Here is a 144,179-nt window from a genome sequence, read left to right on the forward strand (position 1 = left end):
TCATTTTGTTCTCTTTTTTTTTTTTAATTTGGAAATAAAAATTTCAGAGTGATAAAAAATGTGAATAGGCCTATACGATATTCTCCTTGAAAATCTATTTCATTGAATTTTGTATTAGTTTAGTAATCAGTAAGTCTAAATCCAATGAAAACAACAACAACAGACATTTAAGGCTTGAAATAGATAATGAAAAACTGGACCACACAACCCATATACAAAATTTATTGATGTTGGGCGCTACTTATTAGGGTTGTATAATAATACCGATATTAGGGCCTTTTCAATATGTATCCTTACTTTAAACATGGGTTTACTTGTCCTCGATGTGTTATACAAACCTGTAGGTTTAATCCGTCTTTTCTGTTTTTACTCATTGGTTATCAAAAGTGTCTAGAAGGGACAAAAAGAAACAACAACAAAAAACAAATATTGTGCAATTGATGATGTGGAAGCATTCTCAGCTCAGCTGGATTATTTGACTGATGCTGTTACCAAATCTTGCAACAATCTATCATTATTCGTGTTTGGATTCACTTTTAACTAGGAATTAATGTGCACCGTGACAGTCTGCCGTTCACTTGAAATAAGTAATTTGACGGTTAAACTAACTTTCTATTACTATGAGTACTGCATTGCTTACTGTCCAGGTATATTAATCCCAAAATAAATACATACAGTCACTAAATTTTGCATTCAAATGATGGCTTTAATATTACTTCACAGTGAAGAGTTACTATATACCTGTGACTCTCGATGGCTCGAACTTCGATCTCTCGAAGTTCTTGGTCTCTCGAAGTGAAATCATGGTCCCGATTTTTTTCTCTATATAACAAAGTAAATTTACTATCGATCTCTCGAAGTGAAGTTGGGTCCCGTAAAACACATTTCATTGTTTTTCACTCTCGATGTCTCGAAGTGGTGGTAGCGTATACCCACCGTTACCCAAGCGTGTAATAATTTCCGCTCCGGTGCTCCTTTGTGGAGGTGACACACTTGAGTATGTAATTGGCTAATTGGTCAGTTTACACCTTGCTCTGGGGTTTTGAGTCATGATTATTAAAATTATATATAATTCGAATATGAATAAAATCTATAATTTGTTTTGATGTGACGATGAGAGAGTAAGCTTTATACATGCTTTAGAGATCTACAAACTGTTAAATTTCTCGAGTTTGTTGTTTTTGTGTAAAGTTACTCTAAAACATTGTTTTACTCATTCGTTAGAATTTTCGTTTTGGGTAAAGTGACATAACATTGTGCTCTGTTTGGTTTGCGATAGTAAAGGGTCATCGGAACTTGGTTTTGTATGCCTTTCTAAGCATGATTAAAGAACAAATAAATACATTAACTTTGAAATGTTTTTTTATTAATGCAAAATAAGGTTTTTTATTTTGATATCAAAGTACCTGACGAATATGAAGGAAAACATGTCAAAACGATATCATATGATCTTGTTGGTATACATTTCCGGTTACTGTAAAATCTGAACCATACCGGCGGACCTTCAATTTACGAATTTCGATCTCGAGAACTCTCGATTTCTCGAAGTTTTATCAAGGTCCCTTGAACTTCGAGTTATCAAGAGTCACCTGTATTCTTTTTTGGCTCACCTGAGCCGAAGGCTCAAGTGAGCTTTTCTGATCAAAATTTGTCTGTTGTCTGTCGTCGTAAGCTTTTCACATTTTCATCTTCTCAAGAACCATTGGGCCAATTATAACCAAATTTGGCCAAAAGCATCCTTGGGTAAAGGGCTTTCAAATTTGTTCAGATAAAGGGCCATGCCCCCTTCAAAGGGGAGATAATAACAAAAATGCAAAAATAGGGTGGGGTCATTTAAAAATCTTCTCAAGAACTGCTGTGGTGGCCGAGAGGTTAGAGCGTTCACCCCGCATGCGGAAGGCCGGGGTTTGAATCCCGACCGCGACAGACCTAAGTCATTATAACAGGTAGTGACAGTTCCATCGCCAAACGCTCGGCATAAGATGTGAATGTCACGGGTCCTCGTAGATGACCTTAAAAACGGATGAACCGTGTCACAGTAGGTGTGGCACGCTAAAGAACCCTCACTGCTCAATGGCCGTGGGCGCCGAGCATAGGTCTAAATTTGAAGCCCTTCACCGATCTTGGTGACGTCTCCATATGAGTGAAATATTCTCGAGCGAGACATTAAGCAAGATACAATCAATCAATCTCAAGAACCACTTGGCCAGAGGAGCTAAAGTTTTCATGAAAGCTTCCTGACATAGTGCAGATTCAAGTTTGTTCAAATCATGGCCCCCCGGGGGTAGGTTGGGGCCACAATTGGGGATCAAAGTTTTACATGAGAATGATTAGAGAAAATCTTTAAAAATCATCTTCTCAAGAACCAGTGAGCCAGAAGAGCTGAGATTTACATGAAAGCTTCCTGACATAGTGCAGATTCAAGTTTGTAAAAATCATAGCCTCCAGGGATAGGTTGGGGCCACAATACAGACTAAGGTTTCACATTCAAATATATATGGAAAGTCTTTAGATATGGGCCAAGGTGACTCAGGTGAGCGATGTGGCCCATGGGCCTCTTGTTTTTAGTGATATGCAGTAGCTTGATAAACTTGATATTCTTTCAAGTAATCAATCATAGTGATCTTTTAGAAATATACACTCTTCAACTGATTTGCAGTATACATGTATACAATTGAATAATGTATATCTTGTAGATTATCTGATGGATGTTTGATGTTATAATTCCATGCAAACATTTTTATCAATCACATGGTAACATCATCGTCAGATACTCATGGTTGATTTTGCTTTCTTCCTCTCTCCATCACCCGTGGGTCCATTCATACCAATGTGCTTGTTAATATCATGAATAATGATTTAAATTTACTGTCCAATCAGATTAATCATGATAGGGAATTAGGAATGGAATTCTTCTGTTTTTAAAGGTAGTATTACCGGGTACTTTAACCTCATCACCACAGCAATATTGTCTTACTAAAGTGCATTTAGAGGGACTTACTGATTGGAGAAATTAATTTAAGTCTACCATGATCAACCAATAAAATTGCATCATTGATTATTGATGAGAACAAGCAAATGATATGAATGGATCCACAGGTGGTGGAGAGAGAAATGAAGCATAGTCAAACATGGGTATCCAAATTAAGATGGGTAACATACAAGTATATAGTGAACATTCATTCAGGTTCTTTGTGATAAAGTGTTTAGTTGAACTTGTTCATAACTAGGAACCGCCATACACTGCATATACAAAAAACACTGGGGTGTTCATTATGGTTTATATTTATTATAACACTCACATAGATTGAAAACGAATTGGTTATTTCAGGCATCATATGGTAAGAAGACAACTTTAGCGGGAGGTGGAGCTCGCAAGAAGGGCGGACCCAAACCAGAACTGACAGATGAACAGAGACAGGAAATCCGAGAAGCTTTCGATTTGTTTGACACAGATGGCTCTGGTACAATAGATGCTAAGGAATTAAAGGTGGGTGTTGTATTAGTCTTATGGTCTTTATTAGTTTCAGAAATTAAGTTACTAGCAAACAGATGTAGGGAGTTTGAAATGGCTTAGGATAGTATCATAAACTGTAAACAAGCATAACCTAAGAATAATTTTGTAAACCAAGTAACTTTCATGTTACAACTGAAATTAACCCTTACTATGCTATTCGCAGCTTAAGCCGCACTGACTTTTTTGTCCATTGCTGCTGATCGCGGCATATGTCGTTTTTGTATAGACGTAAATAAAGCATTGCACTGCAATCGCTAGATGTTCGGAACAACTCGGCAATTATCCTTAACCTATAGATATATGAATCAGGTTGGTCTTGCGCTTGAAATAATGAAAACTTTTATATAAATGTTAAACAGAAAAATAACTTAGACGAAGTGACAAAAAAACAATGACACACAATCATGGCGGAAAGTGAAAAAGAATAGGACATCGATGATGACTTAATGCAATTATTACAAGATTCCGGTGATGAGAGCGACTTTGAAGGGTTCGGGTCTGAAGATATATCAAATATTATTGAAGTCGTAAGAGAAATAGACTTTGATCAATCAGTGAAGGATATAAATGTTCGCGAAGATGAAGAGTTTGGTTGGACTCGTTATGATTCAATGCCGTCTTGTGCTCCATTTACAGGGACGCCAGGGCTAAACACACCGATTACAGAGAATCCTGAACCTATTGATTTTTTTAACATGCTATATATTTATTTATTTATTTAGCAAGATATGTAGTATACATAAACATGATAAAAGCATACGAATCAGAAAAACAGCAGGAAAAAACAAGCACGTTTTCTTGTAAAATTCATTTATTTTCTTCACCTGGTTTACCTATATTTACCTGTTACAAAGGTGTAAAATGACATTATTTTTTTTTACCATTTTATATTCTGCAATTCACACTAACTATAAAAGGCATCACTAAGGCAATATTTCTTCAATAAAACAATTTCAAACATATTTTGTCATATTTTTAAACTTTACCTGTGTTTTACCTGTAAACACAGGTGTAAGATTTTAAATCATAAAGTTTAAAAGTAGATATTTGGAAAGATGGTAATCTGTAGAACAATTTTCATAGGTAAAGTTTTTCTGTATCTTGAAAAATGAAAAAGTTATTACAGTTTAAAAATGATTCATCAATTTTGTCTTCTGAAACAACAAGAATGCAGCAGCAGCAGCAGCCAGTATAGTAATTATATAAGTAGCGTAGTAAGGGTTAAAGTATTTACTATTTTTATGGCCATATTTTCTGCTTTGCAAAAAAATGAAAAGATGTGCAGAATTTCATAAGAAAATGTAGACTTTCTAATTATACTGTTACATGCCACTATACAAAGAAATAATTTATGTAATGAATGAATAGGAAGTAGGTTTAGTTTTAACAGACAAATTAAACTACACTCTATAATCATGTCTCCCTTCTTCCAGGGGGAGACATATTGTTTTTGTACTTTCTGTCCATCCGTCCGTCTGTCACAAAATCTTGTGAACGCTTTTCATCCTATTCGGCTTATCTAATAGATTTGAAACTTTGTACAATGCTTCATTGCCATTTGTAGAAATGCATATTCTTGGGACAGGAGGATCCAATTCTTTTCCTAAAGGTTTTAGTGGATCTAAGAGGGGTGGAGGATGTTAAAATAGCTTGTGAACACTTCTTCTCTTATATGGCTTATCTGATAAACTTGAAATTTTGTACAATACATCAATGCCATTTGCAAATGTGCGTATTGTAGGTATAGGAGGATCCAATTTTTATCCTTATAGTTAAAGTGGTTTGAGGGGTGGAGGGTGTAAAATAGTTTGTGAACACTTCTATATGGCTTATCAGAGTTCATAATGCCTGTGTTTTAGCTCATGCTTTTTTCTCCATACCATGCAGTACATTAAGGGGAGGAGGTTTCATTTGGAGCACTTCTGATTTGGGAAACCGGGGGAGACATTTGTTTTTCATAAAAACAAATTTCAGTTCTTCGTATGTTTTCCTACAGGTAGCAATGAGGGCTCTTGGGTTTGAACCAAAGAAAGAAGAAATCAAGAAGATGATAGCTGATATTGACAAAGAAGGATCTGGTATTGATTATTCATATTTCATTATAATATTTCCTGTTTTTGCAATGTATGATAGACAGGCAATTGCAATGTTCACAATTTGTGAATTACAGGATCACTCAAATGGTGATAAATTCAATTGTAGATAAAGTTAAAAGTACACAGTATTATAAATTGTGGAGAGTGAAGGACATTTGCATGACTTTACTTGTATTTGGTACATGTATCAGATATTTTTGCTGCTTTGCCAGTGATTTACGTAAACGTAATAAAATTTGCAAATGAAATGGACATGTTCAAGTGGGAAATGAAAAATATTTGCCCCATGGAATTAAATTAGTTAATTAAATTAAAAACTTTAACAACTAAACATATTGGCCATAGTAATTATCCCCTTGCAAATCATTGTGAGAGGGGATAGTAATGGGTCCATGTGTAGGTTAGTGTGTTTGAAACACTGAGCTCGTAGACACTCTAGAGGCTGCATTTTTTGCTCTTTTAATTTGATACTTACAGCTTTGTTATCAAGATAGGAAGAACTCTATTGATTTTGGGATCAAAGGTCAAGGTCACTAGGAGACTTATTATAAAAAGCTTGTAGACATTTAGAGGCCGCATTTTTTGCTCAATTGATTTGATAAATCTCATATAGCTTTGTGATTTTGAAGGGAAAAACTCTATTGATTCTGGTCAAAGATCAAAGGCACTGAATAGAAAAAGCCTACATTGCAGAACTCTTGTTTTTAAAGGAAAGATATATGATTTTAAAAATGTTTAATCCAATGTTTTCTATGTACTATTAGGCTCCGCTAAAATGTCCAATTTTCCTTCAACCAATTATTGTTTGGCACAAATGTCCCCCAGTTTCATGCAATTGTCTTGTGCTGATCACAGAATGTGAATTTATTAGTTTTATTGTTTGTTTTTGAAGAACCTCAAATACTGTAATTGTTATGAATGCATGCATAATAATGTAGCATTATCTGGGACTTGAATGAAAATTCTTTTTTCAGGTACTATTGACTACAATGACTTCCAAAATATCATGACACAAAAAATGAGTGAAAAAGATTTAAAAGAAGAAATTCAGAAAGCTTTTCGGCTGTTTGATGATGATGACACAGGCAAGATCTCTTTCAAGAACTTGAAGAGGGTGTCCAAAGAATTAGGAGAAAATCTAACAGATGAAGAACTTCAAGTATGTTATTGTCTTTTCTATCAACCGAGGCAAATGTTGTAAAACTAGATGTAACGTCAAGGAACATAAAGACTTCATATGTTTCTACACCTGTCATTTTCAACATTATTACGTCCTGGATTATAGTGGAAATAATAGAATCCTTCATTAGTACGAGTGTGGGAATAGGGAAATTCCACCGATGGGACAAGATTCACAGTCTAGGACGAGGCTTTGCTAAGTCCTTGACAGCGAATCTTGTTCCAGAGGTGGAATTTCCCTATCCCACACGAGTAAATAATGAAGGATTATTTTTCTCACATTTTACCTACAGTTTAGTGCATAAATTTAGGAGCTTTGAGAAAATTCTAAATTATCAAAATCCTCATTTGAACTTCAATGCAAAAAGTAATTAGATAGGCAGAAAGAGCATACCCAAAAATGGGTTACACTGTAAGTGTACCAAGGTTCCGGAAAGCTATACTACTTCAAAATTTAAAGAAAACAATGCCAAATATTTTTGCTTCATTTTGTTATGTAAATCTGGATAGTCTTTCAGGAGAAAGTGTATTAGTTCTCATAGCTTCAAATGATAACTAATGTGTTCTGAGAACAGCAGGTGAATACAGTAACTATAATGTTGTGAGACTTTATTACGAATTTGCTGTCACATGACCATTTGCTTGGCATATACATGTGCCAGTGTATTGGTGTAAATCAAATGGTTAATATTGACTTGAATTTTCCTTAGAAACTGAAAATATTGAGTGAAGAGGGATAAACTGTTATAGATATTTAGATACAGCTCAATCAGATCATCAGAATTTATGTCGCAAATGTAGAGCATTACTGGCTAAAGATTATTCCAAACACATTATGATGTGGAAAAGCCCACAATCCAAATTCTGAAGGTTAAAGAAGATGCTGCCCCAAAGTAACATGCTGTTAATTTAATGAAGGGCTGAACCACTGCAGTTTGTAGAAATATAAACACTACCACATTTTTATTCATTTCTAGAATGTCGCCATTTAAATTTTTGTGATAAGAAATTGATAGTGTAGATTTCTCTTTTGGATTTCTGCTATTAAAGAAATAGCAACAAAATTTATGAACTGATTGAAGTGATGAACTATTCTAATTTTTGTTTCACTCATAAGTTGGAACCCTATGAAAAGCATGCAGTCATATGACTGGTAGCCAGGGAACAAGAAATCAGTCCCACTGTCATAATGTAATAACCCGGGATTCTTAACCTTAAAGCAAACACAGAAACATTCTACTCCTCAGCGCATAAAAATATTTGACAATATTACGATCTATTTACAGGAAATGATTGATGAAGCAGATCGGGATGGAGATGGTGAAATCAATGAACAAGAATTCCTGAAGATCATGAAGAAAACAAGTCTTTACTAACCACCACTAGACTGTTCAATCTCAAACATTCAAAGCCACATTCTCATTGGTTGTGTGGGACCACAGAAAGGCACCAAGTTGAATGAGTGAGAATTCTTTCTTGTTTTGAGTGAATGGATGAATGAAAAAGAGGAGTGGGTGATAAACTGTAGATTATTTATGCATTACAGGTGAAAATTCAGATATTTATTGTGAATAGAGTGACAATAATGAACAGCCCTTTCAATGTTTTACATTTAATGTTTCAGACAATCCAAAGTACCTCAATAGTTCCAACATTGTGCTCCTTTGTTCTCATTTCAGTTTTTGTTATGATAGGTATTTTGTCTTCTGTTTTATGCTAGAAAAAAACATCAATTGAAGAGAGTGTTCAATAGAATTTCTTGAATAACTTATATGCTGAACACTGATAATTAAAATCTGACATTATATGTATATATGTGTGTGTACAATATTTAGATCTGATTCAGAGAAGCATTTATCTCCGTCTGTTTTAGTTGTTTGTTTTGTGAACTCGTAGTAATTTTTGAAATATCAGATATTGCCATGAAATAAACTATTTAATGCCTCCATTTTGTTTTGACTTTGAATCCAAATGATCGAGACACAAAATTACCCTAAAACTTGACTGGATTGGAGGTTGTGCAATATAAGATGTGAAATATTCACATATTTTGGCACCAAAGCATTTGAGATTTTAACTCTTCTGAGCCAAAGGTTCAAAGAGCTAATCATATGGCCATATGTCTGGCGTGCGGTGTGCGTCAACGTTTTGGGAAAAGGGCTATATCTCAAGAACCCCTAGGCCAAATTTGTCACAGGGTATCCTTGGCCCAAGGGCTTTCATTTGTACTAAAACTAGGGTTTAACAAGGGAGATAATTAGGAAAATGCAAACAAAAGTACATGTAGTGGTTGCTAAAAAATCTTCTCAAGAACCACTGGGCAAATTATCACCAAACTTATGCATAAGGATGAGGATAGGTTGAAGATAAAAAATTGTTCCAAGGCATAATCCTTGGGCCAAGGGTGTGGTCTCAAGGCAAGGTCGCTTCAAACCACATGTTGTCCCCTCAATATCTTGAGAACCATTCACTTGACGATAATGATATTTCATACGTGGGTTGGTTATGAGTAGAAGAGGATCCCTATTGTTTTTCAGGTCAAAGGTCAAGGTCAATCTACTCTGGACATAGTAATATAATGTCCGTTCAATATCTTGAGAACCCTTTGCTTGACAGTCATTAAACTTGGTACACTTGTACATCCTAAGGAGTAGATGACCCCCTATTGATTTTGAGGTCATATGGTCAAGGGTTAAACTGGACATAGGAATATACTGCCCATTCAATGTCTAGAGAACCTCTTGCTTGACAGACATCAAACTTGGTACACCGGCACATCTTCAGAAGATGACCCTTATTGATTTTGAGGTCACATGGTCAAGGGTCAAACCGGACATAGGAATATACTGTGCGTTCAATATCTTGAGAACCCTTTGTTTGACGGACATCAAACTTGGTACACTGGTACGTCTTCAGAAGAAGATGACCCCTATTGATTTTGAGGTCATATGGTCAAGGGTCAAACTGGACATTGGAATACACTGTCAGCTCAATATCTTGAGAACCCTTTGCTTGACAGACATCAAACTTGGTATACTGGTACAACTTCAGGAGACGATGACCCCTATTGATTTTGAGGTCACATGGTCAAGGGTCAACTGGACATAGTAATATACTGTCCACTCAATATCTTGATAACCCTTTGCTTGACAGACATCAAATTTAGTACACTGGCACATCTTCAGGAGACGATGACCCCTAATGATTTTGAGGTCAATGGTTGAACTGGACATAGTAATATATTGTCTCTTATATTTCAAGAATTATTTGCTTGATTGACACCAAACTTGGTACACTGGTATCTAACATAAGGAGTAGATGACCCCTATTGATTTTTAGGTCACATGGTCAATCCACTCTTGACATAGGAAGATATTGTCTGCTCAATATTTTGAATTGATGATACTATTATCAATTAAATGATGTGTGTGTGTATAACCCTTTTCAATTTTGCACCATATTTTTTTTTACAAACATCTCTTGTTAAAAGTTTATTTCACCAATGCATTGGAACTTGGCCATATGATCTTAGTATTCAGGTTATGCCATACTGTTTGAATATGAAACAAACCTTCCTGATTAGTGCAATTTGTGTTCCCTGAGCATATATTTTGAACCTGGCAAATATGCTTGGTTAGATACATATTGTCTGCTCATCAGCAACCTTTGGGCCTAGTATGAATTTGCAATTTATCTTTCCCCAATAAGGTTATATTTTAAACAAATAACTCTGAACAAATTACCTTGGTTTAGGGGCCATGACACATTGTCTGTTCATAACAATTGTGTTAGGTTAATGAGCTTCTAACCCCCATTTATACATTCAGTTATTGCAATCTTTTTTTTCTCAAGTGACCTTCATCTTGGCCAAATGACCTTAGTTCAGAGTCATTAACACATTTTCATAACAACTGTTGTGCCAAATATCAGCCTCTAATCTCCCTTCATTACTAAGTAGAACAAATGAAATGAAGATGGGCAAACAGCACTGACACATACTCCACCTCTAGAAGTTCAGCTGTGACAATTTTTAAAATATCATGCATATGCATTTTTCTATTAAAAGCAGAGTTGTATTGGATGGGTGTCCAGCCTGGGCGGGCGGCATCCACAATTAGCTTGTCCGGTTTCTAACTTTCATATTTTTTGGTGCATCTTTGTAAGACTTACATAACATGATCACATCCAAAAGAGGAAGGTTCCTATTTATTTTGAGGTCAAAAACTCAAAGGTCACTTTGTCACTAAATGCCATAGATTTGAGTTTGTCCGGTCTCCAACTTTCATACTACTAGGGACATCTTTGTGAAACTTACATAACATGATCACATCCAAAAGAGGAAGGTTCCTATTTATTTTGAGGTCAAGGTCACTAAATGTCATAGATTTGAGCTTGTCCGGGTTTTAACTTTCATACTACTTAATTGGTGCGTCTTTGTCAGACTTGCATATTTTGATCACATCCAAAAGAGAAAGGTTCCTATTTATTTTGAGGTCAAAGGTCAAGGTCTCTTTTTCACTATATACTGTAGATTTGAGCTTGCCTCCAACTTTTATACATGTACTTGCCTGTGCATGTTTATCAGACTTCAAATCCTGATGACATTCAAGATTCATGTTGCTTTTGAAATCCAAAGGTCAAGGTCATTATCACACTAAATATCTATTGCGGCCATTCAAAGCTTCATACTTATAAACTATATTAAATATGTGCATGTTTTTACTTCGTGAATGCAAGTGTGCATAATTTTCCAAACTGCAACTCGGCCATACACATCTTTGATGCGTTTTAGCGATTTTTTTTCATTACATTTTACTTTCATCAGATTTTTAATTTGTTAATTTACTATCCCCTCGGAATTCATTGTGAGAGGGGATATAGCAACAGGGCTGTGTGTGTGGGGGGGGGGGGGGGGGTGAGTTTGTAAACACTCTACAGGACACATGTTTTGCTTGATTAGATCAATCACATGTAGCTTTGTTATCAAGAGAGAATGAACCCTTTTAATTTTGGGGCCAAAAGGTCAAAGTCACTATGGGACTTCAAAGAAAAAGTTTATAGACACTCATGCACTGCAAGGCAACAAATTTTTGCATAAAAAGCCCAGGAGCATACAGAATAATTTTCAAGATTTAATGTTTTTCAATCTAGTTGATGTGTGTTCAGGAATGGAAAAGAATTTCAAGAAACAATGTATTTTCATAACATGTAGCAAAAGTCCCCCACCCTAGCACTAAAATTTCTGACCCACTGGCCAATGAATTTCATCATTTGGGTAGAAGCATCTGTCCAGGTGTCAAGAATATGATTTTAACAGAAATAATACATTTTTATTCTACAATCATAAACCTTCACTCTAGACCAGAACCTTTAACCAACACAGTTTGGTAGAGGCCTCTTTGCTGGTCATGACTTCAATGTTCAGGTATCAAAAAATAATCAAAATTTCAAATTCATTTTTTTATTTTTCACAATTAATTCAATAATCAACAAAATAGCTAATATATTTAAACATTAATATCACAGGTGGCTTAATCATTAAGTAACTCAATTTAAGTCGTAACGTGCAACTTCATTGGTTAATCAGCATTCATCAAAGTAGCTGAAACAAAACAAATTGGTTTGTATCGAGCCACACCATACGATTACCTCCTAATATGCATATTTTCCAAATGTTGCTATAACAATATTGCTGTGCATGATAAAATATTTGAGTTGACAAAACTTTTAAGTGTTTGAGATAGTTTACGCTTTATAATCTGTGAAATTCATAGAGTGTAAACTGACCTAAACTTGGCTATATAATAGTAATCATACAAATTCTCATTCTGACATTTGATTTACATGTAATTAATATAATAATTTCTTAATTATCCTTGTTTCCACTGAACACATACCATGTTACAAATGCCCTAGGTACTACGCACGAGTATTAAATAACAAAATTATACCAAAAAAATCACTTCAATATACACATGTTAGTAGTACTAGGTACTGTATACAAACAAATATATATTTACTTAGATGTACAAGGGTTGATCCAAATTTCATAAACTTTACTTATTGATGGTCCAGGGGGTAACATAGAAAGAGAATATATACATGTTAATGGTGTAAGTTAGTTTAAAGTGACACTATATTCTTTCAAAGGAACCACCACTAAAAATATGGAAACAGACACAGTATCATGCAATGTCATTTACATGAATCAAACATACCACAAACAGACAGCCTGTCTTCTCTACCACAATCACCAACACTCGTTAACCACAAATTAAACATACTACATACTAAGAACTGTTGAACTCCATTTCCATTTTCTGCATAGGATCTTCTGAGATTACAGGTAATACGTTTTATGATAAAATACGATTTAATAGCATCCATAGGGCCCTTTAACTTCCTCAACTAAGCAATATCGAACAAATACAATTCAACCAGAACAAACATCATCCTACACTGGTTTCCTCCCCATAAAATCAAATTTGCTGCTGCATTTGTGTTGTTAGTCCAATGCCTCTCATCTGCATGACATTGATTTCTATGGAAACATTCATGTCAGACTGCTGATCATTGTGTTGCATATCTGCTTATATCCAACACTTTTGCAAAGACAGAGATATAATTGTGTGTAATTGTGAAGAATTTTTGCTCCAATTATAAAATGTGTGGACCAACCCTTGTACACGTACAAAATGTAGATGCATATTATTAGTTTTGGATTTTTACTGATTATGAATTAAAGAATCATTGTAAAACATAATAAATAACCCCAGTATATGTGTAAAAACTAAGAGACATGTCCAACTTCAACAAATGCACAGGAGTCCCTACTAGTCATGGAAGACAAAACGTGACAATCATGGCAGAGGTATTTCTTCATACGTTAATTTAACATGTGGAGATTTCATTGGAAGAAACCAATACTCTTCATTATAAAAGAAATAAAACTTGTCCTCAATAAATATTTCCTGCAGAGCAGAAATCAAATGTTCTATAAGAAGTGGGCTAGCGACATGGGCTTGAAATTTGGAGTAGAATTTCATTATGTCTGTTTTCAGACTTTTGTTGGCAAGCACTACAGATGCATTTCCAAGGTATTTAGGCATATCCGAGTACAGGTTTATGCGGGTGTAGTTTAATTTTACACTGTGGTTAAACTTCACTCCAAGGTTCCCGAATTCTTGAAAGGCTCGTAGAACCCAACTAGCGCAGTCGAAGGAATCGAACCATAGGCTTCCATCTGAAACAGGACAAGAAATCTTTATGTCAATACATGTATTTCAATAAAGTCAACATACTGCATGGATAACAGTTTTGAGTGGTTTGGTACAGGTGGAGTGAATATACATAATATTTCATTAACTGTAGAATTTTCTCCATCAAAGAGCAATCTATGCTGTTTTGAAATACTTGACTAGATGTGTCAATATGAGTGAAAATAGGTCAATCAAAATATTATGAAACTCAAATGTGAACCGTAAGTCATCTGTAGCAGTCAGCTGGGTTCGATCGACGGTGGCCAGATAGCTCAGTTGGTAGAGCACCTGACTAGAGAATTAATTTTACAGGAAGGGAGAAAATGCAACGGACCAGGCTGGGATTCGAACACGGGCCCCTGAATTCTCTAGTCAGGTGCTCTACCAACTGAGTTATCTGGCTACTGGAGATTGAACCCAGTTAACCGCTATACATCAATATAAAGAAATATACCAAAAATTGATCATTACCTACAAGCACAGTAAAAAAAAGTCTGGAAAACTAACTATGATGGAATGACAGATTGAAGGATGGAAAGAAGTAATACAAAATGCTCTGACCATTTCATGGTAGGGGCATAAAAATACACATTGTGACTTACCATACAAAAACATATTGAAGAATTTTACAGCTAGAAGTACTTTTGTTTTCTCATTTTATTTTATCAAAGACATACCAGGCTTGTCTCTCACTGTCCAGGTTTCATAATAAAGTCCAGTGGTGTTGTCCCATAAAACCCACTCTGCAAACTGGTTAAACACATAACCTGACAACAGTCATAAATATAGTAGAAAACTGGTTAAACACTTAACCTGACAACAATCATAAATATAACAGAAAACTGGTTAAACACTTAACCTGACAACAATCATAAATATAACAGCCATTTTCTATTTAGCAAATACAGCAGGATAACGTCATGCTTGGGTGTTACTTGTGCAATGTCGATTTGTAACAAACCAACTGATTGGGGGATATTTGCACATATCTAAAATACAGATAAATTTGTAAAATTTCCGCTCCACACCAATTTCTGTCTACAATTTTTATAAATTGATTCAGTAGAGCTTTGTGACCCTGGATTTCTATGATGTGCATCATGCTAATTGTGTTTATTCATATAGAATGTGCTAGCTAATTTGAAAGAAAAAAAAAATCACCTAAAAGTAGGGATGTCAATTTCACTCGGATAGCCTAGTCGAATATGTTGAGGCCTTAGTCAAGCAATAGTTGAGTACTCAGGGGAAAAAAATCTGAACTGACAGAGTACAAGTATACCTAAGTCATCAGTATATTTCACCATTTATATTCCATCATGAGAATTTCTAAAGTATGTAAAACAGTGGATTTCAGAGGCATGTTAACAGACCGTCATCAAAACTCAAATTATTTTTTTAACATGAATGAATTAAAACCGGTTTGACTTTACCCTAGTTTACATGATTTTTACTCACAAAAACACTGAAGCATTTAGAATTTATGAACATTTACTAAAAAAGCTATTTTCAACGAGTACTGAACTACGAAAAATTTAGTTGATCGGTATGACTGAACGATAGTCAAGTACTTGAGTAATCATTGACATCCTTATACCTAAAAGAAATGATGAAATATACATGTGTGGTAGTATCGGTCTATATTATCTCCATTTCATTATTTTCTACTTACTTGTCTACGTAAATTCCTATCTTCGTATTCGAGTTGTTTATTTCAAGAAACAGGAAGAGAGTTATCTTTTATTTTCAAACGTATTTTATTACAAAACTTCTCATTGGTTACTTCTAGATTTATTATCAAATCACATTACAGGTAACTTTTACTTTCATTCTTTTGTTAAGAATAGTATTTAAACCCGAGCACAACCGTGCTCGGGGCTTCTTCTGAGCCAAACCTTGCAACAAGGTAAATATCAGGAGTTGCCTCACCCCGTATGTTTGATTAGTGTTTCTTTATTTTTCCTATTTAGTTATAGTTTTCTCTCAAGCCACATTCATTCCCCGGGATTATTATTTTGGTATTTATCATATAATTGTTGAACTTTATTAAAGGTCTAAAACTTTATTTATTATTTTATTGCTAGCCTCACTCTAGGCGGACTCAAACTTACCTGGAAAAATCTAAAGGGTTGAATACTTTATATAACACCTATCATCATTTAAAAAAACACAACGCGAAGTAAAAAGAACATATCAATAGTAGTGGCAGAATGCCCAACTACTACACATGTATAGCTACAGAAATGTGGGACTGAAGAAAAATGTCTCAGTCTCATTTTCTCCTGTCGGGGGGGGGGGGGGGGGGGGGGGGGGGGGGGGGGAGGGGATTAGCAGTGCTGTCACCATACTGAATTAAAACTGAATGGGCAAAAACAAAGTTATAATTCAGTTATAACTTATTCATTACTTTGAAGCAGTTGAAATCAGATTTTGGAGAATTCAGACCTAAGGGATATCATTTTCTGATGTGTAAGGGTGAAAATGACACACGATAAAAATTCCCCTGCATGTTGACGGTAATTAAATACAAAAAGTCATTGCCACATTACCATTAGTTGTTGCAACAAGATCCAGAGTCCCATTCTGCTGCCAGAGTTTGTTTTCGATGCCATCATAGATACAAGTTGCTCCCTGATTACACCACAGAACTGTCTCATTCACAACATGGGGGAATGTGCAGTTAAAGAGCTGAAATAACTCATACCATTCCATGGTGTAATTAAGGCCTGTGTTGAGATTACTGATTCCGATAGCATCATGCATGATATGCTGCAAAGAAAGTTCAAGTCTTCAATGGTAAAATCACTCATTTTAGTGGTGTTCTAATTTGTGTACTGCTTTCAAGCATTAGACATACACTGTACACGTACTGCAGACAGAAGGAGTAAAACATCAAAAGATATCATAACTCATCAACCAAAGAATTGAAACACACACACCCCCCCCCCAAAAAAAAACCCCACTGTTTTTACTCATGAAGATATATCAATGATATATATGAACCAGTGCACAACATTTACAGAAATTTTACATGGACAACAGAACTGTAATACTGATACTATCAAAAGTAGGACTATAATATATAGATATCTAATTATCTATACTCACAAATTTCCCAAGAAGGTCTCCAAACTTGAACTGCCACACTGGTTTTTTAAGTGCATAGATGTTGACTTTGTCATCGGGTTTAAATTTTGGCATTGAACTTGCTATCTCCCCTTTTGGGCAAAATGGAATCACTCCTGCCCTGCAGTAGTTGTTTGAAATTGGTCTGTACTTAAAACGCCTACAAAGGTTGAAAATTCAAATTCATGACAGCCTTTTCTACCTTAATATTGTATCATCAATACCAGTAAGTAACAGTATTGTCAATTATACACCAAAAGATGATTGGTACACTATAAAAACCTGTATAAATGTGTGTTACATGCATGGAGACTGTAAACAAATAAAGAAAAATGATGTTAACACATATACTGTATTTAGCATATACTCAAACATCACATTCCTCCTCCACTTGCAGAAAGTGAAAAAAAAAGATAATCTTCATCCATGAAATGCTGATTCATCTCTGGCCGTGGAATCTAACTACAGGATGAGTTATTCTACAGTATGCTGTACAATGCTGTCTCTAACTCTGGAATCTAACTACAGGATGAGTAATTCTACAGTATGTTGTACAATGCTGTCTCTAACTCTGGAATCTAACTACAGGATGAGTTATTCTACAGCATGCTGTACAATGCTGTCTCTAACTCTGGAATCTAACTACAGGATGAGTTATTCTACAGTATGTTGTACAATGCTGTCTATAACTCTGGAATCTAACTACAGGATGAGTTATTCTACAGTATGCTGTACAATGCTGTCTCTAACTCTGGAATCTAACTACAGGATGAGTTATTCTACAGTATGTTGTACAATGCTGTCTCTAACTCTGGAATCTAACTATACAGGATGAGTTATTCTACAGTATGCTGTACAATGCTGTCTCTCACTCTGGAATCTAACTACAGTATGAGTAATTCTACAGTATGTTGTACAATGCTGTCTCTAACTCTGGAATCTAACTACAGGATGAGTTATTCTACAGTATGTTGTACAATGCTGTTTATTCTCTGCCCCTGGAATATAACTACATGAAACAATACAAGGATGTGAAGAGGCCCACATCAAAGTCCTAGATGCAATATATTCATGTGCACAGTGTATGATGGCCTTAGGAAGTTGATTAAAGTTCAACTCTCATGTAAGGAACCCAGTCATAGAAATAATCATCCTCCACTGTCAATTTCACATTCTATTGTATGTAGCAAAGCCACTTTCTTGCTAAATATTTAAGAACATATTCTAATGTTACAAACAATGCAATATCTGTTGCAGTGAAAACAAGTACAAGAATGTGCCCAATTCATTTTGAATCTTATCATCTTATCAACATGAAGAATTTCCTTATAACTAATGTTAACGTCAACAGGAATTCTCTAATCAGGCCTAGAGGTTATAAAACTTTTTTGCATATATGGTAAGAAATCAGAACAGTTTTCATGGGTGACAATTTTGTAACCAGGTTACACTAGAATACGAGGTTACTGTAGTGCAGATACGCCTACTTCTTCTCTTCAGAATCAGGGTTACAAGGGTAATTTTACAACTCTTCATTTCAAAACTTCTCTTCAAAGTCATGGTAACAAGGGTTACAGTTGTTGTGAGAAAGGTCTGTAACCCTGACTTTTAAGATAAGTGGATGTTGTGAGAAAGGTCTGTAACCCTGACTTTGAAAAAAAGTGGGTGTTGAGAGAAAGGTCTGTAACCCTTGTGTTCGAAATTAACTATAGACTGAGTCTATATATGTCCAATGGCACTGGTACATGCCAATTGTAAATGAGACACACCAAATTGTCTATGCCAATTTTCTAGATTTAAAGCAATAAAGTTATTCCAAAGGACCCTGTATGGTCAGTTGACGTCTGATAAACGTTATGAGGAATATTATGGAAATGGAAAGAAAATATGCTTTCTAAGTATATCAGAAGTAAACGAAAATGTTTTCAACTTGTGTTATTTTTTTCCAATGTTGCGGTCTGTCATCTTGTTTCATATGCTAAATAGGACAGAAATATTGTCCCTACTGTAACCTGGTTACAAAATTGCCATCTGGAGAAACTGCTATGATTTCTTGACATATCTACTGTTTTGAGAACGTTTTCAAATTCATACCGACAAACTCCATGCTCTAAATTGTACACATACACTGAGTTTGAGTATGGGTACGGTTAAACTTTATAACCTCCAGAACAGGCCTGGAGGTTATAAAACTTTTATTGTACTCATTTCTAAAACTCGGTCATATTTGTATTTAATACACCTCTGAGCAAGATCCAAAGTAAACTCGAAAAATCTTGAGCATGTAATCCATTTGAATAGGAGAATAATTTTATAACCTTCACTTCTGAGTATGAGTACGATTTGGAGCACATAGTTCGAGTTTGAACTAATTATGAAAACATGCTCAAAAAAGTTTTATAACCTCCAGACCAGGTCTGACTTTTTTACTCCCTCAAACATGGTCACACCGTAAGACATATTACATATTTTGACAAATCCCTGACGTTTGCTTTCGTTTGAAAGATCTTTCGGTAAACTAAATCTCCCCAGAGAACGAGAAGCACATTCAAAAGTTTAAATGTCTGCAACATGTAGTTCTCCTCTCCCTATTACTATTGTATGTCGATTCAAAAGACTTCAGGAGAACTCGTATCCAGGAGAACTCGTACCCAGAAATTTGGGTATATACAAGCTCAACAAAAATTTTATCTATCTAACAAATAAGAACAAATTTACTTGGTTGATGATTAATGAAGACAAACCAGTAATTGTCAAATTGAGTGAATATTTAGTGCAAACTTTCAGAAAAAGAAGTGATGCTTTAAAACTGCAAAAATCATTATAGTTTATTATTCATATATTGGTATAATACTGATACTGTCCATCTACTTGTATATATACATGATTAGCAATTCATATATGTATGTACTTGTTTCCCCAACATGCTGCATCCACACGCAGTTTACAGTCTATGTAACCTGTAGTTAATGTTGTAAACTTTCTTTCTTTTTTGAATTTCCTTCTTTATAAAATGTCTTACTGTTATGCCCTCTGGGCCCAAAATTGGAATAAACTTATCTATATCTATATATACTTTTTTTTATTCAATTGAAAGGCTTGTTCATAGTAAATTATGTATAATGTATGAAATCCTCGATTTTTTCAAGGAGAAGTTGTACCCTGATTCCAATACCTGAAATGGTAATGAGATAAACTTGTATCAAAATTTTTATTACTATATAATTACAAACTTTTTCTCCAGGAGAACTCTTACCAGAATTTATATGACAATAAAGACATATTTTTTTCTCCATGAGAATCCATTTAATAAAATGATAAAGTTTTTTTTCTCCGGGAGAACTCATACCTAGATTTTCATAACAATTTTTTTTTCTCCAGGAGAACTCGTTCCCAGATTTATCAGATAAAATGACGGGAGAACTCGTACCCAGATTTTTATGACAGAAATGACTATGTTTTTCTCCAGGAGAACTCGATCGTACCCAGATAAATATCCGATAAAGTGATTATGGTTTTTTTTCCCGGGAGAACTCGTACCCAGGTTTTTATGACAGAAATGACAAAGTTTTTCTCCAGGAGAACTCGACCCAGATATTGATCAGGTTGGGAACACTTCCCTAATAGCGATATAATCTCGCTAAAACGTGATTATCCCTTTTTAGCGAGAAATAAACATTACCATAAACAGATGTTTTTGGCGTCTTTATTGAAAATAATGGCAATTTTAAATCCCATGCAACGCTGAATAAGTGCGACACGCACTCAACATGATGCGAATTGTTTCTATGAAATTGACAACATAGTCATGAAATCACATACCAAAGTTGTTGAGTAAGAGGGAAGCAGTCTGAAATCCAATACACATCGTGAGTGTTTTTGTTTTGATTAATATATTTGCAGAAATATCAGACATTTTAGCACTTTTTCTTCTTTTCACGTGAATCACGAAGGGATGTACTCCACGGATGTTTTTCTCGGTTGTACAGGATATGTTTATTCTCGCTAGAGAGGGATAATCGCGTTTTAGCGAGAATATCTCGCTATAGGGGAAGTGTTCCCAACCTGTTGATGGGTACGACTTCTCTTGGAGAACTCGTACCCAAATTTCTGGGTACGAGTTCTACTGGGTACGGGTTCTCCTGGGTACGAGTTCTCCTGATACCATTCAAAATACCTATAAGGAATTGGCCATTGTCCAAATACAGAGATACAAAACCCCGCAAATAAAACTACGGACAGGAATTGTCTGTACATGGACGCCGCCATTGCTGTGTCATGTGATCAATTTCATGTGCAGTACCATGTGACTTGCCGCTTTATGGTTATTTCGTACAAATATTTACCAAAATTGTGGCCTTTTTTATGCCATTCTATTTTAATGCTGTTCTATTTGTAATATATTTTAAAATTAAATCACATGAATAATAATCATAACTAATGACTTTTATTTGAAACATGAAATTTACATATGAATCATATTACGTACGATTTAGTCAAAATTAGCGCAGTGCGGAAGGTAGGAAATTCGAAATATTGTAAGGAAAGTGATTTATGATCACTATCTGTAGATCTTTTCGATCTGAATATCAGTAAAAATGTCCGCTCAAAGGACTCCATGAAAAGTAACTTGTGCAGCAGTATTCCACATAAATTGCACGGGAATATATATATTCTATTTATTTTAGAAAAATTTATCACAGGTGCTTGGGTCATAACATGTGAATACAGTTATACACATCTAAACTTATACATATGTAAATAATCGTTGTTTATTTACACATGTATAAGGTTAGATGTGTATGCATATGTTGAGACTCAAACACCTGTTAGACTGTGAAGTGGACAGCATACTGTCAAGGCCAGGGCTAGATTATCTAGGTATATTGAAGGCACTGTATGAATTAACGCTTGTTATTCCTACGTAGGACTAGCCTAACACATCGTTCAATATCATAGCGCTACCGATCCCTATGTAGCCCAGGTTCATTTCTTGAACGCAGCCCTGTCCACTTCCTTAAAGAGAATAGGGGGTAAGTTGCATTGCAGCAGGGCGGGTCCACGTTATTGTATATATATGATACTGTAGTATAAGAGAGAGAAGAAAGTCTTTGGCTGGACCGGGAATCGAACCTTGGACCACTGCATTACTAGTCAGGTGTTCTAACCACTGAGCTATCCAGGCCGATATCCATGGTCCATATAGCCCTCATTACTACACTTCTCCCTCCTGAAGATCAATTATAAAAAAAAAAAAATTTTTTTTTTTTTTTTTTTTTATAATTGTCTTCCAATATCAACCCAGGTTCATTTCACCCCTGGCAGGCCAACCTGCACCACCAGGGGTGGTCAACAGCACCAAATGTAGTATAAGAGAGAGAAGAAAATCTTTGGCTGGACCGGGAATCGAACCCGGGACCCCTGCATTACTAGTCAGGTGCTCTAACCACTGAGCTATCCAGGCTGATACCCATGGTCTGTATAGCCCTAATTACTACATTCCTCCCTCCTTAAGATCAATTATAATTTTATAATTGTCTTTCAATATCAACCCAGATTAATTTCGTCCCTGGCAGGCCAGCCTGCACCACCAGGGGTGGTCAACAGCACCAAATGTAGTATATTAAAAAAAATTAAATTGGAAATGTAAATATTAATCAGGTTTGGAACACTTCCTCTATTGTAAGATATTCTTGCTAAAAGGCGATTATCCCTCTTGAGCAAGAAAGTAAACATTACCGTAAACAGGTGTTTTGGCGTCTCTATTGAAAATAATGGCAAATCCCATGCAATGCTGAATAAGTGTGACACACACTCGACATGACGCAAATTGTTTCTATAAAATTGACAACACAGTCAAGAAATTGCATATCAAAGTTGCTGTGTAAGAGGAAAGCAGTCTAAAATCCAATACACATCGTGAGTGTTTTTGTTTTGATTAATATATTCGCAAAAATATCAGACATTTTAGCACTTTTTCTTCTTTTCACGTGAAACACGAAGAGATGTACTCCACGGGTGTTTTTCTCGGTTGTACAGGATATATTTACTCTCGCTAGAGAGGGATAATTGTGTTTTCGCAAGAATATCTCGCTGTAAGGGAAGTGTTCCTAACCTGTTAAAGTGTGTATTTGCATCATATATTAACTATAGATAGTGTGCTGACGTAGTGTATTTGAAATAGTTGTGTGATTGTGACCACAGCGCTTGCCGCTTGGATAATGCAACATACAAATGAATGACAATTGACATGTGAAATAATCTTTCTGTAAAGATTTGTCAGTATCTTGGTAGCACGACACTTTAAATTTAATTATAATACAAGAATTAAAGGAAGTTGCAACACAAGATTGTTGCAGAAATTCCAGGTCTTCAGCCTGGTGTCTTCTCCAACTTTCCCCAGCACATTCAAAGTCCAAAAAGTAAGATTGAACAATCACAGTAATGTCGGATTAGAATCTACCATAGAAGTCCCTGCTTGCAGCAAAAGATTCAATACATTTTTGTAAAGTTTTAGAAGAGGGACTTTTTCCCAATATTTATCATGCTACAACACCACAATGGAAGATACTCTAAACAACTTGATATACTTCTGCTGGGATATATCCCAGTGAACTTGAAATAAAAGACACCACAAATTCGTCCAATTCTGCTTCATACGTACCTACACATGTCGATGAATCTCTGATTAGTATTATTTATTCAGGCTGTTTGTGTAATACTTTTACATCAGTCATCGTATTTAAATGTAATCCACAATGATATAAAATTGTCTACCAGTCTAGGTAAAAAACTTTTCAAGTCCGGTCGGGCTAGTTGAATATAAAATTTACTAGCCCGAAAAAAAATTCACTAGTACAAAATCAAAACAATTTATTAAAGCATTGAATTAAACTTACAAATGCATAAAGAATTGTTTCCTGTAGTAAGAATGAAAACAAACGCAATGAAAACAAATGAAAAACGTCAGTCATATTCCACTTCATATAATCTGTCAATTTCAGATTCAAGCAACTCATTTTCACTCTCCTCATCATCATCTTACATTTTTTACAATATATACACAACATTGTATTTTTTTCAAGGTCCATGATTGAACGAATCCACGCTTTCTCTTTGACTTGTATCTTTGTTTGTCTGCTTTTATTTTTTCCGCACTGTGTTTTTCCCCACTCGCCATGATAGCAAAAGAGCGACGTGTAGGTGCCATATGATTCATACCCGGACCTTTCTCTTTCGTACCTGAGACATTTCGTACCCCCTTTTCAGCATATTAGAGTTTGACGTTAAAGACGAAATTACCCGGTACGAAATACACTGTAGTTTGGACTCGATAAACTGGCAAACAAACTCAGCCAATCAAATAATGTCCTGTGTATATATATTTTTTAAAGAAAAATTTACACCAGTCTGATCGGGCTAGTGCGGGAAAAAATCTACTAGTCCGACAGAAATTTTACTACCAATTGGGCATCTTCTAGCGTTTTTTGCTCAGATTGGTCTACAGTCTTTGTTGAGTAGCCTGAGGTCATCAGTCCGTGGATCAACTGTGGGAATCATGAAGGGCATCGTCGGATATCCACAGCTGATCTCATCTTCTATTCTATTCATGGGTATCCAACGATGATGGGAGAGTGACTCAAAATGAATTGGAGAAATAACTTCAAATAAGTCTCATGGGGCTTTAATGAATCACATTATCTGCTATCTAGATCATTCATTCTGTCAGATGCTGCTATATAGGTCCCTCAGCAGACGTGGTCAAGTTTTGAACATGATCAGTAAGATTGAACTTCTAAATCAGTAATATCGAGTTTCAAATTTCAATGATCTTTTTATCTTTTCCTTTTGACACTTGTCAGTATGCGTGTGAAACTTTGTCCATCTTTTGTTGCAGAGTATTGGGTTGCAAACATGGCAGAAAAAAAATTGCATAACCAACTCATGCAGGTTATGCATTTTTTCTGAAATGTTTGCGACCTTCATGTTTAACAAATCAAAGAAAGCATTTTAGTATTTAAGGATTTGATTATTATGGAGTAGATTTACATAGGTGTATAGGGATAAGCTGCACAGCCTGCATGATACAGGCTCTGGAAGCAAATCGGAGGATATTTGAATGCTCTCCCTTGTGGTGATTTAGTATATCAATGTGATAAATATACGCAATAAGTCCCCATTGTTTTAATTCCTTCCTTGTATTAAATTATTTCAGAAAGAAGAATGCTCAGGTATGGATTTGGCAGACAGGGCATTAACAGCTGGAGAGGTAGGATATGAAAGTACATGTATTCTGTTGATTGTCTGGTTTAAACCTAAAACATAAACCTAAACCATTATTATAACTTTCTGTTAGGCCCTTGTTAAATGATGGATGGATGTATATATTGTTTAACGTCCCTCTCGATAATCTTTCACTCATATGGAGACATCACCATTGCCGGTGAAGGGCTGCAAAATTCAGGCCTGTGCTTGGCACTTACGACCTTTGAGCAGGCAGGGATCTTTATCGTGACACAGGGCCTCAGTTTTTGCGGTCTCATCTGAAGAACCGCCCCATTTAGTCACCTCTTACAACAAGCAATGGGTACTGAGGCCAATTCTAACCTGGATCCCCACAGGATCCGTGTCAAATGATAGATATACATGTACTGATCTTTGGAAGATGGTGGATATGTGTGTATATTATGTAATTTAGCAATTACAATAATGAATATTATTTAAAGTGCTGTACCGTAATTAAGGTGATAGCATTATAATCCTCAATAAGTGCAGTACTGTATATCACTCTTAACACATAATACTCAAAGTTTATTTCTCAGATCTTGCCATGTGAGCAAGGCATAATGTTTTGGAATATTCATTTTATTTATCACTTTGAATAACCTACAAAATTATTCAGGAAAACATGGTTTTTGCATTCAGACATCCTTACTCATTTACATAAAAATAGATAATAAATAGGTCAATTACAGTACTAGATCCAAGGGCAACCCTATAAATGAACAGGTTTGAACCATTTCAAGGAACCAATATGAGATTTTTTTTATGATTAATAATTTGTATGTACATGTACTTACATATATGTAATTTTAAGGTTGATAAAACTGAAAACCAGCTTAGGAGTAAAATTATGATAGTGATGAAAGTTATGATTGTCTTTATTTACAGCTTGTTGACATGAAATGGAAGTTAGGAGTAGCAGTTAGTAGTGATGAGTGCAAATCGTTAAACTCGCCATTTGTTACCATGACACTGAGAGTTGCTGATTCTTCGGGGAAAATATCGACACACACTATAGAGATGACAGTGACACAGTTTCAGGTTATCATTGTATTGTAATTTTGAAACCGTAAACATATATATACAGTGAAACTTCTCCAAACCGGCCCCTAAGAAAACCGGTTCTCCCTGAATATCTGCAGATTTTCAAAGTCCTGGCAGAAATCTTAACATTTCCTTACAATGAAAGTCTTACAAAACCGGCCTCCCTGGAAAATCAGACATCTGCCACTTTTTTAAGTACATTTGGTAACAAACATGTGTATTTACCATTATAATATTGGCCACTTTTTGAAGACAAAAAAAACTTTGACTGGAGGGTGATTAAAATTGGTCAGGTGTGGAAATTGACTGACCAACCAGCCAGGTGGGAAATTATCAACTGGAGGTGTGAAAAACACAAGTGGCCTCTATAATTTCTATTGTTTACCCATGAGGGTATTAAGTGACACTTGGTTAATCCAAGTGACCCTTCCAAGTTCAAGTTCATTTTATTCACTCAAACCACATTATACATGGTACATGAGGTGCATTAAATAAACATACATTTGAGTAAGAATAAGGTCAGAGTATGTACAAATATACAATATACATGTATTGAAAAAGTATTTACAAAATATATTAATGAGGACAGACTAACTCATAGATTTTTTTGATAAACATACAGAGTTTTTTAAGTGTTTTAACCTTACTGGTTGACATAATTTCATGAAATTTAATAACATTATGTCTTGTGTAATACCTACTGTGTAGGTATTCTTTTCTAATATTTGACAAATCACTGCATTCTAATATATAATGGAATTCGTCTGCAATTTTCGATTCATTACACAAAACAAAATCTTTCATTATATGGAATACCAATCCATCTGCCAGTCTCTACTGGAAGGCAGTGATTTGTGGTGCGAAATTTAAGAAAAATAGTTCTGAATTTTTTTGACAATATTTCTAAATATTTTTCTGGTCCGAAGTCTATCTTAAAAGTTCTGTATATTTTACCTTTAGATGAATTGAACATATTGCTTGACCATGTTTGAATAAATTGATCCTTAAGTCTTTGTTTGACTGTATTCGTTATCCATTTTCCATTACCTGTAGGTACAAATGGACTAATTTGATCTCCACTGATAATTGATCATAGATCAACAGAACAAAGTGAACAGTACCTACTTTGTGAATATTGAGATAAAATGTCTCTAAATACTAAATTCTTGGTAAACCGGCCACCCCTGTAAACTGGCTGTTTTGGGGTTGTTTTTTTTTGGGGGGGGGGGGGGGGGGGGGGTCCGAGAGCTGGCCAGTTTGGAGAAGTTTCACTGTATAGGTAATTTATTTATTTAGGAAATAAACTTCATTTTCGAATGTACACGTGGGTATGAACTGTGACGCATCACTTGCAGTTCATACCCTCATGTGTTTCAAAAGTGAAGTTTATTTCTTATATTTGCATTCTACTTTCATGATTCATCGCAGTATATTATTATCAAATCATTTCGGGGGATCGGTATATGAATTGTTGAAGCATCCAAACTGACTTCCCACTGGATTCCAAATTCTATGGAGGTAGTGCTGCTGGTAAATATATCATGTGTCAGCTTTAAACGAGACTACCTGCTCCACCTCCCCCAATAGATATTAAAACAGTACCTCACAGCAAATCCTCATTTTAATAAGGCTGTTAATTCAACTAAAGTAAGTTGTAATATGTATTTTAACATCACCATGTTATATTGAACTCTATTAAGAAGGTTCACACCCGAGATCTAGGTAATGTCAATTTTTTGGCAAGTTTATTTTTGATTTTTACATTGAAGGAGAATTAGGAAATTAAAAAGAAAAAAGTGGGGTAGCAATGCTTGTTATTGAGCTACAGTGTTCGAAACATGACCTTTTTGCACTTTGTTGGTGTTAACACTTCATAAGAAACACAAATCAATCATTACATAAAATATATACATAATCATGTCTTCTAACCCTACAGATTAAAAAAAGCTTAGTACTAGTAATGAAAATAGATAATGACCTTTTTGCATTTGATATACGAAAAAATATATGATATCAAATTTCAGAGTTTAAAAGAACATATTAGAAGTATTGTCAATTTTTAAAATTTCACATAGTTTTTAAGGTCTTGACTTAGAATTTAAGAATACAAGAAAAAAGTGGGGGTTAGAGACCAAATTTAAAAATTGGCAAAAATACTGAACTTTGAAACAAAATATGGAGTAAATTAATTTAAACTTTTTTAGGAAAAATTGGTGTTTTGTTTGGAAAAACTTATCAACCAAATTAATGAATTATATGTACAACATTTGAGCTAGTCTCAAATACTTTTATCATAAAACTGAAATACACGTGTATGAGTATAAAAATAGAATATATATTGGATGAAACAGAAACTGTAATATCACACAGATTTAGAACTTTTTGATTAATCACAATTCTTCCACCACAAAATATAGCCCTTGCAAAACCCTTTCAAAATTTGAATTGACACATTTGTTTTTCCAATTGGATAGGGTTCAGTAAGAGATGTGTAATATGTTTGAACCACTAAATACTTAAATCCTGCTTTAAAATGTTGAACCACACATTTCTATTTTCTGAATCCAGAGGAAATTTGGTGATGTGAGCAAGAATCATAATGATCTTACACAGAGTTGTCTCTCTTTTATAGCATTTTTCACAGCAGATGAAGGAAATGGCCTCTAGAATGGAGATGGTTTGAGAGAATCAGATGCAGTACTCACAGGAAAATAGGATGACCATACCTAGATTTGTGACAAGAGAAGTGATGATAAACACATAGTAAATAGGATCTTGATAAACACATGTATTACCTCAAAATCCAAAAATATCAAGATCATTGTTAGAAGATTGATTGGATGAACTTTGTGAAAGAATGAAATCTTTTAACCTCAATGAAATTAGATCTGATTAGTGGATTTTTGTAGATCTGAATGAAAGGCATAGTGTATCATTTATAAATTATTATTTACTTGTAGCTTATATTTATTTATCTAATCATTCATCATGAAATGTCATTAATATTTGAAAGAAGTTACAATTTCGAAATTATAATAAAATAAGTCATTAATTGGATTATATTGATAAATTTTGAACTGAACCTTTTGTTTTATTTGTTTATGGATGGGGAAAATTTATTTTACTTAGACTCTTTGTGTCAAGAAAAAGTGTGGAGACAGAACATATTTTTATGAGGAGAAGTAACTACTTTTGTTATTATGGTTTCAGATTGCATGTCATTTCATGCAGTAAGTGTTTATCGTGAGTTTCATTTACTTCACAATGATATCTAGTTATAGTCAGTTGCCATTTGTTGATATTAACGTCAAACTACCGGTAAGCTAAATGCTTTCTTGGTTGTAAAGTGAAACATGATGTCACATGCTTGGCTCTCACTTGTTGTGACACGGGCCTCGGTATTTGTGGTCTCTTCTGAAGGACCTTCCAATTTAGTCGCCTCTTACGCCAAGCAAGGGGTAATGAGGACCTATTCTAATCCAGATCCCCACGGCTTTGAACATGGGTTATCGCGGCCACAATGCCAAAGTACAACTACTAAGTACGATCACGGCTGACCACTACATTCCTCCCACCTTATATGTCTTCTTACCTTAAAGACATCAACCCAGGATCTTTATCACCTGGCAGGCATTTTCACCAGTCAGTTCAATGGGCTGATCTACGGCACCAAATGCAACAGGAAGGGAGAAAATGCAACGGACCAGACCAGGCCTAGAGGTTATAAAACTTTTTGAGCACGTTTTCATACTCAAACTATGTGCTCTAAATCACACTCATACCCAAAAGTGACAGTTATAAATTATTCTCCTACTCAAGTGGAGTACATGCTCAGGATTTTTCGAGTATGCCTCGGGGTTTACTCAGAGTTGTACTCAAAACAGACATGGTTGAGTACGAGTACGGTAAAAGTTTTATAACCTCCAAACCGGGACTCAAATGATATATGACAAAACTTTTAAGAAACATTACGAGATTTTTCTCAGTGAAGTGTGCATTCTATGATCTAGTCGGTAGAAGAAAGATAAGGAATAAATTGATCTTAAAGAACAATTTCACAACAGAAATAACGCAAGGAAACATAGCTCCCATGATAAATTCCAAAATCTCATTCATACGCAGTGAAAGTTCCAAAAACTTTGTTCATCCTTCTAGAGGTAAATAAATATAGAACTCAATACAATGGAAATTTTGATGTCACAGTGTCTGGGGATAACCAGGCTCCACCCAGTAGAGCAATACATAAGCGTGTTAAATAAAGAAATAAGGAACAATGAAAACGAATCGCATGTGGAAAAGTGTACCTACGCCTTAATTATATACCATTAAATGAATCCCATGAAATACTATTGGAGAGCAGATATGTGTTTCTTGGTAAATCAGGACCTCATATTAAAAGACTTGATGTCATGCGTTGAAGCTACTGCTAAAGTAGACTACATATCTAAACAATGCACCAAATATCGCAAAGTTAACGCAGCACAGATCGACAGGGGATGCTTACTCCTAGGCACCTGATCCCACCTCTGGTGTATCCAGGGGTCCGTGTTTGCCCAACTCTCTATTTTGTATTCCTTGTGGGAGTTATGCGATTGATCACTGCTCGTTATCGTCAATTTTCACAGATAGCAGATTTAGTGTAATTCCTTGTAGCGAAATATTTTTAGTCATACTTCAGACATTTTGTCTAAATCTGTAAGTAAGTATATTATCATCACCGACTTTTCTTCCGTTTATACAAATATGTTCATGGATGCTTCTGAAACTAGTGGGTAATTTATCTTTTGCTTCGAAGTTCACGAGTATCGGGAGATGATCGGAGCAATTTGAATAATGATCGTCTATTATTCCACGTGATTCAACAAGATATTTTCTTATGAACCTTGCACATAATCTATGCATGAGAGATGATTGAGTTCCATTATATGCTGCGTAAATGTAGTTTGGACCAATGGAACCATGTCGACTACTAATTGATAGTTAAGTGCCATTTATCCATGCAGTATCGAATGTGGGCATATTCGAGATTTTTTTTTTACCCCATAAGATTTCGATAAATGGGCATTGAAATCACCGATTATAATAGGACCATTCTCGCTCTGTATGCGTCGTGTAATCGTTCCACACATTCGAGAGTCTGTTTATATTCCGGTAAAGAAGAGGTTGTTGAACCTTCGTGCTGTATAGGACACACAGAAATACCTTTACGCCATAGAATTGCAACGTCCAGTGGCTCGTGTTCGGTTTCCAACTGTACTGGGAATACGTTTATCATGAATGCACTATGGTATCTGTAAACCCCAATGTTCTACCATGACAAGTACATCACTTGTCCACCAACAGTTTCGACAAATATAGCATACGTGTCATTCATGATACCTCATGAATAGCGCGTCATATTGTTTACTAGAAACAAATACACACGAAATGTGTTGTATAGAATCCCTTAACCATGATATGAGTTTGAAGTTTGTTCGCGCTCTCTTTGCGATTGCCAAGGCCTGACCAATATGCCATCTGTCCAGAATCCATGTTCTAGAGCTTTTTCATAGTCCTCTGATTAACTCTGAGAGTATATGTACAAACGTATGTTTCCTTTGCTTCCAGTGTTTTCAGAAATTAGAACTTCGAGGGCTGCTCGATATGTAATGTGTATTGTACCACAGCGCGATAACGCTTTGCACGATTTCGTGGATGATGATACTCTTGAATAGCTCAATAGCTCTATTCAATAGCTTTCCAACGGTATAAACAGGAGCCTTCAGCTTCACATAGTTTTAAACTTATAGTCATTTCAATAGAGTCAGTCGTTGACCACTGTTGTAAAAATGGTTGGGAAACGGGTTGAGAATATTAGAGCTTATGTAAAAGTTCGCACAAAACTTGGTCATTCAGTAATGCAGATTTTTACTGAATTGGGAGAAGTTTATGGGTCTGATAAGGTATCTTATGAGACAGTTTGTAGGTGGAGAAAGAAATTTTTGACTGGCACAGAGTCCGTCAAATATGCAGCAAAATCTGACCGACCTGTGACTGTAACAGGCAAGGCAAATGTCTAAAAGGTCAGGGAAATAATTGAAAGTGATGGCAGATACACGATTCGTGATATTGCCAGAGCTGTTGGCATATCGTTATCGCGGGTGCATTTCATTTTGAAAGTACGAAATATTTCTGCCAGATGGATACCACATATATTGACAGATGACCAAAAACGGGTACGAGTACAAACGCTAAGCAATATGCTCAAAATGTTTCCCAAATTCAATCAAAGACAATTTGCAAACATTGTTACTGGTGACGAAACATGGGTTTACTATTTCGAACCAGTAAGAAAAATTGGAAACTAAATATGGCTAACTAAACACGGTAGAAGGCCTGTAGTTGCCAAAAGAACCATAAGCACAAAAGGGTTCTTTATTACATATTCTTCTCATGTGATGGTATAGCCGTACCGATTCCGTTGCTGAAAGGCAAAAGTGTTACAGGTCGGTATTACCGAGATGTTATACTAAAAAGGCCCAAGAAATATTATCATAAATGACGCCCTGTGTCCGGATTTCGACATGTTCATCTACTTCATGATAATGCTCCATCACATACATCTGAGCTTGTGAAGCAACTTTTTGAAGTTGAAGAAGTTTACTGTCTTGCCCACCATACTCTCCAGATCTAGCCCCATGCGACTTTTTCCTTTTTCAAAACTAAACAAGTTCTTATCTGGTCGTCGTTTGAAGCCCTTGGCTCAGCCATCAGTTAGTGTCTCGGAGGTCTACCTAAATCAGCGTACCGTGACGCATTTCAGAAATGGATTAAGAGATTGAAACTATGTATTTCAAACCGCAGAGAATACTTTGAAAGGATGTAATGTTCATTTCACTATTTGAGTCTAACGCTTTTGAAATATCATACAATGCAAATTGCACATCGAACAGCACTCGTACATGCATTTATGAATAAGATGACAAAAAGTCTTATTACAGCTACCAAGCTGTAACTATTTACCAAACGGTATCGATTGTACTTAAAATCATAATGGATGTACATGTATAGGAGAGTTAAGAAAGACGAACACCAGAGAAATTGATGTGTACGAAAATCGATTAGGATCACTTAAAAAACGAAAATATATTTCCAAAGGCGCAGTGAAGCAAATGACAATCGTAATCACACAAAACAAAAGGCGTGATAACTCGGATTCAGAAGGTGTTATAACGCGAGATGAAGGCATATAAACAGTGCACGTTGAACATTGTGCAGAATGTACGATACAGTTAAGAAAGCTACATTTCGATTTGTATTCTAGCAACAAAGAAATTTTAGCGATATTAGCTCATTCAGATGAAATTAGCATTTCTACATGATTAAAAAGTGGTATCCCTACAGCCCCATACTGAAGGCGGAAAACGACATAGTCCTGGGTGTCCCCTATCTTGCCTTTAACAATTAAGTTGTTATTAACCTTTCATAATGACCTACGTGATGTGAAATTGGATACTTTCAGTTAAGCTCAATTACCCTTAAAGGTCTAGGGTTCTATGTTTGACTTTGTTGTTCTCTATTCCTTTATCAGTTTTGTTTCATTCGATCACCTTATATTCAATTATTAGAGAGGTCTGAAATGTGGCTTCACCTTCGGGAGGCCCCAGGTGGTACTCCTACAGTCCCATACTGGGGGTGGAGAACGAGTCCTGGGGGTTCGCTATCATGCTTGCGGATTTTGTTTTTGTTAGTTTTTTTTCTTTTTCTTTTTGGTATTACGCCTTTCGCATTATAGTATACATTCAAAGGTGCGTAATTACGCATTTTTACTTCGCATTATAACGTCTTTCAAAAGCGAAATTATGCCTTTGGATTCGCATTATTACGCCTTTTTGTGTTATTATACTTTTTCACTTCGCATCACAATGCCTTGAAATGCGTAATAATGCCTTTTGAGTTGCGTTATTACACATTTTATTTCGCGTTATTACGCCTTTCCTTTGTTATGCGTTATTATGCCTTTTTGTGCGTTATAACATCTATGATTTGCATTATTACGCCTTTAAAACTATGTTTTGTTTTTTGCGTGATCCTAATCGGTAGTAGCCTGCCTCGATTTAACATTACAAGCTTCTGTGTATCGAATCAGTTGAGAGATATAAACACCATATGCAGATGACAATGGAATGTTGGATAAATATGATTTGAATATGAGGAAACTGAATTTTATCCCGTTTGTTGAAAAAGTTGAGTTGTTATTAAATATCTAATTATGAAGCAGATGTTGAAGACTGTGGTTTCGAGTTCACTGGGATATATCAAATCTCCGTATGAATGAAAATGAGCATACTTAATAGATAATCAGATGTGATATCGTGTATATTTGGCCTTTTATTAAAAACTAAATATAAGGTGTAGATATAAACACTGTCTATGATTGTATTTACGTTTTTGTGTATTTGGAATAAGCCCCATCACATTCGCGTTATTTCCTAGTGGACTAGTCAGATTTCCTATATTGTATATACGTTCATGTTGCACCCATATGGAAATGAGCACTTTGATTCCTTATTGAGACCGCATCCCCCTCCCCACCAGGATTTGAATAAACTGAAATTTTAACTACTGAGGATAATTTCCCCAATTATACCCCTGCTACTCTTGTGAAATTTTTAAAAGAGTTTTCCACCTGTATATTCTCGTGCATGGAAAACTTCCATAGTAGGTTGAAATTTTGGTCATGTGTTTTCAGAAAATTCAAATTATTCTATTCTTTCTGCTATTTCCTTCTCTCCTAGTAACAGGGGCAGTCATGAGGAGTGATGGTTATTCTGTACAATGATTCTATTGTATAGATTTTAAAACAAGAAAACTCGCCTTCTTTACACACAAACTGCACTTTATTCAATATTCAATGTTTTACACTAAATCACATAAAATTACAATGAATGATGTTAGCTATCACATGCAAAATTTACTAAATAGCTCTGGACACCACCGAGTCCCGACATTCACTTTACATATATAATACCGGTGTTTTGGAGATCACACATGTATTTGTTGGTTGATATTGGGAAATCGCACTCCAGTCAAATTTCTCACATTTGTGTCCCTCAGTTGTTCTCCCCATGTGGAAAGTATTTTTTCTAAAAATTACATGGGCGAACTTTTTCTGTGTATAGAAAATGAATTTTAATTGAAATACGTAATTCCTATTGTTTTTTGTAACAAATACTTACTGTATATGCTGACCATGGGTTTCAATCTTTAATACTATGAATATTATATTCTATTCTTGCTCTAGATTTTTCAACATTGACAATTTGATAAATATAACCTATGTTGTTTCAATGTATCTCATCTCTCAAAGGTGCTCAGACTTTTTTCAACTTGACAGAAAAATATGGTGTATTACAAATTTTGAATGGGGAAACTTGGAGATAAAGAACACTTCGTAAGAATTTCGTAAAATAATACAAAATTGAGAGCATTCAAACCTTGACCTTTGAAACACCAGAGGTGATATTGGGTGTCTAGAAGGAGTAAGCATCCGGTATTGACCAGATATATAATTTGTAATAGACAGTAATTGTTGTGTGTGGAAATTAAAAGCAGGAATCTTAAACTTGGAAGATATATACTAGTACATGTATTTCGTCAATTTGTACTATTTGAAGAATTATTTAAAACGTGAATCATTTTCATCTCTCTCTCTCTCAAATTATACTTTAACAGTTAGAGATTGTTTATCTTAGTCTATTAATACATTGTGTGATACAACGAGGAAACAGTTTCATATATGCCCCTGTGATCTGGCAATGCAAATTTTGTAAATAATGCACTTATGAAAAACATTCATGTGTGAAGTGTTGCAATAGACTCATGTATTTCCATAAATGAAATTCAATATTTATGGACATCATAATTCCCATTAATTGAGAAACTAGCAGAGGACTCACAAAGCAATGTTTTAACATAAGAAATATAAATCCTTCATTGGCCACAGAAAAACTAATATATATGATTTACTACATAATATGATATTTAAAAAAAAAATTAATGTAGACAACTATAAAAACAACAATATCCATATTATACAGATTTTACGCTGTATCTTGAATATATCGCATTATGTGTATGAAAAATCCTTCAGTTTAATTAGTTTGCTTTTAAAATAAAAAATTTATTTTTCACACACATACAAGGAAAGAGAATTAATCTTTTCATTGAAAGATCATCAAGCCTTTTCTACCCAATAGACATAAGATTGTCTGATGAAAAACTAACTCAAAATTTCTAAGTATCACAGACATCTTAAAGAATACATGTATATAGGAGTAAATCAAATATTTCTCATTGGTCATTCCACAAAATATTAATTAGTTTCATGATAAAAACAATGAAATCAAAAACATGTAAATAACTAATATTTGTAATATGGCATCTTTTCACTTTGATAAGTGGGTGGTGCACTACACTCGACTGGTCCAGAGTCTGAGAAAGATGGTCCTGTCTTTTGTCTAAACACAAAATCATAATTGTTATTCCAAATGTTATTGGAATTGCTTCTACTCCTTGCAAAATACATTTGCTAGCATTTTGATAATATTTAAGAATAGATATACATGTATTGCAAAAACATAATATATATTATCTATAGATAATAGTATTTAAATATTCCATATGTCTGAAATATTTTGTCAGTATTACATGACAGTGAAATAAAAATGATACTTACTGTGTTTTTTTGCATTTAACATAAACCAAAATTCCAATGATCAAAACTATAACACCACCAACAACACCAGAAATGATGAAAGTTGTATTGGTTCCTGTAAATTAATATTGGGTAAAACCATGTAGTCATTTGAAGAAAACATAATTCAAAAATCGCAAGTGAAAGTTACATTCATCCAATGTTTTTGTCTTGGTTTACAAATTGTAATGAGAGCCATTTCCTCATAAATGTGCTGTAGTAGTAAATAATGCTCGTATTAATACAGATGGATATAGTACTTATAAGTCTATTTTATCGGCTGGAAATTTCGACAGAAATGAAAGTAGAATGTAAATGTAAGAAATGAATTTTGTTTTTCATGAAGCACTGACGCTTTCAATTCTCATGTATTTCCCAAAATCATTTTTGAAAAATTATCTTTGGAATTACTACTTTGCACTCACCGTTTTGATCAATGTTGATGGTTAACTTTGTGACTTTGTTACCACTCGATTTACATGTGCTCTGCAAAGTATAATCAGGAACTGCTTGTAATTTTCTTTCTTTTTTGATATTAAAGTTTGAAAAAAGATTTAAAATTTTCTATTGATATTATGCTGTACTGTTTTTATCACAACAATCATGTACTTTGCTGAGCTATCTTGGATTTAAGTGTCCTATCAAAAGTTAGCACCTTATATGTATATTTAATTGACTGTCCATTGAAAATCAACAGTATAGAGCTACAGTGACATGTTCATCAATTTTTCTTTTGTTCATATAGGATTTGCTTGATTACCAGATAAATGTATTTATGCAACATTCATGTCAAGAATGTATTGGTTGTATAAGGAGCAAAGTTTCCTTACAGAATTCAGTACATTTTACCTTTGAACGGAAGCCTGTAAAATTGATGTTTAACCTGCAGCCGCTATACACTTATCTAACTGACGGCCTCCTTTTCATTTAACTGTTGACTGCCACTTATTTTTCTTGATGGTCGCCACTTATTACCTGGTGGCCACCGTCGACCGCAATTCAATTTATCTGGCGGTCGCCAATTTAAAACCAAGAGGCTTACAGGCCTTATCGGTCACCTGAGTACTAGTCAAAAGTATCACTAGTCCCAAGACCTATGAAATCTAGGGGAAAAAATACTGTTCTGAATATCTAAGCTAAATTCTAATATTCAGCAACAGTATAAAACAAGATGTGTTCTTAAAACTCCAATGCCCTCAAAAGTACACACACTAATGAAAGGCTTTACATAATATACATGCAAGTATTAGTGTTAAACGGTATAACTAATTTAGACCCATATTTGAGTCAAAACCCTGGAGTGGCGAAATTCACCATTTTTTTTTTTTTTTTTTTTTTTTTTTGGTACATCCTTTTCTGCTATTCCTAAATATGTATTTAGATTTTATACGGTATCAGTAAAAACTTAAAATAGTCCTTCAAATCATTAGGTAAATTTGGTATCACCCTGAAACCAAACCCTTACCCTTAGGATCATGAAATTTACAATTTTGGTAAACGACTACCTACTTCTTCTGAATATCCATATAGTTTCAATTTAGTATCAACAGCATTAAAGTGGATATCATTTATATGTTTTGCCAATATACACTATATATACCAAGTTTGACCCCCCCCCCCCCCCCCCCGAGTCAGAACTTCTACCCCGGGGAGCCTGAAAATTACAATTTTGGTAGAGGCCTTCCTGCTCTATATCACTATGCATTTAGTTTTTCTTAAAGATATGCAGGTGTGGAGAATATTTTTGAAAATTGGTAAATATTTGGAACCCTAAGGCCCCGGGGTGCTGGAGTCCGGAAATTTACAATTTTTGTCTCACTTATCCCAAAAATGCTTCATACCAAATTTGAAAACAATCGGAATAGCAGTTATCAAGAAGTTAAAAATGTTCATTTGTAACCCACAACAACCAATTGCAAGATGTCACCTGCGTTTACTCAGGTGACCTAAATACCTAGTACTGCTGAGTTTTTATTGTCTTTATAGAGTTTAAATTGATACTGTGGAATAATAACATTTTGGTTTATAAAACAGATACGCAATTCTATATGAATTCTCCATGCTGGCATCTACTGGCTTCCGTACCTACCAGCTTCGCTGACCTAACCCCCTGGTCTAAAATCACTTTAGGCATAAGAGAGTCAATTGCAAAAGCTCAAAGAAACTAAACATATTATCTGGAAACCATCCCATGCATGTATATGAATTTGTGATATTGACCTTTGCCCTTTAACATGGATTTCTATAGAGGCCGAAACTTCTTAGAAGTCATAGGGAGTCGTGCTAATTTTCTACCTGACACCTTTAATTCGGTAGGCTTTCGTATCTCTGTGATGTTACAGTGACAAGAGCTCTATTCACTTTGTCAAGATTTCCCCATTATATTCCTATGTTAAATTTCTTTGAACCATATTGTGGTCCTGTCATGACTATGGGGCTTGGTCTTATCTTAACAAACCTGAATCTTCCGTGCAAGTTATGGCTGTTCGGTCCAGTAGTTCTTGAAAAGAATATACCTTATTCTATTTTTTTTATTACCCTTAACGATAAGTATAGCTGTAGAGCTTTTTAGTTCTACTTCTCTTTTTCGAGTTTTCGGATAACCGCCATTTATGAGCTGACGTTGAACACAAATCTAACTGTCTGCTTTCTTCCAATGAAATATCAGATGGGGGACAAATCTAGCCTGCTGTCTTGTAGGATTAAATGTCAATCAGTCTTGCAGCCAGTCTTACAGATCCCGAGAGGATCCGGGTTATAATAGGTCCTCAGTACCCTTTGCTTATTGTTAAAGGCGACTAAATGGAGGGGTCCTTCGGACGAGACCGCAAAAAACCGAGGTCCTGTGTAACAGCAGGTGTGACACGATGAAGATCCCTAACTCCCTGCTCAATGGTCATAAGCGCCGAGCATAGGCCTAAATTGTGCAGCCCTTCACCGGCAATAGTGACGTCTCCATATGAGTAAAAAAATCTCGAGAGTGACGTTAAACAACATACTACCAACAAACCCAACCTTACAGAAAGCGAACTCAAAGAAAATCCGGTGTCCACAAGATCATTTCTCCTTTTCATTAAGTATTTGCACATTCAGAATTGCTAGTAAAAATACCAGTGTAAAGCCACATTTCATGTAAATGTCAGAATTCACATGCTTAGCGCTATTCAGTACTTTTGATTACCATTTCCTTTGGAAATGTGTGTAGTACTTTATTTGAAGAAACGTTATTTCTATTCACCCAAGAATTCTTTGTGCCAGCTTTAGCTGAAATTGAAACTGATTCTTGAGAAAATTCAAAATGTGAAAAGTCTACCTACAGACAAACTTTAATCAGAAAGGCAAAAAAGGAAAACAAAATTAAGGAATGAATTTATTATTTATTATTTTTTCGTTAGATGGAGGTATTCCACGAAAAAAAAGAAGATGGAAAACTGCATCATTGCGCGTAGCGCATGATGCAAAGTTTTCCCCTTTTTTTCTTGGTATACCTCCATCCAACGAAAAAATAATGAATCTATTCCTTATCATTTGATATTTTAAAACATTTAGTTTATATGATAAAACATTATTTGATTTGAGTTGAATTATCGAGTTATTCTTGGACAACATTCTATATATCATTTCGAGATGGGCGTAGTAATTTGTGAATACACAACTTAAAAAAAAACACCTTAATCCGTTGGGCCTAAAGGTGACTTCTACGAATTGTTATCTACTGTTGAGCAAACAGGTTTCTTGTGGACTGAAGAATGCAGTTTTGAAAGGATGAGTTAGAGATAAGTACTGTTGAGAGAAAATTGCTGGAATTTTGTTGAGTGGAACTGGAAGTGCAAAGTTCGATGTCGGTACTAACGGAAAGCGTGGGCAACGTGCATAATCATGATGTGGGATGCCAGGTTAGGGTTCTCTTGAGGGTTGTCACGGCTTCCAGGTGGACAAGTGAGTGTTACAGAGGGTTTTTCGAGTTTTATCAGTGAATTCCTAGGGCATCACAGCTGTTGTAACGTTGTACGGAAGCCTCGTTTCGGTGCCCACTATAAAAATATTATGCCGCAGTTCGAAACCATAGTCGTTAAGGCATAAGGGCTACGATATTTGCAGTATCTCTGAGGCAGTGTGCAGTGTGTCTGGTATTTGGGTTTGTGACATGAAGGAAGTTGTTGCAATGTGCAAACTGGACTATTGTCATCCACGGTTGAATACATTTAACTCTCAGCCCGGAATTGCAGAAGCAGTCGTGTGTTGCATGTTGTTATATTGGGGGGGGGGGGGGGGGGGGGGGTGTGTGTCCTCAAATAACCATGTTTATTTCATTTTGCATAATTAATCATTATTTATATTTGATATTTGTTTGTTTTTGTTTAATAAATTTTTATAGATCGATAGAATTGTTAAGTTTTTCTTTTCAGGATTCCCTAATCTATATATAAATACGAAGCATCTACAGGAATCCCCAACATATTCCAACAGAAAGTAGTTCCGGCCATTTATTTATTTATTTTTTTTCGTTGTATACCATATTCCAATAATTTTTCAACTAATGAAAAAGCGTGTAACATGTAAAATTAAATGATATTTGTAACTTACCAATTTTGAGCATGTCACAGTTGAATTGCAGTTAAAGCAGAGATCATCAAAGATGAGGAAAGCCATTGGTCTACCAAATGTTATTCCATCATAGGAGAGGCTGATTTCAAATCCATCTGCCTTCTGATTTACAGCTGTCTGACGCTTCTTACGAGTAGTAGGAATGTCCACAGTTATGAGTGCAGTTGATCGGTAAGTTGCTCGAGAATCTGTTGTATAATGAGTTGTTGATCTCCCTGAATCATCCACCTAATTTTCAAAAAATATCAGAAAATTAAATTAGTTCTAGTTGCATCTCTTATGAATGCTTTAAATTTTTACAACTGTTACAAGAAAATAGAAATTTCATGGCCGAACTGGGAATCGAACCCCGGTGCAGAGATGCTATACAGGTCGATATCCACGGTCCATATAGCCTTATACCCTATATCCCTCCTTTCTTTAGTAATGTTTGACCTCGAATCCAAGTGAGTTCGCTTAACCATTACGAAAGAATGAAGACCCTAGGAACTAACATATAGCATTAACATAAGGTATGGTATCAAGGGCTACTCAAGTATTGTGAACTTAATGAAGGTGAGGATAATTACCAGTATAGTTAAAATGTCCTTTCTACAATAATAAGAGACAAGAGACCCTCAGGCCTTATCGGTCACCTGAGTACTTGTTAAAAGTATCACTAATCTCAAGGGCTAAAACTCTGGAAAATGTCTGCTGTTCTGAAAATATCTAGCAGTTTTTGCCCCATCCCTAAGGCCCCAGGGGTGCAAGAGTCCTGAAATTTGTTATTATGTCCTCCTTGTCCCAAAGATATTTCATACCAAATTTGAAAGGAATTGAAATGGTAGTTATCAGGAAGTTGAAAATGTTCTATTGTTCATACATTTAATAACTGACAATTTTGGCCCCACCCTGATACCAAAAACAACTACGCCTGGGATCATCAAAATTACAATTTTGGTAAAGGACTACCTACTCCTTTTTTAATTGTAGTAGAGGCTTTCCTACTCTACATCACCTGTATTTAGTTGTGTGTTTATTTTTTTTTTTTTTTTTTTTTTTTACACATGTGCGGTTTTAAAGAAGATTTTTGAAAATTGGTCAATTTTGAGTAGCTTTTGCCCCGAACCGTAAGGCCCCAGGAGTGGAAGAGTTCTGTAATTTACAATTTATGTCCTCCTTGTTCCAAACAGGTTTCATACTAAATTTGAAAATAATTGAAATGGCAGTTATCAAGAAATTAAAAATGTTCAATTGTTAACGCGCGATGGACGACGTTGAATTATACCGTAACTTAATCATGTAAGATTGGTAATAGTAAATAAATATAATGTTCACTTATGTCTTTTTTATGATTTATACTGACCAAGGTGACTAAAGTAACAGAAAATCTAAGTGGGCTAGATGGAATCGTTCAAAACTTTTAGTGGCCGTGTTGCAAGCTAATGGAACACAGTTCAGCTGTGTTTTACGACCAAATACATGTATGCTATCGCCATATGAATATCATTTTGTAACTAGTTTTAAATGATTTCATATTTACGAATTAGTCAGCAAGTGTTTAATCAATGATTAATTAGCACTAAAGATTCAACTTCAATATTTCCAATGTTCAAGACTAAAAAAAAAAAGAACTTCCTCAAACTTACAACAAAATATCCAAAACGAACATGAATGATTTCCGAGTAGAACAAACCCATGATGTTAGTTTTCTGACATCGCCGGATACTCTTTCTACATAATCCTTCTTCCGGTATTGATGTATCATTTGGAGGGATTCTCGTAAACACTGAACAGTCAGTTCCAATGTATCCGGTGTTACATGAACATTCGCCTACGTAAAATGTATGACAAAAGTCAAATGTTTGCATCAAAATCCATTTCTTATTAAGGCAACATAATTTGGAAATTAGAAAGTAACGACACAATTTATTCATATCTTGTGCAATGTTTGTAATCATTTGGGGGGGGGGGGGTGAAGCACAATGTCACTTAAGTATTTACTTTGTCATACATTTGTAATCATATCCTAGAATTTCGTACATGTACCTGTAACTCAATATAAAATCTAAACATTTAAAACTTATCAATAGTTTTACACTGGACAATATAATAATCTCTGTGGTTATGAATATAAAATATTATATGCTAAAATCTATATCGTATGTCATGTCAGTCCAAATGGCCCTATATCAGCCCGAGGGCCGAAGGCAGTGTAAATACATTTTTAGATTTAGTGTAGTTTTCAGTGCTAGGTAGGTTTTCCTTTGTTTGCTTGTGTTTTTTGTTTTGTTTTTTGTAGGTTTTTTTTTGTTGTTTTTTTTTTTGTTGGTTTTGCTTGGTTTTTTTTTGTTGTTTTTTTGGGGGGGGGGGGGGGAGAGGGTTGTTTTAAAATTTTTGTTAATATTAGCCGTGTGTGAACCTTTTCGTTTGTCCCGAAGAAGCCAGTAGGGACAGGTCGTCCCGAAAAATTGACAGTTTGGTTGCAAACTTCCGCCAGAGGTCGTTTGCACACAAACCAACTGTGTGCGGAGACGCAGAGGACTATGGGTAGTATGAGTTTGGTTGTTACCGCCTTGTTTAATTCTTGTATTTGACCTTGTGATACTTTTCACTTGTCTGGACTCAACTCCCCTTATCGCCTTAAGACCACATGAATATATGACTAGTTGTGTGTAACCGCAAAATAGTCTTGAATTCACAAAACACTTTGACACCTTTTTTGTATTTCATAAATGAATCAATAGATATAAAGTAATATATGACGAAATAGTGCGCCATGTTGTCATTTATGTTTCATTGTAATTTTCATCTTATATAATTCAAATATTCTAACAAAGCACTTGCAAAGTAGAATGAAAATGTTTAGAACAAATTGTACATATACCGTTCACACAAACTCCTTTTCCAGAGCAATCATTCATGCACACTTTTTTGCTGAATAGTTCCACAATAGACTTTGTCTGTGTATCGTTTTTCAAATAGAATTTCTCATATTTTTGAATTTCTACGTTACAGTGACGTTTTAGAGATGTTACAGTTGATGCTAACCAATCAGCCGTTCCGGAATCCTTTGGAATAAAAAAATTTATAATATATTCTTTGGGATACAATGTAATAAAGATAATGTTAATTTCTCTGAAACAAGAATCTCTCTTTGCTAAACTACACTAGAAATACCCTTATGTCAAGAATGCATTCTTCAACAGCAGTCACTGTCATTTGTGTGATGTTGATATAGGTTTCACACTCTGCCCTTGCTGGGTCGTGGATTATATTCTGCTCACATAGTGATCGGGCTTTTGCTTCGTTCCAGCCATTCCTCCAAACTCCAACCTTTGTTTAGAAATTGTGATTATTCAATTGATATTGTACATTAATAAACTATTCTCTCGATCATAGGCGCTCGGGTCATGGGTAATGTAAATAAAAACTATATAGAGCGATCGAGGAAATTCGAACTATGCTCGTGACTTTTTCCCACTATATGATGTGAAATTTTAGTTCTTTGTATTCGATTCGTTTTAGTAGGTGGAATCAATTTTCAAACGTACATGTAAAGGACATAAGCCAAAAACTGTCCATTCTGTGAGAGAAAGAACTGATCGAGGCCCGTATTTATCAACCTTTATTTCCATGAAAATTTTTACACCATAATGTGGCCCTAACCTAGCCCCAAAGGATCACGACATATCTGAAAATGAATTCACATAACACAGAAATGCACACTAATATAACTAACATGATATTGCTGTTCTGGATAAGACCTAGGTCATAGATGATGGTATGGTATGAAGACCTTGCCATATGAAATCTATATACAGAATTTGATATCATATAGGTAAGATTTTCATGAAAAGTAGGTCAAACTTTCAGACAAGGTCACAAGATCAAGCTTCACAAACAATAAGGTCTTGCCATAGAGAACCTATATATAAAATATGAAAGCCCTGTCTTAGTTCAGGAGATGATATTGAAAAGGTCAGGATTTTTTTTTTAAAAGTAGGTCAAACTCCAAGGTTAAAGGATCAAATGCTATTGTGTACAAGGTCTTGTCATAAAGATATACAAAACATGAAATCCCCTCCTAAAACAATTCCGAATATATCTATTAGGTTATGTTTTCTTAAAAGTAGATCAAATTCCTAGTTGAAGGCCACAAGGTCAAAGATCATGATTTGAAATGAATATACTAAATATGACAGATCTACCTTATATAGTTCAGGAAATATTACAAAAGGTAGGTCAAACTTCCAGGTCAAGGTCACAAGATCACACACCATTGCATCAAATGAAAGGTCTTTCCGCTCAAAAGTGTACATATTAAATTTGAAAGCCGTAGCTTAAATAATTCAAGAGTTCAAGAGATACTTTTATAGATTTTCCCATACATCAGCATTTGATCTCCCATTGTGGCCACACCCTATCCCCGGGGATCATGAATTGCGCAAATATGGATCTATTCTATGTCAGGAAGCTTTCATGTAAATTTGAATTTTTCTGGTCCAGTGGTTTGTTTAGAAGAATATTTTTGAAGGTTTTCCTTACATATTCGAATGTAAAATTTTGATCTATTGTGGCCCCACCCTACCCCAAGGATCATGAATTGAAGATACTTGAATCTGCTCTATATCAGGAAGCTTCCATACAAATTTCCACTATTACAGCCCAGTTGTTCTTGAAAAGAAGATTTTTATATGACCCCACCCTATTTTTGCATTTTTGAGATTATCCCCCCTTCATTTGAACAAACTTGAATCCCCTTCACCTAAGGATGATTTGTACCAAGATTGATTGAAATTTGCCTAGTGGTTTTGGAAAAGATTAGAATGTGAAAAGTTTATAGACAGACGACGGACAACGGGTGATCAGAATAGCTCACTTTAGCTTTCACTCAGGTGAGCCAAAAGTTTTCAATTCTGAAATATGATTAAGATATTGGGCTCATGGCGGATGTGGCCAGTCGACAGGGGATGCTGACTCCTGGGCACTTGATCCCACATCTGGTACATCCAGGGGTCCGTCTTTGTCCAACTCTTAATTTTGTATTCCTTATAAGAGTTATGCGATTGATCACTGTTCATTATCTTTACCCTTTCATCAATATGAGAGTGTGCAAGCTATTAGCATTTGATTATTGCAAAATCTTGATGAAAAGAGAAAATCTGTCCAAAAAGTGGAAACAAAATGAAAATACTCGACAGTGGTCAAATAAAACAACATGTAATTTTAAAACGTCAAAACTACAGTTGAGTACGAGGTTTCTGTAGTTTTGAAGAATGATCAAGAAGACAACCGAAAATGCAAAGTCTTCCTAAAACAAGAGGCCCATGGGCCACATCGCTCACCTGAGTCACCTTGGTCCATATCAGAAGATTTTCCATATCTATTTGCATGTAAAACTGTAGTCCCTATTATGGCCCCAAACCTACCCCTGGAGGCCATGGTTTCTGCAAACTTGAATCTACACTATGTCAGAAAGCTTTCATGTAAATGTGAACTCCTTTGGCCCAATGGTTCTTGAGAAGAAGATTTTTAAAGATTTTCCCTATATATTTGTATGTAAAACTTTGATCCCCTATTGTGGCCCCATCCTACCCCAGGGGGCCATGATTTTAACAAACCTGAATCTGCACTATATCAGAAAGCTTTCATATAAATCTCAGCTTTTCTGGCTTAGTGGTTCTGGGAAGAAGATTTTTAAAGATTTTTCCTATATATTTGTATGTAAAACTTTGACCCCCTATTGTGGCTCCATCCGACCCCCGGGGGCCATGATCTTAACAATTTATAATCTGCACTATATCAGGAAGCTTTCATATAAATCTCAGCTTTTCTGGCTCAGTGGTTCTTGAGAAGAAGATTTTAAAAGATTTTTCCTATAAATTTGTATGTAAAACTTTGATGCCCCCCTTGAGGTCCCATCCAATCCCCGGGGTCCATGATTTTAACAAACTTGAATCTGCACTATATTAAAAAAAAAACAAAAAACGAAGAAAAAAAACAAAAAAAAACCCCCAAAAAACAACAACTTTGACCCCCTATTGTGGCCCCATCCGATCCCCGGGGTCCATGATTTTAACAATCTAGAATCTGTACTATATCAGGAAGCTTTCATATAAATTTCAGCTTTTCTGGCTCAGTGGTTCTTGGGAAGAAGATTTTTAAAGATTTTTCCTATATATTTGTATGTAAAACTTTGATCCCCTATTGTGGCCCCATCCGACCTCCGGGGGCCATGATTTTAACAATCTAGAATCTGTATTATATCAGGAAGCTTTCATATAAATCTCAGCTTTTCTGGCTCAGTGGTTCTTGGGAAGAAGATTTTTAAAGATTTTTCCTATATATTTGTATGTAAAACTTTGACCACCTATTGTGGCCCCATCCGACCCCCGGGGGCCATGATTTTAACAATTTAGAATCTGCATTATATAAGGAAGCTTTCATATAAATCTCAGCTTTTCTGGCTCAGTGGTTCTTGAGAAGAAGATTTTTAAAGATTTTCACTATATATTTGTATGTAAAACTTTGATCCCCTATTGTGGCCCCATCCGACCCCCGGGGGCCATGATTTTAACAATTTAGAATCTGCACTACCTAATAAAGCTTATCTATAAATTTCATCTTTTCTGGCCCAGTGGTTCTTGAGAAGAAGATTTTTTAATGACCCTACCCTATTTTTACCTTTTCTTGATTATCTCCCCTTGGAAGGTGGCCTGGCCCTTTATTTTAACAATTTAGAATTCCCTTTACCTTAGGATGTTTTGTGCCAACTTTGGTTGAAATTGGCCCAGTGGTTGTTGAGAAGAAGTTGAAAATGTGAAAAGTTTACAGACGGACGGAAGGACGCCGGAATACGGGTGATCAGAAAAGCTCACTTGAGCTTTCAGCTCAGGTGAGCTAAAAAGCAAAACCGGAGATAAGATAAAGCTATCTGTTGTCTCTAGAAAATGAAGTATACATATGACAACTACACATATTTACAAAATTACAAGGCAAACATGTGGAAAAGAAAAGGGGACCAATTTGAGTTTGTTCTCTTACTGAATTCAGAGAGAAAGAGAGAGAACAACTTGCAAGATAGACAGAACATATCGAGAAGTTTCCAAATATTTAAAATATATAGATCAAGATCTTCCAAAAACTAGTATAAAACCTATGAAAGAAGACTTGGATATCAGTATTGGGGAAACAAGGAAAGAAAAATCAATGTGGATCTTTGGATCAGTCAGTTAAAACAACAAGATGAAGGTATACGACAGAAATGTGAAATTCGTACTGTAATATGGGCGGTTAGTTGGAGATAAATTCAAACAGACTCCAAAAAACTCTCTCTCTCTTTATATCTTTTTGGCCACCAAAAATTTTCAAGAGTTGTATTCCAAGAGTCTGGTCTAAATTACATACACGATCATTTTGTAATTTTAAATGATACATGTTTTCATAAACAATAGCTGCAACTTACCGGAGGTATGTAGTTGGGATCAAAGTCGGGGTCATATTTTAAAGGAGGCGCTTCATCCACCACATCGTCGGAGTCCATTACACTTCGTCTCACGCGCCTACTACTATCTTCAATATCAGTAACCCATCGCTTCTTACGCTGATGTCTTCTACATGTGTTGGTGAAAGGAGCAGTGGCGTTTTGATGAGCACATTCAACAACTGGTTGATCAATACCACATTTGATATCATGATGGCCGCTCAAAGGGTCCTTGGAATTTGTTATTTCATGAGTACATGAGCAGTATGTTCGTATGTTGTGATGAGGGGTCAGTACAGGGTTAACTCCGAAGAGACTATTCGAGCTATCAACCCTAGAGGAAAAATATATTGTAACGTGTTAATGTCCAAGAATAAGGCAGATGTTATATTTACAGTTTATTTACAAATATACACATATTTACACACAACATTTATGTTGAACAAAACTTCAAATAGTTGAAGTTCAATATACACATCAGTCCATCTGCTTACGGAGCAGAACTGACATCCATATTCTGTATTAAACTCCAATACAGAACTGACTCAAACTTGGGTATGCCCCTCAAACTTCAAGGTTCCCAGCCAAAATCATAAAGCACCGATAATGGCTAACCTTAATCAGTAATATAAACAATGAACCCTTATATTAATATTCCCATGAGAACATCGGCGACCACTAGTGTAGGACGCTGACAGACATATCCCGTTACCCATTGTGATAACAGTATAGAGCAATAAATGCTGAGCATGCATACAAGATAAACAAATAAACAGAATTAGTGAAACTCCAAAATTATGACAATATCATTTGCATTTTAGTAGCAATACAAGTAGTATTTTTTATGTTTAGCAGTAAAGATTTTCTATTGCATTTCAGTACACAATGTATATGATCAGTTTAGTCAACCCTGAAACCTGGAGATATGAATTTCATAATTTTGGTAGAAGGTTCAATGTCCATTATAATCATACAAACAGTTTGTCTCTTTGATGTCCGGTAGTAAAGAAGATTTTTAAAGATATAATGCATTTTTGATATATGACCAACATATCTCCATCCTGAAATGAGGGCTAAATATTCACCATAATCATGTAAATATTTTGCATCCTTGGTGTGCAGAAATACAGATTTTCTAAATAACTATATTATAACCAACTTAGCCCCACACTAGGGCCTGAACCCAGGAGTCATACATTTCACAGTTTTTGGTAGCGAACTTAATGCGCATTATAAATTATGTATACATTTTGCCTTCTTGATTCCAGAAGTAAGGAGATTTTCTTCGATATAATGCGTCTTTAACATTTGACCAACTTAGCTCCACTCTGAGACTTGAACTCTGAGTCCAGGGGTTATGAATTGCACAGTTTTGTTGTGGGGCTCATCGCTCAAATTAGTCAGGTTAACAGTTTGACTGCTTGACAGCCAGACATAAAAGACTTTAAAAAAGATTTAATGCATTTTCAATAAAGAACCTGAAATCATGCAGGGGTCGTTCATTTCAAAATTTTGGTAAAAGGCTGGATGCTTTTTTATAATCTTTCCAATAGTTTAACTGCTTGATATCCAGAAATAAAGAAGATTTTTGAAAATTACAATAATTTTGATGGTTTGGCTACATCCCTCATACACAAAAGAGGCATGAACCACGAAATTCATAATTTCTTTACCCCGTCACCCATAAATGTTAGATGCCAAATTTGGTTGAAATTAGATAAGCCGTTCCAGAGAATAAGCTGCTGTTTACAATCAACGGACGACGATGGAAAAAACTAAATAGTAATAGGTCACCTGGGTGACTCAGGTGACCTACATTCCAAATAATGATTACGTATGTAAATGAAATAAAAACAATACATATAGCCAATGAGAGCGCTTGTAACACATTGCTGTCGCCAAAATCGAAGTTATGCGTCGATTGATACATAAATTCTAAGTCTGAACAATTTTAATCCGATGGTCCATATCAACGGTATTAAGAGGGTGGGATACCAGTAACAGAGCAGATTTAATATACATAAGCAAAAAAAAAAAAAAAAAAAAAAAACCCCAACAACCAGGGTTTCCCTGTAAACATTGCATATGTTTCTGCTGATCTCTAAACTCCAGAAATACATAAATAAAATATGCCCAGAAGCCTTATCCTTATCAACCACTTGAGTATTAGTTATAAGTAGCAATAGTCCCAAGATCTACTGTTTGAAATCTAGAAGAAGAAAAAACATTTCCTGATTTGACTATATTCAACAAAAGTACATTTAAGTTTTAAGATCACAATGTTTCTTTTAATTGCCTTCGAAAGTACCTGCATATAGTGATGAGAGGCTTTACATAATAGAATATACATAACATTAACACAATACGACTAATTTGGACCCATCCCAGAGTCAATACCCTGGCCAGTGGAGTTGCGAAATTCACAAGTTTGGTGCATCCTTTTCTGCTTTTCCTAAATATGCATCTAGTTTTTATACCGTATCAGCAAACTTCTAGAAGTATTTCAAATGATAAAGAAAATATAATCACCATAATAATTTCGGCTCAACCCTGGAACCAAACCTAATTTAACCCTTAGGATCATGAAATTTACAATTTTGGCAAAGGACTGCCTATTCCTTAAATATTTATTTAGTTTCAATTTAGCATCAATACCATTCAAAGGGGTATAATCTAAATGTTTTACACATATACACTGTATATACCAAGTTTGGCCCTTCCTGAAGGAGTCATAACTGCTACCCCGGGGATCATGAAATTTACAACTTTGGTAGAAGTCTTTCTGATCTACATCACTATGCATTTAGTTTTTCTTACACATGTACGATTATAGAGACCATTTTTGTTTTTTGAAAATTGGTCAATGTTTGCCTCGCCCCTAAAACCTCACGGGTACAGAAATCCTGAAATTTACAATTTAGCCCTCCTCCTTGTCCCAACAATGCATCATACACAATTTGAAAAGACTTGGAATGGCTGCTATCAAGAAGTTACAAATATTCCATTGTTCACACATCTAATAACTAGCTATTTTGGCTCCATCCTGATACCAAACCCTGGGATCATTAAATTTACAATTTTGGTAGAGGACTACCTGCTCTACATCACTATGTTGAGTTTTTCTTACAAATATGCGGTTGTAGAGAAGACGATTTTGAAAATTGATCAATTTTTGGTAGTTTTTGCCCCGGCCCTTATGCATCAGGGGTACAGGAGTCCTGAAAGTTACAATTTATGTCCCTCTTGTATCAATGATGTTTCATACCAAATTTGAAAAGAATTGGAATAGTAGTTATCAAGAAGTTAAAAATGTTCAATCGTTCACTGATGATGAACGGCGGACGACAACCAATTGAAATAGGGGTGGCTAGTCTTCGGTCGCAAGAAAGAGAAACCTTGTGTTATTGAATTATAGCATACTTTATGGAGTTTGTGGATTTTTACCTTCCAGTTAAATATATGTGCACCATTCTTTGCAATATTTTAGAACTTTTTATTACATGTAACTCTTTATGTAAATATAAATTCTTTCCATTGTGAAATCAATCCATAACTATTTGTTCTGAATACATGCGTATATGTATACATGTAACTCTGTAAATATGATTCCTTGTGTGATCAATGTCATAACTCCAACAGAGAATACAAAATTAAGAGTTGAGCAAACATGGACCTCAGGACATACAAGAGGTGGGATCAGGTACCTATAGGAGGAGTAAGAATCTCCTGTTGATCGTCATTAGTCCTATGTCTTCATCGAGTAAATGGAGTAATCCGTAGTCAAAATCAGTGTGCAAAGAACAGTCTCATTTCCTATGAAACATGTCGGGCAGCATTGGTTGTATTGGTAAATTAGCTCGTTATAACGACCATAGAATATGCGCACTGTTGACTTGAAACGAGACTATCGAAATCCCTGTAACATCAATTTATTTGTCAGTAGCCTGACTTGATTAAATCAAAGTACTGAAAGTACTGAAAGCCGGGCTTAAGTACAGGAAACAAAATTGAAAATAGAAACTGTATATCACAATCAATGCGTCAATGGTTGTCATAGTATCTCAATTAAATATCATTCCCTTATACTCATGCTTTGGTATGCTCCTGTGTTATTTAAGATTACAAGGTTTTACTTCGAGAAGGTACATTTTTCTTTCTCTTTAGAACACAACCCACTCTTTCATCCAATCAGCAGTCGCAAAGTATACTATTAAGTGATGCACTTCATTGTTAAGAGTTTTCTGTTCGCAGTGGGTCAAATTTTCATTTAACAGCTTTGGTAAACAAAGACGAAAGAGAGGAAGCATTTGATTGGCGCAGAACTTGGGAACAGCCAATGAGAAGCGGGTCATGTTCTAAGTAAGTTAGATCATATTAAGTAAACTTTCGGTAAACTTGTAGGGACTATGAAGGGGCTAGGTCGTTGTGCTCCCTCCGCCCCTTCTTAAAGCTGAACACGATTCGTAAAAGGTAGAGGAGCTATCTTTGTCCGCCATATTAGTTTCTCCAGACTGCATGAAGGCCAGTCTTGGTGAAATAAGTCTTTCCTCTAGATGAGTTAATTTCAACTCCTCAGGAATTGCTGGAAATTTCATATTATTTGCAACGCAGCAAGCTGGGATTTTACCTTGTTGAATGGCCAGTAAGCATGTTTTACAAATCCACTCATTATCGTTTACACTCTTAATATTTGAAAAACAAACACTTGTCATATGCTGATGTTTAAATCTGACTAAGGGGGTCATGCATACGGAGTGGCGAAAAAATGTTTGAGTGCAAGAAGTACAAACATACATTGGACCATTTGCAATTTTTGATTGAAATGTGTCATAAATCTTGTCAGTATCATGTAAAGATTCTGTTGTATTTGTTGCCTGGTGATATTCATTTTGAAAAACTGATTCTTGAAAATTTTCATTCGACTCTAAGTCCAATGATACAGAAGATGGAATATGTTCCCTCTCACTACACATATGTAAATGTGAAAAACCACTGTCTGTGATAAAAGGAGCAGAAGATGGAATATTTTCACTTTCACTATATGTATGTGAATTTGACGCACCTGTGTCTGTGCTAGTATTTTCATTTCCAGCAAATGGCTGAAATGAGCTTTCTGATGTCAATTTAATATGACCAGGGGTTTCTGAGAGGACTGCCTATCTAGGATGTTTCCCTTTGAGTATGCGTTGGTGTTTAGTATCAGATGTCTTTCTTTTTTTATTTTCCATGACCTTTACTGCATCTACACATTTCATCAAATAAGGAATTGACATAATATTCGTTGCACTATGGGTTTTGCAGTAGACTCTTTTTGGTTTCTTCAAGACAATATGGTGTAAATCATACTGAATTTCTTGAGGTGACAATGATGTCAAGGAAGTTGCAAATGTACGTAGGTAAACACAAACCTCCGTTAAATTATCAAAGACACTAAGAACACATTTTCCAGACTCTGAGGGCAAACCATTATGATCTCGAGCATGAGGATCAAAGAAATAATACTTTGAATCATGGAATACAATTCCAACTGCTGTACCAACACAAATAAATATCATCAGCCTAAAGGCATCTTCATTGCAGAGAGTTGCAAATGCAATCTCTAAGGACAACAGTGGCCAATTGCCTGAAAAATCTGAAGAAATGGATCCACTTAATGTTGATTTCAATTGAAAATGGACAAAAACATTATCAAATTTCATGTGACAAGGAATAGATTGGGGGTGCAAAAAATCATATCTGACTGACACATTCTCCCTTATTTTCCTGTATAAATAATCCCCTACATGTAAAATTTTGTGTAGAGTGTCTTTACACCATCTATGAAAATAGAAATTTTCTTCAAATGCAGTCAGAATAAATACAAAACAGTTAGCAACACACTGTCTACCCCTAGATATGTCACTAAATACAAATGCATCCCCTTGATGATAGTCAGCACTGCATAAAACTTTATAACCCATTTTCTGTCTAAAACATTATATCTGAATTCTTGAAATGTCTATATTATTATTTATATATACATGATAAATTATCTGTGTAAATTTATACAAACATCAGAAAATAAAACAGGAAACTGTCCATGAAACACACTTACTCTTTCTTTCCAAGGAACACATGTCTCAAAGTGTACTGAATTATCAGCAGTGTTTGTACATTTCATTTAGTATTTATTCCTTCTCCAAGTGTCTCTGTTCATCACCATGTATATAAGTACAAATCATTTCATTTTCTCTCAAAATATTTCATTCTCCAAGAACATAAAAGAATCAAGCATTTCATTCTCCAAGATTATCAAAAAATTATGAGTGTTCAAAATTTCCCTTTTTTAACAAAAATCCCAATTTTCAAACTATACACAAAGATTGTCAAGCGTACATTTCCGAGAAATCGCTCTCCGTTAGTCCGTGCAAACAGACCAACTGTTTACATGACTAAAAGATGAAGTTGTTATTAAAAATAATTTTTTCAAAGTCTCTTGCAAAAAAACGAACACCGTTGAAGGCGAGTAATTTCTGAGTCTGAATTATAAACTTGTATTGGATCGAATTACGAAACTTCCATAAACATTATCACGTTATCGTGAATATATTCTACATTCTAACATTTGATCGATAGGCTTCAATATACATGTAGAAAAAAAAAAAGAAACGCCCATATTTAAATTGTTACGTTGTTGTGATAGAAATACATAAATCTTTGAAAGTTACGTGAAATTTGCCTGCAATGCCCGCATTCGAGGAACTATTTTTGTCCCTATCTGTTCTTGTTTATTGTTTCAATCTGAGTGTAATATACAAAAAAAGTCATATTACCATGTTAACTGCTCTTCTCCTTGTTCCTTTTCTTACGTTTACAGGTTTTCTTTCTTCAACAGTGGCCAATACATGCAATAAATGTAGCTAAACTTCTCAGGACTCAATTCGCTTTTCAACCCACGCTATCTTGTTTACGTTTTGATATTCATACACAGTAGTCAAAAATATTGTCATATAAATTAAACTTTGTTTAATTGATTTGTCTTCCACAAATAAATCGTTATCTTTAAATGATTTCTTGACGTTTTTAAAGCGTATCATCATTTTCTTAGGTGCATTTTGAATGTGTGTTGTTTAAACAGCGATTGGGAATTTATGCACTATATCCTAGAACGTAAATTTAATTTGGCGGCTGTGCGGTCAACATCCTGCTTGAACAGGCTGACTATAGCCGGCAATTGCTCTTTGAGCAATAAGCCCGGCTAAAAACTGACCACACGCAGAACAAGCTCTTGTGTATCGAATCAATTGAGAGACATAACTACCATTATGAAGGTGATAATGGAATATTGCTAATGGGAAGTTGACAATGGAGAAGTTAAAGTATTCTCGATTGTCATAGAGGTGACTTGTTAATTTGTCATTAACATCTATGTTAATTAAAATTTCCAAGTACGAAGAAGATGTGAAAAACTTTGTGGTGTCTTTCATTTCGAGTTCACTGGAATATATCGAATGTACGTGTGAATGAAACTGAGTATTGTCTAGTTGGAGGCCAAAGAATAAGATTTTGTCTTCTCATGTGAAATTCTTTGAATTAATTCTGCCTTGTAGGAACACAAACACAGGGCACTATTCGTGCCCATGGAAATTTTAACAGACTGTTAGAAGACCTGATCATCAAAGACTACGAGGATATATATTGTTTATGAGGAACTCCAGCATCTTTTTGATATCAGCTTCAAAATATCTGTGCGTATAATCAGAGTGGTGTTTAACAAAGATGTGTTTGAATGACTGATCACAAGATATTGACGTTTCTTTTCTTTTTTTCTTTTCATTGAGGAAGCAACTGTCTATGTTGTCAAAAAGTCTAGTTTTTAATTTATCATGAGGGAATGGTCGTTTAAAGTGTTGGAAAGTCATGTGTTTTGATGTTGATTTGAAAGTTTGGCGATTTCAGATTTACTAAGTACTTCATAGAATTTTTATAATCCACATTTGATGTATACCACTTTTGACATATAATGTTGCATAATATGTTTGAAGTTTTTCCTTCATATTTATTAATATTTTCGTAAAGAGCACAGATAGGAGCTTGATAGAACATTTACTGGATCCAGCAATGTATGTTTGTTAGTGTTTTTGGGTGGGATTTTTTAGGTGTTATATATTTTCATAATTCATAGGAGAACCTAAGAGATCCTATTTTCCCCCTATTATCTCCTTCCCTTGGATTTGTGTACATGCTTTCTAAATATATTTTTAATCCAAAATGTTCTGGATTGCACACGGAATGTGCGTACATTTACATTTACTGAAGGATGATCTCCAGACACCCACAATGAAAAATGATAAACTTTATAGCGGTGATATTAGACCTGGATTTAGAGTGCCCACACATGACTGCGTATGAATGTGCATTTTCATGTATTCTGATTTTACCATACAGTCAGATATATTTAGCATCTGAAACCATTTGTCATCATATGCATCAGTTCAATTTCACCAGAGGAGCTGTCCATCGGTGGAGAAAAGGTACGAAACTACCCCAAAATTAGCTTTTCTACTAGAATGAGATGACACATACTTTAGACAATGATAATTTTGCTCATATACAGACAGTCAAGTGCACCTCGTCATCTATTACTTCTACACCGGTGGCTATGTGCCGCTCATTTCGTATTACGAGAATTTAACATCATAGAGATGTTTACGAAAATATCAATTTGATAGAAAATTGAAAAGATACCTCCAGTGTCTTTGAAAATTTGCTTCTCCATGCAATATGTCATCATTACGTCCACCATTAAAGTTTCCACATAGACCTTCCACTTTATTTTGATCAAATATTGAAGGGTATATAGTAGTGTCATGTAAGAAGTGTGCATTACTCCAAAAGCCAGGGTTATATATGATTTTGGTGCCACCCGGAAGATATATCTACATGAAATGACAAAATTAAAAGGAAAACATCTCATTAGTAGAATTGAATTATAGACTTGCTCATTAATTTTAAACTCTCTGTGATAGTTTAATTGTTCTAAAACATTTATATGTTCTGCAATATAAAGAGGTATGTAAGAGAGCAGATACATGAAATAAAAAGGTAACAAAGTAATTTGAGCACATTTATTTGAATTACTTATACACTTATAAAAATTACTTTTAAAATGAACTCACTGTTGTTGTTCCTAATGGCCGATTGTCAATTCTCATATGTTTGTCATCACATATTTCATATGTCACTGCAGGAATGGTTAAAGACTTGACATATTTGTACGACACCTCTTGACAAGTACGATAAACGAACAGAGAATCCTCCACCTTAACGGCAATGCCGCAAGAACAGCTTCCTCCTGAATCTGCACTACATCTTGTCGTCAGTAAGTGAACCTGTGTACAAAATTTATTTCTTAGCGATGCTTAGATAATTATTAATAAGGTCCATGCGCCTTAATTAATATATAATGGTGACCTGAGTGTCACACAGCATAGACAATAAAGTAAAAATGTTGTAGATGGTGCAAGAGTGCATCTTTATTACTTGGAGAACTAGATGTCCTCATGGACAAAAAAGGAGGTTTAAATCTTCTTATTCTGGTCACTAAAATTAGTACATGTAACCATTGAGCGAAGTATGAGTCCCTAATATTTCTTTATTTCTGTACCGAGATGTGCACGTTCAGATGATATTTTTATTCTTAGGTACTGCATATTACCAAATTATTTCATTTGTAAATGTCAATAGATAATACAACAAGAAAGGATGCAAGTTAAAATAACATTTAAGTAACCATGACCTTTGTCAAATTATCACACTATTCGGTTGTAAAGCAACCTTTCTGCAAAGCATGTACCAGATGTTTATTAGTAAAGAGTATTTATATCTAATTAGATGTAATACATTTTTAGTTAATGAGCCATATCGACCCACCCTGGAGTGCAGGGCTACCAACCCATAGGTTATGACTTTCACAGTTTGTTAGAGGCATCAATACTTAGTCTAACTATGAGCTCAAAGGATGAGGTGAAACAGCAATTAGAGTCGGCCCCCTTTTCCGTGGTCAATCAATGCAATTCTACTGTACAAAAGTGTTGGGTTTTTTTAACAGAAGTTAACAGTATATACATAGACACCACAGACGATGGTTTCTGAATAGTTTTAATAGTTCCCTTTGTTTTTTTTTGTTTTTTTTGGGTGTGTGTGTCGAAATATCAGTTGAGTTTTAAACTCCATAACAGTTTTCGTCATAGTACTCTTTCATGAATAGTGATAAAAAAGTGGGAGGGTCTTGACACAAAGGACAACTATGAATATAGCTCGTGCTTTTTCCGTTTACGAATCACGTGACATTATTTAATTGTGTTAGAATCTTGATATATTTTTTTTTTTTTATTAAATGAAAGCTATGCATGATTTTCACTGAATACATATATATGCTGCATATGTGATCGATGTTTTTAATGCATGTTATTTATTCGTTGTGATGAAAGGTGATGATATTGCTACTGCATGTGCCTAAACATGTTATCAAAAGAACATTCGGTCATACGTACCGCCGCTGAAAAAAAATTAAAATCAGAAATCAGTACAAATCTTGTTATTCAAATAGTTATTTTCAACTAAATATGGAAATTATATGTAGAACTGTTAATCGTAAACATACGTCTCGTTCAAACCCTATATTATATTATCTCCCACCTCTGGTGTGTCCATGGGTCCGTGTTTGCCCAACTATCTATTTTGTATTGCTTGTAGGAATTATGAGATTGATCACTGTTCGTTATCTTCACCTTGCATTGTGATGTACATGTACTAAATAAAATATATATGTCTCAAGTGCTCACAAAAAAAGAATAAATAAAAAATAAAGACACCGCCTCTCCTTTTCTCAGGCTCTTGATCGAATTTGCCTTATTGCAAAATATATCATAAATACATGGTAGTCATTTGTTATTTCAATAAATGACAAATTCTTACAATGGTATTCTTTCTTATCTTTTCATTTGTAATGTACAGCAAAATCAAGCAGCAGGTTACCAGAATTGTTTTTCTTATATTCTTTGGGGAAAATTGTAAATATGAATACATGTATCTGAGCTCATATATTTATGAAATACCTTGATTATCTATTTTATATGTATAATTAAAAAAACCGGTACATGATACGCCCGCATACATTATTGACCCAGGAATTCGAACAAGCAAGAAAGGATCATCCACAAAAGGATTTCGTCGGAGTTGCAATAACAATGTATTTTGCATTAAATAAATCTAAGTCCAAGGGCTATAACTCAAAAACAGTGGGACAGCATTCCCCTTGCAGTATACACACCTCCACATTGTGATCTTTCTTTGTACCAAGTTTCATCAAGATCCCGTGAGGATCCGGGTTAGAATAGGTCCTCAGTACCCCTTGATTGTCGTAAGAGGCGACTAAATGGGGCGGAAGGGGTGGTCCTTCGGATGAGACTGCAAAAACCGAGGTCCCGTGTCACAGCAGGTGTGGCACGATAAAGACCCCTCCCTGCTCAATGGCCATAGGTGCCGAGCATAGGCCTAAATTTTGCAGCCCTTCGCCGCGGCAGTGATGACGTCTCCATATGAGTGAAATATTCTCGAGAGGGACGTTAAGGTAAGGTTTGCGACGTTTTGACATGTAGCGAACAAAGTCATGTTGCATATCAGTATGTTCAATAGGAATTTATCTTTTAAAAACTGAATTTTAAAAAAAAAAATCACCTGTGTCGTTTTTTGACCAGATGGGCTTATTTTTGTGATGTTTTACATTTTCGGGATCTTTGTACAACAGGGAATACTAGTGGTATAAAAATGGGTCAAAGACTCAATTGGCCGGGTTGCAATATTTTGAGTAAATAATTTGGGTAGGGATTTATTTGGTGGTAGTTATCTGTTGCCCCGCTCGACTTACTGCTAATAATGCAGTCACGGACGACATGTCTCTTACTGTTACCGTGAATAGTCACATTTCCACGTTTGAAAGATGTACACTCGGTCGTGGCGAAATAGGACAATGGATGTCTAGAAATTGTGGACGTTGCTGGCTTATTGGCCTCACAAATTCTGCAAAACATTTTGCCATCACGAAAATTTCCTCCGCCATTTCAGGACTGGGGTTCTTCCTTTACTTTTGCATTTCTCTTTAGACATTGCTACGCCATCTTTTGATGCAGAACTTTCCCCGTGTGATTCTTGAATTTCTTTGTTACATGTACAAGGCTGAGGCTTCTGTTTTTTACTATTGATAAATCCAAAGTGCTCTAAACCTCGTTTTCCCGCCATCTTGATTGTTTTGACCGAGACTAAAAATATTTATTCAGACTTCCGATCCCGATTCTAAAATTTTACTGGTTGCCCAAATTTTCTTCACTCGCGAAAATGCGACTTAATTATAATCTCTAGTCGCAAAATTGAGTTTCTGGTCGCAAATGTGACCGTTTTACTCGCAACTTGGAGCACTGCAGTGATATATGTAATATTAAGTAATAATAACTAAAATGAAAAATAACTTCAGGTGCTTGAGTTGTATATGATTATATGATAAAGAAACAGAATTTCTCTTTTTATATTGCAAATTTACAACTCATGCCCAGAAAATTTGACATTCATATATAATTGAATTTTTCCTCAGAGGTAGTGCAACTAAATTTAACCACAAAAGATAATCTCACTTACCTTTTTCAAGTTGAACTCTATTTTTAGTAACAACTTTTTGCTGTAGCGCCCATATTCGACAAAGGTCAGACTTAAAAAAAAAAAACCTAGTGCATAACTTCAATATATTTACTTACTTTCTGCAAAGTTTCAAGGTTGTACATAAAAAACTGTAGGAGGAGTTGATTTCACAAAATTTCCCCAACCGCCAGCTCGCCCACCCGCCCGCACTTCACCATACTATAGACCGGATTTGCACTTCGTGCAACCCGGCCAAAAACTACACGAGGCAAACTTATGGGGTAAAAAGCTGGTAGAATTTTTTAAAAGAGTATTATCTATAAGATTATACTAATTGGTTGAAAAATGTTATTTTAAAACACAAAAAATAGCACTTTTTATATCTTGAATAAAATTTAAATTGGTTGTCATGGCAACAAAAAATGTATATTGAGCAACTTTACAACGTCTACGTCAGAACATTTTTACTTTAAACATAATATTAGGACTATAAATATTTAAGAAAGCATATAGAATTACCACCCACCGGGCTTTGTTTCCATGGTAACAGATTGAAAAAAATTATTTCATTTATGCGATTCGTCACTTTGTTTTATAATTGTACAACTTTTGAAACATTGAGCATTTTCATGAATAAGATACAATTCCAGCCCCAAAATGATATTTATATTTATTTGTCAAGTATTGTAGTATCACATTTATTAGAAATTAAGACGTTGAGGGTTTTTTCCCCATCTAAATCCAATACAATACAATATTTTCAATATCCCGGCGGGTTTTCCACGGTCCTGCTTCGTCATAAATTCCTTGTTACATTAGCCCGAACCTGTCTTATATACTACATCTTTGAAATAATTTCCCTCTCCTTGTTCCATTGCTTGATGTTTGTTTACATAGTTGAACATATAACTGTAACCCTCGTGACAATATAAAGCCCGGTCAGTGGTGGATCTAGGGGGTGGGGGGTGGGGGTGGGGTACCGTAAAGTTAGTAAAAGTGAAACTAATAAATCTGTTTTATGTCGACGTTATGCAAATTTTCCTCAAACAAAATTGAGACTATTTTAAGATGTACTCGAGAAGACCCCTTTTTTTTATTCTGACATGATCATATCAGTCGCGTTTTCTACATTTCAAAGTTCATGCGATAAATCGCTATATCAGCGCAAGTAGATGTCATAGCATTGAAATATGAAGTGCATGTAATTTTAAAAAGAGCATTGTCAGGTTTATTTTAAAAAATGCTTGTGAATGTCATAAAAATTCCTAGCTTCGTTAATGTTGAACCTTGTCTTTGAGGATATTATTCACAAACAATGATCGATTATAACAGCATCAAAATAAATCCTACTTTCCCTAGCACGATTCGCAGAGATTACATGGTCACAACATAATTTTAATGGAAATTAACCGTAGCGCATACTACATATGTATACATAAAAAATTGTAGAATTTTATAATATCAAAGAAAATAGTTTATAAATGATCATTTGAGAAACATTATTATTATTTTGTCATAGAGGGTTACACATACGCCGCTTGACACTTGACAGCTGTAGTAGATAACAAGTAAATATTATGACATTTTACCTCGATTCAACTGTGACGTGACGCATTTTTTCATTATGACGTCATAAAGCGCGAAGTGCATTGAGTTATATCAAGAGTTATCTCCCTGTTGTTGCAAACCTTACCTTAAGTTCAAGGTCTACAACTCCTTTAAAAAACATAGGACAGCATTCCCCTTGCAATATGCACAGCTCCACATTGTGATCTTTCTTTGTACCAAGTTTCATCAAAATCCCCGAAAGGGTTTAGGAGGAGTTGCGAAGACAAATTTAAAGGGACAGACAACGGGCAGACAGACAGATAGCGATATAGCATTTTTATGCGGGCGTATAAAAAGCACGTGCTGTAAAAATACATATATATGTAGTATACACGTACGTCTTTGTGTTACAGGTAGAATAATAAACCAAAGATCTATCTGTAATGTGTAAAAGTTTAATAAAGAAAGTAAAACCATACTAGTGCATTCCACTTTGTATACATATGTATAATGTAATCAAGGAAAATATATAATTTTTTGTTTAGAAAATTAGATTCAGAAAAAAAATCCTTGTTGTTTCGGTTTGTGTGAAATATAATAAACCGTTTTTCCTAAGACCCAAAAGCTGCATCCATATGCAAATATATACATGAAGGACACATGTAGGATCCCTTTCTTTAGTGTTTTCCCCTTAGTTGGCGTCAATCCCTCACTGTGTGAGGGCTTGTGGCGCAATTTCCAGGGGGTGAAGCAGTCAACAGAAAATGTTAAATTCACTTTGATCTGTATGTATCAGAGTACATTTATTATATCAATCATTGTTTAAACCTTTAATCAAAATTTGTTTTCACACCATAATTATTTTGCGGATCAATTTTTAAAAAACGAAAATTTTGCATTATCAGGTTGTTGTTTTTTTAAAGAATTAAAGCAGTATGACACTATCATTTGCACAATAAAATTTCACTATTGATTTTCCATGTTAATACATTTGTTAAGCGTTTTTAGTACATCTAAAATTGTAAAAAGACAAAATCATATAAACCAAAAACAAAAACAAAAAAACCCAGGGTAATCAGTTTATAAAACCTTTTCTATCGTTGTTAAATATTTTAATACTGGTGCCAAAGTTTGGTTTTCTTATTGATAATGTATACCTGTCTTACACCCATGAAATTACGTATTATGCCTACATTACGCAATGCAAGTAAAGTGCTCGCAGCATCAATTTCGCTCTGTCGAAACATCTGAATTCCATTCCGTAATTTTAGTAGACGACCTTCACCTCAATCATCTGTTTTCAACAATGGATAAATCGTTAGTGTGGCTGAATAGCTTTGTTTTAAAAGTACATTTTAGTATGAATAACGAATATTTGATTGGTGATGGTCATTCGTAATGACAAAGCTTTGTAAGTTTATCAAACAATTCATTCCCACTTTGGTCTTTTCAGTGGTGAAAAGTTTTACAATGGATGCCAGAGGTTTAATCCCCATGTATTGTAACACTGATATATTATTCATATATTGAGCATATTAGAACAATATCAGATTGTTTATTCTAGTTTATTCTATTCATCCATGATTCCATAAGTTTTGTGAAATAACAAACAAGGTAGATTGTAGATTGAAAAATAATTGAAATATAATTGGAATTACATGTATATGATATAATTGAAATTATATGATATTTTTCAAAGTTATTAATTCAATAATTGCAATTACCTGTAATTTTTAAAAAAATGCTCAATTACACATTATTTCCAATACGCCGGTTTCGAGATACACCTGAGTTATTTCCCTTTGGAGAACTCTCGTATATAGTGAGGCGCGAAACAATTTGTTTACACGCGGGAGTGGGACTAATTTTCATCACTGCATAAGTGAATGTACTCAGTAAGTTTCTCATACACTGTTACATCACCCGAATTCGACTGATGCACAAACTAAGTAAGTTATAAGTATTTAGGGAGTAATTAAATACATAGAATTCTTATCATATCACGTTATTTCGTTGGTCATAAGTACCATATTTGAGATATTACTTGCAAATATGACATTGTTTTATGTTTCCACTTAAGTAAAACATTTCTTTCGACAGTATTTTGTATTTCCCACATTTACATATTAAAAGAAAAGCCACTTTTAATGCATTTCATCGTCTTCTTTGCTGACGGTAGGTCTACTCTGTCCCACTTAGTCATTCAAAGTTCCACTAAATGCACCTCCCACACAGAAGAGTTCGTATCTCGAAACTGGTGTACATTTACTGTTTTTTCATTGACCCCATTCCGAATCTTGCCATGGTTCAGATAAGTAAAAAAAATTTCATTTTACAGAACCTATGTCAGCAGTGGATGAGTTGCAAGTTTCCGGTCCAGATGTAACAACTATCTGGTTTCAGACAGATGCTCTTCTATTTTTGTTTTCTTAGTACTATGTATACATACGACTAGTACCATAGAACTCTGGAACTTGTATATTTCCGGATTTATTAGGATCGTCGACTTTGGTTTTGTATACTGTGTTCGTAATAAAATGTTAATGATAGTTCCGGTACTGGTGTTCTTCGTGGTTAATATTCATATGTACCATTGAAAATAATGTAAATACACAACACATGGCGACGAGGTAAACAATTATTACACTACTGAACATTCGAACATTCATCGCGCAAGTGACCAATTTCGTTGTTGCAGTACAAGTCTGAATTTTAGGATTCACTAAACACGAGGTGTTTCGAATTTCCTCGAAATGGCGGTATCGCTTATTGGACGGGTAGAACAATTTGATATTTCAAAGGATAGGTGGCATGCATGTGTTGAAAGGTTAGAACAATACTTCTTAGCAAATGAAATCGATAATGCGAAGAAAGTCCCAGTGTTATTAAGTCTCATGGACGGATCCACATATAGTTTACTCCGCGACTTAACTGCACTTGCCAAACCTGCTGATAAAACCTATGCCATAATTATTACTGCTTTGAAGGATCATCTCGGCCCCAAACCTATTATCATTGCGGAAAGATTTAAGTTTTACAAGAGGGACCAACGAGCAGATGAATTGGTGAGAGACTATGTGGCTCAGTTACGGAAATTATCCGAGCATTGTGAGTTTGGGGACTCGCTGGCGGATACCTTTTGGGATCATCTTATCTGTGGACTTAGAAATGAAAGTGTTCAAAAGCTACTGTCTGTTAACAATCTGACATTGAACGGCGCCATTGATGTTAACATAGCCATGGAGATTGAGACTAGGGATGCAGCCGAGCTGCAGAACAAACACAGAGGACTTTCATCTGTTAACAAGCTTCAGAGCAACCAGAAGCAGCGTCATCATAATCCTATTAAGAAGGAAGGAAAGTACTACAGACTTGGCAAAGAAGAAGACAACTCTAATGAGCATCGTTTCAAAAATGGTATCCAACGTGTGTGCAGGGGAGCTGGTTGAGGAAAGCCAAAGAAGACACACTATATGGGGAATGATGATGAGGATGCTTATGACCTTCTCTCAAGTTTAGAAGTGCACAATTTAAACAGCTAAAAAAATCATCTAGATTCAACCAGTTGTGAATGGTAAATTGCTACGTATGGAACTTGACACCGGATCTGCTTTAACTGTTATGACCAAATCTGACTTTCTGAAACACTTCGAGGGACTGGAATAGAATAAAAGTAATGTTACGTTGAAAACATATTCAAGAGAAATAATTAATCCTCTAGGATGTGTGAATGTCGATATTCAACTGGGCAAGCCCAGGACAACTCTGCCTCTTCACATTGTATCATAAGGAGGATCCCCTCTTTTGGGACGCCAATAGATGGATGCATTATTCGGGGAGAAGTGGTCTGAGAGACTGCAGATCAATCATGTGGAAACCCATCCCCCTGTGGAAATGATAGAACAGATGAGCAACATCAAAGGTGTTTTCAGTGAAGAGCTTGGTGCTCTTAAAGACATTAAGGCAAAGATTGTCGTTAAATCTTATGTTAAATCCAAGTTTTGCAAGGCAAAACCACTCCCACATTCTCTGAAATATGTTGTGGATAAGGAGCTAGAAAGAGTTATACAGTTGGGAATATTGACAGTAGTAAAATACAGCAATTGGGCTACACCCATTGTCGTTGTGCCTAAGCGGGATGGAACAGTCCGAATATGTGGAGATTTCAAGGTAACCCTGAATCCAAACATTAATATTGATCAATATCCGCTTCCCAGAGTGGATGACATTTTTTCTTCATTAACTGGAGGACAATATTTTACCAAGATTGACCTGGGAAAATGATTACCTATAGATGGAAGTGGGAGAGGATCAACGGAAACTGCTTACTATCAACACACACAAGAGGTTATTTCAATTCAATATACTCATGTTTGGTGTAGCTTCAGCCCCGGCAGTGTGGCAAAGAGCAATGGATCAGGTGTTACAGGGAATCCTAGGAGTCCACTGCATGATTGGTGACATGATCATCGCAGGATGTACTCGTGGAAATCACATTGAAAACCTTGAAAAAGTCTTGACCAGACTGCAAGCATTCAATTTGAGAGCCAACAATAAGAAATGTGACATTTTGAAGGAAAGCATCGCATTCTGTAGGCACAAGTTTGACAGATGTGGACTTCATAAAACAGAGAAAAAGCGAAGACAGTTGTCAACACAAAGTCTCCGTCCAGCTTGATAGAATTGCATGCATTTCTAGGAGTCGTTAACTACTATGGCAAATTCATGTCCAATTTGTCTACCATTCTGAAACCCCTACACCATTTGTTAGAAAAAAAATCTGCATGTCATTAGACCAACGAATGTGAGAAGGCATTCATGCATGTCAAAGACTTAATGAAATCGGATCAGGTGTTGGCACACTACAACCAAGCACTTCCTCTGAGACTGTCATGCGAGGCATAACCGTTTGGACTGGGGGCAGTTCTATCACACATATTCCCATCAGGAGAAGAGAGGTCCACAGAGTTTGCTTCTTGTACCTTAAACATAGCAGAGCGAAACTATTCCTAAATAGACAAGGAAGCTCTCGGCATTGTCTGGGGAATCAAGCATTTCCAGATGTACCTGTATGGTCGTCATTTTTCACTACTAACAGATCATAAACACCTTGTGTCTATTTTCCACCCACAAAAGGGAGTACCACTTACCACAGCCGCTTGACTGCAGCGTTACACTCTGTTCCTGTCGGGATTGGACTACTCCATAGAATACACAACACAACTCATCATCAAAATGCAGACCGACTTTCACGCATGCCATTACCTTTGACTGGCGAATGTAAGGGTAAAGAACCTGAATTCCTTGCTTCTGCACATGTATTTCATATTACTCAAATAGAAGCTCTACCAGCGTCAGCAGATGAAGTGAAGCGACCCATAGCTCGTGATCCAGTCATAGCACACGTGTATGAAGAAACCATGCATGGCTAGAACGACTCAACTGACAAGAATCTTCAACCCTATTTTGCACGCAGAGATGAGATAACAGTGCCCCAAGGATGCCTCCTTTGGGGAATCCGCGTGATAATTCCTGAGCCTCTAAAATGTGCATTCTCTCTCCTCATGAGTTACGAAGGACATTTTTGGGAGTGGTAAAGATGAAGAGTTTGGCCAGAAGTCATGTATGGTGGCCAGGTATCAATGCAGAGATAGAAGAGTATTATAAGAAATGCAGTGGATGTAATGAAAACCATAACTTACCCCCTGAACGTCCGTGGAAATATCCAGAAAAACCATGGCAAAGGATCCATGTGGACTTCGCAGGACCCTTCATGAGTGCGATGTTCCTAATAGTGGTCGGTGCACATTCAAAATGACCCGAGGTAATTAAAATGAACAAAATAACAGCATGAAAGGTGAAGATAACGAACAGTGATCAATCTCATAACTCCTATAAGCAATACAAAATAGATAGTTGGACAAACACGGACTCCTGGAAACACCAGAGGTGGGATCAGGTGCCTAGGGGGAGTAAGTATCCCCTGTCGACGGGTCACACCCGCCGTGAGCCCTATATCCTGATCACGTAAACGGAGTTATCCGTAGTCAAAATCTGTGTTCAACGAACGGCCTAACAATCGGTATGAAACATGTCAGACAGCATTTGACCCAATGATAGGTTGTATTGACGAACTAGATGGTTATAACGACCATAGAATTTGCGAAATGCTTACTTCAATCGAGACTGTTGAAACCCCTGTACCATCAACTTGTTTGTCAGTAGCTTACCTCGATCTAAAAACTGACTATACGCAGAACAAGCTCTTTCGTATCGAATCAGTTGAGAGATATAAACACCATATGCAGGTGATAATGGAATATTGCTACATAAATATGGGAAGTTCACGATGGAGAAGCTGAAATCATCCCGTTTGTCATACAGTTGAGTTGTCAGTTTGCCGTTAATGTCTACTTTCAATAAAATATCCAAGTATGAGGCAGAAGTGGACGACTCTGTGGTGTCTTTTATTTCGAGCTCACAGGGATATATCGAATCGACATATGAATGAAAGTTATCATTGTTAATAGACAAAACGTCGTCGATATATCTAAATGTGGAATTCAAGACCACAGCAAGAGATTTCTTCTTCTCGCGTATTCTGCTTCATATGACTATAGAAACAGGTCAGCTAACAAAGGAACACAATTCGTGCCCATGGGAATTCCAACAGACTGTTGGAAGACCTGATCAGCAAAGACCACGAAGATATTGTAAATGAGGAACTCTAGCATATTTTTTACTTCAACTTCAGAGTGCTTGTGCGTGAAATCAGAGTGGTGTTTAACAAAGTAAGTTTTTGGATGATTGATCACTAGATAAGAATATTTCCTTTTTCCATTTTTGTTGAAGAAGCAAAACTGTCTATGATGTCAAAAAGTCTAGGCTTTAATTTATCGTGAGGAATGGTCGTGTATAGTGTTGAAAAGTCATAGGTTTTGATGTTATTGATTTGGGAAAAGTTTTGCGATTTCAAGTTTACTGAAAGTTCTTTAGAATTTTTTAGAATCCACATTTGATTAACACCACTTCTGGCATATGTAGTCGCACAGTAAGTTTGAAGTTTTTCCTTCACAGCTGTTAATATTTTCGTGAGGAGCAAAGATAGGGGCTTAGTAGAGCACTTACTGGATCCAGCAATGTATCTTTGTTTGTAATGGTTTTTATTTAGTTTAGGAATCCAGTATAGGCACGGTAACCCATATTCATTCGACCCATTGACTGGGATATTAAATGTGTCTAAAACTGAAGCATGATTTTGAAGAATTCCCTGTTTTGAAAGGGCAGTTGGAGTATAAGTACGATTACCAAAAGTGGAATTAATGCCAAGTTCGTTTAAAATACAGTTGTAATAAAGAGCCTTACAAACCAAGACAATGTTGTTACTAGTTTTTTCAGCTGGAACCAAAACATATTCCTCATGTAACCTATCTAATTCTTTTATCACTTCTGGTTTACTAAACACAGAAGGACAGCATCCACGACTATAGAAGTTCTTAGGTCAATATTTGCTCGAAACGGTTTACCCGAGCATCTGACAAGTGATAATGATCCACAGCTCGTTGCTGATGAGTTCCGACACTTTATGAAAAACAGCGGTATTCGACCCACGACCTCCGCACCATATCATCCAAAGACTAACGGTTTGGCGGAAAGGTTTGTGCAAATCTTCAAGAATGTCATGAAGGCATCAAAAGGAGATGCAGGATCATTACAAAATAAACTACGTAATTTCTTAATTGCATACCGTAATGCTCCTCAACAGCCAACATGTGAAACCCCTGCCAGACTTTTTGATGGAAAACATCTTACAACCAAAATTGACAGATTACGACCAGATGTGACAAAGACCGTAACCAAGAGTCAGGACAGGATGCGCGAGAAAATATTTCACCCTTGAGGTAATGCAGTGTTGGAGATTCAGTACCAGTCAGAGATTACAGAGGTGATCAGAAATGAACCAGAGGAGTCGTAAGTGAGCAGACAGGAGCTGTATCATACAAAGTGGAAGTGTCACCTGGAAGTGAATGGAGGAGACATACTGATCAAATCATAAAATCAGCAGCTAATTCAGCAGCTGATGCACCAGTACAGAACCCCAATGTAGAAACTCATTTGGACGTGCCAGAATCAATAGCGGACAATAGCTCATGCAGTAGTCAAACTCCTCTAAACATAGGAAAATCTAGTGAGAAACCAGTTATTGGAAAGGCCTCTCCATTGCCAGAACCTACCAGTAATCCACAAACGCCAATCCGTCGAAATCCACCTAGAACCGAAGGGCTCCTGAGAAGTTGAATTTGTGATCGTGTGAATGATATTTGGGGCATAATAATCTCCAGATAATAATCTCAGGGCAGGAAGTCCTGGTGTTGGGTTATTATTGTTATATATCCAGTTAATTCAGTATTGCTTGACATGCTAGTCATTACAGCATAAATCAGTATAATAAGTGTTTTGAAATACATGTATGGGATTCATGCTATCTCTCTCGAGCGTACTCAATATTTTAACTAACCAGTACGATATGATCATTAAAGATCTATGATGGCATTAATCAATAAAAATATTGCATACATTTGTGTATACAGTCTAGATTTGTGTGTGTGTGTGGGGGGGGGGGATCCAAAGTTATTTCACGATCAATTATAAGTAAATATGAATATGTGGATCAGTACCTGATGATACATTGATAATTGTGAAGGTTTGTGTCGGTACATATTGTCGCCGGTAGAGGTAATCAAATACATGCAACAACTGCCAATCTATACAGGTTTTTCACTTGTTTTACGAAAGCAGGACATTTATATGTTTTGTCCTTCCGCAATAAAACAAGAATAAACACCTGACGATATGACAATTTTGGGTTTCTGAAAACACAGAAAAAGACGTATAAATCCGATTCTACTGATGTTAGTCTTTAATTATCATATAATCCGATGAAAGAAACAAAACTCCATAAAAAATGTACGTTTAAATTTCATATTTATAAAATTTTCAAGGATAAGTGTATACCCGGAATCATAATTATGGTCGGAACTAAACTTACGCGTAAATGATATGCGCGGACCGAAAATTATTGGCCAGTGCGTAAATGATATGCGCGTTCAGTCCGGAACGCTGAAATGCTATATCGGTCGACAATATGTACACACACGCACGCACGCACGCACACTTTGAATAAGATCATTTCAATTTGCTGACAAAGCACAATTATTTTTATTTAGAATGTTCAGAACATTGTGAAGTCAGCTGCTGGCCTAACCACTTTTCAAAAAACAAAAACATGCTACGCGCCTTCATGTATGCCAGATTAATTAACAGAAATCATTAGAAATCTTATATTAGAAGAGATAATTGTTCAGATGAAATCATAATTAAAAAAATAAAACAAGATTACAACGCGTAGCCATATGTCCCCCACTGCCGCAAGAAAAAAGTTGAAGCACAATAGTACTAGTCCCATAACATTTGTAGAATCAAAATTGCAGTGGAATATGATTAACTACATATTGTGACTAACAATCCTGCAAAACTTGAAAAAATCCGCATAGCTGTCTCTGAGGAGTTGCGTCCACAAAGCGTTCCTACAGTGTAGCATGTACAAATTCAACAAAGTCCCGTAACTCCTGTAGTCGAATCAAAATGACGGCGCAATATGATCAACTACATATAGTGACCAACAATCCTACAAAATTTGAGCGAAGTCCATTGAGTCTATGTCCCCTTCCGCGTTTCGGTGGGGGACAAATAAAAAGATTATATATCATAATACTTACAGTGATATCCCTTGTCTTGTGCCTGTACAAAACAAATTCCCCCTCAAGAACTGCATTCCAATGAAGTCCGTCAAAAGTGGTCATTCTTGGGTCTGTTTGAACACTGCATCGTTTATGAGATATGTCAATGTCAGCATCAGAGATCATCACCTGTTATTACCAAATATTGACTAGATAATTTTATTTACATGTTCTATTTCGCTTTGTTCATAGGAACATGAATTATTTCCTATTCTATTCATAAAAATAACCAACAGAAAGTATTGTAGGTAACGACAATTTATTAGCTATATGTATTGTCTTGTTTGTTGGGTATGTGAGGTGATTTTAAAAATACAATAGAGAGCGTGATAATTTGCTTAACGACAAAGCATGACCATCATGATCACGTTTTCTATTTTAGTAAATCACCTTACACACCCAGCAAACGACACAAGAAATACTTTAGAAACATGTATGTCACCCATAAACTTTTCATTAAGAATGTGTGTACACGTAGTCAGGGACCTCTAAAGTTACTGAGCAGATATTTCCAAATAACCAGTCATTAAAAACATGACCTTTGACCTTGTGATCTGAAAACCAATGGGGTCATCTACTCTTTAAGGAGCACCAGTGTATCAAGGATTTTGTCTGCCGTGCAAATGGTTTTCAAGATATTGAATGGATAATATTTCATTATGTCTAGTTTGACATTTGACTTTGTGATTTTAAAATCGATACGGTTCATACACTCCTTGCGTAGAGTCAGTGTAACAAGTTTGATATCTGTCAAGCAAAGGCATTTTCAAGATATTGAGCGGACAATATCTTACTACATGTATGTCCAACTTGACCTTGTGACCTGAAAAACAATAACAGTCATCTACTTTCTAGGAGCAACCACTGTATCAAGTTTGGTAACTGTCAAGCAAAGGTTTCTTTAGATATTGAACGGATATAAGGAGGAGGGGGCATAACAAAATCGATATGTGCATCTAATGCACTATATATAGATGGAAAATACTCATCAATGCAGAGTTAAATACTGGCGCAATAGCATAGATAGTATAAGCACCATACAAGAATAGGGTAAACCAGGTTCGAAACCATTTTCAACTCGAAATGAAATTATGAAACATGTAAAAAAAAAAAATCATATATAATATGAAATATTCACTCGATGGCACTGATGTATGAAAGAACTAGTGTATGGTGTGCGGACAGGGCCTGATCAATTTCCTCTTACAGTCAAGAGTTTTTTCTTTAAAAAAAAATGCATTTTCTCTACATGAACCATAAACCCTAGCATCCCCCCCCCCCCCCCTCCGAGTTGCCTCGGGGTCCTGAATTTCACAATGTTGATAGAGGCACTCTTGCTCATCATGACTACATACACACAATTTGACGGCTAGACGTCTTTGAGTAAAGAAGACTATTTATAAAGATAATACTATTGTCACCTACATATATGCAATAATCATCAGATTCACAATTTTAGTTCCCCTTCTCCACGAAATCTTTCATATCAAATTTTATGAAAAATGACCATGTACTTTCAGCGATTTTTTTTTTCTATTAAATTCAAATATTATTCATACACAAGATGAAAGACGGACAATTATCGACACAATATGTTACCCGATTAGGTGATATAAACATTTTAACAGACTAAACACCTCTTGATCCATCTGGCCCAAAGGCTATGGAATCTATAAAAATTCTTGTTTTGCATAACTAGGCTAAATTCTAACATTCAGTAGCAGTATAAAAGAAGTTCTTAAACCCACCCAAAGTTAGAACCCTGGGGGTTGCTATATTCAAAGTTTTGGCACATTCCTTTCTGCTTTCCTAAATAATACAGATCAGTGAAATTAAGAAGTATTTCAAGTGATAAAGGAAATAATACCTATGGTAATTTTGGCTTCACCCTTACTCCAGCGGTTCACGGCGAGATACTTTTGACGTGGCGCCGCGAGGTATATAAGGAGCGTAGGGACGTTACCGAGGCTTTTACTTGTAGGAGTAGCTTCACCCTAAACGCAAACATTTACCCTTGGGATCTTTAAATTCACAATTTTGGTAAAGGGCTACCTGCTCCTTCTAAATATCCATTTAGTTTCAAATTAGTATCAATAGCACTGAAGAAGATGTTATTTAAATGTTTTACACATAAACACTATATGCTAAGTTTGGTGCCACCCTGGAGTCAGAACCCTACCCCGGGGATCTTAAATTTTGCAATTTTGGTACATTGTAATGCATTTAGTTTTTCTTACAGATGTGTAGTTATAGTGAAGATTTTTCAAATTTCTCAATTATTGGCAGTTTTTGCCGCACCCCTAAGGCCCCGAAGGAGCAAAAGTCCTGACATTTATAGTTTCAGTCTCCCTTGTTCCTTGGATGCTTCATACCAAATTTGAAAAGAATTGAAATGGTAGTTTTCAAGATGTTAAAAAATGTTTAATTGTTAGCACACATTTAATCATTATGACCTTTTTGGTCCCACTTGGGAACCAAAATCCCTACCCCTAGGATCATGAAATCTATTATTTTAATAAAGAGCTTTCTGTTTCTTCTAAATATCCATTTAGTATCATTTAAGTATCAATAGCATTAAAGAAGATGTTTAAATTTTTGAATGTTTTAAACATAGAAACTATATGTCAAGTTTGGCCTTGCCTTGGAGTCAGAACCCCTACCAAGGTGATCATGATATTTTTAATTTTGGTAGAGGCCTTCCTGATCTACATCATTGTGCATCTAGTTTTCTTACAAATGTGCAGGTGTAGAGAAGAACATTTTTGAAAATTGGTCAATTTTTGGCAGCTTTTACTTCGCCAATGAGTTCAACTGAATATTTAACTCTTTCTGTGTATGTGTATTTGTTTTAAATTGGGGGGGGGGATGTATTTAAGGAGGCTCAGTTTATCAGTTTGTGTTAATGTAGACAGAAAATTGCTTGACATTTCAAGAGAAAAGCTTTACAAGAAAGTCAAAAAAATTCTGATTAGAAGTTAAAAATTGTGTAGGGTGTCAATTTTGTGTACTGCTTAAAGACTAATGTTGTTGGGCAGATATGTAAATTGGCACTTGGTTGGTTCATGCAGTCATCCTTGACATTGACCAGCTTTCCCACAGAGACTGTTTCTCCAAGGAATGCGTAGATTGTCGATCATCTGTCTGTGTCTCGCAATTACTTGGTGTAGACAGCTACAAATGTACCATGCTGAATCACTTGAAGGAAAGAGATATACACTTCCTTTGGAACGATGTGTGTACTCGATGTTGCGTCGGTTGTGAAGACCCAAACCTTGAAGTTAGACCTTGACTTTTGACCTTCACCCCACTTTCAAGGTCAACCTTCAAATACCTTGTGGGGAGAATGTGTTATCTTAACCTTTGACCTTAACCCACTTTCAAGATCATTCAAGGTCGACAATCCCGTTCCAGTTGATTTCGAGTCTTTACGATTGGTAGTCTTTGAGTGATGACTTTCTGAGACAGTCGTTAGATTTAAGGGTCTTCGGATTTCTGAGATTCATCTCTCACGGAAATTGGTTGTCACGTGAATTTGTCAACGAACGTTTCAGCTCCAAGAATATCATGCGATTACTCCTATAGATGTAGATGGAGTTTAAAGCAATACAAGCTGTAACTGACGGTATTTTTTTTTTCAAATATCTAGTTATGCACTAAATAACACCTATCTGTATAACTAATATAATCCCCAAGATCTGAAGAAAAATTCGGCAGAATAAACAAGGGAATATTGTTTGAGAGCATACTTACAATGAGCGTTTCGTATAAACCGCCATTGCGTCGTACACAAGGAAATGGGAACGATGATTGCCGAACATAATCAGGTTGCCGAAGCCAAGGTCATATAGAGAGACGGAAACTGACGTGGGCAACTACACGTCTTTTGTTTTAAAATATTACATCGTTTCATGAATGACAAGAAGTACTCTAGTGTACGAAAGTAATAATTACGCTAATGTGCTACTCAAATGAAATTTTGATAGTGAATGTTCTATAGAATTGGAATGTTAAATTGTTTACAAATTTGACAGTGCTCAGTGCCTCTCTTTCGCTTTTTTTCCGAACTGGTGACCTCCGAGGTCAATGCACATCGGAGATTACAAGCAGGAATTACTGACAGGATGACAATGATTCATGAATCGACATTTTCTGCTGATTTGACGGGTTTATTGCTTCAGATTCACTCTGATTCCATTAAGTTATATATATTCAATCACAAATATGTTAAATATTTCTTCTTTTATTTTTCAATTTATTTGCCGTCAGTTACAGCTTTTATTATATACTTTCAATTTCATCTCTTTTCTTTAAAAGTTTGCGGGTATATATCACACGATATATGCCCGGAAACATTCCAACCCGCAAACATTACGTCACAATCAATACACAAGCAAATTACTACGTCGTTAATTTTCAAATTTTTCGTGTTTTTCATCTTTTACTCAGTTAAACCAATAAAGAAATTGTTAAAAATAAATTATTGTTAGTTTCTAAATGAAATTGAAAGTATATAATAAAAAGGTTATAGACTTTGTATGGGAAAATATGACGACCTCGTTTTTTGTCGCGGACGGACCTCGCAAACTCGGTCCGTCTACGCGCCAAAAAACTCGGTCGTCATATGTTTCCATACAAAGTCTATAACCTATAAGTATTGCTTTAAGGAACAAGCTTTATGATAGTAAACGTTATTTTTCGGCCCCTATTTGCCCTTGGGGCCAATTTGAAAATTCCACAACCTTATTGCACAACTACAGGATATACCATTCAGTTCCTAGAATATCATGCGACTACTTCTAAAGATGTAGATGGAGTTTAAATGGCAAGCTTTGTTATAGAAAACATTATTTTCGGCCCCTATTTGTTGCCCTCCCCCCCCCCCCTTAGGGCCAATTTGAAAATTCCTAAACCTAATTGCACATCTACAAGACATAACTATTCAACTCCTAGAATATCATGTGACTACTTCTAAAGGTGTAGATGGACTCAATTGAATTAAGGCGTCCCATATACAAAAATAAAGTAAAATAGATGCATAAAATCCATGGTCTTTAAATAGTGTTTTATATAGATAATGTTTAATGAAAAATATCCGAGAACAAAACGACGTTTAAACCGATACCCAGTAAGCTTCCGTATATTTTCATCGAGGCATGGGTTTATCATCACGAGACAATCACGAGACATTATATATTTAGATTCAACAGAAATAATTTTTGATAATTGCAAAAGTGCAACGATATTGGTTACATGGAGGCCGGCCATTTTAATATTGAAAAACAGAGCCTATTTTACATATTGTACATTAACTGAAAAGTCTTGGGAGCAAGTTCTTCGATAGAAGGAAGGAAATTTAAAATGCATCTAATGCAGCATATTTCTTAATTTTCGAGAGTATGCACGATATTATCAGATGCGGAAAGGGGTTTCTTTTTGTGTCAGAAGTTGCTCTCAACACTTTTTTGATCTAGCAATGTATATAATAATATAAACATCAAGCACCACCATACACTGTACATCGTTGCACTTTTACATTTACTGCAGTTGGTCACAATAATGTACTCCGAATACATTTTGTATATACCGGTAGGGGCGATTTCAAGGTAACAATATAAAATGAACATCACCTTCGCGCAAACTAGATATGATAAATGCAGAGTGATTTGATATGAAAAAGAAATAATATATGATTATATCATAAACATTTGACAAGAATTTTTTTCATATATACTTCTTATCACTTGATAACGGTAGTAAATAACGACATACTATTATGAACAGTGCGACATTTAACTCTGGACACGACAAAAGTCCGGAGTTTCGCCGACCCTTTTATTAAGGATACAAATAAACCCTTTACAAAAAAGATGGGATTTTATGTCCACAAGACATGCACCAACATTTACACTTGTAACTATTGTAGTTTTAAAGATATTTTCACCTGAAATAAAAAAAATCCCGAGGGATTTTGGTGGGATTTTCACTCCCACCAAAAATCCCATGGGAGAAAAAATATAATTTCTCCCATAGGATTTTAACTTTATTTAAATTTAAATAAATTTCAATGTACTCGTATGACTCCATTCCTTAAAAGCAATGGACCTCGGCCCCTTCGGTCCATTACTTTTAAGGAATGGAGCGATACTCGTACATTAACCCTTACTTATTGCACATCTATAGGACATTACTTTTCAGCTCCTAGTATATCATTTGGATAGTGGACATAAATGTTTTAATGACAACAACCGGGACAGCTGAACAGACCGGGACAAAAACAATATGCCCCGACCATTTTTTTTTTTTTAGAAAGTGCAAGTATAATTAGATTTCTGATGATTCAAGGTAGGGAAGAGCAATGTGAATGAAAGAAATACCTGAATATCTGGAATAGTTACGTTGTCCCATACCCGAGACGCATCTTCTGTGTTGGAGTTGTTTACGCCTAGTCTGATAAATATTTCTCTCTCGTCTTTGTTAACCATATTATCTACATTTCCAGTGATGTTTAGACTTTTCCTTGAATTCCATGACAGTGAGTTAATTTCTATTCCACAACCATGCCTGTCAAAAGATATGCTATTCCTGTTTGCATAGTTACTGCATTGTTTCCCAGCAGATTGATACTCTGGTGTTCTGAGGTAGACTCCAACCGAGCACTGGTGCTGGCGGTTTACTCCTATACAACCTACAGGTACGGTGACCCTGAATTGAATTTCTCGAGGTGCACCTTCTTTAATATGAATTCGCTTTTCTGTCGGCTGAAACAGAAACATGTGTAGTGATTGGCATAGCAACATATAGAACTGTCTTCACTAGGATCATGTCCATTGTTACGTGCATACAATTCACATCTTTTTTAAGAGGAGTCAGTGTTCTTAAAATTGTATAGCTTTCAATGAATATGGCAAGTCTACCTCTTACGATAATTGATTGCTTTGTCTTGAGATATTCATTCGGTTTTCCATCACAGCATTATCATTTGTACCCTTTATATTTCACCCTAGTCGAACGCTCAGGTAAGTTTTTCGCTGTCATTTCCTTAATGAGATTAAACTTTTCAGAAATATCCTAAGGTAAAGAAGCCATTCACAAATTCTCTTCAAGAACTCTTGGAGAACTGAACATTCGTTCAAACGAGGATCTTCAAGGTCACTACTGGAGTTTAATCACCAGTAAGCTTCGTTTTATGACCCCTGAGCCAGAATATACACTGTACATGTATAGGGAACTTTTTCAAACCAATGCACCGCGACAGATCTAACTGGTTGTGACAGTTCCATCGCCAAATGCTTGGCATCAGGTGTGAATGTCACGGGTCCTCGGAGATGACCTTTAAAAACGGATGACCCGTATCACAATAGGTGTGGCACGCTAAAGAACCCTCACTGCTCAATGTCCATAAGCACCAAGCATAGGCCTAAATTTGAAGCCCTTCACCGGTCTTGGTGACGTCTCCATATGAGTGAAAAATTCTCGAGCGAGACGTTAAGGAAAATACCATCAATCAAACCAATGCATGCCATTTCAACATCTATACCTCAATCAGGACGGGTATAATCAAGAGGCCCATGGGCCACATCGCTCACCTGGGCCACCTTGGCCTAGATAGATAGATAGATAGCTCTCTCTCTCTCTAGCTAGCTAGCTACATGTAGCTATCTAGCTAGCTATATATATATATATAGAGAGAGAGAGATTAGATAGATAGATAGAGATGGTCGAGCGGTCTAGCGCGCTGGTTACATGCTGCTATATTCGAATGTAAAACTTTGATCCCTATTTGTGGCTCCATCCAATTCCTGTGGCCGTGATTTTTACAAACTTGAATCTGCACTATGCTAGGAAGCTTTCATGTAAATGTTTAAATTTAACTTCTTTGGCCCAAATGGTTCTTGGGAAGAATTTTTTTTATAGATTTTCTCTATATATTTCTATGTAAAACTTTCATCCCCTATTGTGGCTCCACCATACACCCGGGGACCATGATTTTAACAAACTTAAACTGCACTATGTCAGGAAGCTTTCATGTAAATGTCAACTTTGCTGACCCAGTGATTCTTCAGAGGATTTTTAATGATTTTCACAATAAATTTGGATTTAAAACCTTGATCTCCTATTTTGGCCCCTTCCTACCCCTGGGGGCCATAATTTTGATAAACTTGAATCTGCACTATGCCAGGAAGCTTTCATGTAAATGTCTGCTCTTCTGGCCCATTGGTTCTTGAGAAGATTTTCAAATGGTCCAACCGTATTTTTGCATTTTTGTGATTATTTCCCTTTTGAAACCTCATTTGAACAAACTTGAAAGCCTTTCACCTAAAGGAAGCTTTTTGCCAAGTTTGGTTGAAATTAGCCCAGTGGGTCTGGAGAAGAAGTCGAAAATGTGAAAAGTTTACAGACAGACAGAAAGACGACGGACAACAGACGATCAGAAATACTCACTTGAGGTTTCAGATGAGCTAAAAAGGAGTTCAGGGCGAACCCCTAAAAATATATATGTATGAAGAAAATATAATTATTTTTAGTTAAAAAGAAATGTATCCCGAGTTCCCAAATTGAAAGTGTTCCAAAACACCCCTTCCCTTTATGCACTGCAGTACTGCATGGTATGGAGGCGAAAGCATAAGCAGAAAATAGACATTATGAAACACTTTGTGCATTCACCAGGACACAATTAAGAAATAAATTTCATTTTTGAAAATACATGAGGGTATGAACTGCGACGCTTCACGCCGGCCTACTTCATGAAAAATATGCTGGCGTGAAACGTTACAGTTCATTTCCTCATGAATGTTCAAAACTGATTTATACATGCGTCTACTGTCTTCTTTCGTCTCTATTGGAATTGCCAGCCGTTGAAATAGAAGTGCTATATTTATCAAGATCCATATACACACTGTTCTCAACTGCATTGCACTCACGAAGAAATGACTATCATTTTAATTGGTAATGGTATAGAAGGCAAAGACATTGGAAATGTAAATATTAGGGGATAAATGCTTAACCTTCGGCACAAGTATTACATGTGTACCACTAACTGCAACATGGGGCTTATCTTTTAATCATATGAATAGACAAAACATCATCATCAGAAAAGGATTCGGAAACAAATATTAATGGAAAACATTTTTTTAACGAAATAACAACCTTGACCTTCTTCAAATGCCTTGGTTTATGGTCATGGCATAACAGTTACATGTATATGCAAAATATGTTTTGAAGATATACTGAATTTCCAGTTTATGAACCAAGTTCCCCGCCCTGGAACCAGAACTACATAACCAGACAGTATGAATTTCACAATATGGTAAAGGCATCATGGTCATGCTCATTACAAATATGCACTCCGTTCATGAACTAGACATTCTAGAGTTAGAGGAGAAGATATTTGTACCCTTTTAGTTGTCCACATTTTAAAAGTATTTTCACATTATGATCTTCTTATGTAAAACTTTCAACCTCTATTATGACCCACGGGATCAATGAATCTATAATACACGAGGATGCTTGTATACATATCGCTTTGACAAATTGTGTCATTGTTGTTCCTAAGAAGATAATTTGTAATGAATTTTCCGAAATATTTCTATATAGAACTTTAAACCCTTAATGTGGTTCTGTCCTGACCCGGGCAGGATCCATGTTGTGAAGGTAAAGTGTAAATCTACACTACTTGAGGATGATTGCATATAGATTTGACGAGTGGTACCTTTGATCTTAAGAAAATATTCCTCTATAAAGCTAATTAATCCCTATTGTGATACTACCCTGGCCCCGGGTCATGGTGTGAACAAATTTAAATCTACACTACGCAATGATGCTGAACTTTTAATTTGCAAATAAAACTGAAGAAGATTTTAAGGATGTATGCTACACCAGAGAAATTTGATATGGTTGAAAAGTGGAGGATATGTACAACATTATTTTGAAATTGAAAACTTTCAAATTTACTTTATTTAGTCAAAAGAAATACAGTTTTAGTTGAAAGCAATATGAAAAAAATAAAACCTCTGCTGGATTTGAACACGCGATCTACAGTTTAGCCGTGGACGTGCTGACCTACTGAGCTACTCAGCTAGGCGAGAATTTTTAAAATGAATAGACAAATATTGCTGATATTTATATTTTCATCCATGTTTTAAAAGGAAGTCAGCCATTATGACGATGTCGAGTACCTCTTTAAAAGAACTCTCTTATACAAAACTCAATCTTATATCTGTATGAAGTCATATCATCTTCATAACATGTACTGTACATATTTATCTACATGACCGGCGACACACAATTTAGTTTACAGTAAAACTTTACTTCCTTCTTTATTGAAAATTAGACCTTAATATGATGCATAGTTTGTGCGAAAAACGAATAAATGTGTAATCCGCCAAATTTATGACGGAAATACATGAAATTCGTTGAATTTGTGTTGTTGCATGTATAGCGGTTGAGTCTGAAACTGTATTGAATGTTTTAATACATGATTTCGAAAAATCAATCTCTTATAGTATATCTAGATGTTGAATTTGCTCACATTTTCATGAAAATCACAGAACTACATGTGTGCGTTGAATCAAGGATATGAAAATCACCAGTCTTGGCGCTTTAAGGTTATTGATAATGGAAATACTCACAAATATTCCAGCCTCATAGTCAGGACTTTCATTGTGATTCGCAGGAATGCCAGTCGAAGTTGTTCGCACTCGTACAGAGCACTTGACCTTACAAACAATGAATTTCATTATTAAAGTTATTGAAGTTAATGTGTAGGTAAATTGGGGGAAAAGCTATTGGTGAAATGGATGGTAGTATATTGTCATAATGTTCGAAGCCCAAACCTCAGTGAGTTTGAGAATACACTAAAATTGCTACGATTTTACCATCCAGGTCAAATAAGTGTTATCATAACTACACTTTCCTGTAATGGGAATGATGTCAACAAAGGGTAGTAGATTTGAAACAACACAAATAAAGGCTACATCTACATATGATTTACTTTTCTAAATATTATGTGAGCATGCAACTTAAAGATGATCGGATAAGAATTATCAAAATTCTATTAAATATTGAATATCGCTCACATGTGACATTCAACAGGCGTAATTTGATTAAGACAAGTACGCTGTCAAACAAGCTATTTATATGGCATATATATGCCCCCCCCCCCCCCCCCCCCCCCCCCCCCCCCCCCGGCATACACACATGCGATTCAGGATGTGATCATGTAAAGTAATATGTCAACATGCGACACAAGTATGTGTTCTTGAAATAGTTAAATATGATCGGATAGGAATTAACAAGAGACCCACAGGCCTTATCGGTCACGTGAGTACCAGTTAAAAGTATCACTAGTTCCAAGGGCAATGGAATCTACAAAAACATTCTTGCTCTGAATATCTAGGCAAAATTACAATATTCAGCAACTGAGTAAATCAAGGTATCCTGCCTTTGATAAAAATCTTGGAATTCCATTGGCTTAAACCAATACTACATAATTTATTAGTTATGTAGACACTTACAGGGGTAATACGGAAATTTATCCTGTCTCTTATAAAAATCTTGCAATTTCATTGGCTGAAATCAATACTACATACAACGATGTTATGTCTCTTACTAATCTAATATTTTCAATATGCCCCTTCTACGTGGTTTACTGACCACATATATGTATTATGACGTCATAAGAATATATACACCCCGTCACTGGGGTTAAACTGGTTCCCTGCTGATTGATGCTACACACCAATCGGATCACGCGTTCGTCATTTTCCGTAACCGGTACGAAGACTCGGACGTGGATCGGCACAAGAATTGCATCAAATCGATGCATTTCTTCGCCGGAAGCGCGCACGTGGATGAGTGTTAAAAGGCCAGAACCGAATCCCTGAATAATATGTTATTTATATTTTCACCACAGATTCAGTTTTGGTATCATTAACGTCTTATTCACTCTAATACATAACATGTAAGTGGAAATTGATAGTGGTACAATACCTTAGATGTGTATAATATCTTAGATGCTTTTGAAAGTTCACGTTTCATAGTGTAACGTACGACTGTGACGTCAAAGTTACGTTTATATATACGTAGCAACCAACTCTGATGGCGTCGATCCACATATATACGAGGTTCATTTGCGGTTACGGAAATAGCCGAGTAGTTACGATTGGCTACACACAAGAGAAGCGAAGTCAACAGGGTACCAGTTTACACTGGGGTCAGCGCATATTATGACGTCATAGGTATACGAAAACAAAAGAATTCATTTTTAGATTTACAGTTTATTGAAAAAAATTGTTTTATCCCGTGTTGATGGTTTAAATGCTAATTTTCGTTATGTCGTCTTTTCGCCTCGAAATAACGAAATGACGACAATTTGTAAAATGGCAAAAATCAGCCACCTTTTTAAAGGTAGATAGACATAGCCCTTATAATTAAGAATTACTCCCTTTTGGGCGTTACAGGATTGAATCACGTGACCAACTTCATGTCATAAATCCCAATGACACTCAAAAATGATATTTTATTTCTTAATGATACAATTCATAGCATGTTGATAATAACCAAAATGCTGAGTAATCATAAAACAACTTACAATCATATTCAGGTTGTATTTTTCGACCCAGTCAGCAGGACGAAGCCAGGTTTGCTGAATATCTCGATATGGCTTTTTCTTAACAATCTTTACTTCATCACCATTGATGAACCAATGAACATCATAATAATAGGAGGAACTTGGATTTCGAAAATTGCATTTGAAAACAGCCTCTAAAGATGCTCCAAAAGATGGTATGTATGTTTTTCCAGATTCCAAACCAACAGCAACGTTGGTAGATACACGGATATGCGGGACAACTGAAATAAGAATCTGCAGTTTTGTTGTTGTTCTAGATCTTTAGACATTGTAAAAATTTCCATGATTGTTCCCAAGCAAGTGTACGCTTTTTTAACCTCAGATCGAAATATAGTTTTCGCAATGGTCTGTTTTGAATCATATACATGTAGAGTATGTTCCATGATGAGAATTAAGCAATATTGTCACGTAGAGTCGAAAAAAGCAGTTAAAACTCAATTATAAGTTCAATACTTCTAGCATAAAATATCTTATATTTCTGAGGCCAAAAGTATACAATTGTTGTAATTTTTGTGATCAATGCAAGGTAAAGATAACGAACAGTGATCAATCTCATAACTCCTACAAGCAATACAAAATAGATAGTTGCAAACACGGACCCCTGGACACACCAGAGGTGGGATCAGGTGCCTAGGAGGAGTAAGCATCCCCTGTTGACCGGTCACACCCGCCGTGAGCCCTATATCCTGATCAGGTAAACGGAGTTATCCGCAGTCAAAATCAGTGTGACAAGAACGGCCTAACAATCGGTATGAAACACGTCAGACAGCATTTGACCCAATGCGAGGTTGTATTGACGAACTAGATCGTTATAACGACCATAGAATTTGCGAAATGCTGACTTCAATCGAGTTGAAATCCCTGTACCATCAACTTGTTTGTCAGTAGCTTACCTCGATTTAAAAACTTACTATACCCAGAACAAGCTCTTGCATATCGAATCAGTTGAGATATATAAACACCATATGCAGGTGATAATGGAATATTGCTACACAAATATGGGAAGTTCACGATGGAGAAGCTGAAATAATCCCGTTTGTCATACAGTTGAGTTGTCAGTATGCCGTTAATGTCTACTTTCAATAAAATATCTAAGTATGAAGCAGAAGTGGACGACTCTGTGGTGTCCTTTATTTCGAGTCACAGGGATATATCAAATCGACATATGAATGAAAGCTATCATTGTTAATAGACAAAACGTCATCGATATATCTAAAAGTCGAATTGAAGGTCACAGCAAGAGATTTTTTCTTCTCACGTAGAAGTTTTTGAATACAGTGCCTTAGCTACCTGGGAAGTACAATATTCACCGAGCCTGGAGGGTGAGAAGAATAATTAATGTACTTTGAGGGTAGTTAAAACATATTACTGAAATAGAAATGTCAATAATTATGAAAATAGTGAAAATAACGAACACTTATCAATCACAAAACTCCTAGCGTGCCAATGCCAGTCGCGAAAGAGGACCTCCATTTTGCAGGTCATATATGAAAGAACTGTGATTCTCGCCTAATTGTCGAAAGTTTTGAGAAGGAGAAATTTCTACCTACAGTGTATGTTTACATCTTAGGCTTGACGCGGTCATGGCGACCTCCCGGTCACGAAGCGCGAACACTCTTCACTGGGCTACCGCGACCGGCAACTCTATTTTGATTATATGATTGAATAATTAGAAAAAATCGGAACGCCATCTTTGTTTATAACTAAACGCAAAAACTAGTTGATAGTGTAGTAATTAGGGCTATACGGACTGTGGATATCGGCCTGGATACCTCGGTGGTTAGAGCACCTGACTAGTAATGCAGGGGTCCCGGGTTCGATTCCCGGTCCAGCCAAAAGATTTTCTCGTCTCTCCTTTATATACTACAATAGTACATGTAATGAGAGTTACGAGCTTTTTTGTTTACTATCAAGCTAAAACATCGAAACCGACTACTAGAACATGTAGAATTTAAATATGGACCTGTCATCTATAGATCGTGTTTGATGTTACTTAATAAATCAACAGTTCGTGATAGAAGTCACCCTGCTGTGCAATTACTACAAGATCGTCGAAAGTGAGTAGTTTTCATTGAGTGACCAAAATATTAATCAATAATCTCAATTTTTAAAATTCCCCCGATGTGGAGAAAACAAAGTTATATTCACTTGCAGGTTGATATTTTCCCTAGGTTATTGATCTCAGCCATTGGAAAACACGGAATTATTCAATCCTATAAGACATGTAAGATATGTCAGCAACATAAGAAATACGTAACAATTATAATCCCCGAATCTGGAACACAAGGTGAATATTGTATTTCGTGAGTTGCTAAAGTGTCGTATTGACTGAAAAATATCAATAATTGTTTTATCATACGTTTGAATAATTTGAATCAAAAGCATTGAAACTGGTTATTACAGCCTACGGTCAAAATTCAAATACAGTACGTAGTGTACATTATTTAACATGAGTATTACCTTGACATGGAGTAAAACCTGTTTCTGATCCTTGTCCTGATGGACACCTTGTGTCTTCACCTTATTCATAAAAGAAATGTTATCATGTAAAACAAATAATTACATGTACAAAGAGAATACACCCCACACAAGAACATGTTACACTATTCCCAGATGTAGATTAGAATGTTAAACAATCTTTTTTTTAATAGTCAGCTTATGACTTAGAGTTTCGAATGACAAAAAATGTGGTTGATTGTATATTGTTTAAAGGGACATGGACACGATTTGAGCTGAAAATTTTCAAATTTAATTTATTTTTTTTAATTTTTAATGTTTAGAATGCTAAACTTATATTTACTAACTCAAGATTGTATATATCATATAAAGATATAGGGCCTATGGATTAGATCTAGGCCCCTATATTATCTAGGAATAAACCGTTTTTCATACTGTTTGGTTTAAACTATATTTATTAAATGAAGCATTACATGAAACATACAAACAGATGCAAAATGAACAGGATTCGGAAACAAGTGCTAGCACTTATATAAATCCGTCTCCTATTTTACATTAATAAATCAGAATCGTGTTATGATTATGGCAATAACATACATATGCGATTCGTCATTTACATGTACATACAAAATAATGATAAAACAATGGTGATGATGTGTGATGGGTTGTGTGAATATTTCAACATCATTTAGAACATATACAAAAGGCAAATATTAGAATGCAAGCGAAAGTATTGCTGATATATCAGGTTTTATAGGGTACAGCAAATCTCTTACTTTGTATAATAAATTTATGTACTGATTGAGATATAGTTATGTTTTCAGATACTGATAAGTGTGAATTTCCAAAAAGCATAGTGTTTGTGTTAATGTTACACAATTGTGTTAGATTTAAAAGATACCTGGTCCTAAGTTGATGATACAATGGACATTCTAAGAGATAATGTTTGCTGTCTTCTACTTCACCACATAAGCATAAAGGACTGTCGACAATATTTTTTGTGAATAAATGATACTTTAATGAACTGGAATTCATTCGTAGACGTGCATGTAAAATCTGAGCTTGTCGTGAACCTGTGAGAAAGTATGGCGGAGGGGATTTAATATTTATGTTCAAATGCCTTTTAAGATTTGATATTGAGGGGTTGTTTTTCACATCGTCAGGAAGACTATTCCACAGAGAGATACTATACTGGGCAGAAATGAATTTTTGTATTGCGTGGTTTTACATTTGGTTTGTAAAATATTGTCAGCTTGTCATGTGTTATGCGAGTGAGATTCATATATTTTGGGAGGAACAAGATTACATAAGTACTAGGGAACTAGGCCGTGGACCATTTTGTGAAATTGGATAATTTTATGTTTTTTCCTCCTGCTTTCAAGTGGTTCCCAACACAATTCTTTGTAAAAATTAAGTATATTTGTAAGTTTTGTACCCCCAGTTATGATTCTGGCTGCTTCTTGATTAAGATGTTCGATTTTATGACCAAGTTCAGTAGAAATATTATCCCATATTACGTCAGCATATTCAAGAATAGGTCTGATAAAAGAAAAAGAAAACTTCTCTAATGATTTTCTATCTAATATATGACAAATTTTCCGTAGCATATTTAATCTAACAGAAGCTTTGGAGAGAACTGTATGAACATGAAATGACCATGACCCATTTTGGGAAAATGTAACGCCTAGATGCTTATGACATTCAACATTTTTTATGACATAATTGTTAAAGAACAAGTCCGGGTGAGTAGTTTGTGTACGTTTGTTGCTTATTATTAATGATTCTGTTTTAGAGGGATTGAAGTTAACGAGCCATTTCCTAGACCACAAATGAATCTTTTGAAGATCGCAGTTAAGGGTATCACTAGCTCTTTGCGGGTTGTCAACGGCAATATATAGAGTAGTATCGTCAGCAAATAATCTAATGGTACATTTTATGTCAAGGACAATGTCGTTAATGTAAATGAGAAATAGTAGAGGTCCTAAAACTAAACCTTGTGGAACTCCAGCATTAATTTTAACCCATTTAGATGTTTTGGAGTTCATACTGTTTACTTAGTGTTGAACATGCTAATAGGTACATGTTATCTTGGGAATGTAGTATATGATTTCGTATGGCATGAATGAAATGTATCAATAAAAATTGTATTTTGTAGACATTTAAAAATATGTTCCACTTTCCACATTACACTGTGTTCTATTTTTATACGTATTTCTCACAAATGTCCTCCCTGGGAAGTCCCTTGCCCATTGCTTGTGTTTACAGTGTGTCGTCTTTAATGGGGTATGGAACACGGTACCAGCCAAAAGCCATATCTTGGAAATGCCCAACATGAATATACACACTTTCAAAAAATCATAGTGTAGAAAAATCCCTAGAAGGGGGGGGGGGGTATGTTATTGGCCCAAGGTATATCATAAACTAATGCTGTCTGTATAAGATCGAAAGATACTCGAAGGAAAGTGAACCTCCATATATTAACTCCCACTGTACATATATGTACATACATACATACATAATATATGTGTAGGCTACATGCATATTCCATCACCAAAATTCGCGCGATTCACAGAATTTGCCTCAAATCCAAATCCGTTCATATTGACAATGAACAGCTAAAAAGTTATGTTCATTTCTTAAATGTATGTATGTATGTATGTATAACAAAACGGACACAGTGTGTTTCATAATTTATGTAGTATAGTAGGTCCTTCTTATCCCAAGTACTATTGACTATAAGTTCTATTGATAAAGACGATAGAACTTGTACTTTTGGAGAAGCTAAAACTAGTCCCAGCATACACTGCAATCACGAAGCTGTGGTTTGTCAGGTCATTTTTTCTCTTAAGCTTAAAACATTTACTAACCCAATGTTCTTTTTCTTACAATTAGTACAAGTAGAAAGCGATCCTACACCAGAGGAACCTTCAGATAGTCCCGACCTTAGACCTGACGTAGAGTCGCCGCAAGTTGAAGACAGGGACATGAGGAAAGGGATGACTGAAACGCTTGAAGCAATATTTTCACCAAAGTCTGAAGCTTTAGATAAACGCCAAAAATTCTTATTACGAGAGAAATATTTTTCTTTGGCAAAAACATAATACGCTTGGTTGTAATTTTTTGTACTTTCTGAACTTTTGCCTGTTTGATTAATAAGCTTTTAAGATCCTTGCCTTGACCTTATCATAGTCTGAACCTTCTGCTGTGTCCAGCGTTTTGCCAATCAGTACATTTTGCAACAAAGTTGACCAAACAGTTAGCGGCCATTTCAAATTAATTTTTAACTTTTTTTTTCAAATTGGGGAATATATTTATCTTCTGATTTTTTTTTTAATTTTGAAAGTAATCTGATATTCTTAGCTGCATCAAATTCAGTCTTGACTCAATTTCTTTTTCTCTCCCTCTACTCTTTCTCTCTCTCTGCTCTTTCATATCGTTTTTTCTCGCATACAATGTAAACTGAAACCTCTGCTTCTCGTTCTCTTTCTGTCTTTTATCTTCTTTTTTCTTCTTTATTTTTCTCGCCCTAATTGTATTTTCTCTGATTCTTGTTGAAAGTCATATCCCGTCATTTTTCCAAGCTCAATTATTTATTTTGAAAAATTGTTCATGTCCAAATTTCCTTGAAATTTCTTTCTGCAACCTTAACTCTAATTCCTTGCTCTCTCTCATAGCAGATTTAATCTCTAACCCTAATCCTGATGTAATAAACTCACCCTTTATCAAGCATAAAAAATCCGAACTGTCGGCGAGTCAAGAAAATATTTGAACAGAAATATGATGAATGCTGTCTATGGCATTCAATGAATCAGAAAAACTTAATTCAAATCTGCAAAAGTGCATTAATTCTTTATTTCTATGCGCCGTTATAATCGCTTATTGGTGGGCAAACCCGGTATTAGCGACCAAAAACATAGTTTTGACACGTCCCTCTTGAATTTCATTTCACACAAAGCCTCTCAGGGAATAAAATAAACTTTTATCATGAAAAATTATATGCCAGAGATCAGTAGAAATTAAAACAAACAATTCAAATATTTAATAGTTTTTTTTTTTTTTTATTATTTACAGAAAAGATACATTTATTAAAATTAGGCTTAATCAAAGTTCACGAAAGGGTGTCCGATACTTGTTACCGGTCCATTTCAATTCTCAGTAAAGTGATAAAATATTAATAAACCACACAGTCTCTTTATGCTAAAAACAAAGTTCTAGAGAAGTGTACAGTGCAAGCAAACAGATATTACATCATCGTTTTATTGAACTCTGAAAAGCATTGTTCTATAAATAGAACGTCCAGAATCTTGTTTAGGTCACATGTGGCAATTAAGAACAAATATATTACACAAAAGCAAATAAATTCACGAATTTTTCTAAGAAAGAGTTGTATATCTACCATTATCGGCAGTCCTCGGATGATTCCGCCATGTTCGTTCACACGAAAGTGTATTCTCTTTCACAGAGTTATCGGTCCTTTCTCTCCCTTATATAAGGGAGAGAAAGGACCGATAACTCTGTGGAAGAGAATGACGAAAGTGAGCAAGGTTCGGGTGCGCATAGGGTTCCGAGTAAGCATATCTAAGAACGCGCATCCTTATGGCATGTCAAACGTTGCAATATTTGATCTTTTCCATTTGTATTGTATAATTTTCCATTTGTATTCTATATTTTCCATTTGCATTGTATAATTTTTCATTTGCATTGTATAATTTCCATTTGTATTGTATAATTTTCCATTTGTATTTTATATTTTCCATTTGTATTGTATAATTTTCTATTTGTATTGTATATTTTCCATTTGTATTATATATTTTTTTCGTTTGCATTGTATAATTTCCATTTGCGTTACAAAATCTTTCATTTGTATTGCATCCGAGGGATTGTTTATTTTGATTTGTTACGAAGGATTTCATTACTTTAGGTCCCACTTATATTTAGCCGTCACCAGCTGCAGGTGACGTACCACACCTTACTATGCTACATGTACGCGCACAGTGGCGTAACAGTGGGGGTCGTTAACGTGTTAACGCCTGTCCCAACACGGGATGTCTGCTTTTAAGGTCACATTATCCGAAAGATCTGTGATTCTCACTTTTAGATAGCAATGCGTATGGAAAAGTATTAACTGGTTTGATGCAGCCATGACACGAGTAGAACTCGAACATGCGACCTCACGATTACGAACCAAAGGGTATATCACTGAACTACCGCGATCGGTTCCATATAAGGACTAGTTGAACATACATGTAGCTAGCAATGAGGAATCTTGCGCCGGGAGACCCCCCCCCCTCCCTTCACAAATATATTTTATATATAGATGTCGAAAAAAGCATGCATGTACGTTTTATTTTGTCAGAACGCACTTGTTCCAGGGGACTTTCAGGGGCGAATCCAGGAATTGCGGTTACGGGGGCGCCACTTCGAGGTAGGGGGTCTGGGGGCCGCCTTCAGGAGGCCCCAGTGGGTCCAGGGCGAAGCCCTGGTAGGGGTCCAGAGGGCGAAGCCAGAGCTTGAAATGTGTCATTTTTAATAAAGTGTTAGTTAAATGACGCAAATTTTAAGGGTTTCTGGAAAAATTAAGTTTTCTCAATATAGTAATTCAAGAAATCAAAAGATTTTGTCATTTATTTCTCCGGAAATGGAAGAATTTATTGCTTCTTTTATCGTTTAATACATTTTTCTAAACAAGATGCCAAGATTTACCTTAAATTTGAAAATGGAGGGGGGGGGGGGGGCGCCGGCTGCGCCCCTCTTAAATCCTCCCTCCCCCTGTACCCCCCCCCCCCCCTTCCCCCAAGGCTTTGCACTGGACTCACTAGGGATCTTAAGACAGTCCCCAGCAATCCAGCAGTTTACTGCATCCTTTAGTTCAAAATTATCTAGATCAGCCAGTGGTTAAATAGGAGACTAGTTTGAATATGATCATCATATTAGACGCATAAAAGCGATCAATTAATTGGGGGTGGGGGTGGGGTTACGCCATTACACTTAGCAAATACGGTACATTCCTGCGAAACGTGGCTCCTGAACTTTACCTCTTCAACATCTCGAGCATTACCAAATTCGATAAACGATAACTTAAGATTAATCCATTGAATAGTTGTAACAAACAAAACTCAATGTTAACAATACTTCTCATTACCAGCTCATTAGAGTTATCGCGCTTTGATGACTCTTGTGCGTCATTGGTAAGAAAATGCACAAGTCTCGCGAGCAAGTGCGAGATTACTGGGACATACACGAAACGTTCATAGCAACAACCCCCCCCCCCCCCCCCCTTTTAAGTTAAAGTACATTGTGTATCTTTAAATAGAATAGCCATTGATCAAACTGCATTTTTAAATATTCTAACACTAGTTTATCAAAGATGTTACATGTTTGTTTTTTTTTAAACTCTGCTACACCTAATTTAAAAATTCCAAACAACGATGTTCTCTGTCCTAAGTCAATCAATATTTTGTAATTTTTCAAAATAGCTTAGATGCAGTTTGGAAACGCATTTGTTATGTTAATTAGTGTTATAAACGTCTTTAAAATGCAGTTTGGCAAATAAATATATAACTTATTCTAAAATATTGGAAAATGAGAGAGAGAGAGAGAGAGAGAGAGAGAGAGAGAGAGAGAGAGAGAGAGAGAGAGAGGGGGGGGGGGTACATGAACGATTACAAAGTGCATGCCCATATGAACCTGTCTAAATTGTATGATAAAATGGAATGTCTTCATAGTCTGACAGAATAATTCTAATAACATATGAATCCTATTAATTACAAGAAAAGTTATTGTGTCGGATGTGCATTTTGGTTTTTCCTTTCACGGTTCTTCTTGCGATTGATGCTTTATATCGGTTAGATTTGGCATATCCTTCACATAATTTAATAAGTTCGTCTGTTTTCTTATAAGAATAATCAATTCCTAAATTTGTTTTTAGAATTTTAATCAGTGTCGTGGTTTGCAGTCGGTTATAATATGTATTCGATACCATAATTTATATTACGTATGCCTAAGTAATGTTTACGTATGTTGTCCCGGTAGCACGACTTTACGCGCCTTTAATTTGAAGAGTTCCACTAATGGAAAAGATAAGTATTGGTGGGGACCCAAGGGCCGAATTAAGTCCCCCCGAATCTACTGAATTCTGACTAAATAAAAATGTGCATGGTTTTCTGAACAGTTCTATATTTTTTTTAAAATGATCAGGGGAGGGGGGGGGGTCGCCATTACTAGAGCTAGCTACGTATTTTCAAAAATAACTAGTCCTGCAGAGCTGCATGGACCTGATCGCGGTAGCTCAGTAATATATCGCTTGGTTTGTGGGCGAGAGGTCGTGAGTTCGAGAACCGTTACTGTCATTGCCGCATCAAACCTTTGACATAAACAAAGACAGTGATTGCTCCTTTGCCAAACACTCGGCATTTAAAAGTGAGAATCACGGGTCTTTCCGTAATGAACTTAAAAACAGATATTCCGTATCGCTGCACAGCCGTTGGCACGATAGAGAACCGTCATTTCTACGGTCATGTGTGCTAAGCACGTCTACAGATGTGGTACATCAATGACGTTAACTAATGAAATCCTTCGTAACAAATCAAAATAAACATTCCCTGGATACAATACAAATGAAAAATTATACAATGCAACTGGAAAATATAGAATACAAATGGAAAATTATACAATACAAATGGAAAATATAGAATACAAATGGAAATTATACAATGCAAATGGGAAAATATAGAATACAAATGGAAAATTATACAATACAAATGGAAAAGATCAAATATTGCAACGTTTGACATGCCATACATCCTTAGATCCAGCTGTCTAATATTGCGATGTTTTAGTAATCTTGTGACAAAACTGAAGATGATACCGACTATGTTGTATACAAAAACAAAACATGGATACGAATAGTAAAATTATAACGTTTTCTTAAAGATTTCATAGATATAAACTTACCAATGCAATATCCGGTTGCTTGGCTTTGAGGTGGTCGCAAGTAGTAAACCCTAAATCCATTGCAATTTTGAATCTTGATGCGTATTTTAGATTCGCATGAACTGATAATTCCAACAACACAAGCTTCACTGTCAACACTCTTTCCCAGCCCTGTTGGTAGTCGTCCTAGTAACAAATAGGAAGTTGCAATAAATATCAATTTTTGATTTTTAGTCATTAAGGTTTCGCTTAAATCAAAATGATGATAATAATAATAACTAGAATTTTTGTCGTTAAAACAAAAACAAAGGGCTTTTCGACAACAAACAGTGTGCAAAAGAACCGATAAAACGTTTAAAAAAATCGGAAGACCTATCATTGTAAATATCTACCTGGCGTTTTATGCATGGTGAAAGAGAGTTAACTCAATACACAAGCTATGCCAATTTCAGATGAAAACATGCATAGACAAAATTCAAGGATTTATAAAACCAAAAGTATTAAAGATATGCAATTGAAACTTGAAAGACGGGTTGTACTTATCATTACTAACGTCCAATATGTCTGAAATAAATCCTAATCTCTGTTTCTATTTTTTTTGTAAATATCATCCCCCCCCCTTAATCTTTGGCGCCCTGTATCTCGGAAAGAACTGGAAACAGGAGTATGTCACCGCTGACTTTTTTGTTCATTAAGACAAAATAATTATACCGAGCGAAGGCCCGTCCGCGAAGCAAGGCTCTAAAGGTAACACGTATGTAAAAGAAAAATTGAAAAAATCAGCAAAGGAATAGAGATAATTACCATCTTCCTTGGAAGACGGTATACAGAGTTGAAGTGTTTTACAGTCTTCGGACTTTGCACTTCCTCTCTTTTTTCATTGGTAGAAAGTGCATGAAGTGAAAATTTTCAATTCTTTCATTGGTTGAAATGCTCTTCAAGGCAAGGTAGATAATTTTCTGGTGTTCTAATTTTCGTACAACTTAACAATTTTTCAAGATTTTCAATCTTAAAAAAATCGATAAAACGAACAAAAGAAAAATGCAATTCATGAAATTGACACATTACTTTTTTAAAAGCAACTAATACAAAGCATTTCTATGGTTACTTCATTTACAACAATGTTTTCATTTTTGCATACAAGCAGAAAAACTCGCCGTTTTTTGTTTTGATTGCTTGTGTTTTGGGAATTGTCTATTCGGTTGGGCTAATCCCTACAAAACAGTTTTAATGATACCTTAATAAGAATTACATAAGAATAAATAAGGCTTGACTTCAAAATGAGGATCACTGGGTTTTTTTTTAAAGCATGCAAAAGAATAATCCATCCACCTGCTGTAAGATTAGACTGTCTGTATCAGGTAAACTTAAAGTTTTTGTTTTTTCAACACATCTGTTCTAAAACTATCCTATTCCTTCAGAATATTTATTTTCCCTTACAATTGCTCAAATTTGAATAACAATTATTAATCTTTTCCATCAAACTCTATGTATTTTATGATATAATTTTTGGCAAAACTATTACAATATTCTTAGGTCTTTATCCTGGTTAATTTCTAAAGCAGTTGTACTGTACAATATGCAAGAATAATTTTTATGCAAATTTGAGCAATTTAAATCTTTTTAGTTTTTGTTTTTTGTTGTTTTTTTTTCCATAACTTTGTTAAAAAAAATAAATATTTTGATATACACACTGAAAATCTCAGTTTCATTTGATATAGAGGCTTTAATCAGTGCTAATACAGGGAACAGTGATTTTGATTTCCAGTACATATGCCCTTCATAAATACAAACTTTTACAATGGGAGTCAGGACACAGCTTTGTAGGTATGATGTCCGTGAGATTATTTATTTTAGCTCAATTCAATAATGAAGACAAGGGACATAATTCAACTTCGCTCTATAGAGTTGCTGCTAAAGACGGCAAGCTTTTTAAAAAAGCTTTACTTGTCTCTATATACGTTCACTGAAAATTTTGTGATCCATATGGGCGCCGCCATATTGCTTTGTTCATTAGTTGCTTCTAGAGTTATTCGTGTTTCAATTTTGAATGCCAGAAATACAAGACTGGCGTGTAATTTGTAATTCAGACACCCAGTTTGTTTAAAATGAATCGTATGATTATTATGGTTACAGTGTTTAGCCAAACTTCAAATAGAAAAACAGTAATACGACTAAATAGATGAACGAGTTCATGAGTTTCTTTAAATAAGAATATACGATATACTTACGGTTACTTTTTCACCATTTTGAATTTATTGGTTAATTTTGTTTAGTTTCAACGGCCTTTTTAATTGCATACGGGATGTATTGTTGTTGTTAATAATTGTTTGCTTTGAAAAAAGATTTTTTTAAAAATCGAGGCTAAATGTGACGTCACAATGCAGTTTACGTCGCCTTGCGTTTTATTTCCCGCGTTTAATGAATACGCGGATCTTGTAGAACTGTTGTCCCCATACAAACCCCTTTAATACTGAGATGTTACTGGGTGTTTAGCGCAAGGAAAATTTCTTTAAAAAAATATATTTTAAATGAATCATAATCTACCGTACTTAACGGAATTATGATTACCACTTGGGTCACGCCAATGACCATTTCATGCTTCTCTCGGTCCAACGGTCACACCGTATACATATTAACTGAAAATTTCAATCATTTTTAAGGAACAATAGTAACGTTTTGGGACTTTTTCTAAAATTATTTCTTAATCACTATCGTGATTTTGACACCGGAAGTAAAGGAACCGGAAGTACTTCACTGATAAATAGAACTTAACATGTCTTTAAGGATATCACATATTCTTTGAAAATATCAAGAGAGATAACTCTTAAGAGCTTTTACTTGAAATAGCAACTTTTATAAGCTTCGAAAAGTCCCTTAAGGGGTCAAAATAGTGATCCACGGACCCATATTTTTAGTTTGATCTTTTGTTCTTTCATTCAAATCACGAAAGAGTTTGGAAATCGGAAGCCAAATAAAAAGGTTACGGATAAAAGACTGTTTCTTACGTTGGCCCCCAGAGATCCCTAATTCCTTTCAGGATTCATTCCAAAATCCTTTCCTCTATGCGGCATTGTATAGACAGATTTCGCCTTAAATATCACAAGAATTGCTTGAGAAGGTTTTGAGAAAATGTAGCAGGTGTTTTGAATTCTTTAACATTAAAACTCTCATAGGGAAATATTCAAAGATTCATAGAACCGGAAGTACTTAATATATGTCAATGAAACTTGGCAGAGATGTTTGCTTTATCCCTAGTAATGACATGACCTAAAAGGGTTTTTGAAATCTCAAGAGATACAACTCTTATGGACTTTTTTTCAAAGTAGCATATTTTAAGCTCCAAAAACTCCCTTAAGGGGCCAAAATAGGGACCCACGGCTGGAAATTTTTAAATTGCCCATTTGTAGTTTAATTCAAATCACGAAAGAGTTTGGAAATCGGAAGCAAAATAAAAAAGTTATGGATTAAAGAGTGTTTCTTATTTTGGCCCCTACAGATCCTTAATCCCTCTCAGGTTTCATTTCAAAATCCTTTCCTCTGTGCGGCATGGTATAGTAAGTAAGTAAGTAAGTAAGTAATTTTTATTCAAAGTCGGAACTATATACAGGTAAACAATAAACATGAGCTAAGAGCTCTTTAACCGACTATATAGCATTTAAAAAAAAACCACAAAGCACTAATAATATATAATTGCATGCATAGACCTAAAAACAGAAATTTGAAATAAAACAGGACGCATACATGTATTCAGAAATCACAAGTCATGCATATATATACACAGGGACTAGTTATATTAAGATGCGCATGCAGCACTGAAAACAGTTTGCAACACAAACATAAAAATATGGATATATACATAGAATAAATAAATATGCATACCTAAGAGACAGAGCGGAGTAAAAAAAAAAACCAGTTAAATTTGTACATGTAAGCTTAGAAGCATAGTTAGAAGTTAGATCAAAACTTTAAGATTTAGGCAGGAGAGGCTGGAATTTGCATGAGCTGCATTTACAATTTAATTCCCCACACCAATTTTGATGAGGCATAAGTCGGGTAAAATATCACAAGGATTACTTGAGAGGCTTTTGAGAAAACGTAGCAGGTGTTTTGAATTCTTTAACATTGGAACTCTCATAGGGAAATATTCAAAGATTCATAGAACCGGAAGTACTTAATATATGTCAATGAAACTTGGCACACATGTTTATTTGATCTCTGGTATTTACATGGTGTAATATTGTTTTTGAAACATCAAGAGAGATAACTCTTATGAATTTGTTCTTGTAGTAAAAAAAAATTAAGCTTCAAAAACTCCCTTAAGGGATCAAAATAGTTACACACGGCTGGAATTTTAAAATTGCACTTTTGTTGTTTAATTCAAATCACGAAAGAGTTTGGAAATCCGAAGCCAAATAAAAAAGTTACGGATAAAAGAATGTTTCTAACTTTGGCCTCTACAGATCCCTAATCCTATTCATGATTCATTCCAAAATCCTTTCCTCTGTGCGGAATGGTATAGACATATCTCTTGTAAAATATCACAAGGATTGCTTGAGAGGTTTTTGAGAAAACGTAGCAGGTGTTTTGAATTTTTTAACATTGAAACTCTCATAGGGAAATTCAAAGGGTCATAGAACTGGAAGTACTCAATATATTTCAATGAAACTTCTCAAAGCTGTTCAGTATATTATTGTTAACAAAATGAAATACCTTCGATAATTTTTTAAATTTATTTGCAGTTTTTCAAACTGACAACACCTTTTCAAAATCCTTGGTCCTTAATATCTCAAAAAAACAACAGGAGTTGGAAGTTTGACCTCGTAATGACTATTGTAGATCAAACTCTAATGAATCTAAATCTAAAGTTTCGTTATACTGTGATGAAAATTTTCAAACATATGGGATCTCAATGAAAAACGCTTTTCATCCTTGTAGAAACCGGAAATAAAACATCCGGACACCCAAAAGCTTATTTGCAATAATAACACCAAAAAAAACACCCCACAATAACAATAGGTCTTTCCGACGAAAGTCGAAAAGCCCTAATAAAGCTAACATTCTTATGATGTTGCTTTACCCTCGTGCTTGCAATGATAAAAATTCCACTGGACCCATGTTTCTATGAGTGAACATGAGTACCACAAACGGTACAATATACGTCCGTCGGACAGTGAAATTCAACCTGGAAGCATATTATGCACTCTGAATTGATACAACACACATTCTGAATAGAAAAGCCTTAAAGTTGGTCATGGTGCACCAATCCATCTGACATGTGAACTGATTATGTATTTCTCCGAGAGCGAGGTTGTGACAAAACGTTGGTGCAATATCTATCTATGATGATGAAAAGTCCAGGAAACCATTTGATCTATACTTTTAGCCCTAAATTGGTAATGGTACACCAATTAAATTGACATGTTTGAAATGCGAACTGATTGTGTATTTCTCTGGGAGGGAAGTTGTGACAAAATGTCAGTACAGTACCTGACTGTGTGACCGTACTGAAAAAAATCTGGAAAACGTGTTGTCCTACTTCTACGCCTAACGTAGATAATAGTGCATCAATCCGACTGAAATGCTAACAGCACTTGTATTCCTACAATAGAAAGCCTGTGACTTAATTTCAGGGCAATATTTATGGAGCACCAAATTAACATAAACTCAAATAATTGAAGATATCTTCAATTATTTCAAGATATCATCAATTCATTTGATGCACGCAATAATTTAATTAAAGATCTCTTCAAATAATTAATGATATCTTCAATTCTGAATTATTGCGCGCATTAAATGAATTGATGATAGCTAGCATTAATTCTTCTGCTGAATTGATGCGCGCTTTAATTGAATTAATGATCTCTTCAAATGAATTAATGATATCAACAATTGAATTGATGCGCGCTACAATTCAATTGAAGAGAGCAAGAATTGCGCGGCATTAAATCAATTGATGAGAGCAATAATTGAATTGATGCGCGCATTAATTCATTTAATGAGAGCAATAATGGATTTAATGCGCGCATTAATTCAATTATTGCTCTCTTCAATTGAATTAATGATATCTTTAATTCATTTGAAGAGAGCAATAATTCTTTTAGAGAGAGCAACTAAATATTTAAAGATATCTTCAATTCAACATAAACACAATTGAATTAATGATTTCTTTAATTGAATTGTTGATCTCTTTAAAAGAATTGATGCGCGCATTAATTTCTTATACAAAACCATTGTAAATAATTAAAGATATCTTCAATTGAATTAAAGAGATCATCAAATTATTTATACCGAGCTCTAAATCAATTATTGCGAGCAATATTTCTACGAAATTGATGCTCTCATCAATTGAATTGAAGAGAGCAATAATTGAATTAATGCGCGCATTAAATCAATTATTGCTCTCATTAATTCCATTGATGCGCGCATTAATTCAATTGATGAGAGCAATAATTGATTTGAAGCGCTCATTAATTCATTTGATGAGAGCAATAATTGATTTAATGCGCGCACTAATTCAATTAAAGAGAGCACTAATTTAATTGATGATATCTTCAAATAATTGAAGATATCTTCAATCATTTGAGTTTATGTTAATTTGGCGCTCCATAAATATCTGTATCCGCAATAAAACAAAGTCCGGAAAACTGACCTATTTTAGCTCGAAAATAGGTCAGGGACGGACCAATCCAGCTGAAAATGAAAACTAAAATTGTATTCTTTTGAGAGGAAGCTTGAGACTAAATATCAGGGCAATGTCTGTATCTATAATGGGGAAAAAAGTTCGGAAAACTGTTTGACCTATTTTTAGACCAAAAGTAGGTTAAGGATGGACTAATCCAGCTGAAATGCAAACTGAACTTGTATTCCTTCAAGAGGAAGCCTGTGACTAAATTTCAGGGCAATATCTGTACATAATAGTCCTATAATGAAAAAATCCCGGAAAACTGTTTGACCTAACTTTAGTCCTAATGTAGGTCACGGACGGACGGGACAATCCAGCTGAAATGAAAACTGAACTTGTATTCCTTTGAGAGGAAGCTTATGTGTAAAATTTCAGGGCAATATCTGTATCTGTAACGAAAAAATGTTTGACCTTCTTATAGCCTTAACGTAGGTCAAGGATTGGCCAATCCAGTTGAAATGCAAACTCACTCTTACACTTCTTGAGGGAGAAATAGTGACCAAATTTCAAAGTCGTACATGAATCTGTTACGGAAAAAGGTCCGGAAAACATGACATTGGACGGACGGACGGACGGAGGGCCAGCCAGCCAGACAGCGCCATAACATAATACGAGCGTATAAAAAACCGATATTCATTTCAGAAAACAAAAGATATGAGCTTTTGCATTTACATAGAGGGTGACCAGTCGAGAGTATTTTATAGAGCATTTACGTCGCAATCCTACACATATTTTGTGCGAGATTTCCAAACTGAAATTATGCGGAGGAAAAAGTCTTAGATGTTATTGTATAGTAATTTAATCCGACAATATCCCTTGATGGTTCGTATTGGAACCTCCAAACACTGGATTTATTACTTTATTTATTGTTTTAGGTATGTTTCACCTTAATATTTATTCCCACAAATATCACAAATTGGGAATATTTCGTATGCAATACAAGTTAACGCGTCTTACATTTTTTAAAAAAGTGCTATCTATGAGAGTCAACTTATTTCTAATATTTTGATTTTTGAATTCATTAACTCGGATTTTGATTTGTAAAACAAATTAATACAATCTGTTAAAACAAGAGGTATACCGTAAGTAAAAGCAATTTCGTGATACTGAAGTTGGACAAAGATGTCACAAGATCAGAATTTGGTATAACAAATTAAGCAATTTTATACAACGAATTTCAGTTATTTCAAATTTTGAAACCCGTTATTGCGAAGTTTACAAATTTGTTACATGTATAATTAATCTGATCCGCTATAACGAATTTTAAAGTTTGAAATAACGAATTCTGAATCAAATGAAAAATATTTTTTTGACGGAAGCCCATTTAGGACCTATCAAAGATATATTTCTAATTTGAAATAACGAATTTCAGAATTCGTTATTTCGATTTTAATTCGTTATTTCAAACTTTGAAATTCGTTATAACGGATTGAATTCGTTTACAACGAATTTGCAAACTTCGTAAAAACATATTTAAAAATTTGAAATAACAAATTCTGAAATTCAATATATCAAATTGCCCAATTTGTTCCAATAATTTTTTAAAGATTGTACTGATGAAATGGTGAAGATAATGAACAGTGAGCAATCTCATAACTCAAATAAGGAATACAAAATTAAGAGTTGGGCAAACACGGACCCCTGAATATACCAGAGGTGGGATCAGGTGCCTGATCTTGTGACATCTTCATCCAAAACTACATTTTATTACTTACTCGTTTTGACAAAATGAAATTAATTTGTTTTAATGAATCAAAATCCGATTTAATGAATTGAAAAATCTATAATTTCAAATTATTTGATCTATTCTTACTAATTCTGCGATTCGTTATCACGAATTATTTACTAATTTGATATCAACGATTTTATAAATCGCTATATCTAACTTGACAATTTGATATAACCATTTCTAAAATTCGTGTTTTCAAATTTAATTCGTTAATATAAATTTTAAAAAAATTTATAACAAATTCAACAAATTTGTTATAACAAATTTAATCTGTTATAACGAATTCTGGAATTGGTTATTTCAAAAATATTTTTGATAGGTTCTAAATGGGCTTCCGTAGTGTACGTTTTTCTACAGGTTGGATAAAACATTCCCCCTTTATCAACCAAATCAATATACTGAACTTTACTAATAGTTGTTCCATGGGGATCTGGGTTAGAAGGTATAAGTCCTCGGTAACTTTTGATTGTCGTAAGAGGCGAATAATGGGGCGAGGAAACCATTGTCCCGTGGAATCCCGGTTAGAATAGGTCCTCAGTATCCCTTCGCTTATCGTAAGAGGCGACTAAATGGGGCAGTCCTTTGGATGAGACCGCAAAAACCGAGTTTCCGTTTCACAGCAGGTGTGGCACGATAAAGATCACTCCCTGCTCAATGGACGTAAGAGCCGAGCATAGGTCTAAATATTGCAGCCCTTCACCGGCAATGCAATGGTGACATCTCCATGAGTGAAAGATTCCCCAGCGGGACGCTTAACAATATACTGTCAACCAACTAACTTAATGTGTTATAGTCACTTTTATTCTATGCAGAGTTTTTTAAAATGGCTTCTACTGTTTTTGTCACATTTTACCAGTTTGTGTTTTTTCCTTGTACAGTGTACTTGAGTTCCTTTGTTACAGAACAGACATTTATGGGTGGGGAAAAGTGCCGATAGTGAACACAGTTTGGGTGAACGTCTCTTACAGTTCACTTGACTCTCCGCAACTTCGTCAATGCTCAAATTTTACTTCTAGTAACTAATATTTGTAAATTATTATAACACCAGCGATAAAAGCCATGTAAGGCAAAATTTAAAGCTAGTAAGCAATCTATGCCGTTATTATTCTTGGGACTCAGTCTTATGTGACATCTTTATAAGTGATCTCAAAATTGAAAAAGTGTTCAATATTACGTATATGACAATATATTTATCTATTTTACAATTGTAGATTAATATAATTCATTAAATTATACATTCATAAATTAGTTTATTGTTTGTAATATGCCCGAATAGTTGAGCCATTATTTATCAGGGTTTCCCCCATTTTTGCATGTATACTCAAAAGTAACCCATCTGCTTTCTTTTCATTGATTATATATATTATATATACATTAATGGGCTTCCATACATGGGATATATTGTGTGAAGACATGGAAATGTGGACAAAGATTTTTATGTTGAAAGTTATATTTACTAACTCAAGATTGTATATATCAAATAAAGATATAGGGCCTATGGATTAGATCTAGGCCCCTATATTATCTAGGAATGAACCGTTTTTCATACTGTTTACTTAGTGTTGAACATGCTAATAGGTACATGTTATCTTGGGAATGTAGTATATAATTTCGTATGACATGAATGAAATGTATCCATAAAAATTGTATTTTGTAGACATTTAAAAATATGTTCCACTTTCCACATTACACTGTCTTCTATTTTTTTTTATACGTATTTCTCAAATGTCCTCCCCCTGGGAAGTCCCTTGCCCATTGCTTGTGTTTACAGTGTGTCGTCTTTAATGGGGTATGGAACACGGTACCAGCCAAAAGCCATATCTTGGAAACGCCCAACATAAATTTATCAAACAATCTTCATTTACCTAAATATTTTAAACACACTTTCAAAAAATTATAGTGTAGAAAAATCCCTATAAGAGGGGGGGGGGGGGTATGTTATTGGGCCAAGGTATATCAGTAATTAATGTTGTCTGTAGTCTGTATAAGATCGAAAGATACTCGAAGGAACGTGAACCTCCGAATATTCCCCCCCCCCCCCCCCCATTGTACATATACATATATACATACATACATTTTACATACATTCATACGTACGTACGTAATATACATACAGACAGACGGACAGGCATACATAAAACACCACCTTGCGTTTTCAAGTACATGCCTCGGTTATGCATAGAATCTAGTTTTCAACGAATTTTGATGATGGAAGATATACATGTGTAGGCCTAATGCCTACTACACAACGCAAGATCGACTTTTGAATCGCTCCGACAGAAAATACATGTACCGAAAAGTTTTTAAAAATCTAAACCTGATACCGCACAAAATACGTCTTGTGTACCAGAAAATGCTACATGATTGGCGGTTTTTTGACTTGATATAAGTTTTAAACTAAATAAGTTACCATAACATGCAGCATTCCAACAGAGTAAATTGTAAACACTTCACGGAATGCGATCCACATATCATTTAATAACTTTTAAAGCGATGACTTAACAACGATGCTGATTGGATGAATAATTCGTTTGATTTCTGTATCCAAAAAAAAAAAAAAATTCGTCCGGAGTTCATCTGCACTAAGCACGTGGGACTACTTTACGGCCGTTCTAATTTTAGCACTATTTATAGAACGAGAATTTCCACACATGCATTGTAAACGAATAATTTTCTAATGATTTAGTATTCTACTATGCATAAAATAAAGTGATTATTTAGTAATCAAATAAAATTTATATGATGAATCAATACATTTCTTCACTTTACTGTAAACAAAAATTGTTTCTGTGTTTTGGAATCTGTCTAGTATTAGTGCATAATAAATAACTTGATAAATAAGTCAATAAATATATGTATTTGTTGTAGTGATGACATTTGCAAAATCTGTGAGAATGGAAAAAAAAATGTGTTAGGGTCGGCAGAAATTTTTAGGGTAGGTAGGGAAAGTGGAAGCCAACATATGTTGTTGTTTTTTGTTTTTGTTTTTGTTTTGGCCTAAGCATTATTTATAGTATTAATTTTCAGAGGGTGTTACTCTATCAAATGAATTATTTTTTCACATAATTTAAACAATGATTTCTTTTGAATTGATTTTACACACACTTCAAAATTGCTGTAGTTAAAGCCATTCACAATTTAAAAATCCAAATATATATATTTTAAACGTTATTACTAAATATATGGTGTTGCCAAAAGAAAGCTGATTTTTATAACTATGAAATAGGCCTACTCTAAAATCAACATAAAACGAAAGTAAAAGCATTAGATGAACAAATACACGTATTAGATTGGCAATTTTTTTAACAATCCAATATATCCTAATCACTCAACACATTAATTTTGTATTGACACACACCCAGTAAATAATAATAATAAAAAATACAGTATGGGGCTGTTGTCTTTTTTTTGTGTGTGTGTGTGTGTGTGTGTGTTTTTATTAATAACAATATTTATTCGCCATTCATACCTATCCATTTCAAAGGGTCGAAGACATTACCAGTGTTGATGTGTGATTTCCTATATATTTAATGTTATATACCTGTGGCAGGGAAAATATTCATTATAACATGTTATTTACAGATAGATCATTAAAATTTTGAAAATGAAACGAAATTATTTGTTGCTTCAACATTGAGGATTTAATTTTGATTAGATAGCTCCAGCATTATATCAGCTGGCAGATATGCTCTGACCTGGAAATGTATTATTTCAATACAATAATTTCATTTTGTGTGAAATTTGATCAAAGAAAATATAAAATATTTCTAATGCAAAAGATTCAAAGGTCAATTCGTAGCATGAACAATATATATGATACATTGTACTGGCATATAAATTGTTTTGTGATTTTGAACAAAAAATTATGACACATACTAAAAAAAAATCTAGAGTAGATATACTGCTTCTTTATATGCTTTATCTTTTATTGTGTGCATGCACTATTTTTTAAAACAAAACTTTGATATAAAAATTAATAGATCATACAAATCGAATCTATACCTAATTACATGCTTTTATACCAGCTTTAGACAACTTGATTGACGAATTCCTAACTCGTCATAAATCAATTCCTGAATCTGCAACATTGAGGAGGAGAATAGTGATTTGGACATAAGACATTCAATCGACAGAGCTCACAATGAGGATCTCGGGAAGAAAATATGGAAATTTGGCAAAACCTTTCCACAGAAAACAGCGTGCAATGGATTTAATGTCATGTAGAGTTTGAAAGAAAAAGTATTTAAAAAATCTTGCACATGTGGAGAGAACTGTCTAGGTCATGCAATTCAAAAGAAGTACAAAATTCCATCTTGACTACCAATGAATTATCAAAAGAGAGAGATATGATTATTTTTGGTAAACTTTCAGAGTTTTGGCAGCAGTACAGTTTTTTCCCCCAGTTTTTTGCAGGACCACAATGGAAACCAGCTATATGCTAATTTGTGTCATCCTGGATAAATAAAGGCTATTATTACAGTGTGAAGTCTTTTTCGGGTCATAAATGTTGTGGGAAGTCCAACATCTTCATCATAAGTATACACTAATGATGCAGACGAATATTCTTGTATTTCTTTAAAACTTAAGTTTGAGTTTTCTTTTATTTGAGCAGTCAAAATTTCAGTAAAATCTCAACCTTAAGTCGAAGTTTCGACATATGAAAGTTTTCTTCGAGAAATCCAGGTGAGATTTCATGAAAGTGGTATGACTGGAAGACATTTACCATTACCTTGAATTCTGCTTCTGAATCATGTCCGTCAAAGGCATACGAAAAATACAACTTACAAGACCTCAAATTTTCATCTCCAGGTTTGCATGGCGGATTGTCTACATATAAATTTCAAGATATTTGATGTGATAGTTCCATATAGGGTAGTATTAAGATTCCATATCCATGGTTTACTCGTAATATTTGTACAACTGTCGTTTTGGAATACTTCATAGATCAATCTATACACAGTGAAGCTGTTTGTTAAGAGTGGTGCAGAAGATACACAGGGAAAATTCATTCTGCTGAAGCCCACCATCAGACCAGAGGACTTAATGCCTGACAATCCTCCGAGCGGATTGCCTTTGGAGCGATGCTACCTGTTCCGCATGGTAAACTTTGGTATCAAAATAATCAGGAAGATATGTGCTTTCAGAAAATAATAAAAACCCAGTTTTGAAAATATTGTCCCGAAAGTCCCTTTTCGCTTGACGCAACTCAAATGTATTCGTTTGATGCTATAGATGTAACAAACATAAACACAACCAATGATGTGAATAAAATACAAAATAAGTAATAGTTATTGTATATTTATGACGAGTCTCCGCCCTTCTTCCAAATAAATCAAGATACACCAAAATAAATATTCAATAACTTACTTGTATCGTGACCAATTAGAAATGCAATATCTGTCATGTGACCAGTGGTTAATGCATGATTTTTTTTAATATTACCTCAATGAAAAGTAAAGTTGTTGTCAGGTGATCGCTTCGGTATTTTACTTTTCCCGCCATGCATGCTCATCGCGCACTTATCGCCCGATAGTTGGTGAGAGTTGTCTGATCAAAGCACCTCAACTATGATCATTGGCGATTTACACGATTTGGGTTTACCGTTTTTATTCAATGATGACCATGTCATGATGAGGATTTTCTCACAAGCATGTGAGGTTCACACATTTCGTGAAATTAAACTGGGAGATGATAAAATGGATATTGACACAGCCGCGAGCCTAGATCTAGTGAATTCTAATTTGAACTTCACCAAATGTTGAAATTGTCAGGTGGTGTTCAATAATTTATTTACACAGCACAGATTTAAAAAATATGCAAATGATGGTTCCACCCACTGGTGTATGTTCAGATACCCGATGGGCGTGGTCATAATGACACTCGGGAGCTACGCTCCCTCGTTTCATTATGACCACACCCATCGGGTATCTGCACATAACCAACAATATCATATGGGGTAACTACTACAGAGATTACGTTATGTATCGTCTGCTTTACGAGTTCGATACACAGGCACTTGTTTCATACATGAGTCCCCCTCCTGGTATTATTAAGTATGTATTCATGCATGAAAAAAGTGTCTGTGGTTCGATAACATGATGGAGCAAGCAGCGACTTTTGATCTGGTAAATATTAATGAAATTGAACTACGTTATATGGGGCTCAGTCAACGAGGGCAATTTAGATGACAAGGTGTTGAGCTTTTTACTTGATGTTGAAATGGAGCCTAGTCGCATACCACCGTTCCTACGATACAATCAGTGCCCAACGTCTCGAATGCAATGCAGCATACATCCAGTCATCACTTGTTCTCTTTCAGCTATTAACCATTGCACCTTTAATTTGGCGTATAATCCATTAAGTTCTGCATAGTAACTCTACCTCACCCGAACGCACAGCCAGTTTCGCTGTTGTTTTCATCGTTACGTATAGGTACATGTATTTATACTCGCCATTTCAGAAGCTTTATGATGATGTAATAGAGTGAAATTTTACATGTTTTAATACTTTATTTCAGGGATTTCATTTATTGAAAATAAATTGCTTTAATTCAATTTCTTTACAGAGTTTTGAAATTTGATATGAGAATAAAGTTTTATCTAATTGAAATTTGACATGCAAGTAGTTAAAACATTAAAGGACACATCTCGTGTTTTCAAAGTATACAGAATTATATGCATTTTGTCTTCCTTATGCTTATAGAAATTAATTGTAATAGTTCGTTCGCTGAAGTATTGCGATAATTAGCCACAATACGGACTTAAATCTAAGCCCCGATTTCAAAAAGCCTAGTTAATTAGATAGGTAGTCACGTGGTACAGTGACGTCATATGCGACCTTCGTCGATCAACTTGTTGTAAAAGTAGTGTTAAATATTTTTAAAAACTCGGGTTTTAGGGGCCTAATTTATTTACCATGGATAACATTTATTTCGATGTTGACAAATTTCCCGAGTCTTATATCTTTTAGCCACCAGTGCGAGAAAAGCGAGTATGAAATCTGCATAAATTTGCGAGTAAATAATATTTACATGTATACATGGGATCACTGTCCAAACACAATTTGGTAATGCCATTTCTGTAAACAACTGTAATTAGCGTTTTTGCTTTTCTAAAATAAACAGTGCAATAATTATTAAATTTATCTTTGGAGAAGTTAGATAGGCCTAAATTATGATACGATTATGTATCATTGACAACTAGGCCTACTGTCACGGGTGCATTTCGGGGGAAAAAAATAATAATGATCAAACTTATTGTGAAAATCACAATACTTTTAAATTATTTTATTAAAGCAATTTTATTAGGCCTAATAATTATTTTTTGTTATCAACACGTTGTTACTTACGAAGTGGGAGCGCGGCGTGCTGTTGTTGTAAACACGTACGCTTTTCTTAAAAAAAAAAAAAAATGAAAGCATTAATTATAATTCAATTCAAAAGTCGGGAAATATTATATTTTTTTATTGATAATTGAAAGTTCAATTATCTTTAAATTTCCTTTTTAAAACTACCAGTTGGTAGACACTGCTAACAAAGTTCTGCCTATGTTGTTACAAGGTGAAGGTCAGTTGGTGCGAGTGTGTATTGAATTCGAGAGCAGAACGGAAAGCATATGCCGTAGGCCTATATGTAACAGTGCGTAGCTTCGATAGAACAATTTTCTTGCAGTTTATCTACGTCTTTGTCCAAGTGCTTGTTTGGAAAAGTACAGGGACAAATTCTACTGGGAGTTTTTATGGCAAAGTCGTTGTGCCGACAAAAAATATTCACGGCTTGTCCCTCATACCTTCCTTCGAAAATTGAAAAAAACACAGTCCAAATCCTCTCTACTGACAGCAAGTACACGCTTAAACGGCACAAAACACTCTAATGCAGTTATTTACAAGCTGTTAATGTGATAATTGTTTGTTTGTCAATTAAATCTAATCTGTTTATGAAATGGCTATCAACTGTTTTCAAATCTTCTCGCTCGAGGTAGCATATGACGTCACAGATAATGGCGCGTAAAATATCGAAGAAAATATGCATATCGCAAGATTTGAATTTCATCGCTTTCAAATTCGAAAACTACGCAAACTGTTTCATTTAAAACACATGTAAAGTAGTTTTAGGCATGAAATGAATTAATTTTGCTGAAAAAATTAAAAAGTTTAAAAACATGAGATGTGTCCTTTAATCTATGCTACGCATAGCTTACCTAGTTTAAGATTTTTTAGGCATTTGAAGCGAGTGGTTAGTTTTTTAACTGTGTCAGAGTTAGACCCCTTTCTATATTTATGGTATCACAGAGTTCGGGCCCAAAACGGGCTTAGCCCCTGTGCACGAATGCTGTAAATAATTGATATAGAACATATTAATATATAATTAAATAAGATTCAAATTAATGTGTTTAACTTTTAAAGGAGAGAATGAATGTATTACACTTTATAAATTCTTAAGAGTAAATATTCATTCATGCAATAAATTATAACTCTACAGTAAATACCTATTTCATTATATTTAGAACATCAACACATACTATAAAGTAGGAGGATTGCTTAATATTTGCACCGACCTTTGCACCTCATGGGAGGTAAGGTTAATTGTAGAAATGTTGTAAGTTTTACTATAACCGTTTTACACATGCAAATTGTTATAGAATTTATAGTCAGTTTTCTTTTTGTTCAAATCATCTACTTTAGCAGTTTAGCATGAATTATCTATTATTTAGAATTTATTCAGTTTGTGTATACCATAAACTCTTTATTATGATAAGCTTATTCATGCTAAGCTTAGGAAAAGATTATTGATTCAAGAAGTTATTGTAATTTATAATTTTTATGTATTTTAAACTATCTTTTAATATTTTGATAAGGACCTTGATTGTAAAATTCTTATGCAGAGTTATTGTTCTTGTATTTATAACTCTGATTGTAATTCAGGGTCATGCAACAATAATTTTTAGGTACATCGCCACAATAAAGATACAACCCACAACACCGGAGTTCGTGTTATTATTCCACCCAGTAACAATGAGAGAAACTATTTGTTTTTCTATTTTAAAAATGTAATTAAATGATAAGAAATAAATCTTATAATTCTTTATTTGATGCATGTATCAAACGAAAAATTGGACGGAAAACTTTTTCATCAATTTACCTTCAGAGCCTTGCTTCGCGGACGGGTCTTCGGCCCGTCCTTAGCTTTGCTCGGTAGAGGCCTAAACTAAATTTTTTCTGTCTGCTCAGACAATCAAATTGCGTGTTACGAAAAATAGGATTACACACACACACACACACACACACACACATTCGTACATTCATACATACATACCATTTAACCATATTGGATAGATAGTTCCACATTGTGACAAACTTGGCGCCGTCGTGACCATGTCGTTTCCCCCACCACTGCTAAACCTGTACCATCCCTCGGCTAGGAAACTGTCAGATATTGCCAAACCGTTAGCCGCTAAAGTGTATCCAGATGACCGCTCATGTTGATTCGATATAACGGTATATTGCTTGCATGGATCTGGATTACATTAATGAAGATGATGAATGCTTAATTTTTATGGAACTAGCAAAAGTAAAATGAACTTGTAAAAAAAGAAATGGTCTTACCTAGAGAATATACGAAGGAAAAGAGCGAAATTATTACTATCGAGATCCAAAGAGTATCAGTGCTAGTCATTTTGAAGCTTTGATTATAAACGCCAAAACGATTACCTTTTAAATGTTTTCAGTGGAAATTCCCGATATTTTTTTCAAGTGTTATCAGCTGATTTATCTATATATAGCTTGTAAGAACTTTACATAAAGTGATAAATGCATAAATTATCTGACTTACTTACCTTTCTTCGTTAATGATTTTGGTAAACATGGATCTCGGTAGTAACCTGGATGTGAATGACCTTCTCAAACAAAGGTGAATGAAAAATGCTAGTTTTGGTCTTCATCTGAAACTGAGACAAACCGGCACGCATCCGAAATATCTTCTTCTTGTTTTTTATTAACTAACATGCCATAAGATTTTATACATTTAATAAATCTTATAATACTTGATAGTTAAAAGATTTCTTCAATATTCATATTAAAGCATACATATCATCATACATATCTGTGAGATATGAACTAGAAGAATTCCCATTATAACTGCGTATACTTCAATATTCAAATACTTTAAGAAATGAAAAAGTTAAAATCATCAAAAAGAGTTGAAAACCAAATTACAATTGCTGCAAAATCAGAGTATGACCTTCTCAAAATTCGAAAGATACTTGGCATGCATATTAAAAGGGAGGGGAAAATGAAATTTCCACAATCGGATATTTCATGGTTATATTTATTAACTAGGATGTAAATCTTTCTACATTGAATTTACTTTAATCTTATGGACTTTCAGAACATATTTTAGCAAATCTGATAAATTATTATTTTATAGTCAGATTAAGAAAGATAATATGTTTTCCGACGTGACCATGTTTGAGGGCGAAGCAAAACATATTGGCATTCGTATCTAGATCCATAACAGGACAAAATATATCCCGAAATATTAGCACCTAACGTATGAGGACATAGCTCAATTAAAGTATTCTAACTTTAGACATTTTTTACCCGCCTATTCTTTGAACGCGGGAAACTCTATGCAACTGATGTAAACAGTGCATTGTGACGTCATAATATTCAGCGTCGGTGTATAGCAAATACACAAACATAGGAGACATGGTACATCGCGTTAATCGAGGAGTGATTGTATATGATTAAGAAAATAAGATTTACATGCTTTTACTGATTTTATGTAACATCTCAGAACGCGTGAACTAGGGTAGACGAGATTCAAAATGGAGAAATACATGTCCACGCGCTAATATTCGAATCGACGCCATTGGGACCAAAATTTTCAAGTTCCATAGGTATGGTTTAATTTTTCATTAGTTTTCTATATTTTCCTTTTAAACATGTATATATATATAACAGGTTTCTTTAAAGTCAGCATTTCGCAAATTCTATGGTCGTTATGATGCTCTAAGCATATGCATGCTGCCATGATGTCGAATGCTGTTTGAATTGTTTCAGACCGCTTTTTACATACTGCTTTTAGCTACAGACTACGTCGTTTACTTGATCAAGATATAGGGCTCACGGCGGGTGAGATCGGTCAACAGGGGATGTTTACTGTCCCAGGCACCTAGATAAAATTAATGCCACTGTGGTCCTATTCATAAAGTATCTTACGACTAAGATCATACACTGTAATTTTTTTTTTTTTACTTTTCATGTCTTGTAGACTTTCTTAATTAATATGTAATGTAATATTCGTGGTTTATAAAACTATTAATATGTAATGTAATATTCGTGGTTTATAAAACTTGTAGACTTTCTTAATTAATATGTAATGTAATATTCGTGGTTTATAAAACTTGTAGACTTTCTTAATTAATATGTAATGTAATATTCGTAGTTTGTAAAACTTGTAGACTTTCTTAATTAATATGTAATGTAATATTCGTGGTTTATAAAACTTGTAGACTTTCTTAATTAATATGTAATGTAATATTCGAGGTTTATAAAACTTGTAGACTTTCTTTAATTAATATGTAATGTAATATTCGTGGTTTATAAAACTTGAATACATTTTTATGACCATGTGATCGGTATTTGATTATCAGACAGAATTATTTTTTCAACTTAGTCGAAGGATATTTTATGAATAAAGGCCCTGGTTCCACCTCTGGTTTGTCCAGGTGTCCGTTTTTGCACTACTTTTAATTTTTTTTAATTCTTTATATGATGTGTGAGATTGATCACGGTTAGTTATTTTCACTTTTTCGTATTGTAAAAGTTGCACTACTTTGACGTTTCCCTCTAAACATTTGCAATCAGGGATACCCTTTCAACATATGAAATCAATTCTAATTACACTTTCTTTAAGGGAAGTTTTGATTGAAATTTTCCTTTGTTTCAAATAAAAATTGATTTTTGTTTTATATGTCTTGTCCGAAGATTAGATAAAAATTACCAAGAAGAAATCACGAAATATTCATTGAATTCACACATACGGATGGGCAAACAGAAGTATGCACATACGTGAATTCAAACATGCATACAGAGAAAACGCGACATTCAAGTAGCTAGATTACAGGAGCACGCCACCACTCCAGATTGCACTTCTTGGTTTTATCTGTCTATTATTCCCATTTAGAGAAACCCCTTTTAACTCAAATCGAATGGGTCTTTGTGCTTTAAAATCTAGGAAGTATATTTTAACTATGTGTTCAACGAATTCTTATCTGACAATCAATTCCAATAACGGGGCTTAGGATCTCTATAATCAATTTTTCTTTGATTCACTGTGTTCAGAAAGTGAAGTAAATGAGAAATACAGTAATGCTAACCAATTGATTTTTTTCATTTTCATTCTACGCGTTGGTCAGTATATCTTCCTTCTTGATAGTGACTCACACGAGAAGATGGATATAGGAGAACAATTCCAGAATAAAACGTTTTTCACACACACGCACACACATACATACATACACACCACCACCACCAAACCCAAACACAGAATCCCCCCCCCCCACACACACACACATTTTTAACAACGAGCATTATTTATTTTTTTAATGCAAATCAAATATATATTGAAAAAGTGTCCCCCACTAATTTTAACAGTAGTAGTAAATAAGAGGAATGTAACCTTGAAACACACACACACACACACACACACACACACACACACACACACACACACACACACACACATTAATGGGAAAAGAAATTGAGACACTCACAGTAGAGGTCCCCCCACTCCTACAAATTAAGAAAATGAAGTCTTTCGTTTTCTTTTTTATTTTTTTATTTTGGCAATCCGAGCAGAAGACTACAACTCCCACCCCCAAAACCCCTTATTTCTTTACATGTCAAGTCCCCTCCTACCCCCAAACACACACACATTTTGGAAAACGATGACACATGGTTGTCATTATCATGGGCATTCAAATGCCACAATTGTAATAGCCAATCTTGCCCACCTTAGTACCACTCTACTTGTATCGATGTGAAGAATTGAAGAGAATAAGAGATAGAGGCATATCTTGGGTTTTTGGTATTAACTCACGTAGCAATCCCTACATTTTAGATTATGAACAAGTGAAGATAACGAACAGTGATCATTATCACGAATCCTATAAAGAAAACAAAGTTAAGAATAAGGCAAACACGAACCCTTGGATATACCAGAGGTGGGCCAGATACCCAGAATAATGCGTAGTCAAAATCCCGCTCTAAAAATTGCTCACACACTGGACATGTTAGCGATTATAGGTTGAGAGATATAGATACCAGATTGTGGTGATGCTGAAATATTGCCACTAGTATAATATACACTTTTGCGTACAAGACAACAAACACAACTTTGGTATAAGCCAGGCAGTTTGTCGGGCGGCTGGTCTTTAATAGTTTTGTAACAAATACACTACATGACAACTGACTTGAACAATTTTATGCAAGTATTGAATTAAATTTAAAAAATGTCAAGGAAATCCATATCATTGACGTTAAAAACCGCTCAGAAAAAACCATAGATAAAATGTTTGGGAAAACTATGGAAACCTATGTTAAAAGCAAGTGTTAAGTAACGTCTAAGGATGAATATCTGACCTTATTCGTGATAATTTTTTTTAATTGTTCTACATGCACTTCGTTTTCCCGCTATTCTTCGAAATGCGGGAAAACTACATTACTTATTTTAAAAGTTATATATCTAAAGAAAGTTCGGGAATATTTTTCTTACCCTAGTCCGTCCGCCTGTCCGTTAAACTGGTATTCCGCTGATTGGTGCTACACAAGAGAGAGGCGAGGTCAACAAGGGTTCCAGTTTATCTGTCCGTCTGTCTGTCACAATTTCTTCTTCCTCAATCTCTTCTTTTGATTTAAGCAGTAACCAATTAATCTTTTAGAATATGATAGGTATTGTCCTGTAAATGTACAATAAGGTTTCGTAATTTTCAATTCTATCTTAGGGACAAAATGGGGGGGGGTGTCATAAACGATGTTTTTATCTTTTAAAAAAAGGTTGACAGACCTCTTTATATATCATTCGCAATAACTACAATTATCTTTTGGAAGATAATTGATGGTGTCTATAGATGTTCTGTAAGGTATCGGAATTTTCATTTTCACCCTAGGGCTCAAATGTTGGGGGTGAAAAAGCAACTCTTTTCCGGAGAAAAAAAGAGTCAAGGTTCCAAGAACTCCTCTTACAATTTAACCAAATCATCTTTGGGGAGATGATTGGTAGTGTCCTGTAGATGTGCAATAAGGTGTCAGAATTTTCATTTTCACCATCAGGGTCAATTGGAGGTAGAAAAAAAAGACGTTTTCTATAGAATAACTTGGTTCCCAGAACTCCTCTTAAATTTAAGGCAGTAGCTAAATCATTTTTGGGAGGTCGTTGATGTTGTCCTTTAGATGTGCAAAAAGTTTTCGAATGTTTTTCTTCACTTTGAGGGGCAAATGTTGTGGGGGAAACGAGGAACAAAATTAAACCTGGTGCTCAGCGTATTGTGTCACGCACAAAAAAATATTTGTTGTGGTACTAGGGGCTTTTCTAAAAACGTCCTTCCACATCTTATTTCAAACATACTTTATTAAGTTATACATTAATTATATGAAAATGAGTGGTTTTTTTAGTGTGTTAGCGCTATGTCATGGCGGCTTCACCTCCGATTGTTTAATTCGATTTCTTTTTAATTACGAAAGTTCCAGTTTAAAGATTTGTTGAGCTCTTACAGACCAACTTGTTGAATGCAAAGACGGGGATATTTTCTATAAAATAAAATTTTTAAACAGATTTTAGACAATAATTTTAGGCATTGTGTTCACTGATGCGTGACCTTACCGCGACCTCTTCTGGTTCAAAACTTTCCTCTGTTCCCATTTGTATTATCAAGTTTTTCTATGAATTTTCGTACATTTAGATGTCGTACGACTTGTTTTCCTTCTGTCTAAGATTGTATTGACAAGTCGTCTTGATAATTTTCTTACAAAAGATATAATAGCGGAAAAAAGAAACTGTGCATTATTTAATATATGAAAAAATAATTAAAAAAATAACAGTGAACAAATTTAATTTTTTGTAATACTGTTAACAAAATTTAATGTATTCGTTACAACATTTCATAATCCATTAATGTTAACGTCGAATAACGTCAATTTCAGCACACTCGAAAGACACTGGTATTCGAACTTGAATTAACAAAGTTAATAACGCATGTGACCACCATTTGCATTCACGAATGCTTGACAACGGCGCCTCATTGATGCCACTAAAGTGTTCAGAAATGCTTGAGGGATGTTGTTCCAGATGTTGGTTAAAGTCTGGCCTAACTCTGTCAATGTCACTGGCTGATTTGGTAAACGGCGTAAGCGGCGTTCCATTTCATCCCAGACGTGATCGATCGGCGATAAATCGGTGAAAATAGCTGGCCAAGGCAAGACATCGACATTCTGTTGAACAAAAAAGTCCCAGGCTACACGTGCAACATGTGGCCTTGTGTTGTCTTGCTGCAGAGTGATGTGATTTTGCTGTCTCTGTATGAAAGGTATCACATAGCGCTGAATAATTTCGTCTCGATAGCGTACGCCGGTGAGATTTCCATTGACAATTTATAGAGGGATCCTTCCACGTGCTGTTATTCCACCCCACACCATAACACTACCTCCACCGAATTGTCGACATTGCACAACACAACCGTCCTGGAACCGCTCCCCAACGCGACGATAAAATCTACAACGGCCGTGACGTGCTATCCAAATGAAATCTGGATTCATCAGTGAACGGAATATTGGCCCAGTCCTGTATTCTGAATCGCAGATGTCGTCTGCACCATGCTAGTCTAGCGATACGATGACGTTGAAACAGTATTGGGCGCATCGCTGGACGTCTTAGTCTGATGTTGTGCTCGCGCAGACGATTACGCACAGTTCTTGGAATACTACGAGCAGTCAAACTTGCTGTCTGGAAAGGATTTATCAGGTGCACAAGTCTAATGTGGTTGTCCTGTCGACGCTACGTCAAACAAGGACGCCCAGAACGTGGTCGATCCCAAGTGTTACCAGATTGTTGGAAACGTCTCCATAATGACTGGATAGTGTTCTGATGAACTCCAAAGTCTCTTGCTACGATATTTTGTGCTATTCCAGCTTGAAGCATCCCAACAGCACGATTAGGTTGGTTTTCGCTGAGTCGTGGCATAACAGAAGGGTAAATTATTTTCAAAACTAAAGTGCTTTCCTTAACGAACAGTGTCCAAACAAACCTTTTACACTTCGTATTCCAAAAAGTATTGGCCAGTAAAACTCGTGCGTACGAAAACTTCAATAAACAACATGTGTTTACTAACCATGAAAAAGTCCGTGCATCTGAGTCGAGTACTATCCGATATTGTTCAAAAACATCACCTTTATCGATTGTTTAGATTTTATAAAAATGAATTTGGAAAGATCATACTAAATTTTATAATGCACAGTTTCTTTTTTTCCGCTAGTATATATGAATATATTTAGTTGCCATATGATTCAACTCTCTTCCATCTCGAATTGTATTAGTAGGTCGCTCTATCAAATTTCGTGCATGCCAAGCTATTCAATAGTTGGATAATGTGTTTTGTCAGATCAACTGACCTACATCTGACAGGTCATACTAAAAATTATCGCGTTAGAAGAGGAACTGGACGCAGGCTCATTAGACATATCCATAGTGTGCTTTGAGCAGTCTAGATATGTGGGGCACAGACAATCTAGAGTTAACATGGATAAACTAGTTTGTATCGCATGTGATACACCCAGTACTCGCACATCAGCCGTAACAGTCTCTGATGAGCCTAGCGAGGTTGTCCCTATTCCAACAATTTGCAACCAGTTTTCAAAACAAAGGTGAAAATGTCTTTGGAGAGAAATGTAAACATCAAACAATTGAGTAGAGTAAATGAACATGACTTAGTGCATATACCTACCAAAAACAAACATCTGCACATTACAGACAAATCCATCAGTCTGCATCTGATTAATGCAAGATCTGTAGCAGGAGAAGCTGTATCCCTCTGTGAATATATCACTGATAAGTGTGTCGACATCTTTGCTATAACTGAAACCTGGTTGCGTGAAGGAGATAATTCACATATAAATGACCTCTGCCCCTCCGGGTACAAATACATTGGTGTGAAAAGACCTACATCCAAAAGGACTATAGGAGAAGGGTTGGCTTCGTTATCAGGCCCAGCATGGATATCACATGTACCCCTCAACCTGAATTCAAGACATTTGAAACTTGCACGGTCAGACTCAATGGCAACCATCCTGTCACTCTAGTGCTTGTGTATCATCTTCCCCCTCACGACAGAATGGTCTCACAGTGACCCAATTTCTCCAGGAGTGAGAACAGTTCCTGTCACATGTGTGCACCACTACTCCATCCCAACTGTGTATCCTCGGAGACATGAATATCCATTATGACGAACCGGACATGTTCCAACACCAAACAGATGCAAAACATAGTGGCTGGATCAGACCTCAAACAACATGTAGATGTCCCCAAACATGCAGCTGGACACACTCTGGACTTAGTGTTCACAAGGGATGACCCTATGTACCCACTAGTAAAGTCAATCTCTGTGATCGATATAGGGATATCAGACCATTATACTGTTACATGCCAACTGTCCATCACACCTGGCAAACAAAACTCGGCTAGCTAGGCAATTGACGCGCATCCCTGTGGAAATATTGGCACAACAGCTAGGAGAATCGCTGTCTTCCATCATAGAGGGGAGCAATGTCGACGATCTGCTGTCAAATTTCGATTCCAAAGCAAAAGAGGTTATGGACAACATAGCACCCCTTCGAACCATCACCATCAAAGGCGACTCCCTCAAACTGTGGTACAATAATTCAATCCATGAAGCCAGACAACGGAGAAGACAGTTGGAGTGTAAAGCCATGAGCTCAGGCCTGGAGGTACATAGACAGATGCTTGCGGAGCAGACCCGAGCTGTGATGCATATGATGAACTCCTCCAAAGTCCAGCTATTATTAGGAAAAGCTTATCACAGTGGACAGTAATGAGACTTTTAAGAGTTATTAACAGTCTGGTGAACTATAATGCAGGGACTCCCTTACCATCAGATACCAGTGACCAGACCCTTTCCGAAGATTTTGTGCAGTTTTTCTACAGGAAAGTTGAAAAGATCAGACAGGGTCTCGATGCCTCAGATCTCCATGACAATACAGCTTCTCCAGACCAGGACAGACCAGTGCCTCATCTTGGTTGCTTCAAGATCCAAACGCAGTAAGAAGTGGACAAGGTCATCAGAAGTTGTGCTAATAAGATCTACTCACTGGATGCCATCCCCACTGCGCTCTTGAAGAACAGCACTGTTCTTTCTGTGGTGCTACCGACCATTACTGAAACGGTGAATACATTACTTTCAACCGGGGTCTTTCCAATTGAGCTGAAACGTGCACTTGTTACACCATGTCTGAAAAAGCCTGGACTTGATATGAGAACTTTTAGTAACTATAGACCAGTATCAAATATCCCATTCATCAGCAAGACCATCGAGCGTGTTGTTGCACAGCAGCTTAATTAATAGCCATCTCACCAGAAATGGTCTACACGATGATCTGCAGTCAGCTTATCAGACCGGTACCAGCACTGAAACAACCATCCTACAAATAAAAGCAGACGTAGAAGTACTGGATGAATGTGACGCTATGCTACTGGCCCTTCTTGACCTGAGTAGAGCCTTTGATACCATCGATCATACCCTCTTGCTGGAGAGACTACGTGAGGAGGCTGTAATGACGGACACATCACTATGTTGGGTACAGTCTTACTTGAGTGGCCGCATCCAAGCGGTGAAAATCAACACCAGTGTGTCCTTTCACATGTACCACTGTCCACCGGAGTGCCCCAAGGGTCTGTTCTCGGCTCCCTTCTCTTCCTGATGTACGTTCTCCCACTCAGGAGAGTTATCAACCAATATGCCATAAAACGTCATTGGTTCGCAGATGACACTCAACTTTACAGCCGTTTGAATGAAAAAATACTGCCATGCGGACCTATCAAGTCAACATTGTGGAGGAATGCATAGCAAGTGTCCGAACCTGGATGACTGTGAATAAACTTAAACTAAATGATGGAAAACTGAGATAATGGTGGTTGCTAGTGCCCACAACCAGTGTCGTGTGAAGGATATCCGTCTGAAGATTGGTGAGGCAATATTGGCACCTAAGTCTACTGTTAAAAACCTCGGTGCTGCCCTGGACGTCACCTTATCAATGGAAATACAAGTCAGCTCCGTGGTAAGGAAGATGTACTTCAACATCAGGAGAATATCCAAGGTGAAACACCATCTCACCCAGGAAGCGTGTGCGAAGGTCATCAATGCAACAGTCATATCCCACCTTGACTATCACAATGCCCTCCTGCTTGGCATGACCGGTCGCCCCATGCACCGACTACAAGTGGCTCAGAACAACGTTGAACATTGTCTTACAAGAACATGCTACAGACAACATATTTCGCGAGTACTTCAACAACTACACTGGCTGCCTAAAAAGCAACGCGTTGTGTTTAAATTGCTGACAACCATACATAAGTCACTACACTCTTTCTCAGCACCAGCATACATGAGAGAGCTATGTCCTGTTTACCAGCCACCTAGGACCTTGAGATCTTCATCCGATCAATGGAAACTGGTAGTGAAGAAATCATCAAACAAATATGGTGCAAGAGCCATAAAAACACTAGGTCCACAATTGTGGAATAAACTGCCACTGGAACTTCGAGAGCTTGAAGAAGAAGCATTCCGCTAGAACCTAAAAACACTCTTGTTCAAGCGTGAATATGCCCTGTGAATGTAAATTTCAGTGCAATATCAAGGTTTCCATGTGAAATCTCTTGCAAACTGATTTTTGATCCAGTATAAGAATAACTGTGTGCCAATTGTATCTTGTCTAGTCAAAGTCAACCACTTTGTCATCTTACTACCATGTTTTATTTAAATTATTTCTATTGTTTTATCATTTCCTTTATAGCTCTTGCAGGTCTTTTATTAGTATATTATCAATGATTATTAGCACAAGCATTGCACAGAGCATAGAAATTATATGTAATTTTGCGCTTTATAAATGAATAAAATAATAATAATAAATACTAACATATATAATCAATTTTATGTAACATACGAGGCAAAGTTGCATTAAATTACCACTATATTTTCAAAATTACCACCGCATGCTCATTACCACACGTGTCTAAATAGTATGTACATTATCGCTACCATTAGCCAGCGCCATATGTATGTAATGTATAAAGTACAACAAATCGAGATGAAAAAAGTAATTTCCAGTAATGTAACGGTAATGTATTCCTTCCAGGGATCAAGAGGTCATATTCTCATATCAGCATTTTATGCTGAATTTGATTATGTACATTCAAGTAAATTATAAAATAACTATTGTGACTTCTTTGCTAGTTACACAAGTACGACGGAGAGTATATTCAAAAGCAAGCACTACTGCCTTATTACAGCATCTACTTGGGTTTGACAAATCTAGTCAGTGTTTTGTTTTGTCGAGGATCAATATGTCTTATATGTAAATATCTATATTAAATGAATGCACTTAAAAGAGACTTGCGGACGCCATGTTGCCGTTTAAATTTTGCTACTCATTGTCTAAAGAAATTTCGACGACAATCACGTGCCGCGCTTTATTCAATGACAGTGCGTCATTCTATGGTCCGAGGCAAAACTTAACAGATAAATACGAGGAGTCAACGATGGAGAGGCTAAAGTCATCCCGTTTGTTATATAGTTTTGTTGTTAGTTTGCCGGCAACATTTATTTTTATTAAAATATCCAAACATTAAGCAAATATGAAAGACTGGTGTCTTTAATCTCGAATTCACTAAGAAATATCGAATCGAAACATGGATGAAAATGAATATTGTTAATAGATAAAACGTCGATATACCTAAATGTCGAGTTGAATGGCAGAGCGAGATATTTTTTCTTCTCGTGTAGAAGGTTTTGAATAAATTCTTCCTTGTATGAAACCAAAACAGGTCAGGGAGAACATATTTTAAAGTCTTCTGCAGAACCGCGATTTTAAGACATATCCATGTTATATGGATTCAAATTCACTTAAGTCACAAACTAGGCTAGGTTGGGGTCATGATATGGGGTCAAAATTTGTAATGAGATTACGAAAATTTTCTTTAAAATCTTGTGGAAAACAGCAGGACCATGACGCATGAGGCAATCGTTGAGTCTCAAAGACCTTTTGTTAGCTCACCTGAGCTGAAAGCTAAAGTGAGCTTTTCTGATCAATTGTTGTCCGTCGTCTGTCTGTCTGTCCGTTTGTAAGCTTTTTACATTTTCGACTTTTCCTCCAGAACCACTAATTAAGTTAATTTCAACTAAACTTCAGAAAAAGCATCCTTGGGTGAAAGGCTTCAAGTTTATTCAAATGAAGGGCCATGCCCCCTTCAAAAGGGATATAATCACAAAAATGCAAAATTAGAGTGGGGTCTTTTAAAAACCTTCTTCTCAAAAACCACTGGGCCAGAAAAACTAAAATTTATATGAAAGCTTTCTGGCATAGTGCAAATTCAAGATTGTTCAAATCATGGCCCCGGGAGTAGGATGGGGTCACAATAGGGGATCAAAATTTTACATACAAATGTATGGGGGAAATCTATAAAAATCTTCCTCTCAAGAACCACTGGGCCAGAAAAGTTGAAATTTATATGAACACTTCCTGACATAGTGCAGATTTAAATTTCTTCAAATCTTGGCCCTCGGGGAAAGGGTGGGGCCACAATAGGGGATCAATGCTTTATATACAGTACGGCCAGCACGGATTCCATATTTTCCGCGCGTATATACAAATGCATTGGGGAAAATCTTTAAAAATCTTCTTCTCAAGAACACTTGGGCCTGAGAAGTTCACATTTGCATGAAAGCTTCCTGACATAGTGCAGATTCAAGTTTGTAATAATTATATGTCCTGGGGTAGTTTGGGACCACAATAGGGATCAACGTTTTATATGTGAATTTATAGGGAAAATCTTTAAATATGGTCCTAGATGACTCAGGTGAGCAATGTGATCTATGAGCCTCTTGTTGTTTTTTTAAAAATTGCTTCGCACTTTCAAAGTGCGTTATCATCTAAAATTGGTTTGCAACAAAGGAATGGTATTTTATCCTGAAATATTATAAAACATCCACTACATTGATATTTCCATCTAAACCTTTGCTTCCGGGGATATGCTTTCAATAAACTGAACTCTACATTCTCTTCAAAGAAAATTTTGATTAGAATTTTCTTATTCGATTTCTGTTGAAATCATGAAATATTCATTGAATTTAGACAAATGGGTGGATAGACAGAAATACACTGTGTATAGATGAATTCAAACATGCATACAGAAAAACGCGACATTGGTGTTTTAAAACAGCCGATTACACTTTTTCTTAGTTTTGTCTATCCACTGACTGTTCCCATTCGGAGAAACTAAATCTTCCAATTTCGAACCCAGGAAGTATATATTTGGAATGAATTCTGTTAACCAATACGATAACAGAGCCTAACAAATCTAAATCAATCTAACTGGTACGTTTCTCTTCTATGATTCACCATCACATCATTAAATATTTAAAGTTTGAGTTTTGGTTAACAGATTCTGGTGTTAGCCCAGTCCTGGTTTAAACAAATACTTTCTGACATAAACGTAGCGATTTCCCAGAACTTCGGGTAACTTCCTCGTGCTTTTGTGTCTGAGTTATCAAAATCTCAATTATATGAGGACTGTACAGAAGGTATGTTACTAAATATTTATCAAACACACTAGGTGTCTATTGATTGATTTTTTGGTGTAAGAATGTTATAGAGTAGGATTAGCCAGATTTCGCCCTTGTTTTAGGGTAGGATTTTCCCTGGGTGGGGTGCGGAGTGTGTCACACTCCGTAGCTAGTCCCCCTTTTATCTTCCAGAGCAGAATGTTCAACTTAGATGACCCAGGATGACATTATGAGAATTTGAAAAGTCATACATAAGATATGAATAAAATAGTCCTTAATTAGATTAATGACATTGCATCCATGGATAGTACAAGGGTATAGATAAAAGGAAAGATATGTTTTAAACACCCACCTTTTCGATTTTTTTTCCTTCAATCAATATTAAGATCATAGGCAAGATAAAGTATAGTCTACAAAAGTTAAAATCTATTAACAAAGTAATTTATTTATTCATTAACGTGTCATATTCACAGAATAAAACAGTGCTTATAAATATATTTTAAAAAACCCACCGTATTACATATAATATCCTGTGTAAAAAGATATATATGGGGCACATACCCTTTTTATTCCGGCTTGCCTACCCCCTTCCCCTTCAGTAATTTTCGTAAAAGTAACATAGACATATAATTGTATTCACAATACATATCTTCATCTTATTTCGATAACTGTCAGATATATGCAAAGGCAATTCAAAACAATCAGATATATATTCAGGAAGGGCTAATATTTATGTCATTTTTCCAAGAAATATATCCTTGAGCATTACAACCTATCAGTGAATAACGATGTATATTACAAATAAAGTATATTACAAACTTCAAGACTCTTGAGTCTAAAAATGGGGGATGTGGTGGATACGTGTGTGAGACTTTAGATCGAGTGTTCCAGTAACATCTTCAGTCAAAGATTGTATATGATAAGAGTGCAAGTTAAATATGCGGTATAACACACACACACACACACACACACACACACACACACACACATTACATATATAAGTTAAATACATTGTATGTGGTATAGCATACACATACATTAAAACGAGTTATCATACCGCTTAATTATATTGATTAGTTAACTCGTTCTTTGTTTTTGACTTGATCCAACGTAAGATTGATTACACTGAAGAATCAAAAGTATTTCTTCACTCAAATTTCACTATTTATTCATTACGACTTTCATATTTTAAAAACTTCACCAAAATTTGATAATGAATGTTATCATATAAAAATTTTCAGAATATATGCTGAATTCACTCAAGATTTATGACAAATGTTACTTTTAGTGATTTTTAAAATATTTTTGTGGGTCGATTTATGAATTACAAGGTAGACTTTTTTAATGCTAATTAATATGAAATGTGTAAGATTAAGTTCAAATAAAGTTCTTACAACATAATTATTCCATTTAGTGTTAAAAACTGTAGCACATATAGAAAAAATAACAATAATAGATTTAAATTGAGGTGATAATGCATTATTTGGGTTATAATGATGACTGTAGTAGAAATGTTTTCATCAGTGCTTTAAAAATTGTATTATTCAATGGATTATAAATTGAAAATTAACAGTGCAAAAATACTTTTGACCCTTGAGTGTAGTTCAGTTCAGTCTTGACCTCGATCAGAACAGATTTTTCTATTGGTCCATATTACATTCGATAATTTTGATAAGTAGACATTTGTTTGTTATCAGCTTTACTAGATGAGTTTCAGTGTTAGTTTACTTATTTTTATTTAGTTTTCTCACGGTTTCTTTTCTATGTAAAAATTCTATCGTTCTAAGGAAGGGACAGGTCGTCCCAAAAATTGAAAATTCATTGCTGTTCGTGTCGTTGGTCATTTTAGTCCTTACTTATTTGACGTCGTGTCTACTATTTTTAAAAATATGACACTTTTGATGTTAAATGTTGTTGTCTTAAGTTTTGTCGTAAGTGCTCCATAAAATCTTTGTTACTACTGTACTATCGTTATGAAAATCATTCAACATAGCTGTATTTCTAATGTTTGATGTCATAAATCAATCTCTGGAAGGTGTTTCGCGATTGGAATAATTTGCTGGACTACCTAAATGTTGCTGAGAGGTATAGTTCACCCAGGCGGTACATCTACATATGTAACAGATTTAAGTCCGGGGAACATTAAGTGGCAAGAAATGCATGATGTTCATCTGTTGCACTCAAAATATTTGACGGAACATTTTCAGCACGGATTCCCTAGAAAACATTGGATTGAAATTCCAATTTCTAAGTTAATGTTCAATCCACTATATAATTAGGTAAAGCCCCAATTTATCTATTTATTTCTCGGCTATAACACATGCCCACCGCCATACACCAAAAACACCCAAACATATTGAACACTTACCCACGGTAGTTCTAGGTTATACCTTGACCCAAATGATATACCTGTTCAACTAATTCCTTTTAATATATATTGTAAAAATACCCCCCAAAATGTACAAACATGCATGTCTTTCCTTACAATAATTCCAATGTTATTTATTACAATTGTTTTGAATCTAAACGAGAAATGTATGCATACGCGCCTGAAAACAAATAACAAAGTGCGGGGAAACTAATCAAATTATTGAAATTGATAATACACATGATACAGAGAACGAATTGGAATTATAAGAATCAAACATTCTTTTTGAAGAATTTATTGATGTGAAAACTCTGGACATTTTACTCACAAATTTTCAGAATGAATGAATAAAGGACAGCACAATTAGTTTAAAAATCAAGTTTACTTTGTGGTCCTGAAAACATATATACGGACAGCAGTATTATACAGATACAATATTAATAAGATTTAACCACTTGGGGTTAAATCCATTTATCAAAGGGAAACGTATATTGATTTACTGCTCGTTCGTGATTCTATCTATTCTCAGATTATTTAATCTTGTATCCACTCGTTTTCACTCGTTCTTATGGAACGCCGCAGCTGTCTTAAGGCTATAAAATATGCAGTATATTGTCACTGATATATAATATCAAGTTTATTCCTTATTCAATGGGTCTATTCTCTATACCATTAAGGCCATTTTTTATATCATTACGTCTACTTGATATAATATGTAGTGAAAAACCAATAACATGATGTCAAATCAATGTATTACATAGTTGGGTATACATAATATTCAATCTAAAATCTATAATATGTTGTCGAGGTTGTATTTCATTAAGTCATATTCATAAATCAGAGGGTTCAGACGTTATAAGATGACGTCAAAACAACATGTCACTCCGTCGTTTTAAACAACGACATCAAACACACACAATATCAAGTCTATCCTCTGTATCATCAAGTTCATTTATTATGACATGCAGTGAAAACACTATAATATGATGTCACAACAATAATTATACAGTTTGAATTCTGATATAACTTGTGAAAACTATATACCAATAAGTCATTTCTGCATGACATGTGGTTCAAATGTATCCACATGATGTCAAAACACCTTACTATCATTTCATTTTCTTATAACAGTTTGATGTGACTGTATGTTATTAAGTCATTTTTATATGATAAATTGCGAAAACGTTAAAATATAGGGTTTTAATTCTATATCATATAATCGTTTGCATATAAAATGTAGCTACATCATTTAATACACTGTCAAAACTATACACTACGTAGTTACTTTGATATATAATGTCGTGTATGTATATCATGTGTTTCGAAGACTTGCATTTGAAGTTTTTCACACAAGAGTCGATGCTTTGTATAAATCCATTTGAAAATGTCGGAAATGCGCCACATTCTGGAAGAGCTGGGCTTTGGAGAATACTCTAGACACTTTGAAGAGCAGGACATTTCTCCTGACATTGTGGGTTTATTATCAGCTGAAGAAATGAAGTCATTGGGAATTGGTAACAAGTCTGACATGGTTAAACTAAGATATGCATGTGTTTCATATGGTCCTCGAAGACCCGAACAAGATTTTTCTAGATTTGGTCCAAAGGAATTTGTAGTTCCGCAGAATGTCCTAGAAAACCTCTTAAACGACGGGTTTTCAATTAAAGAAATATGAAGACTCCTTTCAATCTCCGAAAGCACGGTATATCGCAGAATGAGAAAGTTTGGAATGTCCAAGAAAAGTTTTTCCGATATAAACGACATTGAGCTAGATAATTATGTTTTGGATGCGTCAAACAATTTTCCATATTGCGGAGAGAATATTTTAGGACAAATAATAAAACAGAAAGGTATAATTGTCCCACGCTGGCGTCTCAGAGATAGTTTGCATCGTGTGAATGAGACGGGTGTGAACGAAAGAAAAAGGGGCAGATTAAAACGCAGAGTCTATGATGTCAGAGGACCAAATCATCTATGGCATATAGATACCAACCATAAACTCATTCGGTGGCATTTGATCATCGCAGGATGCATTGATGGTTTCAGTCGTTTGATAATTTTCTTGAACTGTCTCGACAATAATAAAGCTGGAACATTGTTGAAATGTTTTACTGAGGGTGTTTCTCAATTTGGCCTTCCACTCAGAGTTCGTTCAGATAAGGGATTAGAAAATACTGCAATTGCTGATTTTATGATTGCCAATCGAGGAATTGGCAGAGGAAGCATGCTTACTGGTAAAAGTGTGCACAATCAAAGAATAGAGCGCTTGTGGAGAGATGTCTATACTGGTGTGTTGGCTCTTTTCTACAAATTATTCTACTACATGGAAGATGATGGGATTTTGGATCCACTTGATGATTTGCAGATAGCAGCTCTACATTATACATACATTCCATTTATAAATCAGAAACTAAAAATTTGGCAAGATGCTTGGGCTGGACATAGAATGAGAACAACAAAATCGTCCCCGAAAGCTTTATGGACCTCGGGACATATTCAGAATCCTACGGGCATAGACTTTGTCAATGCAGAATATGGAACTGAGGGTTTTGGAATAAATTCCAATGATCATGATGATGTAGATGGCAGACCAATCATTACCTCCGTTTCAGATAGCATGATCACTTCCGCTTGCAAACACCAACTTGACCAGGAAATAACTAGTTCTTGGAATTCTACAAATTTTGGAATTGACGTTTACTTAAAAGTCCTTGATATAATAAAGAACCATCAGTAAAATTGTACAAATGAAAATAAAGAGACAAAACAACAACTTTTAGAATTATATTTAATGTTGTAACAAATCAATAGTGTAGCTTACACAGAGTTTTCTATTCAAACAAAACCTAATGATCAACTCAAATGAGTTTCATCTACTTTTGGCTTGTTGATACATTGCTGCAATTTCTATCAATGTGTGTAGATGAAACATTTTTATTCCTCCCATAGGATGGTATCCTCATAAATAAAATTTATAATCATTCACTTCATACAAAGTACATGTATTGGCATTAGAAAGTTCAATTAATTGTCAGTAAGTTATTTACCCCCCCCCCCCCCCCCCCCCCCCCCCCCCCCCCCCAATTATGACAAGGTTTTTTTTAGTTAATATAAAAAAATCATAAACACTAATAACTTAAATACTTGTGCTTCCTATCAATTATAAATGTACAAATAAAGAAGAGACCAAATGACCATATTGCTCTTAAAAAACCCAGTATGAAACAGGTCCGAAATATACATGAATATGAAAATTTATTATGAATGGACAAAAAATATATCCTGCATCAAAATGAAGCCTGTTGCTGAAAGCTGACTTGCACAACCATGTGATGGTCTTTACATGTACAAGGTGCATAAAAAAGTGATACTTCACAACATATTTGAAGCAAAAACAAAAAAACACTTGTCTCCTTAAGTAATATTTCATCTAAAATGACGAAGTTTAGCAAGCAGTTATTTTCTCAAAATGGGGAAAATGAAAACTCTTGCAATTTGCTGCTCTTTAATACCAATACATTAAATTTGTATGATTTTTTTTAACTTACTCATTTTAGGAGGAGTTAAACAGGCAAACTACGTAATTCAAAACCCTGCAATTTTTCTCACAAATTAAACAAGAGGCCATGGGCCACATCGCTCACCAGTCACCTTGGCCCATATCTAAAGATTTTCCATATATATTTGCATTTAAAACTTTGGTCCCTATTATGGCCCCAATATACCACCAGGGACCATGATTTTTACAAACGTGAATCTGCACTATGTCAGGAAGCTTTCATGTAAATCTCGGCTATTCTGGCCCAGTGGTTCTTGAGAAGAATTTTTAATTTTCCCTATTTATTCCCATGTAAAACTTTGATCCCTTATTGTGGTCACAACCTACTCCAAGGGGCCATGATTTGAACAAACTGAATCTACATTATGTCAGGAAGCTTTCATGTCAATTTCAGCCCAGTGGTTCTTGAGAAGAAGTTTTTAAATGACCCCACCCTATTTTTGTGATTATCTCCCCTTTGAAGGAGGCATGGCCCTTCATTTGAACAAACTTGAAAGCCCTTCACCCAAGGATGCTTTGTGACAAGTTTGGTTGAAATTGCCCCTGTGGTTCTGGAGAAGAAAATGAAAATGTGAAAAGTTTACGCCGATGCCAGACAACGGACAAATTTTGAAGAGAAAAGCTCACTTGAGCCAAAACAATTCCTAGTCTTAATGTAATTCAAATCTTCAATACTCATACAAACATTCTGTAACATATACAAGAACTTTGTAACATGAAAACTTAGGTTGGAGTTGGGGGGACAAACATGCAGACAAAGACATTACAGTACCTTAATATGTCTGATTTAAAGACGAGCATAAAACAAGAGGCCCAAAGGTCTTATCGATCACCCGAGGATCAGTTAAAAGAATCATTAGTCCCAAGGGCCATGAAATCTAGAGGAATTTTTGTTCAGCATATCAAAGCTAAATTCTAATATTCGGCAACAGGATTAAACAAGATGTGCTCTGCAAACATAAATTACCCCAAAACTGCCCATACTACTGAAAAACTACATATTATATGATTTATGTCAACATACGTGAACACCAGATGAAGGTGATTAAAACTGTCATTTATTAATTCAATAAATGACAAAATGTAAACATATATACACAGAATCATTAAATAATGAAGAAGACATATATGGTAATTCACACCAAGAGCAAAAATGTTACAAGTACAAAATGACCAGACTTTTGACTAGAAGGACTTTGAGACAGAGTTATACCTGTAACTTATGGCAAGATGTAGAATACAAAAAATCATAAAGTAATGGATTTCAATTACATGTGGCATTGACAATAATACACATGTTAAATGTAAAGGAAAAACAATCTTCGACCTGCTACAATATAGACAACCACATACTGCCCAAAACAGAAGTACACCCATATGGGGCGATTCCCCATTATAACATGACGGATTAAATTGTTACAAAATCGCATCGGATGGCTTGTTACCAACCCACTATACGGCTATTTTGGACCAGCCCTCGAGTCACAACCCTTGTTCTGAAATTCAAAATTAGTGCGTACTTTTCTGCTGTTTTTTATTATACATTTAGTTTTTATACAGTTTCAGTAAAATTTAAGAAGTAAAGACAATAATCATTATGATAATGTTGGTCCCACCCTCAAACCAAAATCCCTACCCCTGTGATTATGAAATTTGTGTAAAACATTTAAATAACATCATCTTTATTGCTATTGATAATAAATTGAGTCAAAAACTACTATCCAGGGTATTATGAATTTATAATTTTGGTGGAGGCGTTCCTGCTTTTCATATACATGTAGATGTGTAGTTGTAAAGAAAGGATTTTTGAAAATTAATTGATTTTGGACAGTTTTTGCCCTGCCAGTGGTTCTTGAGAAGACTATTTTTAAATGACCCCACCCTATTTTTGCATTTTTGTGATTATCTCCCCTTTGAGAGAGGCATGGCCCTTCATTTGAACAAAATTGAATCCCCTTTACCAAATGGTGCTTTGTGCCAAGTTTGGTTGAAATTAGCCCAATAGTTCTGCAGGAGAAGAGGAAAATGTGAAAAGTTTACGACGACGTTGACAGACAACTGACAAATTTTGATCAGAAAAGCTCACTCGAGCCTTCGACTCAGATGAGTTAACAAGAGGCCCATGGGCCACATTGCTCACCTGAATCACCTTGACCCATACCTGAAGACTTTCCATATATATGTGCATGTAAAACCTTAGTCCCCATTATGGCTCCAACCTACCCCTGGAGGCCATGATTTTTGCAAACTTGAATCTACACTATATCACAAAGCTTCCATGTAAATGTCAACTTCTTTGGCCCAATGGTTCTTGAGAAGATTTTTAACGATTTTTCCTATATATTTCTATGTAAAACTTTGATCCTCCCTTGTGGCCCGATCCTACCCCCGGGGGCCATGATTTGAAAAACTTGAATCTGCACTATGTCAGAAAGCTTTCATGTAAAAATCAGCTTTTCTGGCTCAGTGGTTCTTGAGAAGAAGATTTTTAAAGATTTTCCCTATATATTTGTATGTAAAAATTTGATCCCCTATTGTGGCCCCATCCAACCCCCGGGGGCTATGATTTTATCAATTTAGAATCTGCACTACCTAATAAAGCTCATCTATAAATTTCATCTTTTCTGGCCCAGTGGTTCTTGAGAAGATTTTTTAATGACCCTACTCTATTTTTACCTTTTCTTATCTCCCCTTGGAAGGTGGCCTTTATTTTAACAATTTAGAATTCCCTTTACCTAAGGATGCTTTGTGCCAACTTTGGTATTCTATACATTTAAATTTGAAATTCTATTGTGGCCTCATCAACTCCCCTGGTACCAATATTTGAACTAACTTGAATGTGCATTATTATACAAGAATGCTTTCATATCAATTGGTCAGGTTCTTACTACACATTTTGAAGGAAGATCTTTTAAGATACATTGTGTAAATTTACATCAAACTTTGCACTAAAAATAGTCCTGTCCTGACCCAGACCAGTGCACTTTACTAGTTCTTCACTATATATGAAGATTATTTTATATTGATATAACAAATTTCTTTTAAATTCAGCAAGTTTTATGAAACAAATCCCCTAAAGCTGTACCCATGGACCCTACATACAAACTGTAGAATTTTTTGTAATAAGTATGTGGTGATACTTGTATAATTGTGTTACATATTCTTATAAAAAAAATTGAGACTTGATTGGGTGATAGAGAATGACTAAAAATTTGTTAAAAACTTAATGCAGTCCATAAAAGAGGTTTAAGAAAGCATAATCATATAATTCAAATAGCTTTTCATCTAAAGGAAAGTTCACATTTAAGTCTGGTTTTGGTCTTGGAAGCTGGAGAGAGTTGATGCATGTGTTGGCAGTTGGAATGAATGAGTTCATGACTTCTGGAAACTGGATAGTGGGTGGGATTTTGAACCCCAGTAGTGGCTCCTCATCAGCTCCTGTCACAAACTGTAGTACGTTTGCTAAGGACAAGTGTTCTCTCCGACCACCTGGAGAAGAAAGAACTTTACTAGACTTTATTTATGTTATTATATCATAATATCTGTGTAAAAAAATAAAGTAAACTGTCATTATTTTCAATCAGTGATTAACATTACATTAATAGCACCATCATGAAACAAGAGGCCCATGGGCCACATCGCTCACCTGAGTCACCTTGGCCCATATCTGAAGACTTTCCATATATATTTGCATGTAAAACCTTAGTCCCAATTATGGCCCAAACTACCCTTTGCAAACTTGAATCTACACTATGTCAGAAAGCTTTCATGTAAATGTCAACTTCTTTGGCCCAATGGTTCTTGAGAAGAAAATTTTTAAAGCTTTTTCCTATATTTGTATGTAAAACTTTGACCCCCCCCCCCACGGCCATGATTTGAACAAACTTGAATCTGCACTATGTCAGAAAGTTTTCATGTAAAAATTAGCTTTTCTGACTCAGTGGTCCTTGAGAAGAAGATTTTTTCTATATATTTGTATGTAAAACTTTGATCCCCTATTGTGGCCCCATCCAACCCCAGGGGCCCATGATTTGAACAAACTTGAATCTGCATTATGTCAGGAAGCTTTCATGTAAATCTCAGCTTTTCTGGCTTACTGGTTCTTGAGAAGAAGATTTTTAAAGTTTTTCCCTATATATTTGTATGTAAAACTTTGATCCCCCCTTGTGGCCCCATCCTACTACCGGGGGCCATGATTTGAACAAACTTGAATCTGCAATATGTCAGGAAGCTTTCAGGTAAATTTCAGCTCTTCTGGCCCAGTGGTTCTTGAGAAGATTTTTAAATGACCCCACCCTATATTTGCATTTTTGTGATTATCTCCCCTTTGAAAGGGACATGGCCCTTCATTTGAACAAACTTGAAAGCCCTTCACCAAAGGATGCCTTTTACCAAATTTGCATATCGAATACTTTGCTTGAAATTGGTCCAGTGGTTCTGGAAAAGAAGTCAAAAATGTAAAAAGTGTACAGACAGACGGACAGACAGACAACAGGCGATCAGAAAAGCTCAATTGAGCTTTCAGCTCAGGTGAGCTTAAAAACCAAAATGTCTACCTGGACTCTTTAAAACAGGAAAACATTCTCAAAACCGTTACACAGACTTGCATGTCTTACTTGCGACTTCTCTTAGATATCGAACAAATGCAGCGTAGACCTTCTTTTCAACTTCAATGTTGTTGCTGCCCTCTTGAGAAAATTGAGGCTTTAGAAGGAATGTGAGCATCCTAAATGTCAAGGGTAATGAATGTTTTTGGAAAAGGTACAGAAAACTTGGAAGCTGCATACAAATCTAAAAGAAAAATGCAATAGAATTAAGAATATACTACCTTTGATGAAAGTCGTCATCATGCAATCTTCTGGGGATTTACTATGTCAATCAATCTCAAACAGCATGAACTTGAATATCTTTAAACCCACACTATATTTTTTCCCTAATGCCATATTTTCAACAAGCTTTCATATCTATCTGATAGTTTGGGCATTTACTGGTACTGAGAAAATTCTAAAGATGTTTTCCAATATAAATCTATGTTAAAATCTATGCCCCTTCGTGGCCCCAGAGAATAGTTTGTGAAATATACAGAATCTGCATTATACTCAGTATAAGGATGTTTTCATATTGATTTGACAATTGTGGGAGCAGCCCGAGTCCACTGATTGAACAATTTAGAATGTACAATAATTCTTTCACAGAAGTTTTGTAAGTTCTTGTGAAAGATTTCGAATGATCACTACATTGTACCTATGTTCAATAATCCCTCCTCCCTTTCTAAATGCCAGGGTATGGTACACATGTAGATATGATTTAGTAATTTTTAAAGCCCTGTACACAAGAATGCATATGTGTGCAAGTTTGGTTCAATCTACAGATGATATCTAATAATGTGAGAAGTTTACAGATTGTGACAGACAGATGGGTAGACATCAATCATTAAGTGTTAAAAAAATCTCACATATTAATAAACCTTCAGCACATATTTTCATTGATTGTAACTGTTGATCGATTCCAAAATAGCACACAATTACTTATGTACACAGCATTGATGGCAAATTCATTACATATAGGGCTGCGACGATTCAGGGTTAGTTCAATTCCGTTTCGATTCAGAGCAGCACGATTAAGTTAGATTACGATTCAGTTCATGTTCGGTCCAATTTATTCAATAACAGTACAAAAATTTATATTCTTAATGAGTAGCATACTTCATCTAATTTCATTCAAGTTTTATTTAACTATATGCCGTCATTTGTAAACATCATATCTATAACTGCATATTTTAACTTTGATAAAAAAAGAAAACATTCACTAACAGTCTATTAAATTTTGTTATATTAATGTGCAGCATAGTTTTTGGATTATCATACAAATCTATTAGTCAATCTAAAATGTATATGATATTGTTTTCATTTATGTCAAAATTCAACAATTCTATCATAATCAATTGAGTCTTTGAAAATCTTTACTTCTCTCTCATATCAACTGTCAAATCATTTAATCTGTGTCATCATCTACGATCCCCAGCACTGACAGAAAAGTCATAAATCATGTAAAGATACACTGCAATGATCTGGCTGATCATATTCTGTTGCCCAGTTGGTACATGTATCTGAGTGGTGAAAATGTTAAATCTCAACAGTCATGATTTGATTCTCTGTTGTATAAAAATACACGTCTGCACATCCGCCATACTTGTTGTTTTGGTGCATGCAAAATCTAAACCAAACCGAAATCCGGAATTTGTAATCAGTACATAGAATCGAATGGTATAAAACTCAATGTATTGGAATTTTCGGTGCACCGCACAGCCCTAATGTACATATATCCATAGCACTTTTTCCAGTACATGAGTAAATTTGATATTCACACAATTATGAAGGTCTTTGAAATCAAAATTATACTAGAAGTATTACTGTATACAGTCCCAATGTCTCAAGCCCTCCTCTCAAGCTTGTTATGCATGGATTGTCTGTGGAATCAGAAAATATCTTCTGGATTACATCTGGGTCCAAAAAAGTTGGGATTTTGCCATTTTGTAGAATACTTAAAGCTGCAATACAAACATACTTGTAATCACATGCATTTAAACTCCAAAGGTCTGTAACATTATCATTTATAATACATTAAGATAACATTCAAGCTTCTATGTAAAAGAGTTCCTGTTAGCTTAACTTAAGAGTCTCCCTAAATTCTGAAATCAGCTTTAATTTACATTGTACATCTTAGTATCTGTATCATAATTTATGATAAGTCTTTTTTAAAACCCTACTTTCCCTGAACAAGGTATTTCATCGACCAATCAAGGGCCCCGGAAGGCATTATTAACAAAAAGAAGCACATTTTAAACATTATTTCTATAAAAACTCAACAATATTGCTTATTACAGAATCATAACAAGGCATCATTGTCTCTAGTGTTGATGATGAAATATTTCTATACTTTTGTGTAAAAGTAGATGTTAATAAATGTACAAAATTTTATTCATACAATAACAAGAACATATAATTCTATTAGATATCGCTACCCCACCAACCCCCTAAAAAGAAAGAGAAAACAATTAAAATCATGATATTATACACCAGGAGTACTTTAATATGATTATTCAATATATTGTAACATTTGATTATTCATATGTTACATTTATAGTAAAATTGGGAGGGTACAAAATTTATAAGGCAAATCCCCCTCCCCTTTTGGTCTTTTGGATGACAGTTTTCAGGCCAAAGTGTCTTGGCTCTTTGCACTGAAATTTCTTGTTTGACATTCGTTTAAATGTAGTTACTTAATTAGCACACTATTATAAATTAAAAGTTTAATACAAACCAAAAGTCTTTCCAACAACTTCATAATCTTCATGAAGTAATTCTCTCAGTCCACTGTCAAAATATTTCTCCTTGATGGCCTGCAAAACTAATCTGAAAAACTCCTTCCTGGGGCCTCCATAATCTACAGCCATCTACAACAAAAAGTATATATATGCATATAAATTTATGCATAATTACATAGTTTGTAAATCCAAATCTTGATACAATAATAAAATATCCCCCCTCCCAAAAGTCAATATTCACTAAACTCAACAATATTGTCATCTGTTAGTGCTTTCATCCTTTAGAATTTTGACAGTCACACTTCATATAATAAAACTTTAGCATTCCTAGGTTGTTTCTCTACTCTTCAGCCATATTGTTATCTTCGCTAGCCAAGGGTTTGTGATCCGCCGCTCCGCTTTTCTACACCTGTAGAGAAGCGGAGAGGATCATAAACCCTTGGCCACCAAAGATGCCATATTTGATGTCATAATCACCCCACATTTGTTCTTAAAAGTAATTTGTTACCATTTTTTTCAAATTTTATCATCACTCTATATGCATTTCTTAAATATCTATACCAACCTCATCATAAAACTGTACTTCTAAAGTCTTTCTAAGATCCTCAATTCCTTTGATTTCATCAAACGATGTCTCCAAAAGATGAGTTCTGTCTACCAAAATGAAGTTTGTGTCGCCTTCAGAACTATTTGTAACGTCAACGACTTCCAAAGGTCTACCAGTCACCATTTCATTTTGAACTTTACGCAAAATTTCAACAGGGTCCAATATATTTTGTGTTTTGCAAAAATTAACTATTCTATTTGTCACACCTGTTACAGTTTCAACATGCACAGGGGTTGCAACACTTTCATCCTTGATGGATGGGGTTGTAACATTTTCAAACTCTATCGATGGGGTTGCAACACTTTCGATATCAACTGTTGGGGCCACTGTAAGGGTAATGTCATTACTTTCGAATAGGCCCTGAAAAAAACTCATTCCATTAACATCAACTGGTACATCAGTTTGCACGATTTGTGTTACTGGCACTATACTGGTAGTATCAACATCTGTAGAAACTGAGGGTGCTTGGTCACATGTTTCTGTGTGTTTTCGTAGTTCCCTTACTAAAAATTTTCTTCCACATGTCACACATTTTTCTTCAATGCTCAATTCTGCCAATTTTTCAGGACGATTAACGATAGCTTCAGTCGATAAATTTTTCTGTATTGGTCTAATGTATATGGTAACCTGTGGGTTCACATTTTTCTGCAATTCTTTAGCTGACCATGAACAGTTTATTAAAGTTAAATCTCTGCAGTTTTGAGTACTGCGAAGTAATTCAAAACCACCCCCATCTGCTAATTTTGGAAAGCCGACAAAATCACCATCTTCATTTACTTCTTTCGAAATAAGTGTTTCTGCTAATTCCTTCTCATCATCAGATTTTTTCAAAAGAATTTTTTTCTTTCCTAGTCCTGCTTTATTCAAAACTTCTTTTTCGTTGCCGTTTGGGACACTCTTCTGTCCTGTGTGTGCCAAGCAGAGAAAATGCAGCGTGATAAACTTTTCTTTCTTACGTGATCTTTTCCCAGGTTTACTTGCTGAAGTGCGAGAATAAGGGCTGAATAGGCGCGATCTTTCAGAAATGACAGAAGTTGAAGGTTGATGTTTCCTTAAATCGAGAAGTTGTTTCAGTTTATGCCTCAATCCTATTGTTTCTATGCCCAACCTTTTTAATTCATCGTCCGATAACATACATATCATTTCTTGTGAAACGTTTTCCCTCTCGAAATTTTCAAGAACGTTAGGTATACCTAATTCTTCAAGTATTTCGCGTAGGTCCTCCATGTTTTATGACTTTTCGCGCCAGAGGATCGTGTGGTTTCGCCCCATAGGTGGTTTCGCCCCAATTTAATACAGGTAACGTATATAGTTGAACACTGCGCATGCGCGGATCTAGAGGGGGTGGGGGGTCCGGACCCCCCCCCTCCCCCTCCCCCCGGAATTTGCAAAGATAAAAAAAATTACAATATAACGATTTATAAGAAAATTGAGTTGACTGTTATTATATTATATATAATAGGTTCGACCCCACCCCCCCTGGAAAAAATTTCTGGATCCGCGCCTGCTGCGTTATTTATATAGTCGGGTCCCCCCCCCCCCCCCCTTTTACCTGTGTAGAATCTCTTACATATTTTGACTGTAAACAAATTTCGAAAATGAAAAATATATTTTTAAAAGGTTTTTAAAACTGCGAAATTAGAAAAAGTGCTCATAATCTCAGAATTGAAAGTGAGAGGTAAGAATAACACTGACGGAAAGAAAGTTATACTTAAAGGAAATAGGGAAAAGAATTTGCAAAATGTGTGATAGGAATTGTGTGGAATTTCAATCGGCGATACCACTCGACTACTGTGACTGGGGCGAACATGTAATTGAGGCGAAACCACCAGGATTCGGCGAGAGAAACTCCGAATGCACTTTAAATCATTCGGAATACAACAACATAATATATAAAACCAACATAACGGTGTATTGTCTTGACATCGTATAATAACGTAGCGGTATATGTAACTTATGAACGATGAAATGAAACCTAACTTTGACAATGTGTTATAAATATTTCACAGCGCATCATTTAAAACAGAGTAAATAACAGTAAACACGAGAAACTGATATAAAATTTTTACTTAAATTATTATACATTGAACCACATGTCATGTGAAAAGGATTTAATGATGTATTGTTGTGACATCATATTATAGTGTTTTCACTGCATGTCATAATAAATGAACTTGATGATACAGAGGATAGACTTGATATTGTGTGTGTTTGATGTCGTTGTTTAAAACGACGGAGTGACATGTTGTTTTGACGTCATCTTATAACGTCTGAACCCTCTGATTTATGAATATGACTTAATGAAATACAACCTCGACAACATATTATAGATTTTAGATTGAATATTATGTATACCCAACTATGTAATACATTGATTTGACATCATGTTATTGGTTTTTCACTACATATTATATCAAGTAGACGTAATGATATAAAAAATGGCCTTAATGGTATAGAGAATAGACCCATTGAATAAGGAATAAACTTGATATTATATATCAGTGACAATATACTGCATATTTTATAGCCTTAAGACAGCTGCGGCGTTCCATACGTTCTGCTACATTGATGATAACAAGTCGTTCCCGGGTTTTTAGTGCTGCCCGTAACTGTCGGTGTTAGCTCTTATGACGTCATATTGTGCTTTCGTCACAATCATCTAGAAAAATCACCCTCCCTCCCATATCCCCCCTTTTTCGGGGGGGGGG

General features: G+C 35.3%; 5 protein-coding genes and 1 long non-coding RNA gene across 12 annotated transcripts in view; 2 read left to right on the top strand and 4 right to left on the bottom strand.

Moving 5' to 3' along the window:
* The window catches only part of LOC125678668 (uncharacterized), a 9,293-nt gene extending 553 nt beyond the window's left edge, over positions 1 to 8,740 (top strand). Inside the window, exons 2-5 of the mRNA XM_048917281.2 lie at positions 3,332 to 3,490; positions 5,514 to 5,595; positions 6,588 to 6,772; positions 8,079 to 8,740. Coding sequence (XP_048773238.1) covers positions 3,332 to 3,490; positions 5,514 to 5,595; positions 6,588 to 6,772; positions 8,079 to 8,168 — 516 coding nt within the window. The 3' untranslated portion in view covers positions 8,169 to 8,740. The remainder of the gene's footprint in view (positions 1 to 3,331; positions 3,491 to 5,513; positions 5,596 to 6,587; positions 6,773 to 8,078) is intronic.
* Positions 8,741 to 12,237: 3,497 nt separating this feature from the next.
* LOC125678667 (ceroid-lipofuscinosis neuronal protein 5-like) lies at positions 12,238 to 21,475 on the bottom strand. The gene is made up of 5 exons (XM_048917280.2): positions 21,352 to 21,475; positions 17,157 to 17,334; positions 16,598 to 16,817; positions 14,729 to 14,818; positions 12,238 to 14,035 (listed from the first exon to the last, which is right to left on the bottom strand). The coding sequence occupies exons 1-5, from the start codon at positions 21,441 to 21,443 to the stop codon at positions 13,653 to 13,655; spliced, it is 963 nt and encodes a 320-aa protein (XP_048773237.2). The 5' UTR covers positions 21,444 to 21,475; the 3' UTR covers positions 12,238 to 13,652.
* A 188-nt stretch (positions 21,476 to 21,663) lies between these two features.
* LOC125678669 (COMM domain-containing protein 6-like) lies at positions 21,664 to 29,583 on the top strand. 6 transcript variants are annotated; one of them, XM_056157180.1, is made up of 4 exons: positions 21,664 to 21,712; positions 25,390 to 25,443; positions 26,346 to 26,498; positions 29,134 to 29,583. In XM_056157180.1, exons 2-4 carry the CDS (start codon positions 25,408 to 25,410, stop codon positions 29,182 to 29,184), a joined length of 240 nt encoding a protein of 79 aa, XP_056013155.1. In that variant the 5' UTR covers positions 21,664 to 21,712; positions 25,390 to 25,407; the 3' UTR covers positions 29,185 to 29,583. The 6 variants fall into 6 exon arrangements, with proteins under 6 accessions (XP_056013155.1, XP_056013156.1, XP_056013157.1 ...); XM_056157181.1 differs by having other exon boundaries at positions 21,670 to 21,693; XM_056157182.1 differs by having other exon boundaries at positions 21,684 to 22,055.
* Positions 29,584 to 35,358: 5,775 nt separating this feature from the next.
* Positions 35,359 to 114,445, bottom strand: LOC125678317 (von Willebrand factor D and EGF domain-containing protein-like). Its single transcript, XM_048916694.2, has 18 exons — positions 114,367 to 114,445; positions 114,077 to 114,277; positions 96,371 to 96,535; positions 88,421 to 88,480; positions 85,922 to 86,181; positions 83,961 to 84,047; positions 79,707 to 80,090; positions 73,312 to 73,461; positions 58,468 to 58,680; positions 58,037 to 58,227; positions 49,292 to 49,643; positions 45,004 to 45,159; positions 44,711 to 44,894; positions 43,473 to 43,657; positions 41,824 to 42,072; positions 37,662 to 37,722; positions 37,219 to 37,312; positions 35,359 to 37,000 (listed from the first exon to the last, which is right to left on the bottom strand). Exons 1-18 carry the CDS (start codon positions 114,434 to 114,436, stop codon positions 36,904 to 36,906), a joined length of 3,159 nt encoding a protein of 1,052 aa, XP_048772651.2. The 5' UTR covers positions 114,437 to 114,445; the 3' UTR covers positions 35,359 to 36,903.
* Positions 114,446 to 132,752: 18,307 nt separating this feature from the next.
* On the bottom strand, positions 132,753 to 140,983 carry LOC130052381 (uncharacterized). 2 transcript variants are annotated; one of them, XR_008800720.1, is made up of 4 exons: positions 140,861 to 140,983; positions 139,951 to 140,087; positions 138,154 to 138,328; positions 132,753 to 137,026 (listed from the first exon to the last, which is right to left on the bottom strand). It is a non-coding gene; the product is annotated as an uncharacterized LOC130052381 (long non-coding RNA). The 2 variants fall into 2 exon arrangements; XR_008800719.1 differs by lacking the exons at positions 139,951 to 140,087; positions 140,861 to 140,983 and adding an exon at positions 139,504 to 139,939.
* A 74-nt stretch (positions 140,984 to 141,057) lies between these two features.
* Positions 141,058 to 142,801, bottom strand: LOC130052380 (uncharacterized). The gene has a single exon (XM_056157176.1). It carries the CDS (start codon positions 142,696 to 142,698, stop codon positions 141,412 to 141,414), a length of 1,287 nt encoding a protein of 428 aa, XP_056013151.1. The 5' UTR covers positions 142,699 to 142,801; the 3' UTR covers positions 141,058 to 141,411.
* Positions 142,802 to 144,179: the final 1,378 nt, after the last annotated feature.

This window comes from Ostrea edulis, chromosome 2, assembly GCF_947568905.1.
Source record: "Ostrea edulis chromosome 2, xbOstEdul1.1, whole genome shotgun sequence".
NCBI lineage: Eukaryota > Metazoa > Mollusca > Bivalvia > Ostreida > Ostreidae > Ostrea > Ostrea edulis.

What these genes read in the sequence shown, in the direction of transcription:
- LOC125678317 (XM_048916694.2), bottom strand. Translation starts at nt 114,436, where the DNA reads ATGACTAGCACTGATACTCTTTGGATCTCGATAGTAATAATTTCGCTC. An exon ending in AGCAACCGGATATTGCATTG is followed by an intron (nt 88,481 to 96,370) that starts GTAAGTTTATAT and finishes TTTATGAATAAG; the next exon opens with GTGAAGACACAAGGTGTCCA. An exon ending in GTTAAATGCAAAAAAACACA is followed by an intron (nt 37,001 to 37,218) that starts GTAAGTATCATT and finishes TTTTGTGTTTAG; the next exon opens with ACAAAAGACAGGACCATCTT.
- LOC125678667 (XM_048917280.2), bottom strand. Translation starts at nt 21,443, where the DNA reads ATGGCGGCGTCCATGTACAGACAATTCCTGTCCGTAGTTTTATTTGCG. An exon ending in CAATGGCCAATTCCTTATAG is followed by an intron (nt 17,335 to 21,351) that starts GTATTTTGAATG and finishes CAACCTTTGTAG; the next exon opens with GCGTTTTAAGTACAGACCAA. An exon ending in GACAGTGAGAGACAAGCCTG is followed by an intron (nt 14,036 to 14,728) that starts GTATGTCTTTGA and finishes GTCCTGTTTCAG; the next exon opens with ATGGAAGCCTATGGTTCGAT.
- LOC125678669 (XM_056157178.1), top strand. An exon ending in GGGCATTAACAGCTGGAGAG is followed by an intron (nt 25,444 to 26,345) that starts GTAGGATATGAA and finishes CTTTATTTACAG; the next exon opens with CTTGTTGACATGAAATGGAA. An exon ending in TGACAGTGACACAGTTTCAG is followed by an intron (nt 26,499 to 29,133) that starts GTTATCATTGTA and finishes TCTCTTTTATAG; the next exon opens with CATTTTTCACAGCAGATGAA.
- LOC130052380 (XM_056157176.1), bottom strand. Translation starts at nt 142,698, where the DNA reads ATGGAGGACCTACGCGAAATACTTGAAGAATTAGGTATACCTAACGTT.